The 144,179-nt window shown below is 42.7% G+C and overlaps 7 protein-coding genes and 1 long non-coding RNA gene across 10 annotated transcripts in view; 7 read left to right on the forward strand and 1 right to left on the reverse strand.

Moving 5' to 3' along the window:
• The first annotated feature begins 1,652 nt into the window (after window positions 1-1,652).
• Window positions 1,653-3,392, forward strand: LOC308319498. The gene is made up of 3 exons (XR_013964472.1): window positions 1,653-1,779; window positions 2,518-2,741; window positions 3,275-3,392. It is a non-coding gene; the product is annotated as an uncharacterized lncRNA (long non-coding RNA).
• A 590-nt stretch (window positions 3,393-3,982) lies between these two features.
• il12rb1 (interleukin 12 receptor subunit beta 1) lies at window positions 3,983-10,614 on the forward strand. The gene is made up of 10 exons (XM_080769479.1): window positions 3,983-4,078; window positions 5,099-5,175; window positions 5,405-5,627; window positions 6,483-6,620; window positions 7,181-7,285; window positions 7,607-7,771; window positions 8,517-8,681; window positions 8,894-8,966; window positions 9,534-9,603; window positions 10,111-10,614. Exons 1-10 carry the CDS (start codon window positions 4,039-4,041, stop codon window positions 10,489-10,491), a joined length of 1,437 nt encoding a protein of 478 aa, XP_080625605.1. The 5' UTR covers window positions 3,983-4,038; the 3' UTR covers window positions 10,492-10,614.
• Window positions 10,615-14,592: 3,978 nt separating this feature from the next.
• LOC308320227 (cilia- and flagella-associated protein 337-like) lies at window positions 14,593-20,200 on the reverse strand (the record flags this gene model as incomplete). The annotated part of the gene is made up of 9 exons (XM_080770545.1): window positions 14,593-14,835; window positions 15,165-15,356; window positions 15,663-15,854; window positions 16,663-16,794; window positions 17,218-17,352; window positions 17,837-17,959; window positions 18,264-18,395; window positions 18,997-19,216; window positions 20,175-20,200. The coding sequence occupies 9 exons, from the start codon at window positions 20,198-20,200 to the stop codon at window positions 14,593-14,595; spliced, it is 1,395 nt and encodes a 464-aa protein (XP_080626671.1).
• Window positions 20,201-26,091: 5,891 nt separating this feature from the next.
• On the forward strand, window positions 26,092-81,457 carry mast3b (microtubule associated serine/threonine kinase 3b). Of its 2 annotated transcripts, XM_080770970.1 has the most exons (31): window positions 26,092-26,424; window positions 33,037-33,126; window positions 41,105-41,193; window positions 47,513-47,585; window positions 51,512-51,590; window positions 54,198-54,358; window positions 57,219-57,294; window positions 57,521-57,736; window positions 57,923-58,024; window positions 58,641-58,773; window positions 59,402-59,448; window positions 59,581-59,672; window positions 60,042-60,250; window positions 60,937-61,075; window positions 61,946-62,078; window positions 63,171-63,336; window positions 64,725-64,826; window positions 65,009-65,131; window positions 65,387-65,502; window positions 66,284-66,453; window positions 66,888-67,048; window positions 67,866-68,066; window positions 68,895-69,124; window positions 70,156-70,278; window positions 71,353-71,489; window positions 71,889-72,076; window positions 73,180-73,307; window positions 74,441-74,632; window positions 75,167-75,338; window positions 76,345-76,730; window positions 77,552-81,457. In XM_080770970.1, the coding sequence occupies exons 1-31, from the start codon at window positions 26,378-26,380 to the stop codon at window positions 78,095-78,097; spliced, it is 4,827 nt and encodes a 1,608-aa protein (XP_080627096.1). In that variant the 5' UTR covers window positions 26,092-26,377; the 3' UTR covers window positions 78,098-81,457. The 2 variants fall into 2 exon arrangements, with proteins under 2 accessions (XP_080627096.1, XP_080627097.1); XM_080770971.1 differs by lacking the exons at window positions 26,092-26,424; window positions 33,037-33,126 and adding an exon at window positions 37,059-37,481.
• A 5,265-nt stretch (window positions 81,458-86,722) lies between these two features.
• LOC308319634 (phosphatidylinositol 3-kinase regulatory subunit alpha-like) lies at window positions 86,723-91,643 on the forward strand. The gene is made up of 9 exons (XM_080769738.1): window positions 86,723-86,895; window positions 87,053-87,164; window positions 87,442-87,540; window positions 87,806-87,986; window positions 88,352-88,447; window positions 89,091-89,215; window positions 89,605-89,790; window positions 90,616-90,762; window positions 91,325-91,643. Exons 1-9 carry the CDS (start codon window positions 86,799-86,801, stop codon window positions 91,512-91,514), a joined length of 1,233 nt encoding a protein of 410 aa, XP_080625864.1. The 5' UTR covers window positions 86,723-86,798; the 3' UTR covers window positions 91,515-91,643.
• A 4,196-nt stretch (window positions 91,644-95,839) lies between these two features.
• ifi30b (IFI30 lysosomal thiol reductase b) lies at window positions 95,840-103,127 on the forward strand (the record flags this gene model as incomplete). Its single annotated transcript, XM_080770546.1, has 7 exons — window positions 95,840-95,980; window positions 97,453-97,644; window positions 98,883-98,954; window positions 99,433-99,522; window positions 99,794-99,946; window positions 100,488-100,556; window positions 102,543-103,127. The coding sequence occupies 7 exons, from the start codon at window positions 95,840-95,842 to the stop codon at window positions 102,612-102,614; spliced, it is 789 nt and encodes a 262-aa protein (XP_080626672.1). The 3' UTR covers window positions 102,615-103,127.
• A 3,133-nt stretch (window positions 103,128-106,260) lies between these two features.
• On the forward strand, window positions 106,261-121,136 carry klhl26 (kelch-like family member 26). Its single transcript, XM_080771231.1, has 8 exons — window positions 106,261-106,468; window positions 109,418-109,603; window positions 111,586-111,721; window positions 112,290-112,544; window positions 113,315-113,506; window positions 114,425-114,778; window positions 115,338-115,500; window positions 116,058-121,136. Exons 1-8 carry the CDS (start codon window positions 106,419-106,421, stop codon window positions 116,540-116,542), a joined length of 1,821 nt encoding a protein of 606 aa, XP_080627357.1. The 5' UTR covers window positions 106,261-106,418; the 3' UTR covers window positions 116,543-121,136.
• A 2,135-nt stretch (window positions 121,137-123,271) lies between these two features.
• crtc1b (CREB regulated transcription coactivator 1b) overlaps window positions 123,272-144,179 on the forward strand; it is a 27,254-nt gene continuing 6,346 nt past the window's right edge. For both annotated transcript variants that reach the window (XR_013964525.1, XM_080770697.1), the window contains exons 1-13: window positions 123,272-123,406; window positions 127,942-128,058; window positions 129,590-129,715; window positions 131,505-131,566; window positions 132,100-132,194; window positions 134,042-134,130; window positions 134,555-134,598; window positions 135,447-135,670; window positions 136,552-136,703; window positions 138,378-138,599; window positions 140,382-140,468; window positions 141,604-141,690; window positions 142,613-142,787. Coding sequence is in view for 1 of the 2 variants with exons in the window: in XM_080770697.1 (XP_080626823.1) it covers window positions 123,281-123,406; window positions 127,942-128,058; window positions 129,590-129,715; window positions 131,505-131,566; window positions 132,100-132,194; window positions 134,042-134,130; window positions 134,555-134,598; window positions 135,447-135,670; window positions 136,552-136,703; window positions 138,378-138,599; window positions 140,382-140,468; window positions 141,604-141,690; window positions 142,613-142,787 (1,606 nt within the window). In the remaining variant the exon portion in view is untranslated. The remainder of the gene's footprint in view (window positions 123,407-127,941; window positions 128,059-129,589; window positions 129,716-131,504; window positions 131,567-132,099; window positions 132,195-134,041; window positions 134,131-134,554; window positions 134,599-135,446; window positions 135,671-136,551; window positions 136,704-138,377; window positions 138,600-140,381; window positions 140,469-141,603; window positions 141,691-142,612; window positions 142,788-144,179) is intronic.

A 144,179-nucleotide genomic window follows, 5' to 3' on the forward strand; every position in this document is an offset into this window, starting at 1 on the left:
TTTGGAACAAAATGCCTCAAATCATCCAATTGCCATCCAAGGCATAAGAAGAAATGTCACCCTTTTCACATTGGCCTATTATAGCACTACCAGGAGGCCACAACCTGACCTGCCCCCCGAGGGGCACTTTATCTAGTTTGTTTCCTGTTTTCCTTCTGCAGAGAAAGTGAAAACAAATTCAAATGATGGTGGAAGAAGCAATACCTTAATTTAATTATAATTGAACATAGCCTAGTTTATATCATAAATGCATTGACTGCACAATTAATACATTATGTTGTTATATACGTGTATGACATGTATGTTGTGTTATTGTTTGTTGCTGATATCATATATGATTGATTGCATATCAGAAAGTGTTATTTTTTCACGTAACATCACCAAATAAAATCGATCAATAAATAAGAAGTACCAGTATTCTGTTAAAAGTAAAAGTTCTGTATTCAAATTGGTAAAGTACAAAAGTATTGGCATCAAAAAAGTAAAAGTAAGCTATACACATTATGCAGAATGTCTCATTTTACAAAACCTTTTGAAAATAGCTGCAGCTGAGCTTGTAGATAGTTATTTTTCGAATAACTGAGGTATAAAATAGGGCTGTTTTAATGTATAGTGGAGCAGAAGTATGAAGCAATAAGTATTTAAATATGCGCACAGCACATGTGGTTGACTGTACTTCTCTGTTTGACACGCACACATGAAACTGCGTTGACATTTCCTAGCAAGCTGCATTTACAAGAAACCATCGTCTGAGAATGTTGTCTGGTGTGAAGGAACCTGTCAGACTATACAGGTTATGCTGACTGACTATAGAATATAGCTACTTTCCACAGGGCCTCATGGACTTAAGACGTTGTACTGTTCTACAGGGATTCAATACCCTGGCTACAGTGTTCATAATCGGCAACAAAGGTAAATTTAATTAAATATGTATTATTTGAGATGAGATGTGTGCCAGCAGATAAGCCTTGGTGCAGAGAAAGTGTTACATAACATGAGTCACAAAGTTGTGGTTTCCAGAGGAAGGTAGCAGATGCCAGTCTGATGCTGAGTTGTTTATGTTTTATGTTTAAGATGACAGACCTTTCAGAGAGACAGTCTTATGTCACAGATAGTTGGCTGAACATGACATTATTTGTTGCATTTTGGTTTGAAGTCTTGTCTGTGACTGTTTGCCGAAAAGGACCGCAGTTGGCAATGTGGAGTAGACCTACTTTGTGCATTTATTTTCCCCTTTACTGCACTCTTTAGAAATAGCAGATGTACAAGCTCACAATGTGTCACAACGTGATGCATTGTGATCTTGTAGATCTGCTGTTTTCGGCTGATGTTCCCGCCAGAATATCATCATCATTTCTTTAACTCAAGACCATAATCACATGGTATGGAACACAGAATCCTAAATAGACATCATACAATAACAACCTTCGTACAGTATAATCGTAGCAAAAGGAATTGAAAATGAAAACACTCTGGTACCCATGCCTATATGGTACCTTATTTGAACAGGTGGAGAACATACATTTTCTTCAGAAAAGCACCCAACTTATAAATAACGTTTGGGTATACTAGGGCTCAAGTGGTTAACAGTTAAAACAAATGTTAAACATGACATCAGTTCTGATTGTTGAACTGTTTTGTGTGTTTTAATCGAGGATTAGCCAGTGAAGCCCCATCACCTCCTCAGTGCTTCAAAAATCGGTCTGATGCTAATCTTTACACGTGTGAATGGAGAGTGCCGGCATCTATGACCAACGCTACTTTCTATCTTCACTTCAGGTGAGTCAAGTTACTTAAAGGAACTACAACATGCATTTTAAAACAGTTTTTAATATTTAATTTCATATTGTTCATGTCCCTCAAACATATTTCTATTAGTTTGAGCCTAAATCACCAGTTGTAGCTGCAGTACCACAAGCTCAAAACGCGTCTTTTGAGTTTGTAGTTAAGCTATTTTTGCTATATTTTAATTGAAATACTGAATAATCTTTAGCTTAGATTAGAATCCTGAAGTCACCTTTTTATTGATTTTCAAATGGATTTAGTTTTAGTTATGATAACTTTGTGAACTAAATACAAATTGTACACAAGACAATACAATAATACTAGTCATTAAGTACTAGTCATTTAATACTAGTCATTAAGTATAATTAAAGCAGGTCATGTTTGCAACAGCTGAACTCAATACTATATCAGTATTCTGATATTAACCTGCGGGCCGCATTAAGTGAAGCTATAATATTTGGATAACCAATACATCAACACTACTATGAATGTCTTGTTTTTAATAGGGCAAGTCTGTCTATCACTTTTAATTCTATCCCTGTTTTGATACATTTTCATGTCTTACTGTCTTGATGACACTGATTATAGCTATATCGTTGCTGTCGGGCAAGACAGCAACAAATTGACCTGGAAGTTCCTGAAAAGTAATATGGAGATACAAGGTTTCCACCCGGCAGTGACGATTTATGTAGCTCTGCTCGGTTTGATGACAACTACAGTTTGTCTTGACAGAAATGCAGTTGGAGACACATGGGGGAGAACTACCTGTATAGAGGAGAATATAAACTCAAAGGACTCCATACGAGCGGTGAGGGGGGAGGCGGCGTTCATCAGAAGACGTTTTGTGGTGGCAGAGCGTCTGATCACAAACCGCTCTGTGTACATTTGGGTCACAGCTCACATGGGAAACGCCAGCTGTGTCTCAGCCAACACCTCTGTCATACTCAGCCACACAGGTACAGGTTACTGCAACACACATGTTCTTTTTCTGCCGCCACACACATGTTCTTTTTGTATCATTCATTCATTCATTCATTTTAGAGTAGCCATTCGACCCACTTTTTCTCCCCAATTTAGTCATTGTGCCAATGAATTCATCCCCACACACATTTCTGATGTGTTGTCATTGCTGTCGTAGCCCCAACCCGGGAGTATAGAGCCTTCATCCTACTCCTTCCCCACACTCCCTGCTGACAGGTGCTGCCCCATGCCTAGGGGTACACGCAATGACCAATATCACCCTCCCCGCCCAGCTTTCCTCCACCGAACAGGGCCAATTGTGTTCACATAGACGTCACGACCGGCAAAGCCGGTTGCACCACAGTGGATTTGAACCCACAACCTCCATGGTGGTGGGCAGGGACTTTCCCACTTCGCTACTTGAGCGCTAATCATTTATTTATTGAAGAAAACAGAATTAATCCAGCACCACACAGGGAAAATAACAAAACAATAACGGTCCAACAATAGCTTTTTTTTCTTTTCACAGTTAAATATGCAGAGCCACTGAATGTACTTAAGTCGTGGTCCACAAATGACCTCAGGTTGAGTTGGAAAGCAACAGAGAAGACAAGGGCTGCAGTGCAGCTGATGTTCAGAAGACACTCAGACACCACTGCACCATGTGAAAATGTACAGTATCTATCTATCTATCTATCTATCTATCTATCTATCTATCTATCTATCTATCTATCTATCTATCTATCTATCTATCTATCTATCTATCTATCTATCTACTTCTGACTTTGTGTCAGGTTAGCATCAGTCGGTCAGTTTGTTTGCAGTCTCATTTAACTTGCTTTATCTCTTTATCCATTGTTGATTCAGAGGTCAATGGAGACGATTGCAACAGACGATATGTGTAAGTACTCCCATCTGTTATTTTACATGCTACGCTACATGGCAAGACACCATCACATCACTTTAATTAATCTGCAATCCACAAGTTTCATGGCCAAACCAGGATATGAACTATACCCTCTCTGGCATTGTAAACCAAACCTTTACCTCCCTGCTTAGTTTACTTTGCATATCGAGCTGCAGACTACTACTTTTCAACCAATAGGCATCTGGCGTGTGTGTGTGTGTGCGTGTGCGTGTGCGTGTGCGTGTGCGTGTGCGTGCGTGTGTGTGTGTGTGTGTGTGTGTGTGTGTGTGTGTTGACCACCAGACCAGGTCACTGTGCTGAACCTCCAGAGAGACTCAGCGTACCAGGTCCAGATCAGACAGAAGTCCACTGCTGCCCCAAATGCTATGTGGAGCGACTGGTCAGAAGTCCAGATGGTTCCTATAGGTGGGTGAACTCACACTGTTCCTCAAGTGTTCCATGGAATAAGTGCAGGTACGTGGTCCATGGGAAAAACAATAACTGTGAAAAGGCTCATGGAGCCTCCCTGCCAATCCTGCAATCAAGGCTGAGTGGCTGGCAGCTTGCTCACTGCACACAGGTGTGGGAGGCTACAAATAGGACTAGTTGCACTCACTCATTCATGCATGCTTCACCACACTGGCTTGTTGTCTACCAACCTCCAGCACCATCTCTCTCTTCACCCTCCAACTGTGTGTGTCCACTAACCAAACCACACACACAAATAAAAAACCTGAAAAGGAATTCCTCTGCCTCTGCCTCTTCTGGCGTCAGCCTGGCCGGTGGCCAGCCTGCTCACCATTTGTCCATTGCACCTATACCTATACGAACTATTTCCGAGTGCCACCACTCTTTCAATAACATTTAATCAAATTGAAGACTTCTTTAAAACTAATAGGCACGCATAATGTGGGCTAAAAAAACCTTTGAAATGAAAAAAATCACTGGGCTTACTTGATGTCGGTACACCAGCGACTGACTATAAGTATAAATCAGGCCTGGAGTGACCGCATCCACTTAGGAGAATGATCTACCATTTCACACAATGAGGAGGTGTGGAACTGGCCGTCTTCTCAATACATAGTCTCAATACAAGTATATATATTTGGTCATTTTCAATAAGTGAAACATGTAAACATGGTCCTTTAATCACACCAGAATTGTATGCTTTATGAAGTTGGCATTGTGAAGTGTTGTGAGCTTACAGAGCTGCTATTTCCAAATTCCACCGCACGACACCAGCACATGATGGACTATCAATTAACTAAGATGGCAATTGGGCATCATATCCATAGTGTTAATGTTCTAATGACACTTTAGCAGCATGCTACAGCCTTTTTGTTCTGGTGTGGTCAACGAGGGGTCCATCTTTTTAAAGTAAATGTATAAATGTATAAATCCCGCATGCTGTTCCTTCATGAATGAATGTGTGCGACTTTGTTGCAGTGATTGAAAATCCACCTAAAGTTACTTGGCAGGAGATTGACAAAGGCACCCACCGGGTCCTCAGTCTAACTTGGAAGGTACGTTGTTCTTTAAAAATCACACCCGTGTGAACTGAGTGGTGCAATTCCCCCCCCCCCCCCCCCCCACACCTCTCTCTCTCTCTCTCTCTCTCATTAGGTACGCACTGACATTGCTGGTTGTAGGAGTGGTTGCACCACTCAAAAAATAGTAATAGACCTATATCCTGCTCACTGATTGGGAGTCACATAAATGTCACCATCTGCAATGCATTGTGTTCTTGATCAGGCTCCGTCACTTGCAGCTGCGGTGGGTGGAGTGACGTACAGTGTGAATGACTCCCAGTCTTGTCGTTGCCGGAACAAGGGCCCGCGCTGCACGAAGGCCACTGCATGCACCATGCATGTGTCCAACTCCCCTGTCGACGTCTCCATTATTGCCATGAACCAAGTGGGACAGTCACCCCCTGCTGTCCTAAAGATACCAGTCAAACTAACCAAAGATATAAAACGTAAGTGTATACTGTATGTGTCTGTGCAGTCATATTGTGCATCTTGTTAGCTCTGTCAGGGCAGCTCTTAAATGCCCGCTCCATCACTGTCTCCCTCCATATGTATCTGTGATCTGTCTTTATTTCTCTCGTCTTGCGTTGTCAGACGATCAGAGATCTTCTTCGACCCACTGATACATCTGGGGAAATCTCAATTCCATATGTATGGACACTGGGCTAGATATAACAGCGGTGAGAACGGCCACTGTCAAACACCAGTCGAAATACCATCCCTATAATGATGGACTGCCCTTAAGTCTTAGCATTGGTCCCGCAACTCTGTTATTTAATATTTGTTTACATCCGTCATTAGCCCATTCACTGAATGTAGATCTCACCAGATGTATCAGTAGGCGTGTCCTTAGTGTACACTGTACAGGGTTTGATGAGGTCAGATCAACATATGGAATGTCAGAACAGGTCAGCTCCATATATGGAGATCTAAGGGTTTGAGGTCAGATGTAGAGTTGCTCTAAGAGTATCCATGATGTCACGTGATGTCACGAGGCATGACCATATATGGAGGCGTGATGCCACTAGGCGTGACCATATATGGAGACGTGATGTCACGAGGCGTTACCATATATGGAGTGTGGGTGACTATCTAACAGACGGACGGACGGGAGATGCAGGTTTTCATAGTAAATGCGACCTACAGTCGCAATTAGTCTGGCATTACCAGATATTAGTTCTATTCTATTTAGTTAGTTCTATTCTTCTACTATTCTATCTGTGTTTGTGTTCATGTCACTATCACTCTATCATGTTTTGACATGCTTACTGTATATAAATGTATTCTCTTTTTCTCACAAACAGCTTGTGACCAAGACCATCTACTATGGGTCCGTAGAAAGCCTAGAAGCTCCTGCGTTGAGTTGTACACATTCCAACATGGAGACCCAATTAGAGTGAAAACTTTACCAGCAAGGAAAAAGTATGATTTAACGAAACTACGTAAGTAGCCTACCGTCACGTGTCTTGACTCCATATACATCCTTTAACCCGGGCCTAGAACACTAAACCTGGGTGATTTTCACCCGGAACAATTATACTTTTGTGAAATATTAAAGAAGGCTATCTCAAGTTGCCATGTATTGCTGTACTTCAATATATTTTGATGAGAAATATCCCTTATGGTATATATTACATTCATTTTCTACCAATTTCAAACCAATTATTTTTATTTTTATGATTAAAGTAAACAGTGAAACATTTTCAATTATTTCTTCCAAACGTTTTAATCCTGTATCCTGTGAGTCATAGCCAGGCCTATCTCCTGATTGGATAGAATTGGTAAAGCTCTATCTCTTAAATAAAAAAATATATATATATCACTTTGTGTCCTTTCATTATTAATATATAAGAAAGCACATACAGATACAAAGCATATAACAAGGGTGTCTTTTTAGATAAACATCCAACAATAGTATAATAAGACTTGTTTAGTCTTATTATACTGTATCATACAGTAATGGTTCAGTTTCAGAAATCTTATTGTGTACTGTATGGTTTAGTTGCAGAGATGGAGGACTTCGTCCGATACTATTCCTTTGAACACAAATGCATGAATAGTGCACAGCAGACAATCAAAATGTGTCTCTGTTATAAGAAAGAGGGTGGTAAGTATTTTTAACATTAAATGTCATCATGCGACCGTAGAAAATAAAATGTAAACAGACATTTTCAAAAAATATAATTGGCAATTGCTTTCTTTGAGGTTAAGTGGTTTGGTGGTTAAGTGAATGGCGAGGTTAATATGGAACTGAGCTGCACTCACTAAGTCACTAACATGTATTTCTTTCTTTCTTCTCTGAATGCTGCGATTGAACCATATGTTCTGAACATCTGCATTGTTTTGCAGGTGATTTGACCACTGAGGGATCGCTGTTATTTCTTATTTTTCTTTTCTACATTAAGTACTGTTTTCTCGTCTGTTTCAGCACCACGTGTCAAACCACCAGGTCTTACTTATAACAAGACGCACAACTTGTCTAAACTGTGGTGGAAAGCCATCCCTGTTGAAGACCAGCGAGGCTTCCTCACACACTATACTGTCTGTATCACAAAGTCCAGTAGACCTACACAGAACCTGCATCCTAATGAGGGTGAGTTCACGTCCAACTATGTAATATTTCCAACTGCGATATTTACCCACATTAACCAATTTAGACCGAGATCCCCAATATGTAACTATACCTTTCAATCCGGTAACTGTATGTACAGTATAGCAATTTGCTTTCTTCTATTTTTTTATTTTTTTTATCCATTTTTGAAGTTTTTCAGAAATCTTAGGTCAAGATTTAAAAAACGTTTTAAAATGTCTCAATATGTTGTAAGGCTGCACAATATGTCGGCATCGTACGTTATCAAGATATGAACATACGCAATATCAATATCGCAAAAAGGCAACGATATCGCAATATGATCATATCATCAATATATCAATATATCATTGATATATCGTGAGTGATATTGACTTGTTGTTATGCAGTGTTTTGAATAATGTTTAGTTTTCAAATATAGAATATGACCTTTTAACGGCAATAACGTATATCGTATCGATATCGCAATATTTGGCATACATTCCGAGATATGAAAATTTGTCCATATTGTGCAGCCCTGACGTAATATATCTGCTATTTTAAGAGCTATTTACCATGTATTATCATTAATTAAATCAGGCACACACAAAAAAACATTACAGATAACATACAATAAATAATGTAAAACAGAAAAAGGTACAACAAGTAAGCAAAGAAAAAGTAAGATGTGGGATGTATTGAACTTTGTATGTAGTCACAGTATATGTTGCAGTAACATGCAGATCCCATTTTCCGTGTTTTCTTAAAGAGTGTCACAACGTCTCGGGCTCACGCACAGAGCGTCCTATAGACAACCTGAGTCCAGGGTTCATGTACAACATCAGCGTGGTTGGGGTAACGGAGGCTGGAGCGGGACCCAAGTCCATCCTCATCATCAAAACGGCACAACAGGAGAGCACAGGCTGGAAGGATGGTGGGAGAGTTCTATAGGATGCTTTTAGAATTCTGGACTCTTTAGTGTGACAGCGATTGATTATTTGTTTGTATTACTCCCTTGTTCCACACAAAACAAAAACCTTGAACCTTGGAGCAAGTCATTGTTAGCACTTCCATTATACAGGACTGAATATTTGGCTCATTTATAATGTGTCGTTCTTTCACTCACTTTGCTCTTCTCCACATCAGCATGGAGTGCTTTGGTGGTGGTGGTGTTTGTCTTCTTGTTCGTTTCAATACTGTGCACCTTCATCTTTAAGAGGTGAGTGAGTCTTGTTAATCACTCCACCTATACAAGCTCTCATCGTCCGTTGTGAGCGTGTGGTGAATTACTGTTCTGTTTGTCCGGAACAGAAAAAAAAACGTATGCTTTCTCAGTAATTAAATAGAAGAATAAATGTAGTAATACACTTTATTTACAGTGTATTTACCGAAACAAAGAACAATACATTTTAATCAGCAACCGAATGAAAACATGATAGCATATCAAATAAAATGTGCAGGGAGAAAGATGTATCGATCTATTTTCATGCTGGGATTTCAGTGGTTAAGGGAATAATAGTAAATGGTGCGCACGCAGATTGTGGATTAGATTCACCCATTCACACACATTCATACACCGATGGTGGAGGAAACCATGCAAGGTACCAACAATGCACATCGGGACTCGGGAGCAATTAGGGGTTCAGCATCTTGCTCAAGGACACTTGAGTTTCCATGGGGCCACTGAGCCACTTCCCTCTTGAATCTCATGAATCTTGAACTTCAAGACCTCCTCAGTTCCAGTGGATTTTATACCTGTGTTTTTCTGCTCTGCTCTCATCCTTAGATTCAAAAAGAGAATCCTTCCTCCTGTTCCGGTGCCTGTTTTACATCCCACCGACACCTACTGTCCAGAGGTAAACGCCTACCTGGAGACTTCATTTCAGCTGAGGTTTTTAAGTGGTTCTCAAAGTGGGGTCCGGGAACTCTCAGGGGTCCTTGAGTGGGTCCCAGGGGGTCCCCAGCAGAAATATTTTTGAACCACTTAAGCCCCATATACTTAGGTTCATGTGACGACGCTCATGTGAAAGTTGCAGAGTCGGAGAGGAAATTACCTGCTGAGCAGATGAAGCATAGTACACCACAAACACACCACACATACTCACTTGTGCGTGTGTGTGTGTGTGTGTGTGTGTGTGTGTGTGTGTGTGTGTGTGTGTGCGCGCGCGCGCGCGGAGTCAGGGAGGGGAGTCAGACGATCTGGTCTGTCAGTCTATATTAACAAATTTAGCTGGGGACCCATCACCCATGGAACCCCCCAATGACCAGTGGTCGCAGTGTGAGATGAATACTGCAGTCCACAAATGACACGTTCTTTGTATCTCTCCAATTCATCACTGCTGTGGCCCGTGTCTCTTCAACAGGAGATGCTGGAGATGAAAGAGGAAGTTCACAAGCTAACTCTGCATCGTCAGCCCTCGGTTCCGGACATCACCGCCCAGACCCCCGAGGACCAGACGGAGGCCACCGCGGCAGCGCCCTCAGCGGAGGACGTCACGGACGACGATGACAGCGAAGAAGAAGAAGACTCGGAACACCTGGGGGTCATCATGGGTGGTTCCGACACCTCGGAGGATCCCTGTGGTGATGAGCCCATACTATGTTCTGGATATAAAGGCCAGGGCCTGAAGCCGCGTGGAGACGTGGAGGTGAGCGACGGTCTCGAACCGGGAGATGGAGACAGTGAGGTCGTCCCGTTGTGTACACTCAGGAACGGTTTAGTCTTTGACATGAAGGCGGAATGAACTAACAGCTCTTTTTGACTATGAACGAGTTAAAACAACTAAGTGAAACGTGCAGTGTGACCTATTTCACAAGATCTGTTTCCATACGCTATGACACGGTTTCACATGAGGTTGACAGAACCTAATTTGAGCCCTACTCAGCGGGTACTAACCGTACTAAAAAACATCACAGAACTTCACGGGCTCTGGAAGGTTCTGGGTTAAACATCAGCCATTAAAGCTTGTGTGAATAATGTGGCAAAGTGTGATGAGGCCTGATTGATTGACACTTCACACACAAAACCAACGTGTGTGTGTGTGTGTGTGTGTGTGTGTGTGTGTGTGTGTGTGTGTGTGTGTGTGTGTGTGTGTGTCGTGTGTGTGTGTGTGTGTGTGTGTGTGTGTGTGTGTGTGTGTGTGTGTGTGTGTGTGTGTATGTGTGCGTGTGCGTGCGCGCACGTGCGCATGATCTATAGTTCATGTCATGTGAAGTTGCAGAGTAGGAAGAGGAAATTACCTCCTGAGTGGATGAAGCACAAGTACCCCGGCACAAACATACCACAATTACTAACTGTGCATGTGTGTGTGTGACAGGATGTGGTTTTGAAAAGACCTAGAAACATCCTCATCAGGCAAAGTGCAAACGCTTGCTTACTCAGAATACACTTCTAGGTCGCTACCTCCTTTTTATATTGTCCCTCCCTTTCGACCCTTTGATCTTTTTGCCCACATTGCATTTTTTGCATCTATTTTATTCCGGTGTTTGTTTTGAGCAGCAAGGAAACATATACCATGACTGGCTCTTGACCATGACAAGTGGGGGACGGAGACCAAGGTGTAAAACGAAGTAACACATTTATTAATGAATGAACCTAAACTTGAAGCAACTGAAGCATGGATGAACTGAAATAGCAAAACATACGGATGATGGTATGTGGAGTCAGTAATCAAGTAGGGCGTGCAGTTATATGGATGAGTGGAACATGGTGTAATGCATGGTGTGGATGGAAGAAACCCTGATGGCAGCTGGTCTGAATCTCCCAGAGAACAATCATTCATTGCCAAGTTCTTGTAGGCTCCTGGAGGCACAGAGCCCATGTAGGACCTACTATCCATGACCATGAGCCATCATGTAATGAATGTTGCCCCAACTTGCACACAGTACAAAGCAGGTTAACAAGCAATCCCAAGGCCAACCACACACTATACCTTGGAGTCTATATAGACACACAGGAACGTATTACCACTGCCCACATATTAGATCTACACACCACAGAGCAAAGATTAACATCTGATCAACTCTGTGTGTGTGGTCAGATCCTGGCTGCTGATACCGTCATGGGTTGTATCACAACATCATCAGACAATGACAACCTTCATATTTCCACTGTCGAGTGAAATCCTTGTGCGTCCAAGAGGAAATAGATTTTTTTTAAATAACCTGTGTTCCAATGTAGTTATTTAGTCACAAGTTTGTGTTAATACTTTTCATTGGTTCAATATGAAACCCACAGACTTAGCTACTTTAGTTTTCATTTTAAATGAAAAACAGCACAAATTTCAGATGTAGGTATCTGGGGTACTTTTGCGTGACAGTGTCATATGTCAAAGGAAAAATAATACAGCATTAATTAATGAAGAAACAAAAAGATCAAATATGGCGACCGATTACATGTAATCTGACCGACAGTTTTATATAAAAATGTTAGTTCACCCAACGAATGACTTATTTTATATCAGTTACAGTGAAGCCTTGAATTCATGGGAACAATTATGTTATTAAAGGACCAAGGTGCTTGGTGTGGAGTCAGTAATCACTGGTAATGGTGGATGTGTCAAACATAGCGTAGTGTGTGGATGATACAAGGCAACAACACATGGTATAGGAGATGAGTTTGACACTTTATTCACTATCATAACCTAATATTCTCCAGAACAAGAGAGGTTATCGGTATACTATGAGACACATTCTAGATAGTAAACTATCTAGAATCAGAAAGATTAATAGTTCTATGTGCAGTGATGCAAAGTAACCCCCCCCCCCCCCCCACACACACACACACACGCACACGCACACGCACACGCACACGCACACACACACACATTTGATTTCTTTTATTTGGATCTGCACAAGAGGCGTATACAGAATAGACCCAAACACTGGTCAGAATAAGGTTATACATTACATGGTCCAACCAAGCTGCTGCACATGCGCTTAACACACAGAGGGAAAAGAAGAGAAAGTATATATTAAAAAAAATATATATATATATATATACAGCACATTGTTGACATACTATATACATGATACTACTAGACAGGATGTTTGTTTTGGGTTTTTTAAGCCACCTAGGGATAAATGAAACAACGCCTTCTCCAGACAGACAGACTGCCCATAGTAGCTGAGACAGAACAGTATTTAGCCAGCTTTTTTGCATTTGTTTTTAGCAATCCACCCAATTGCAAACCCCTGAGCACAAGTTTATGGACATGGCCCAGACTTCCAAATACAAGGACAATAAGTTGGCAGTTATATCCCAAGGCCATAATACGTTCCACCAGAAGCTGATATTTCATAAGTTTGGATGTAAAACAAGTGTCCATATACAAATCAAATGGGCAGCCTATTTCAAATATAGTGACAGTTTTTCTAATTTCATTGATGAACACAATATCTGGGGTATTTGGAATATTTTGTAGTGAATTGACATGCGTGTCATTGTGATCAAACCAGTCTATTTTTACAGTGCTGTGTTTATACATTCTTGTTGTCCTGTCCTGTACTCCTCTGATCTTGTCTGAGACCAGGTCCACCAGACGGTCATGTCTGGCAATGTACAGTCCTTTATAGTGGCTGCAACCATTTAAGATGTGTGCGACTGTTTCTTTGTCATGTGGTACTGGATGTAGGATGCAGTGTGGGTCGTGTGCTGATGGGTACCAGGTTGCCAAGTTGAACTTGGTCGGCAACACCTGTAAACGGGCTTTAATAGTGAAAATGAGAATGTCCTCACCTATGGTGTTATTTGACAGTATAGAGTGTGATAATGAGTGGTTTAGGGTTAACACACACACACACACACACACACACACACAGTTGCTAGGCAGGTTTCTGAACTATCCTATAACACACTGTGGCAAACCAGGGGAAACAGCCAGGCCTATTCCCCACAGAATGAGGCTGGGGGAGGTGATAGAGGGAGTATATCACCCTGTGCAGGTATTGCAGCCAATGGGAGCCTGGACATGGACGCACCTGCAGCCGGTAAGGCAATCACCAGAAGCTTTTAAATAGCCGACGCCCAAGCTGTCTGGTGAGTCAGTTTGAACTAATGGAGGAGTGAAGAAGGAAGAATCACTCTGTTCATGAGGAGGCTGGTATGAGGGAGATCTCTCAAGCCGACTGAACTCCACAAGGGAGAGCCTGCAGCACTCTCCCCCAACTGATACCAACATGGCTAGCCCAAAGAAACCCTGACCAGACTGTTCTGATAAATCTGCCAGCCACTTCTCTTTTAGGACTTTGGTTAGGCCTCCAGACTACACAAATGGGGGCAAATAATCAAAACAACTTTGGTCCAAATTTGGTCCAGCTGTTCACCTTGATCATGGACATTTAACCTGCTAACCCTGCTTAAGATGAGTCATGGCTTCTATTCTTTGTTTTTAACATGCTGATTATTATTTGTATTCTTTCTTTTAATTTATATTATTCTACGGGGAAGCATCCATATAGATAGCTAGGCTGGTCTGTATCCAGAACACGGAAAAACATGTAAAATGAGTTAAGTTGCTGTGCTGGACTGTTCTAAAAGGAATCAGGATTACCTTTAAAGGCCATAAGAGGGCAGCCTTCTATCTACTAATAATTACTCAAAATGCATTTTCTGTACTATGAGACAGTCTGATTGATTGGTACAGTTATACAATAATGCTAAAAAAAGAAATTAAAAAAAGAACACAAAAGCCCTGAAGGCTTGTTTGATAGCAGACAGGTGCTCTTTTATGGCAGCTTTGAAGATGCCGTTGCCCGGAGAATGCACTCACTCCTTCTGGGAGAGGGTATAGTCCATAATAGTCCATAATCTATAATATATAGGCTAGAATGTGTAGAATATTTATTCACTTTAGAGAGCACATGGGATCGACATCTTGATCTTCTGTCCCCTCGGCCAGCCTCAGCTGAGCGAGGTAATCTTTGCATCCCACCAACAAATGAGGCCGGCGGGTGTTCCCTGAGAGGGGAGGGATTAACAGGAAGGGGAAGTTGCCGTGCTCGGGGTGGCGCCCTGGCAGCACGCAGGGGAACTGCAGCCGGAGGGTTCTGAGACAACCATGAGAAGAGATGTCCCACACCCTGAGCTCCTGATGAGAGAGAAAACCTAAGATTTGTTTTTTCTCGGCTTGACTACTGCAATGCACTTTTTTCAGGACTGCCTAAGAAAACAACTGACAGATTGATCTTTTATTTTTTATTTGTGTTATTCATGTCCTCACTGTATTGCATTACTGCTTGTTTTTTAATGTTGTTGCCTTGCTTTTCTTTTATTCTCCATTTTTCTGTAAAGCACTTTGAGCTGCATTTCATGTCATGAAAGGTGCTATACAAATAAAGTTTTATTATTTATTATTATTATGATTAATATCTGTAGTGTAAATACTGAAATACAAATGTGTTGTTTTGAGCGACTCACGTCATCTCTGGAGTAGCTGAAGATCTGTCCCACAGGGTGGTAGATGGCCACGTCCAGCACTGTGGTGAGATGACCCTCCAGTGCAGCAGAGGGGCGGCTAGGAACATAGCGGTTCCACAGTCTGACCACTGGGTCCAGACCACCTGTTACTACCAGTTTAAGAGCCCTGCTGTAGTCAAAACACATGACTCCCTGCAAGGTGCACAAGAGGAGGAATGTGTAAAAGCACTGAATCAGAATCAACTTAATTCATGTCACATCACTTGGTTCATAGATGTAAAGAAGTGGGTGAAATTTGATTTAACATTTAAGACCAGAAGATACGATCGCCTTTGACCAGTAAGGGACCATTTGGTTCCATTTGAACACTTGCGAGAATAGAGGCTATTTGGACTACTGCAAGGTCCCTAAACCCAACATTGAGAAACAGTGATTTACAAACAAGTGCAGAGCCATCGTCCAGCATAAGATGATCCATTGAGTGATGATGAGGTATACCTTGTCAATCCTCCAAATGTAAGGCTTCAGCCTACGTGACACGTCCATGATGACCACAGAAGACGTGTCGCTTCCTGATGATGTCAGGATGAGGTCAGTGTAGGGTTCATACATCACTCTGTTGATTGGTTCATGGTGGATGTTTGGTATGTGATGGTAGGACACCAGGCGCTTGATGTCCCCAAGCAGGCTCTGTGAGTCATTATGAAGAGAGAGAGATGCTCTAGGTGCTATCTTGGAATCCCCATCGATGATGTTATTGGTATAGGAAAGTTTCTGAACTGTCCACAGCCCACCAATGAGATGTGATTAGTGAGTACTAAAATGATACCATCTTATGAGCATTAGTGAGGACAAATTATATGAAGACAATTGGAATGGGGACCCCAACCCCCCCAACTTCACAACTTCACAAGCACTAATTGTAAGCATTACATTTCATCTAGAAAATTGTGAAAATAGCAGATATTGAGTTTGTAGATCTGCTATTTTCAAAATGTTGTGATGCCTCTTTCTTAAATTATTAACAATTTGGCCAATGTTTGACCAGTTGTTGAGGGGCGCTAGGCGCTAGCCCCTCCAACGCCTGGCTTTGTGTGTTCTGCCCATGACGTCATGTGTGTGGCCAAGTCTATGGACTTTGTATGACGAAAATTCTTCCGTACATCAAACTCAATGGCCAAGTCAATGGTAACTGACGTAAGTGGGTGACTTCATCCTCATGCATGTTCATCATGATAAAAAAGGCGCTACTCACTTCACAGTAGTGTGATTTTATAGTAGCCTAGTTTGTTGATTACTTTTGACACAGTAATGGTAATTTTATATTCTTAAATTGTCACTTCACTGTCATCTGGGGACCCCCCAAAATCGAAATTGGGAACCACTGCTTTAAGCACTACTGTCTTAGTAAATAGATTATGGCATGATCATGATTATTGGCATGATCTTGCAGGTTAAGCACGGTTAACTAGCGAATAGATTATGAGGTCAGGCCTACTGGCATGTAGATCTTGCGGGTGGAGGTGTCTTCAGTGAAGGGATTCTCTATCTTGGAGGGTTTCAGGAACCTCATGAGGTGGACTCCTCCCTTCTCATCCCCCCACAGCAGCAGGGGATGCTGCTCTGGGTGCTAGGATGGAACACAACAGGCTTATATACAACAACTTCAGTGGGTTCAACTTTTATTGTATTTTATTTAACCTTTATTTATCTCTTTTTCAAAGGAAACCTGACTGACTGACTGACTGACTGACTGACTGACTGAGACTGTCACCCGCAGAAGTATAAATTAATGTACATGAAATGATTAAATGGTCAATTCAGATGCGTTGATGGTGGTTAGCTATACCTTACCTTTGCATCATGCCAGTAGCAAAGAGCAGTTGGCAGAGCCGAAAAACCTTCAGAAAGAGTTCAAAGACAGAATGAAAAACGTAACATTGAATAATATCACCAATTCAGGTCACTATTGAAAGTTATAGAAATTCGAATAAATACACCAGTATGACACTCTACCATACAAGTGGATATCCTCAGAGATTGCGGACGTGACCACGTCAACAATACGGATGTCGTTGTAGCTGGTTGCGACGGCAACCCGGTGGACATGTGCCATGTAGACGGCGTCCGTGGTCCATCCCTTAAACGGTGTCCTGGAACTGCCGTCCGCTGCTGGGTCCCCGGCCAGCTGAAGACATGGCAAGGACACCAAGATCTTCATAATGTATGCGCGTCAGACTAGGGCTATATATGGTTTGTTTTGGATAACTTTCGACTGTCTGAAACTGAATACTAACTGAATAATAAGCGTGTTTAAAAATAATACTGTATATTTTGCATATGTTATATGAAAAATCTCACCCATGTGAAGTGAGGGGCGCTAATATATTAAAGTCTAACTCATGTTGATTAGGTGCCGACACAAATATTAACGCCATTAACAATAAAGACGACAATGTGACGTAATGAGGCACATTATGACGTACATTTTCCCTTCATTGTCAATGGCGTTTACAAAACAAACATTGAACTAAAGACAAACATTAAACCTGTATATAGGAGGGGCTAGCGCCCCTCAAAAATAGCCGCTCTAGAAGCTTTAAAAAGAAATCCTCACCAAAATTGTATTATTTCATTCAAATGGATTGTATCTGCTGCATCAGAGCACTCACCTGCAGAGTCTTAAGGATGTGTAGTCGCGTGTTCAGGACAGTGAGCATCCCGGCCTTACTAACACCGATGTAGCGGAGGGGCCGAGGAGACGGAACAGCCACCACACGCGTAATGGGCTGTCGCTGCACAGGAGTCAGGACACACATCCATATTTAATGAAACTCTTAACATCTTCTATAAAGCCACTACGTCTGAAATACAATTTGACCGATAGCTGATACCGAAATGTGTTGATTTTTATTCATCCACACTTTTGTGCCAGGGAAACAATTTAATCTTCATTATTAAAACATATTGCATTATATTACGAATATCGAACAATATATCTGTGCATCACTAAATCATCACACGTTAAACATTTGATAATAACGACATATACGGTCAAACAAAAGTGCATGAGTGCCAGTGGCTGTGATGCCCCCATACTTTGTTGTAAGTACAGTGTGTGATGCGTGGCTCGGTGTCCAGGACAGCGTCTCTGGGGACAGACAGGTGTCCTCTCTCCCTGTACTGCTGAAGCATGTAGTCCTCCACACGGCCCCTACTGCTGATATCCCCCTGGTGGTCACCAACATGTGAAGGAATAGAAAAATATATTATGCTTTGTCATGCTCTAGATCAGCGGTTCTCAAACATTTTCATGGCAAGGAGTCAAGGACCCACAAATTGATATTATGTGGACCCTCAATATAAAAGGATTTGATGCCAGGGATCCCCATAAAGGAAGATCTTAGTTATAGATTTGATAAAATACAGAATTATTAAAAATGTAGGTGGGAAGAGTTAGACCTATGATCTGAATAAAATAAAAATGTAATCTATGTACTGGTAATATGCGTATGTGACCAGTGTATGCCGAGAACTGCCCGACAAAATCAACTTCAAACTCGGTGTGTGGGCTTAAAAGGGACGCAGGCAGGCAAAATACGTAGAGATCTCTGTAATATGAGCCTAAAACAGTCACAGGCAGAGAGATGGGTACGAGTACAATGGGTAATATTGCATGTGTCATGTTAACAGTTTTGTCGACACTTTTGAAAACCTGTGGAATATAGACCGATCAAAATAAAAAAGGAGAATAAAAATGAGGAGAGGGAATTATTACGAAGATAACTTGATGATTGATTTCATTCTCTTTAACCAGTGCCGTTCTCTTTACCTCATGGAAGAACCTCTCCAACCAACAGGCCTCACTATCAGGATCCGGTATGGACCTCGGTGACTCCTGGAACTCCTCCAAGCCCTGTCCGTGTTCTGGTCTTCCTCCTCTCTGTTCTTGGGTCTGTAGATCAGCTCTGGAGGCAGAGTGGCGGGCGAACATGTCTTCCAGGAGATGCAGGGTCAGGTTCTCCTCAGGTCTGACCTCACCGCCTGCGTCACTGTCAATTAACAGAGCAATGAGTAAATGCATTTCTTAAAATCAGGGGTTGTCAAATCAGGGGTTTATTCCGTAAAACAGGACTCAGGAGTCGTTGTTTCGTTTCTTTTGAACAAACACAATAGCAATGCTTACTATCAGAATATAGAGCTTTAACCTTTAAATAAAAAACTTTTTTTGTTTTATATCACGTATATCCTAGCTTTGTTTCTCCTTACTGCTAATGCTATAGTAACTACACATGAACTAATCATGTGTTATATCAGATAGAAACAGTTTTTCCATTGCCTATAAATCTACTGAAGTTGTAATAGTTTCAGTAGGGATTGCTATTTATTTTATATTCATTTATTAATGTATTGTGTTTTCATTGTTAAATATTTGCCCTGCATTGTAGTATGTTAGTTAACTTTTGCTGTTTTTAAATGTGTTTTATAAATAACTTGACAAGTCCTCACTACTTCATTCTTATTTATTTTTTGGACAGGATATAATAAATATTAAGTATGTTTTTTGTCGAACAACATCCCGAAATGTGGCACTAACCAAATTCACTCTGACATTCCTAATTTAGACATGTTCTGTCGGGAAGATAGGCCTACCACCTAACTACATTTTTGACGTTTTAGATTATATATATTTTTTCATAAATCAGTGCTATTGAACACCCTTTACGTTGTGAACAATGAAAACTATGAAAAGTAGTAAAAAGCGCTTCGGACAAAACCTCTCCATTGGACCCTCAAATATAATAAAGTCACAACACCAACTTTGATGAGGCAGTATTGCTTTGTTTTCAAAGTATAAGGTTTTCTTAATTTCCTGAAAAAGTTATATTTTTAATTTACACAGCAGAGATATGCAAACATATACTTTGAGAATTAGTAGATCTACAAGCTCGCTAGTCGCTATCCATCATTGCTTGTAGATTTCACATTGAAGTGGGGCTTAACACTCACCAAGAGTTGCTGTGGGGCACCTCCATTCCAGAAACCCAGAAATCCCAGGGATTGCAGAATTTTCATTAAGCAGCTACAGTATAGTATAGATACAGTACAGATATAGATAAATCTGAGATGTCTTCACCATCCTTTGAGGCAGCTCTCTCTTTTCAGGCAAAGCCAAACAAAGCTCCTTGTCTCTGGACAGGCAAGGAATGTCCCTGTCCACTCAATGGATCAATGAACCATCCATCACCTCAGACATCCACAACAGAGTCAGTCAACACATGGCTGGTGGTGAGAGGAGGACCATGGAGACCAGAGCAGCTTTGAAACAGGTGTGAGTAATGAGTAATCCTTTGGTGATGATTGAGAGGCTGAAGTCAAGAAGAGTATAGGCTCATTAAAATTACAATGCAGTAATACTTTATATGCCCTGTTTGTGCAGTATAGGTTGTACAAATAAAATAAAATAAAGTAAAAGGCGAAAATACTGATGCGATTTTCAAACATTTTTGAAAATATTTGAACATTTTTGAAAAATGTTGCATTGTGATGCGTGGAGAGCTTGCCGATTTCGGTGAGGTGAAGAGATTTGGTGTAGAGGGGAAAAATATGTTTTCCCCTCTACGCCATTTAAAAGGAGACTATTTAATGACATTCCCCGCCCCCCCATCGGTTTTCATGGGGTGCTAACGTCACTGCATGAGGTGAAATATATGGGGGGCTATAGGCTAGCCTAGCAGTCCTATATATATACAGACGCCTGGGAGACTGGTCAATGTATATATAGTAGTTAATGATTGGCAGGTATATTCATGCTAGTTTCATGCTCCATTTCAACGACAAGCTGAGTGTGAGGAGTGAGTGTATTATCTCTAACCCATTAAGACATGTAAGCCGTTTCTATAAATGCCTTCTAAATCAGTCGTTCTAAATCACTTTAAAGTTCTGTTCTTTGACTATATAGAAGTGTCTATTTGTACGTCTCTAAATGTCCACTCACAGTTAACAGTCTTTGTATTGAGTTTGTGCTTGAAATGTACTGTAATTCTGCAAACTGTTAATAAATATTTCAATCAATCAATCAATCAATCAAAGATTTTTCGAAAATATCAGATGTATACTGTCACATTCTGTCTCTCCCTCAGTCTGTGACTCCACACTGGCCACTCCCATATTCCATTCCAACACACCCAGTTCACCCAGTTCCATTTACACACCTGTCTTCAACTACCTCATCAGCCCAGCAGTGAACACTTCTCCAATCAACCTGCTCACTATAAAACTGGACTCAGTACAAACACTCATTGTCAGTTCATAACCTGTTGTCTTGGATGTCCTGCTTGTTTCCTGATTTGACTACATTTGTCATTTTGCTATTGCCTGATTCCTGCCTTCATCTTCAGTGTAAGATATCTGCCTGATTCCTTATTAAATACTTATCTATACTATTATCTACTCTTGTTGTTGTGACTTAATTTGCACTTGGGTTCAACTCACTCTGTCTGCATCCTTGACATATACAAGCGAAGCTGGCAGTGCGGCGGCAGTACACATTTGTAAATAGCCAACACAAAAATCTAAATGACACAGATGCTTTCCTGGTTTTAATGAAGGCAGCCTGCATGGACACACTCAGATCTGGTCTTATAGAGGGTATGCGCATGCGTGTCAAATCGAGTGGCAAAGTGAATTTAACGTTGTTTAATGGAATTAGATAGGACTTTCCTGTTGTTTCTGTTTCTGGATGTATGTGTAGTGAGTTGAGCTTTCCTAGACATGTGACGTGACTCCCCAATCACCCATATTCAGGACAGCTGTGACACCTGGCTGCTGACTGAATAAAGGGGAGCCACACCCGGCCATCAGAGTAGCTGGCTGGCTTGTTGTGGTTGCCTGGTGGTGTGTTGGGCCTAGGTGCAACAAGAGACTCATTGATGGTATGCAGTATGCACGGTTTCATGTGTTTTAATAAATGTATGTTTTGAGCAAAATATGAATGTTCCTTAACTCTTGCAGGGCAGGCATTGACAGTGGGAATCCCAGCTTCCCTGGGATACTAGTGGGATAGGCTGCTTCTTCCCCCCACATGTCGTAGGCTTAAGGCCTTGTCTGCCATTAGCTGCTGATGGTTCAGTGGCATGGCGCCTCGAGTCATGGCCTCGTATGCCGACCGCATGCGGCGCCCTTCGGCTCCGGTTCGGTGTCATGCAGCGTTTATGGACCAGAGCATGACGTCATGGCCTAGTGTGGCCCTCTTAATCTGAGGTAAAGAGCTGCCTATTGTATTTGTATGTTTTAAATTGTAATAAGTATTGGTTATTAATATTGTCCTTTTGTTTTATTAGGAGGAGCTCTTTACCTCTGCTGTTTTTTGTCCCTACTATTTTGGTTATTTCATTAGTTTTGTTTATTTTTTGTGCAAACCAGCTGTTTTAGTGATTTCCATTAGTAGTTCCTCATAACGTGTACATTTGGCCCCAGCCGTGCCAGTATAGCAGGTGGTTCAGATAGTAGTCCGACAGGTGGGATGATCATGGGTGGTAGGCTGTGTTTGGGATTTAGTATAGTCTGCATGCTTATTCCCAGTTGTGTGTGTGTGTGTGTGTGTGTGTGCGCGCGCGCGTGTGCCTCTTGTATCATCCTTTTGTACTTAACCGTCATTTTAAAATAATCACACATACACACAGGCCCACTATAGGATGCTTTTCAATTAGTCAACCACAAGAGAGCAGTCATCTCCCACTCTGCTTGCTCAAGGTTAGCCTATTTCTCTAGGTTGTAAAGTGACCCATGTGCCAGTGACCTTTGGCATTGTTCGACACTTATATATGCAACCACCCAGATATGCAGTATAGGGGACCTCCTTAGACAAGAGCACCTCAGATAGACAGCCCTGGTCATATAGCCTACTGTATAGTAGTGGTTATCGAGGGAATGATTCTATTCAGTAATCTTTTGCCAGTGGTTCTGTGGCTTCAAAGACACTAGTTTGCACCCATCTGAAACAGTCTATTGTTGATGTGGCTATCGTGTTCGTCAGTCACATAGCTTTGGACTCAACGGACAAGGGAAGCTCCAGTGCATCTGGAACCTGTCAGTGCTCTGAGTGCATATTCCACTGATGCACTCAGCTTCTGCATGACCCCAGCTTGTCTGCACAAACCTCTGCATAGCTTTGTGGTTGAGGTCAGTACAGTTCCCAGACCAGTCAGGATGCTGTCTGTGGTTCCTCAATACCAAACTTGTTCAGTCGCCCGAGATAATGCAAGTTTCACTGTGCCTTGCTCAGTATAGTACATTCATGTGTGATAGACGTGCACATCATCACCATACCCGGAAGTAATGCGGGAATGCCTTGTGAGTGCGTGGCAAAAAAATACGTTCTGGCCTTGACCGCCCATATACAGCCAAACAGGGGGGGGAAATCTGATTGCATTAAACAACGTTACTTTGCCACTCTCTATATGCATGGGCATACTGTCTTTCTTGCACCACTCGGTTCACACAGGTGTGATTATTTTTTTTACCTCAGCAGCAGCCATTTGCTTGGGAATGAGACTTGACGTGTTCTTGTTTACTCAACCCAGCTGAGCTGGCAGCTGTGTAGCTCATTATTTCCATGGTAACGGAAGAAGAACCACTCTCCAATGGCTGTTCAAAGTGGAACGTACTGTATGAAAGCAACCAAAAAAAAGCAAATGCGGGAACCTCCTCCATATAGTTTCACTACATTTTGAAATGCACGGCTCTTTCTGTGTGATACTCACACTTCTAATAATATTATTATAACCGGGCGGCAGGGGTATTTGTCACGGCATGTTCTCCTACGGGCCGGGTCGGCACCTGTCAGCAGGGGGTGTTGGGCGGGAGGAGGACAAAGGTGCTGCATCCTGTGTGTGTGTGTGTGTGTGTGTGTGTGTGTGTGTGTGTGTGGACCTTTACGGGTCCAATTTGTTTGTTCTAATTGTACACTCTCAGAGTTACACACCGCATGTATGATCCATTAGGTTCCTATCACTATATCAATCATTTAGCTGGGCTGCAGGGGACTCCCTAGAACCCTTTTCCTCCCCAATTTAGTCGTTATGGCAATTCATTCCTACACGCACGCACACACACACACACACACACACACACACACACACACACACACACACACACACACACACACACACACACACACAGTATGCATAGGCTTTACTGTTTAGAGGTGGGACAGCACTAAGGCACCGAAGTGCAACTGTTGCTGTAAATTCTACTAGTATTATTGTACTATTACTGTATTATTATACTGTAGTTATTTTGTCAGAATTTTGTTTTTAATTGTGTCTCTTGTTGTACACTTGGATGTAACAATAATAGACCTACAGAACTATTTCATCAGAGTTTGCACTTTTGCAAATGTTCGCTATCGGATTGGTTTTAGGCTACAGGAATGGCGGCCAACAGTAGATTAGTGGAAAACTGTGAGCTGCATTAGTAGCCTATTGATCTCATATGAATATGATATGACATATAGCCAAAATGGCAGTTTTGTTGTTTTTTTGAATAATGTTGATTGGATTTTTATTAATTATTTTCTGACAATGAAATTGATCAGAAGAGAGGGTCAAGTAAGCTCTATATAGCCACATGAGCTCCATAGCAACAAGGAAGGAGCTTGGTGTCATTGTTGCGTTGGAGATATCATGACACATGAGCATCATAATGCACACACACACACACACACACACACACACACACACACACACACACACACACACACACACACACAATGCATTGTTTGCACTGCCCTATGATACATTTCTTAGTTATTTCATTTCATTCTGTTTTAGTGCCAACATGTAGCATATAGCCCATGGTTGATTTGATTGATTGATTGATTGATTAATTGATTGAATACTTTATTAACAGTTTGTATGGACAAGCACATCTGGGCGGGGCGGGCCGAGCCGGGGCGGGGCGGTGGATCAGGGGTATAGGCCGGATGGTAACCGCAAGGTTGCCAGTTCGAACCCGGGCTCCCTGCATGCAAGTTAGTGTCGAAGTGTCCTTGCAAGCAAGACACCGAAACCCCTAATTGCTCCTGATGTGCTGCAGGTTGGTACCTTGCAGCATGTGATGCATTAGGCTACTAATGCACAACCTATATGTAAAGCGCCTTGGATAAAGGCGCTATATGCACCATTTATTTACCATCTGCAGGGAAATAGAGGCATATACAATTATACAATGTCTGTGAAAACCGTAAAGGATGAATTCAAGAAATTGGCTTGTTTCCATTGGGGTTTTGTACTCCATTGAGTCCATTCATCGAAAAATGACATGATAATCATGTCTCCTATGCTAATAATAATATTACCTCCTAGCTTACTAATTCATAATTACATTGATTGATTGATTGATTGAAATATTTATTAACAGTTAACTGACTGTTAACTGTGAGTGGATGACCCAATAAACTAGCATTACACTTGTTTACAAGAGGGTCCTTGTTCAATTCATCAAAACATGATTGTACAGTATGTCTTTAGTTGTCTTTCATGTGCGTGTTTTAGTTAACCCCAGGTGAAATCAATAAATCAACACACGGATAAATTAAAAATCATGTTGTATTATGTTAACGCACACACACACACACGCACGCACGCACACACGCACACGCACGCACACACACACACACACACACACACACACACACACACACACCGCCGCCAGCAGCAGCAGTCACTCACGTGGGAGTTGGTGGTGAGTGCCAGTGGTGACCACCATGCACCACCACCTGCACCACCAGTAGTCCACCATCATCATCGTCGTCATCATCATCATATTCATATCGATATGTCAGTGAGTCGTGCACTTTCTTTGGGGAGGGTGCGAGAACGCGCGTTATTCTCCGTGCACTTTTAAACGGCTTTTGTCTTCGATTTCGCCACGGTATGGTGATTCTTTTTCTATTTGCTTTTTTCTTTATTTCTTTTTGGCAATATGAACAAGGAACTAATAAACTGCTGATTGACCCGTGATGGTAAAGCGATACCTCGCTGGGAAGTTATTTTTAGTTGCCACTGAGTCTCACGAATCGCGATGACAGGCGATGCCAGTGCGCGTTGCGGGGACAAGGTGACGGAGGTCTAGTGGCATTTATTTTGCACGTACACAAGAGAGACAGAGAGACAGAGCGCGCCAGCTCTTTGGGCGAAAGTGGCGACAGAATGAAGTCGAGGCGAGATAAACTGAAAATCCCCTCTCTCACTCTGGAGTAAGTTTTGGTTTGATTGTTCCGTATGAATGTGTAGACAGTAGACAAACTGTGTCTGTGAACTAGAGCTATAGGCTACTATATGTCTGTCATAATTGGCAGATAAGTTAGATATCTAGACATATAGTTACAAGTTAACTTACAACAATATCATATACTATAGCATGATGTCCATGATGTTTTTAAATCCGGTATCAACAATTTAAAGCGGATTTATTATTTGACAATGATAATCTGATATGTGATATGCACTAGCAACGATCATAGACAAATCTGCGTCATGAAGTTTTCCTAGGCTCTATATCTGCAGCTGACCATATTGAACATTTTGCCTGGTGCTTAATGATGATGATCCCTGCTGGATGTGGTTTAAATTTAAATCCTCAATGTTAATTTAACTCTGATGGGTACAGATGGAACCAAATTGACCCTTAGGTCCAAAGTTCCAACTCTCTGCTCTGCAGTACAAATCATTTGTAAGTGGATCATAAAATACACGGTTGATTATTTTTTTACTGCAGTGTAAATGGCAGAGTCTTTGATACAGTGTGAGGTGACAGACTGTGTTATGGAGTTACAGGTGGCGAATAGTCAATGACTATGCATGGCTTTTATGCTGCTAACTGTTACCGAACAGTAACTGTATCGCCTTTTTAAAAATTGTAAATGGCCACAGAATAGTCAAACGTTTCAGCCTTTGCAACACAGTCTCACAAATAGTATAGTATAGGCTATAGGCTAGTCCTTGAATTGGTGAGGAAATATATACAGAGCTGCATTTAACCTGAATTGATTATATAAAAAAATTAGGTGATTTTTACTTCACATTTGAATGTGTCGTTATACCTCAATATGTACACAATAAGGACAATAAGGACACATTCTGCAAATAATAAAATCATTCTACATTCAATATTGAACCCAGCATCCTTATAGGCCTACTCTGGACATGTCAACATAATAGGTGGGGAAAAAAACATAACATTTGGTGCAAACATGCAAATGGAATTTCAGCAAAGAGATTTGGTACAGGGAAAAAGGAGGAATATCTGTACAAAACACATCATGTCCTTGCTTTTGACTATTATTTATATATATATGTGGACATTATGTCTGTGTTTACTTTTATTCAAATTAATTTAGTTGTGTATTGTGTTACTCTGGAATATTGGGAGAGCCCTGCACCTTGTCCTTGTTGATTGTTCTGTGTTGTAGCCTACTGCTGGACGCCCCTTGGAAACAAGGCAACGCATGTCAAGGGGGTTCATCCTCTAATCAGATGTTGAAATAGAATAGCAGCATCTTCCTACAGTATGTCCACTACAGGTCTATACTGCACATCTTCTGGAATGATTTGTTTATCTTGTTGTTGTTGTTGTTGTTCCGCCCTTCCTATAGCTATACATCAAAGGGGTTTACAGTTCAGAATCCACCCACTCTCCTCTCAGAGTGAATGTATTGGGGGTGGGGTACACACTGTAAAATCACGAGTGTATACATTTAACTCGAAGAGTCTACAAAATGCAACTGTATAGACTCTCTCTTCAAATGCAAATGCGACTCTCTGCGAACGCAATGTGGACTTTCTGTACAAATGCGACCAAATGAACCATATTTTTGGTTGCATTTGTAGAAGGTCCACGTTGCATTTGTTCCATGTGTATAGGCTCTCTTGCGTTAAATGTATATAGCCTACACTCAGGATTTGATTGTGTAGGAGATCCCTCTTCACAGCGCGGTGCTGTGATCCAATCCTCTCCATCCCACACGGAGCTTTGGCTGATCATGGTGAGTCATTTCATTTTCATATGGAGTCTTTCAGCTGGTGCTCTTTTAATCCCACGAGGCGGGTGTGGGATTCAGTGTCTGCCTAAAGCGGCTTGTTTTGGAGAGAGGGAGGGAAAGAGCGAGAGAGAGAGAGAGAGAGATAGATAAATTGATTGCTGGTGGTGGGATCAAACCTGTGACATTCTTATCACAGGATGTCCTCTCTAATGTTTTCTGATACTGATCTGCGTGCAACACACAAAGAGGCGATGAGACAATCTCCCAGAGAGAGAGAGAGAGAGAGAGAGAGAGAGAGAGAGCATGTGTGTGTGTGTGTGTGTGAGTGTGTGTGTGTGTGTGTGTGTGCGTGCATGTGTGTGTGCATGTGTGTGTGCGTGCGTGTGTGATTAAAGGTGCGTGAGTGATTAAAGTTATATACAGCAAAACATTGAACATATACACATATAGCCAGTTGAATTCAAAAGAGAAAAGACACATACGTCACAATACGTCTTTGCAATCACGCAGGGCAGGAAAATATAGATAATGTAAGCCATATGATTCACTAGTAAGACGCCTGAGGGCGAGATGGTGCACGCATCCGCGTTGTTGACGGCAGACTGCTGAGCGAGGGCTGGCGCTTTGGCATGGGGGGTCAGATCAACATGGAATGAATTCTGTATCGGCCATATAAGGAGCATGTCTTGAGTGTAGCCTACATGGGTTTGATGAGGTCAGATCAACCTATGGAATGTCAGAACGGGTCAGTTCCAGACAGTATGGAGATCTAAGGGTGGTAGTCGGGCATACAACAGGCTTTGATGAGGGCCCAGGTAGGGCCGGGCCTTCATTTTCGGGCCTGTTGAGAACTCTAGTTTTCGCCGGCTGCCGGGCGTGGCTGCACTAATAACTTTGGGGCAGGCCCGTCTAGAGTTTGAATGCACAGGTATCAGTCAAAAGGGAGACATCGAAGAGGAAGGATGGATGGGGAAGGATCAAGATATGGAATGTCAGAACCGGTTCTGACATATCCATATATGGAGATCTTACGGGTTTGAGGTTTGAGGTCAGATGTAGAGTTGCTGGCCAATATTGATGACATCAGGGATCTCCATATGGGCTTAACTGCATGCGACAGCAGGTCGCATTTATTATGACATCAGGGTCTCCATCACTGATGATGTCACATGATGCCACGAGACCTGGGCACCATATATGGCACCCGGCCGACACACGCTGGTGCCCGACACACTGACGGGAAATGTGCGATTCCATAGTTAATTGCGACCTTCGGTCGCACTCGCAATAATACCATATCACACCTTGAGTAAGAAAGATTTCTCAAGGCTATACAGTAGGTTGCTGTATACTCTATATATGCCCTTATTGGCCTGATAATAAAAGCTGCAGTATGTACTGTATACTGTTCTGTGCCAGGGTGTGTAATCACTCACTACGCGCTGCTTGTACAGTAGACTATAGAAAGACTTTCAAAATGTTTCGCTAGGCCCTCCTATGCCCAGCTTTGTGTGTTTTAGCGATGATTTGATTGGCTGAGCACCCCATAGTGATGATTTCATTGGCTGAGCAAAGTAAGTACTGATAAAAAGTGAGGGCAGAAAAGTGATGATGTATGATGATAAGAGCGCCCCTCACTTCATACGAGTGTGATGTTTGAGGGGTGCTGCTATCCTAATATATCCTAATCAGCTATTAATAGTGTAGATTTCTGTCCACAAATTATATTCCCATTGACAATGAGTGGAGAATTTTACGTCATAGTGTCTGAGCAAATAGGCTTAGTGTCTATTTTACGTCACGATGATGTACGAGGATAAGAGCTCCCCACACTTACACACAGTTATGATTTATGATTTTCTTCCATCTATAATGACAAATTGGGAGGCCAGGGTTTACCACATGAACCATAATATAGCTTCCCTATTCGGGGAACACTCAGCGAAAATAGCCAATCTTACAAGCTCACAGCGCGACGAGCGAGTTGCGTATAGTTGCGTGTTGGGACTCGGGAGCTTGTAGATCAGCTCTTTCCGCCAAAGATATTTAGCACACAGTGAAAACAGTAGGGGGCCTAGTTCCCTGCAGGGGGATGCCAGTCTACTAATAATACAGGGTTTAAGTGGCTATAGAGAGATTAGACAAAGAGCAAGGCATCAGACACTGGGTGTATAATTAGAGAATGTATACTGTGATTAAATCAGTAAAGAGCGATTGTACAGGGCACGGTGGCGCAGTCACTATAGCGCCGGCGGTCGTCTCACAGTGAAAAGGTATTGGACTGGATTACCACCGGGGACACAGTGGCACTGGGGCGTGTTCTCTCCTCCATCAGTGCCCATTATACCCGGGTTGGTGAAAGGGCCTTTCGGTGTGGAGTTTGAATGTTCTCCCCGTGTCCCCTAGGGCAGTGTGGTTCCCAAACTTTTTCATGTCAAGGACCCCCCAAATTGACACTAATTAGCCCGCGGACCCCCATTTGAAAAGATATGCCTGCAGGGACCCCTATGAGAGAAGATTTTTACGGCTCGAGCAATGATTCTCAACCCGTTTAATTTCAAGGACCCCCAGTTTGACATGCATATTAGTCTACAGATCCCCCATTTAATGGCATTTCTATCTCTGAGACCCCAATTTATATTGTATGTTAATGTTAATGTTAATTTAACTCTGAGATTGTACAAATGGAACCAAATGGACGCTAACGGGTTCCATTTGTACACTCTCAGCGTTACAGACCCATAAGGGTCCATTTGGTTCCAAACTATCATTTAGCTGGGGACCCCCAGGATTACAGTTTAGGCAATTGGCACCGGGTGAAAAATGGGTTACAAAATCTTAAAATTTTGAAAGGGAGATTGTACATTTTGAAAAGAGTTTAGGCCGGGCATATAGTTTTTGAAAAGTTGTGGCTATAGGATCAGGGTTAGGTATGTAATGTGTACATTTGAGAATTGACTCAACATGGTCTGCATCTATAGTCCCGTTCACATGGAACGTTTTGGGGATTGAAATATGTCGTCACTGTACCCACTTCTGTGCAGTGTACTGTACAGGGACCAGGTTTCCTCTGGCGACCAGGCCGTGAGTTAGCTACACGTGACGGGATCATCATCACAGCCCTGCATGCAGGGGCTGCATCTCCCCTGGCTGTACTGTATTACTATGACAACAGCTTCATTAGTGCTTCGCTACACAGCCACTGGCTGTGTGTCTGCAGTAAGAAACCTCTGACTGCAGCATGCCGAGACAATAGAAGCACTGTGGGAGAAGTATTATCTCCATTGCCTATTTGTACACAGCAGTTGCAATATTTTGTTAGAAACGTTTGAAAGATTTTCCAAAAGATGTTTTTTTTTTTAAATTGCCAATCTCCAAGCTCATGAGGCGAACTTGCAAAAAGTATATGTGCAGTATATAAGGTTGACGAGGTTAAAGGATTAGTTCAGAATTTTGAACTTAAAGCTGTAGGAAATACTATATATAGTGGTCGCAAAGGTTGATTGCCTGAGTCCTGTGGTGGGAGTTCTGCTCTGGTTTTTGGTGAATATTAAATAGTTCCGGGCATTTGGTGGGGGCCACTGGGGGTCACTCACGCATTAAAAATTAATGAATCCACAAAACTAGAATTTGTATTGTTGACCTATTTCTACCATATAGTGCAATTTTCGTTCAACTTTGACCCCTCTGTCACATTATAGTTTTGTGCTGCTGCTGGCGTAGTGATACTGGACAACCAGGTGGACCCTCTTGTAAACAAGTGTAATGCTTAATTGGGTCGTCCACTCACAGTCTTTGTATTGAGTTTGTGTACTGTAATTCTGCAAACTGTTAATAAATATTTCAATCAATGGCGAATGTGTGATGTTATGATCATGCACACAGGAGTAACAACTCTTTAATTAACAGAAAACTTCTTTTTAGGTCAGGATATCAATGCAGCATGCAGAATAAGCAAGTGAAATTGGAAAACAATTGGATGAAACAAAAACAAATTAGCAGCAGACAAAATTGGAACTAATACATGGTCTTTGTGTGAGTTCTCTACAAAGATCATGGGTGGGGAGACCCCGCCCACAATATAGAGCCTGAACGTTTCACCTTTTGTTGTAACCAAAGACATATGCACTTACCACTTAAATAATAACCATATACAATACAACCTTTTACATTTTAGGGATTGTGTAAAAAAAGATGATAGCAGCCTATTTGTGACCCAAACACAAGGTTGATTTTTGATCAAAAGCCATGGAGAGGAGCTCATCATATATACCTAAATGCCATTTAACGACTTAATCACTAAAAAACGTTGTTTTACGTCATTTCTGAAAAAATCTACAAGCTCACAATGCAGCATATTTAGCTTCTGCTATTTTCGCTGAATGTTTATAGAATGTTTGCCCATTTTTGCTGAATGTTCGCCTGTTATGACATGCCCAGAATAAGGTGTTTGTAATTAACTCTCCATCAGCGTTAAATAAGCCCCAGAAAATGTCACACCAACATGGAACACATCCTGTCTGCCTGCCGTACGATCGAACCGTCACTTGGCTCAGAGTCCTGCACTGAAGTGTTATATAGCAGTAACAGTACACAGAGTCCCCTCTTGACTCTGTGTCCTGATCACGGCTGTCACTGTCAACACAGCTGTGTGTCACAGATAACATGGTTCATAACATCTGTAATAAGAGAGCCCCCCACACCGGAGTATAACAGCAACCGTGGCTGTTGCTGACTGACTGGCGGTCGGTCGGTCAGATGACTTGCACGTTTGTTGATGCTGACTCAGCACAACTGATCTCTTCTGTACATGTGTTCCCTTTACAGCCTGTCCCCCACCTGCCAGAGTCCCACTCTGCTGAGCCCATGCAGCTCCTGCAGTCCCTGCAGCCCCTTGCAGACCCTGCACCCCTGGAGGTAAGAGACCCTCCGCATGCAGTCCATCACCAGTGGTGGAAACTAAAGGCTCATACAGTACATAGTCTGGATTTTCGGTGGTTAGGTATGACCACCGAACTACAACATGACGTCACGAGCCGCGGTGAAGAGCAAAACCACCGCCACCGCTCCAGCCCTTCTCCCTGTTTTTACTCACCACCGCTCAACGTTATTTCAGCTCCGGTGGTCAGCTCACCACCGGAGCGGTGGTCGTCACCTCACCACCGAAAGTCCAGACTATGAATAGGCCTTAAGTACCACATTGTGAAAGTGGAAAGTGGAAAGTGACACATTGTGAGCTTGCTATTTATTTTTTATTTTTTTTGAGTGACGTGTGAGACCGTGACTGAGTTTGTATCTGTGACCCATAAATTGTTAAGGACCCCTGGGGGTCCCCATACCCCATGTTGAGAACCACTGTTTTAAGGTGTAGGGTGTAGGCTGATCAGTTCTAGGTTCACTATTATTCCAAATGTAATTAAAGACCAGATGAAATTGCTTTTTGCAACCATATCGTGACGTACTATATGGTTTCAGTGGGGGGCAGTGTCCTCCTCATATCTTGAAAACCGCCTAAGCCAATCGACTTCAGACGCGGCGTGTGGTACCGTCCTATTGGTCAAATTGGCGGGTGGTTGTCCAGAATGTCCATATTATGGAGATCCGTTTGTCCTTAAAGGTCCTAAACTGTTTGTCGTCGCAATCACAGAACCAAACCTCAAGTTGTCTGAACAGCAGTTGAAGTTGAAAGGATTTAGATGAGTTATTGATTCCAGCCTCTGTGGAGGCAAACATCACATTACTCTCATTGCAGAAACAATAAAGACGAATGACTTGGATAATGATATGTGATATTTAAGCAATGAAGGTCTTCTCTATACCCAGAGATGTTGGCATTGGTGTGTCGTAGGGTTAAATTAAAGTGGAGTGGCCACTTCACAGCCCAGCGCTGTGATCCAATCCTCTCCGTCCCACACAGTCACAGAGCTTTGGCTGATCATCGTCAGTCATTTCATTTACATATTGGGTCTTTCTTGGAACCCCCTCAAGGGCCCCTGAGGGTCCTCGCTCCCCACTTTGGAGAACCGCTGGTGTCAACACTTTGATCCACATCAGTGCTTCTGTGGTTTCTACATTCTTCTGCAGACATTTTGTAGAGACATGAATATTGACACCGTTATTTCTCAGGAAATAATTAAACTGTGTTCCAATGGATCCAATATAGTTATTTAGTCCCAAGCTCTTGTTAATACTTTTCATTTGTTTAAAATGTATAAAGCCATAACAGACTTAAACACTTTTCTTTTTAAGACTAGGAAAAAGGGGCAGATCTACAAGCTTACACCGCATCGCAATACAATAGGTTGCAACTTGCCAGCTATTTTTGCAGATTGTGTGTGATATTGTAGTATGACGAAAAAAACAACATAAAAAGTGCACATGGAAATACAAGGTTTCTACTCGACAGCGACGGTACTTAAGGGCAAAACGCTTCACATTCTGGAGACACGTGGAAAACCAAATCTCCCACGTGTTTTTCTGTCTTTTTTTCTTGTTTTCATGCTCCCAGAGGAAAATGGTATCACTTCTTATTTGTCTCTCTCAGTCTATGTGGGTTGCTTGGCAACGGGCCTGGGTGATGTGGAGGAAGGAAGGCATTAAGAGCAAACACCGGGAGCAGCATCCAGCATAGTGTCACTGTTGGACAGAAACCTTGTATGTCCAAAACCCTTACTTTTCAGCAGACGGAAAACAGAAACTGTGCTCCAATGCAGTTATTATTTGGTCCCAAGCCCTTGTTAATACCTTTTCATTGGTTCAATCCTATACTAATGGGTGGACGGACGGTGAATGGTGGATGTCACAAACATAACATGCAGACTTGCAAGGCACACCGTTGTTCGGATCAAACGCACCAAACTTGGCACAAACACGGGCCAGGGGTCTGCCATCTCAGAGCACCCACACCAGGGGCTACGTATGACCCCCAGGGGCCTCGTCAGAGGGGCCCCCAAACTTGGTACAAACACAGTGGATTGTTGCTCCAATCCAGGGCCTGCCCTGCACCTCATTATAGGCAATCTAAGCGGCCACGCCGGCCAGTGATCTTTTTTAAAATAAATACAGCTAAACAAAGGGTATTTAAACTATTTATTGTAATTTAATGTAGTATATCATAATAATTAAATATTTCACAGAATCAAAGGTATTATGGTCATGAATCACCAGGATTCGGGGATGGCTTGATTCTAGCCTTAAACTAATTGATATAAACATTTTTGTAAATCTCTATGGCGAAAAACGAATGGCTGATTTTTCAGTGGAATGCTATACCAAGCAAACGACCATCAGCGATGCTGCAGTTCAGAGGGATTAAGAAGATGAGAAGATCTGTATGGTAAATGATTGATCAGCACAGTCATTGAGTAACGATGTGACAATGAGCACGAGTGGATTAGGTAGGCCTATGTTTAGACTCAAGTGACAGACATACGACAAGAAAATGAAAAGGCCATCCGACCGGGGTGCCTGCTGGGGCCCTCACTCACACACGTGGAAGACAATTGTCTCATGATTGACCTGCGGGTGATGAGGGGGGGGACAAGGCAGCTCCAATAATTAATTTCCTAGGGAAGTCACATGGTTTTTGAAGAGGCTGCCTTGTTGTGAGCGACACCTGAGGGATGAAGTATAGCAGGGCGTTGATTTGTGGAATCAATTTCCGACGGCAACGATGCACTGGCCTCAGTGGGCGTGTGAAGAGTGATGAGTCACATCACATCATGTATAACAGTAAAGCAGTGGTTCTTCAACCTTTTTTTATTTCAATGTTCCCCAGTTTGATATGCATTATTATAGGCTATGGTGGATCCCATCATTTTATACAATTTTTTTTAAATCTCATGACTCATGGATCCCCAATCTACTCGGTCAAATCATCAGTGTTATTTATTTACTTAAGATTTATTTGGGGGCTTTTAAACTCTGAGAGTGTACAAACTGGAACCACATGAACCCGTAACGCATACGGGCCCATGATGGTCGTGAGAACCAGCATGCAGTAGAGAAAGCTTCATACAAACTGGCTCTGGCTGATGACAAAAATCCTAATATCTCCCTTGGGCGGGGGGGGGGGGGGGGGGGGGGGTTGTTTAGGCTAGTGGTTAGCGGTTAGTCTCCCTTCTCCCAGTCCCACTCAGAGCATCATGACAAGAACTATCAAGGTCAAGGCTGACCTCACTAAACATATTACTTAAACCACCCAATTCCAAGTCTTCATTTCACATGAGTCTGTTCAGATGCTAATGCGTTCTCACTTTATTCTGAATACTATACCCACTATTCGTGTATAGTATACATATTTTCTTCTGGGCTAGGCTACGTACTACATTGATTATATGTCAGTATTAAACCCAAGGAAAAATGCCCTAGTAAATACACTGTTCTGTTACACACAAATCACAAATGACCTTATTTCGACCTCCCCCAATCATTATACCACACGTACAGCACACTTCCTGCAGCCACACTCTTGCAATCAGAAGGTCCCCATGTTTTTTGTTTTGCAAACTGCTAATAAAGTCCTATTCAATCAATGCAATCAATCAAACACAAGCCCCGGCACCAAACAACGGTAGTATTTTTGTTGTTTTCTTTTGCTATAATTTCTAATGTTTTGTTAATTCAAATTGTTGCTATGTTTTGCTTGTGGCAAGCAAGTGGAATGTCCCATTCTGCAGTAGCTAAAACGGAACACCCCCCTCTCAGAAAGCTGTGTGGTGCGATCCACAGCGTCACAACGAGCAGCGTCCATCCATCCGCATTCAAACAAAGTGTGCTTGTGTTTACACTCGCCGACGACGCACACAAATACAGACAATCGGCTAAATGGACTAGTTACACACAACCGATGAGGTTTTTTTTAATCGCCGATTACCGGGTCTTCATGCTGGAAGATAGATGTGGTGGTCCATGATCAATTATGCAATCACATTTGAACGAGATGGGATTATCTTGAGAGAGAACGAACACACACACGCACACACACACAGCTGCAGCTGCAGTTTGCTGCATGCATATGCATCACAAAGGGACTTAACTGTTTGATGAGAAACCATGGGGGTCGATCTACTAATGTTTGTGGAGTTTCGGGGGTTTTGCCTGCCAGCCTGGGATTGTGTGATTATAAATGTAAACTGAAGGGCAGTAGTAGAACCACCAGTCCACCACCAATCTACCATCATGTCTGACCCAAGCCAGTGGTCCGCCGGCGGACAACCGAACCAACACAAGAGTCGTTTTGTTCCAGGAGCATTGCTCAAGAGATCCAAAAGGTATTACGTTACATTTTAAATACGGTTGGCTCAAATCCGTGAACGGCAACTATACACGGCATATGTTGTTGTTCTTTGAGAATTTGGGCTACTAAATTTCTCCGATCAACGTTTCGCTGGTTCTAACTTGTAAGTGACAAATAAATAAACCCCCACTTGAGTAAGCTCACGACGCGTTGCGTGCTCATGGCTACAGAAAAGATTTGGAACGATCGAGGCTATACTTGGGATGCTAAGGTTCAAGACAAGTTGTTAAAATGTATAACCGTTCGGTTCGAGTCGGCTATGTGGATGTTTTTTCCTCGATTATTTATCATTTACAAATAGCCTACCTAAAGTTACGTTTTTCATTGTCGTAAATGTGAATGACCCCCATTCATCATTCACTGTCTGCCACGTGTTTACAAACACATAGCCTACTACTATACAAACCTTGTCTTGTTTATTTTCTGTTTATTTGTTCCAAGGCGATCCTTTTGTTAACTTGTTTGCTGGAATTGCTGCAGATGGTTGCTATGTTCGTGTATTCCTATTCCACACATTCAGTGTTAATAATAATAATAATAATCTGTAAACTAGCATTCTGTAACATCATTGCCTTAAGGTCCGTCCAGTCCTGGCTGTGTTCATGTGATGTGATCTCATGCCATCATCACGCTCTAACAATCTTCACATCTCCAGGCTATAATTATTTCTTCATGATTCATCTTCGGGTTTGATCTTCAGGCTAATAAACAAACACGTTGGGTTGCATAATTTGGTACGGCTCATTAGCTTGACTATCAATGCATCTCCTGTATGCGAGGGCATTGACATTTTAGACACAACTTGCATTATGGACATATTTGTACATATCTGTCAAAAGGATAAAGCAAAAAAAGCTTTGAGAGCTTATTTATTGCCAGTGTTTAGGGGTTGGGGGGGGGGGGGGGGACATATAATCCATAATAAGTAGGCCTACATTCAAACAATTTTAACACGCTAGACAAGTAAAATAGCAAAGAACGTCTATTCTAGATCTAGTCGTCTTACTGTTTCATGGGCTTCGTGCATGACGTATAGAGACTACTTAAATGTCATATTGCTTATAAATTATAAGCTTTTCTATTATTTTATATAACTTTTCTATTTTATTGCTTATAACTTTAAGTTACCGGTAGGCTATAAGTAAAATAGAAGAGTTTGCACTTAAACTCAAGGCTTATTAACAGCATTAAAGTCCATAAACAACAGAGAGACGCTCTTTGGGTGCAAAAATATAGATTATTTTGATTACAAAGGTGCGAAAAGTGACAGAGTGGACGTTTCGGACCTCAGTGTTGATGGTCTGAGGATCGAAACGTCCACTCTGTCACTTTTTGCACTTTTATGATGAAAATATTCGTATTGTTATCGCCTAATAACATGTGTAATAACTGTGATATTATATTATTACACAACTCTGGTCCAACCACAACAAAAAGTTTGTTTTGCAGTGCCTCTGTAGTAGAATTGGCCGTATGCAATTATGCATGTTTATTTTAATGATCAATCATTTGGGGCCCCACTTGCGATGTCCTCTCACGGCCCACTGGTTGAGAAGCACTGTATTACAGTACACATTAGGCCCAGGCCTCTGGGGCAGCATCCTCCTCCTAAATGGATGGAATCAATATGCTGAAAGTTGAAACCCCCCTCAAGAACCCCCTGGCAGTGCTCGGACTCCTTGTAGAGAGAAGACTTGCGCACACCTGGCAGGCAATTTGGAGCAGGTGCGACGATGACGGAGAGTATAATCATGTGAAAGGAGGGACATCCGCACACTGCCACTTGCTGGTTCAGAGCATTTTATTGAGCAACGTTTCGGTCTTGCGACCTTCCTCAGGCTTGGACTCCACCTTGAGAACCGCAGATATAGGTTCAGGTTGTTGAGGGCCTTGAAGGTGATGAGCGGTGTTTTTCATTGTCACAATATAGACCTACTATAAATACTGGTCAAACATTGTCCACATTGTCAAAGAGGCAACAAGGCAACAAGCTCACACAATGCGTTGTGAGCTTGTTAGATCAGGACTCGGTGGACCAAGTCAAACTCTTAATGCCTCAACTCTTACAATTCCAAGTGCTTATATGATTATTTTGGGTGGTCCCCTCCCCAGTTCAAACATGATTATTTTGTGTGGTCCCCTCCCCCCAGTTCAAATATGATTATTTTGGGTGGTCCGCCAGTTCAAATATGATTAGGGCGGCCGCTGCCTGAAAAGGTTGACATTAAACCACCGAGTGTAGTTGACAGTGGGAGTCATGTGAAGGTCACGGAGGACCCTGTGTGGCGTGTGGAGCAGCTTCTGGTGAGTAGGCAGGCAGAAATATTAGGGGTGTGTGTGTGTGTGTGTGTGTGTGTCTTCTATATATAAGTATGCTGCTGATAGTGTATACTGTACCTACTGTAGCAGGGTTCTTAATAATGCAGAAGATTCTTGACTGAGGTGAAATGCGGTCTGTACCATGTGTGCCATTAACCCTGGTGGTGTCACTCTAAAAAAAGGTGCTGAGGCATGCATTATTGAGCGGAGTGCGTCCTGTCCCCTCAGGAATTATATTGAGGATTATGGCGTTAACACTAGAGCTAGACCTGGCTCTGTTGATACAAAGGCTCAACCTTTCAGCACACCGCCTTCCACTTCCAGGTGGGATTGTAGGTTTCCTTCCATCACCCCTTCTGTCCGGCAGAGATCTTAGCAGATACCGGAGAGTATCTGCTATATCAGGGGTTTCCAAACTTTACCATGCCAATGACCCCTCCAACTAGCCATGGCCTCTGCCCGCAGCACAGCCCCTCCCTATTGTGAAATCAAATGGTTTGAAAATCAAATGTTCTTCATAGTCAGTTCAATTGATTTGTTTGGTTAACTCTGTTGCATCCCTAGACTCAGGCAAACCGATCATTTGGAGCCAGTAGCCATCAGCCAATTAACCCGTCGTTCAGAATGGCCTGACTCGGCAGTAGGGCTGGGGATAGGACTTCAAATCAATATCAACGATTCGTGATTATTTGAAGACTGGCTGTGGGTGCTGGGGGTGTGTTCTTTCCTCCGTGTCATCAGTGCCCATAGCCCCATAGATGCCCTATAGGTGGGGTGGGCAAAACGGCCTTTCTGTGTATGGGGGGTTTGTTTGCCTGTTCTCCCTGCGTTACCCTCACAAAAAAACATGCAGTAATCCTGTTCTCTAATCAACCTCCCCCTGGCCAGCAGCTTGGACTCCTCATGCACTGAAGGAAGCATGAGGTTGCTCCCCCCAGGTTGGCAGAGGGAGTGTAGCGCCCAGGATTACATTGACACTGGGTGGAAAAATGGGTTACAAAATTGTATTATTTGAATACTCGTGGCTTCTGATTGATCTGGGCGGGGGGGGGGCACACCATTGTTGTCCAATGTAAAACTCGAGTCACCAGCGAAGGAGAAAAAGACGAATGTCGCGAATCAGACTTTTACAGTGTTGATGAACCGAAACCTAAGAGTCTTCACGACTTGCAATTTGCATATGAGATGTAACGATAAAACTGTCGATGTTGTACGTTGTTGTCGTATGTGATTAAGAGGCTGGCATCATGTTGACCTCTCTTCTGTTTTGTGTCCTAGCTGTCGGAGCAGCAACAGGAAGTGTCTTGGCGTGGTGTCGCCGTCGCCATCTCTGTCCCGGCCACTGTCGCCCCACTCCGTCCATACTGGTACGTACAGTTACCCGTACAATGACAATTTAGGCATTGTGAGAGGGAGGGTGACTGATTTAAGCAGTCGCACCTGGCCTGAGTCCAGTTCTAGTTTGACTCAGGCCAGGTGTGACTGCTTAAATCAGTCACCCTCCCTCTCACAGGCATTTATCCAAAGCAACTTACAATGAGCAAAGTAAATGCATACATCTAATGCAGAGAGACAAACCAGGGTGACCGGTGGACCAAGAACCTAGCTTCAGTCTATATTGTTTAGGCAATATACTATAAAAACTAAATCATAATAATGCAAATAATCTGTACATTGAAAGTATAGGATACCAGGTAAGCAATGAACCATCTGTCCGTCTAAATATCATCTAAATTACATTTGAACAAAAAAAACAAAAAACAGCCTAAGTAACAAAACAATTAGAACTGCTATAGCAACAGTGTTATAATTCATGTACATACTTTATATATTTATTATACTTGTACAGTTATATTTCATTGTATGATGGTGTCACTTGCCAACACCATCGTGCGATGGAGTATGAATTAAAGATCACAATGCATCGCACCACAACACACTGTGAGCTAGTAGATGGGCTGTTTTCACTACCTTTGTGCGACACTGTCATTATAAAATAGGAATTCATTCATATAAAAAACGAAGAAATATGGATGTATACAACTAAATATTTGTGCCTGACGGCTACGATCTATGTTTTGGTTGTAATCCAGCCATGTGTACAGTATGTGTGTGTGTGTGTGTGTGTAATACACATGTATATTATGACTTCATGTTGTCCCAACAGCTGCAGTCTATGAATAGCATTAGAGAAGCACTCATACCAAAGACGTTTAGACTCATACTCTCTCTTCGGAGCTCAATCACGCTCAAGGATGAACTGATTACGCGACACAATCAAGATTTAATTTGCACTTGTGGCCATGTAATTATTTAGTACTACTGAGCATGTAAAGGAACCGTTGTCTTCTGCGTGCACACACACGCACGTACACACAGACACACACAGACAGCATCTCCCTGAGTATCGGTGCCTTGCGTTGTTGTGATTGAAGAACTTAAGTCTAAGATTAATACATGACAGTGTGGCGAGGTGTCTGTTAATCTGGAGGGGGTTTCTCAATAAGCAGCAGAGGGCTCTACACAGACATCACCTCATCCTTATTGGAATATGTTCACGTGCCTCCTCTATTTTTACGAGTTCATTATTGCCATCATGATAATAGTACGGTAATGGCAGGGTTCCATTTGTTTCAAAAAAAAAATAGAAAGGGAAAAACAACAGGGGGTGGAATTTTGTTTTAGACCTGTAAATCAAGTTACAAGTAATAGCAAAAGTAGTCAATCTACAAGCTAACAATGTGTCGCATCGCAACACACAACAATGAAACTGCAGGCTTTTATTGTAACTATGAATAGCATTAGAGAAGTAATGTAGTACTGGAAGAGTAAAACTCACAGGGCGTGAAGTCACAGCGCCCCCTGGAGGAGTAAAACTCACAGAGCGTGAAGTCACAGCGTCCCCTGGTGGAGAAGAAACATCAGAGCCTAGAGCGCCCCCTGGTGGAGGAAAACGCACAGAGCGTAGAGCGCCCCCTGGAGGAGGAAAACGCACAGAGCGTGGAGTCACAACACCCCCTGGAGGTGAAAAACTCACAGAGCGTGAAATCACAGCGCCCCCTGGAAGAGTAAAACTCACAGGGCGTGAAGTCACAGCGCCCCCTGGAGGAGTAAAACTCACAGAGCATGAAGTCACAGCGTCCCCTGGTGGAGAAGAAACATCAGAGCTTGAAGTCACAGCGCCCCTTGGAGGAGAAAAACCCACAGAGCGTGAAGTCACAGCGCCCCCTGGAGGAGTAAAACTCGCAGAGCGTGAAGTCACAGCGCCCCCTGGTGGAGAAGAAACATCAGAGCTTGAAGTCACAGCTTCCCCTGGTGGAGAAGAAACATCAGAGCTTGAAGTCACAGCGTCCCCTGGTGGAGAAGAAACATCAGAGCTTGAAGTCACAGTGTATCCTGGTGGAGAAGAAACATCAGAGCTTGAAACATCAGAGCTTGAAGTCAAAACGTCCCCTGGTGGAGAAGACACATCAGAGCTTGAAGCGTCCCCTGGTGGAGAAGAAACATCAGAGCTTGAAGTCACAGCGTCCCCTGGTGGAGAAGAAATCACAGAGCATGAAGTCACAGCGTACCCTGGTGGAGAAGATACTGAGGAATTTCTAACTCCCTCACCAATACATCTCCTCTCGTTCACCCCGGGCATGGTGGACCTGATAAACATTGGAACAAAGTCGACCCCCCTTAACAGACGAGTTTACCGACTGACGGCGCCCCATATGTCAAGCCCAGCTCCAGATTGCCTAGAAAATACATTTGATAACTGATATGAACAGGGTCCATTATGCGCAGCAACAAACATGTATGGACCCCATGCTTCTAGAAAGCCTGGTGTTTCAATCATTGCACAGGTTGAGGTTCACAACATTTCTACTGTTATTTCAAATAGAGTGTCCAACACAAGGAGTGGTCTGGAGAGAGAATGCTGTTTGGTCACTGTACCTCACAGGCATCACAGCCCCCAAAAATGTGACAACAAGCTTAACCTTGCCTTGTTTAACATCAGGTCACTAACAAATAAGTCCTCCTCTGTAAATGATATAATCTGTAAAGAGAAGCTAGATATAATCTTTCTAACAGAGACATGGCTTGGCTCGGATGGAGCTGTTCTCCTAGCGCCAGCCTGTCCCGCAAACTACAGTTTCATTCACTCTTTTCGTAAGGCTAAGAAAGGAGGTGGACTGGCAATAATTTTTTCAGACACGTTAAAATTCAAGGCTCTGACCCTTGGCAGCTTTACATCCTTTGAATACCAGGCCACTACACTACTTGGTCAACCCTCTATGCCAATGATTAGCATTTATCGCCCGCCAAAATGCAGTAAAGCAATATTTCTAACAGAAATATCAGAACTTTTATCTATCTGCTCCACTAACTATGACAGAACTCTTATCTCAGGTGATCTTAATCTTCACCTGGATGATACTACAGATGCTGTGGCTATGGGCTTCTTAGAGTTATTGCACTCCTTTGAGTTTATCCAACATGTTGTTGGGCCTACACATAAACATGGGCACACTCTGGACCTGGTGATTTCTAGAGGGCTGAACATCACTGTGGAAAGGACTATTGAAAGGCCTGAGCTATCAGACCACTATTTGCTGTGTTTTAATATGACTGTCTCTGATCTAGAGAAAAACATCACGGAATATACCATAAAAAAGCGTTTTTTTAGCTCTTCTGCAGCCGACGAGTTCTCTCGTCATCTGGGGCCCCCCCTGCCCGATACCCCCCCAGTAAATGATATGGTTCAAATTTTTAATCTTAAACTAGAGTCAGCTCTTGATATAGTGGCTCCTTTGAAAACAAAAAAGAAACATAACACCAGAATAACACCCTGGATAAATGAGCATACACGCTCACTGAAGCAAGAATGTCGTAGAGCTGAGCGAGCGTGGAGAAAAAACAAACTCACCATCCACCTAGAGATTCTTAAAAAGTCAACAGTCGCCTATAACAAAGCCTTGCGTCTAGCAAGGCAGGCATATTTCTCTGGCATTATTAATGAGAACAAGAAAAATGCCAGAGTCCTATTCTCTACCATTGAACGACTTTTAAACCCCCCCCAGTCCTACAAGCAGTCATTCCCGGCCTCTAAAGCTAAGTGTAATGAGTTTGCATGCTTTTTTGATAACAAAATCTTTAACATTAGAGCTGATATTATGAATGGTGCTGCTGCTAGCGCAAACCCTCAAACAGCAGCTAATGGTCCCAGAGTAGATCTCTCCAGGGGGAGCCTATTAACGTTCTGCGCAATTGATGAAGATGAACTCCGCAAAACCATATCACAGATGACATCATCCTCCTGTTCATTGGATAAAATTCCCACCACCTTTCTCAAAGAGGTCTTGGACAGTGTGATTGGAGATATCCTAAAAATTGTAAACAGCTCTCTACAATCAGGTGTCTTCCCAGACTCACTGAAGACTGCTGTAGTTAGGCCCCTACTCAAGAAACACAATCTTGATCCCTCTGTTTTGGGTAACTATCGACCCATTTCAAATCTACCCTTTCTGGGCAAGGTTTTAGAAAAATGCATCTTTCATCAATTGGATGTGTTTCTACAGAACAATAATGTGCACAACAAATTCCAATCTGGCTTTAGGAAAGGTCACAGCACAGAAACAGCACTTGTAAAAGTAATTAATGATCTTAGGGTGTCTGCTGACAAGAAACATGTATCTGTTCTCCTACTCCTAGATCTAACGGCTGCATTTGACACGATTGATCATTCAATTTTAATACAGCGTCTGGAACACTGGATAGGCCTGTCTGGTACGGCCCTGTCCTGGTTTTCCTCCTACCTATCAAACAGAAGTTACTTTGTCAATCTAGCCGAGTTTGACTCAGACAAACACGACATCAGCTCTGGTATTCCACAGGGCTCGATTCTTGGCCCTCTGCTTTTCTCCTTGTACATACTGCCATTGGGCGAACTCATTACCAACCACGGAGTCAATTTTCATTTCTATGCTGATGATACCCAACTTTATCTTTCTGTGGCTCCAGATGATCCCTGTGCTTTAGACCCGCTGTTGACCTGTCTGTCTAGCATCAAATGTTGGATGAGTGAGAACTTTCTCAAGCTAAACGAGGATAAGACAGAAGTTCTCATAATCGGTTCTAGTGAGCAGAAAGAATCAATAATAAGCAGACTTGGTAACCTGACTGTAGAAAGTAACAGTAAAGTAAAGAACCTGGGGGTTATTATTGATTCTGAATTGAATTTCAATTCACACATTAATCATGTTACCAAGATTGCCTTTTTTCACCTTAGAAATATTGCACGAATCAGAGCCTATTTGTCCTTGGACGATGCAAAAACGCTAATCCACGCCTTTGTTTTTTCTCGGCTTGACTACTGCAATGCACTCTTTTCAGGACTGCCTAAGAAAACAACTGACAGACTACAACTTGTCCAAAATGCAGCAGCCAGAGTTTTAACTAGAACTAAGATGAGAGAACATATTACTCCAGTTTTGGCATCACTGCACTGGCTTCCGGTTGTTTTTAGGATTGATTTTAAAATTCTTTTACTTGTCTATAAAGCTCTCAATGGTCTCGCACCTTCCTACCTACATGACTGCCTGCCTAAATATGTCCCAAACCGCCCCCTAAGGTCTTCCACTGCCGGCCTGCTCGCTTTGCCAAAAAAAATGGCAACTAAAAAACACGGGGAAGCAGCTTTTTGCTTCTACGGGCCGTCGGTATGGAACAAGCTCCCACTGTACCTTCGTCAGGCAGCCTCTGTAGACATTTTTAAAGCTCAGCTCAAGACTCACTTCTACAACATTGCTTTTAATTGATCTTTTATTTTTTTATTTTTTGTTATTCATGTCCTCACTGCATTACTGCTTGTTTTTAATGTTGTTGCCATGCTTTTCTTTTATCCTCCATTTCTCTGTAAAGCACTTTGAGCTGCATTTCATGTCATGAAAGGTGCTATACAAATAAAGTTTTATTATTATTATTATTATTATTATTACCGTTAATTCTATATTTTGTTGAAGATTTTTCTGGGGTCTTTTATGCCTTTTGTTGATACGCGACAGTAGACTGACAGGAAATGGGGAGAGAGATGGGGAGTGACACGCACCAAAGGCCATCGGGATTTGAACCCATGGCACGCTGTCGGGATGGCATTGCAGCCTAGGGTGTCTGGGCCACTGTTAATTATTTTAAAGCTCAGAGACAGGTTTATAGTTATGTTAAAGCAGGTGTCTTCAACAGGAGGTCCACCAAATCTTTGGTTAGGTAATAGGAAACATTATTTCAGCGCTGCGAGGCGTGTTGAACTTGTAGATCGGCTATTTTCGGAGAGCGGGTGGGAAGAGCAGACCGAGTACAGAACCGGTCAAGTTGACTAAATATTGAGGGTTTAAAAGGTGAACACATTAGCATTATGAATCCAACTATCTATGATATATATGAAAATGTTTTAATCTGCATCACAGTTTTATTATTTACAATATGTAGTGGGGGGGGGGGGTCCCTGCTTCATCTCTTTCTCAGCGAAGAGGGTCCTTGGACTGAGAAATATTGACCCCTGTGTTGCTGATGGTCAGATCTTTCCTCTATTATCTACCTCAATACCTCATTTCAGCCTTGTCACACACACACACACACACACACACACACACACACACTGAACCCTGAATAATGGTACTAAAAATCTTTGGACCCTTTCAGCTGCTGGCAGCCCCCTGGACAGCCCTCGGAACGTGTCTACGAGCGCCTGTATCAACTTCCCCTTCGCCCGGAGGTATGTCCGCTCTGCACGCCACTGTGAATGCTTTGTCCCTCGTCATCACAGCCTCACGGCCCGTTTTCAATTTCAACATTAACTTTGTCCCTCATCATCACAGCCTCACGGCCCGTTTTCAATTTCAACATTAACTTTGTCCCTCATCATCACAGCCTCACGGCCTGTTTTCAATTTCAACATTAACTCTCATTGGCTTCCATTGGACCCAAATGACGAGAATTCGACGGAAGCACCTATTTTTGGGCAATGATTTTTTACAATTTAGAAATTAAGCATTTAGCGTATTGTAAGCACGAGTTTGGAATAAGCAGAGTAAGCATGAACTCAAACAAGGTAATAACCATGAGTCAGCCATAACCATATAAAACTAAGAAGGTCCCAATGTAGCTTCGCCCCAATTATGGAGTGTGTCGTCATGGCATCAGGCGCAAACAAATCAGTCCATATTTGGGCACAAAAAAAGGCATGCCCATTTATGAGCATACACTGATGACATCAGTCACTGATGACTGACGTCATCTCCATAAACTGTATGATTGCGAACGCAGTGATTGCGAATGTAGTGAGCACTTACTATGAGACCTAGCAGATCATGTCTGTCTGTGTGTCTGTGTGTCCCGCTTTTATGCCCATATATGGAGCTGAGTGATTACGTCACCATGACTCAGCCATAACCATATAAGAAGTCCCCAAAGCAGCTATACGTCCACCATGACTCAGCCATAACCATATAAGGAGTCCCCAAAGCAGCTATACGTCCAAAACCCAAATATGTACCCATTGACCCAAATGGCGTTTTTATCAACAAGGGTGTTTATAAATGGTTATGGCTGTATCAGAAATGACTTTGGACAGGTGGTAAACTTAGCAGAGTGACACATTACTATCTTCTGATGGTTGTACTCTAATGTTGACATGCAATAATAATCCTGTTTAGTGTCCCTTTACGGCCATGGTGGTTGGGAACCTGTGATCTAAGAAGCTACTGAAGCAACTAAATTACATTATGGGTTGAATTTTATTTATTAATCATGCCGTTTGTTGTGCGAGAATGCATGTCAAACAGCTCATATAGGCCTATGAGAAATACAGCATCGAATATACAACATGACATGCAGGAGTAGCGAGTGAGTGAGCAGCAGGAGTGAGAATTTGGAATGTGACTATGTTAGTTCAGCCGGTTTGATTCCTCCGGACTCGCACATAATCCTCTCCTCCTCGGCCGGAGGCAGGACTAATGCGCCAGTGGAGTGAGCGCGTGTGGAAGTTGGATGGTATCGGAATATATGACCCAGATATATTGGTTGGATCTGCTGCGTAGATGCCCGGACCTCTAGTGAGTAAAAAGACGGTAAATGGACGAGGTACAAAAAAGCCACTGAACATTCAACATTCAAACAACTGGACAAAACAATAGTGCAACATACAATGATTGCTCAGAACATTGTGTTATATAATGTGTAGTGTGTGAAATGTTACACGTAGAAAAGCAGAAGCATCCAAACTGCGGAAGTAAATACAAGGTCATCATTGCCATTGCTTCACAACCCTTTCTGGTATTCTGTATGAGCAGCATCTGGGAAAACATCCGTTCCACAGTGTAGTAATAGCCTACCTAACAAGCTTATAGGTTGTCTTATTTCCACTTTATTTTTCGACATGGAAAGGATTATGAAAAATAATTGTGATTATGTCAAATAAAATTAGTTGATTATGATGTAATAGTTGTGACAGGCCTGCAGCACGGAAGGAACATCTGTGTCTTTTAAATATTGAGGCAAGAGATGTGAGAGATGATGATTATAATGATGATGAACAGAGAGACAGGGTGGGTGTGTAGGAAGGGAGAAAACGCTCACATCCTCTCCCCTCCAGCATCAGCTGTCTGTCTGTCTGTCTGTCTGTCTGTCTCCTCCTCACCAGAGAGAGGGAGACAGACATGGGGAAAGCCCCTGCCTAAACCAAAGCATTCAAAGCGTCACCCAGCTTGGTTCCCATAGCAACACACCAGCTTCTCCTCAGCTGTGTGTGGGTAACCAATGTATGATCTTCTACAATCTACATCATACTTTTCAGGGGGGTGGGGGGCAATGTCAGTGTTTCTTTTTTTTTAGGGGAGATCTGAGTCTTATCGGCTATTTTTACTACTTTTGTGTGACACTATAGTATGAAGAAGTAGGGCATTCATTTACAAAGAAAAAATAGATACGAGAATTCTGCCCGACGATGATATATTAGAAAATGTTATGCAATTTATCAATGTTTCTGTAACTTTCTTTGTTGTGGTACACACACACACACACAGATATTCTCTCTGCATTAGCTAAATTAAATATAAGAAATAAAATGTCTGTTGCTTAATAATAATAATATTAATAATAGCTTGAATTTATATAGCGCATTTCATGAACCCAAGGACGCTTTACAAAAATGAACAACCAACAAACAAACAAAACATCAACAACTATATGCCATAAGCCTGATGTCTTTTCAAGGCAGCCTTAAAAGAGTCCAGTGTTTGAGCATGGCAAATCTCTATTGGGAGAGAGTTCCACAGGGTGGGGGCTGCCACACTGAACGCTCTGTCCCCCAAGGTTCGCTTGTTTGTATTGGGGACAGAGAGGAGGTCCAAGTTTGTGGACCGCAGGTTCCGTGCCAGAGTAGGTTTATGGAGGAGGCCTGGCTGCACGGTACTGTGGAGCCAGGGCGTTTCGACATTTGTAGGTGAGAAGAAGGAGTTTGTAATTGATGCTTACGCTTGTGTCACTTGGCTCGTGCTGCCAGGTAGCAGCTTTGTAAGTTAAACTAGAACTATGCAATCCTGCGGAATTGCGAGTGTGGTTGCCTATCTCTTCTATAGGAATGTTGTTCAATTAGAGTTGAGTTTGGCATGTCACTGTATATTGTCCAATCAGGCGATTGCAAAGCACACACATGCCTTGGGAAGTGTTCCGAATCGCTGGCCAATTGGATGGGAGAATTGTGAGTTATTGCACGATTTAAAGGTTTTTAAACGATTTAAATGTTTTCAACGATGTAAGCGCTGGAGTGCAATAACAATAGTCTGCTGCTGTGAGTGTGAACTTTCCAAAGGGATTCTTAAGAATATATTTCATTATCTACCAGTACGAGGTAATTGTGAGATGGAGGATGACTGATTTAAGCAGTCACACCTGGCCTGAGTCAAACTAGAACTGGACTCAGAGCTGGGTGTGGCTGCGCACCTGTTGTGCATGGACTCGATCAAGGCACAACAGGTTAAATCAGTCATCTCCACAAACAGAGAGAGAGAGAGAGAGAGAGAGAGAGAGCCTCTGTCCGGACAGTGGAGAGCCATCTGCTCTCCTGTGTAAAGTAATAATATTGTGAATTATTCCCTGAACTGAGAGGAATAAACCAGTCTACTTAGGAAAGCTGCCCTGTGTTGTGTCCTTCCTTGCCCTGGGCAGTGACTAGTCGGTCACAGTAATATTTTTGGCTAAAAAGGTTAAAGCTGAGCTCTATATTTTGATCATCATTGCTATATGGAGTGTTTGGTCAGTATCAAGGGTCTCCTCATGTCTCCATCTCTTTAGAAAACAAAACTACATTTGTAGAGATTTCAATTTTATCTACTTTTTTTTCTTTCTTTCTTTCTTTGTTTGTTTGTTTCATCACTTCCACTTTCAAATTTCATACATTTTAATGAGTCTCCAGACAGTGATACCACAGTGCACTGTATGTATAATGTATTTTTGTAAAGAGCAGACTAGATTAATAGACTCCTTGTGTTGGGGGTTGGGGGTGGAAGGCAGCTATGAATGGACTCTGCATACAGTATGTTACATACTGTACGTAGTTTTCTATATATATATACACACACATACTGTACACGGTATATGAAATGCATTGCATTACATAACAAGCATGTGTTTTCTTCTTAGAGCGGAAGGCAGAAGATGGTCACTGGCGTCACTCCCCTCGTCTGGCTATGGAACCAACCCACCCAGTTCCACTGTCTCCGTAAGTCGTTGTGTGTGTGTGTGTGTGTGTGTGTGTGTGTGTGTGTGTTGTTTTCGTTATTTTCAGCAAGTTTAAAAACAGTCATTATGACGGCATCAACGCCCACCAAAATACATTTTAGTCAACTAAATCAACTGTATAATTAGTCGACTAACACTAAAACATTCCAGGTGAATGGAATGTGACTGAAACTAAATAAACTATTGAGACTATGACTAAAATAAAAAACAACACTGGTGTGCGTGCGTGCGCGTGTGCGCGACTGCGTGCGTGTCCAAAAGCAGTCCATCTACGCATCCTGCCCTAGTGTTCTAGACAAAGACTACACTAGTACCAGGCATATCCATCTGGACACCTAGACTGGTAACCCAGCTTGACAGCCTGTTTAGGTTTATTTATTTAGCACATAATTAATAGACAATACATATCAAAGAGCAAAAATACTGTGCAGGGAAAGGAAGAAGCCAGCTGGCTTATTTCCTGTATGGAAGAGGTCATTGACCGACCCAGACGACCTTTGCTGTGTGTCACCCCCCCATTTCTCTCCCCATTTCCTGTCGGCTTACTGTAAATATATGAATAAAATAACTTTAAATAAATACATTAATAATGATACTTCCTGGTCCTGGCTCTATACTACATTACCCTCTACAAAAAATATTGGCTGATAGTAATTGATCTACAAGTTACAAGCCCCAGAATAGGTACACCAGTGTGGTAAAATATAGTGATGCCAGCATTAAAGTGGTTAGTGTCTTTCTACAGGGTGGGGGAAGGGTCAGGAAAGGAAAGTGTGTGCTTCTATTGTGAGTAAGTCTATGAGATAGACCTCTTTACTGCCTGTTAGGACAATAGGCCTTTTAAGAGCTCCTCAAAAACACTCTTTATGCTCAGCTCAGGCAGTGAAAAGGCAGCTCACAGATGCAGCTAACCTCCTTTATCCACTTCTTTTCACCACACATGGCCCAAGAAACCCAACAGACACTTGGCAGTTTAACATACTCACTGCTAGCCTGGGTGCGTGGTTATGCCTCCTCACACACATTTCTGTGCGTGTGACCCAAACAACGGGTCAATTGTGTTCTCGTAGACTACTGTCAACGCGTTGAATTTGAACCCATGGCATGGTGGGCAGGCACTTTACCGCTGCGCCACCCGAGCACCGTAGGCCGACGGTTCTGTGGAGGACAGACCGACCGCCACCACCACCAAACGGACACATTCTGTGCAATTATAGTTTGATTGTTGCAGCTGTTACAATGTCTTGATAACAACCGCTACAAAATAGTTCTACTAATATACATGCACGCACGATGTAGGGGTGCAACGGTTTTCAACCGAAAACCGAACCGTTCGGTTCCACATACACGGTTCAATGCGCTCTAATGAACCGCGCTATTTCGGTTTGCATTAATTAATTTATTACAGCTGCGAAGAATGTATTTCTCGGTCACACACTGGCCTACTTAGAAGTCTAGCACTCTATCGGTCACACACCGTCCTACTAAGAAGTCTAGCACTCTTTCGGTCACAGAAGTGTAGCACTCTGTCGGCCCACCCCCTACACACACACACACACACACAGAGAGAGAGACGGCATGATGAGGAGAATCCAGCACTCGTCTTTAAACGTCGTTCTTGGAATAATTATTGATCGTCATACACAGAGACACACACAGCGGAGTAACCTCGCGCCAACAGGCTTCTAAGCACGGTCGTTGTAAGTTTGTTCAGATCTGATTCTGCATCTGCACTCGCTGTTTGAGTGCTAATTAAGAGGGAGAGTGAGAGCAAAAACAACCCGCAGCAGGACATTCATTCCGTCAGAAAAGTACCAACAAAATACTCCCATGTCCAATCCATGACTGTAGATAGAAGCCCTTCTTCTAATAATATAAGCATAATATCCTTAAATCCTCATGTAGACTTATTGTAAACTTTTGTAGGCTATTTTTCTGAGACACGACGCATTCACTGTGAATGACTCCCCTCCCAGGAGACACTCTCCTCTCCTCTTTCCTGCATGTGCTTAATGCCCCGTGTGAGCGCATAGGTGCATTTATTTCCCCTTAAAAATAATGATGAGGCACATTAAAATAGCAATATAAGGTTTTTTTCCCCCTTTAAAATAATGAAAAGGCAGAAATGCCTAATAAAATAATATATGCTAAAAAAAGAGAAGAAAAGAAAATGCTATAAATAAACTTTTTTGAGTGGTGCAAGCCACTGCCTGGCTGGCTGGCTGGGTATGAGCATGAAAACAGCGTGGTTGTTTTTCACCACCTGTGCACAACCTAACACACACGCACATTATTAACTGTATATATGATGATTTCGTGTGTGCCAGTACAGTGACACTAGTACAGTACAGTACAGTAGAGGGTACAGTAGGGCGCGTTCCTGGGGATCACTTCACAAGGGGGTATTTTTTTTTACTGTACCGAAACCGAACCGAAACCGTGGCCCCCATACCGAGGTTCGAACCGAACCGTGGTCTAACTGAACCGTTGCACCCCTAGCACGATGTAGCACTAACGAAACCTTGTCAGTGACGTGAAGCAATTTCACACTGTGTGTGTGTGTGTGTGTGTGTGTGTGTGTGTGCAGTCGTCATCGTCGTCTCAGGAGCGTCTGCACCAGCTGCCCTACCAGCCCACCCAGGACGAGCTGCACTTCCTGTTCAAACACTTCCGCAGCTCAGAGAGCGGGACGGACGAGGATGGACGCTGCTCCGCCACGCTCATACGACCTCGCTCCCGCAGCCTCAGGTACTCCTCGGCACCAGTGGTGGAAAAAGTACTCACATTTTTTTAGGGGTGCTATAGGCTGCTAGCCCCTCCTATGTCCAGCTTTGAGGGTTTGTGCACACACACAAACATTGGGTAAGCACTAAGTACAAACATTGAAGACGAAGGTGAGGTCGCATATTGTGATTGGCCGGAATGATGATAAAAGCACCCCTCACTTCACACGGGTGTGATTTTCTTTTACTTGAGTAAAAAGTATCAATACTTCAATATAGAAAAAGTAAATTTTTAAATGTACTTGAGTGGAAGTATTGCCTTCAGGTGCTCATTATGCAGAACGTTTCCAAATGTTTAAACATCTCTTGAAAATAGCAGATGTACATTTTCACATAAATGAAGTGTAGTAAATGAATATTTGGATCCGAGATGTAGTGGAGTAGAAGTACAGAAAGATACCTCAAAATTGTACTTAAGTACCGTGCGTAAGTAAATGTACTTATCACCACTGCTCATCACTGCCGACCGGCCAGCCTTTTTCATGCATTAGAATCAGAGCGCTGCCCCTCCTAGTTTTACTTGCTAAACGTCTCATTGACGTAAATAGGTTTTGCAATGTAATGAGTATTGAGTGCAGGGATGGTCTTTTAGATGAGTCCCAGGGACATTTTACGAGTCCCACTTCAACGACGTTAGGAGTCATATTTTGCCTTTTGCATTTAACTCCCATATCATTTTATATGGTTACAATGTGGTTATATTCATGTAGAAAACGTAAGAAGAAATTATTATTATAACTAAAGCTAGCAAAATAAAAAACACAGTACAGTAGTGCATCCCGTGGATGCACAGGTCGTTGTTTTATTGCGTACCTCAACTATAAACAGTGTTTTGGGCAAAATGCACCCTATTTTAATCTCTGCGTCTACGTTGGAGTCTTGCAGAAATCAATATTGTATTACCAGTGCCACATCACCATTGCTCATTACGTTAGATTTCCATCCTCCAATTTCACACAGTAGGATTATAGCTTATACACTAAATTATATTCCATGGTGAGAACAGGGTTAGTCTCCCCGTAAAAGTAGACCAATCATCAAGAAATTCCCTATGGAGAGACGGAGGGCTCCATCTTGTGCCACCCTTATCCCTAAACTTATTTGCCATTTCTTTTACTATTTAGAATTTTTTTTTAAATACTTCAACTAGCCGATCTACATCGAGACGTTGTGAGCTAGTAGATCGGCTATTTTAAAAGGTTTCTTTAAATAGTAAAAAAATGGCAAATAAGTTTAGGGATAAGGGTTAAGGGGGTGACGCAAGATATAGCCCGGAGAGTCTTGTGGAGACACAAAGAGTCTCCTTTTGTGTCTCCATAGGGAGCATGGGGATCTGGTCATCAAAATGATTGGCTTAGGAATGCGACAAAAACATGAAAAATATTCATGAACCAAAGGGGGAAAAAAGTGACTTTGGGGGTGGTGAACTATCTCTTTACGTGAAAAACATGCGAGTACTTCTTCCCTCTGCACTGTGCTGTCGTGCCTCAGTGTTAGTCAGTGCATGCGTGGGTGGATGTGTGCTGCCTGGCAGGGAGCACAGAGCTGCAGGGTTCCTTCCAACTGCAACACACACACACACACACGCACACACACACACACACACACACACACACACGCACACACGCGTACACACACACACACACACACCCCTTTCATCTGCACCAAAATGTCCAGACAGACTGAGACACGTACTCTCTGTTCAACCAACGACAAGTTGGACAACATGGATAAAGAGAGAGGGAGAGAGAGACTGAGACTGGGAGAGGGAGACGGCAAGTGAGAGAATGATACAGCGGGAGGGGGAGAGAGAGATACAGAGACAGAGAGAGGGAGAAGGCAAGTGAGGGACTGAGATACAGAGAGAGAGGGAGAGACAGACCCTCCTCCCGGTGGGGGCTCCTCACTGGCAGATAAAAACCTAATGGGAGAGGAAAAGGGAAAATAAATTAATAAATAAATTACAATTATTGTATAATAATTATTTAAGCTTTCATCATTACATGTTTTACACTCCATTACAGGTCTAATGTCTGGTGATGATGACATGTTTTACCAGTGTGTACTACCGGTATATCATGAATATAGCTAACGCTTTGGCTACATACTAACCTGACTCTGCCAGATGGGGGCGGTATTGGGTAACCATGTTCCCCAACACAGCAACCATCTGGGATCTCTCAGGGAGTTGAGCTAACGCCGAACCGCTCCGTGGTTCGAACCAATCGGCGTGAGCTAAGGGCGGGATATGTGCGAAACTATATAGACACGTCAATATGATTGGTTGTGTTGCACGCCCCCACACGGTGATAGACAAACGGTCCCATCCAATCATCTACCAAGTGTCTTGGAAAAAAAGGAACAGCCCCGTCATCGAATTTGCTTCCGAGATCCCAGATCCCAATAAGCTGTGGAACAAATTTGTGTAGCAAGCTTCTTGGATCTGGCAGCATCAGGTTAGCTAAATACTGCCATAGACAAAAATAAATAGGATACTGCAGCACACTTTTCAATACTGCCCCCTTGTGGGCCAAGTTTAAAAATATAATAATGACAGCATTGTTTTGTAATACATGAGTCAACAATTACTAATCTTTACAAATAAATGGCTGATATTCAGTTTAAAAGTGTTTCAACTGGTCAGCCAAATGAGATATCGGCAAATTACACTAATATATGTACCGGTAAATATGTTTATCCCCCCCAAAATCACAAAGGCTAATTTGTATCTGGAGGTTGTTTCTTCTCGGTCTGAACCCCATAGAGAGGCTGTTTTTAAATGTTTCTGGTTTTCATGGTAAAACATGTTTTGTTTTGCGTTGCAGTCCCGGGAGAGCGAGCGGTTCCTTTGACAATGAGATCGTCATGATGAACCATGTGTACAGAGAACGCTTTCCAAAGGTATGTTCTGACCAAGTCAAAGTCTCAAAGTTATATTAAAGGTTTATCTATAGAACTTTAGAGGGACGCAGGTGTGTTGATTGATGTGTCTGGTGCCGGTGTTCTGCCTAACCTATGCATGTGTACTGTAGTGTAGAAGACTTTATTATGTTGTCTCATTGTGTGTGTGTGTGTGTGTGTGTGTGTGTGTGTGTGTGTGTGTGTGTGCACTTGCCGATATGCATAGGCCACAGCCCAGATGGAGGAGCGCTTGCAGGAGGTGGTCAGTCAGTGCTGTGCAGAATCGGACAGCAGTTTCCCACTGGCTGACGGGGTGCTGGGTTTCATTCAGCACCAGCTGGGCGAGCTGGTTCGGGACTGCCTGGACAAGTCCCACAAAGGCCTGGTGACCTCCAGATACTTCGCCGAGCTGCAGGAGAAACTGGACAAGCTTCTGCACGAGGTGAGAGAGCACAATAAGTGCATAATGAAGGATGTATCATTAACCTTTAATAAGGCATTGTTCCCACATAACAACCCGCTCGATGCAAACGTCAGTCTATAGTTATAAGCCTGTTTGTTCGATGTGTTTTGTCGACACGTTTGACCGGACTTTTTGACCGGTTTTTGGTTTCCGCTGTGTTTGCAGGCGTACGAGCGCTCTGAGAGCGAGGAGTTGGCCATCATCACCCAGCTGGTGAAGAAGATTCTCATCATCATCAGCCGGCCGGCACGCCTCCTCGAGTGTTTGGTGAGGAGACCATTTGTGGTTCATTCATTCTGCTAGGCTGGGACATTTGGGACTTAAATGATATTTTCATTTTGTTGGCATTATGAAACTTGCTCCTTTTTTTTAGGAATTAAATCTGCAATAAAATACAGTTGTTGAACATAATGATAATGCCAATAATATTATTTATCTATGATAATATTTAGTTAACTTTTCCTACGATTGCTCTAAGACAGTGGTTCCCAAACCTTTTAGCCTGTGACAATAGCAGATCTACAAGATCACAACGTGATGCTCCACGCCACCGCAATATGAGCTCTCAGAACGGCTATTTTCACTACTACTACTTGTTGTTTTCTAATTTATGGAATTTCTTTGATTGTTTGTTGGTTTCTTCATGAAATTACCGATTTTTATTTATTTTTTATTATAATTGAATTGTTTTAAATTAAAGTTTTTTTTGCTTTTTTTTAAATGGTAATAATTAAAAACTAAATGTAGGAAACAAAAATAAATAAACCCATAAAAATTGGTCCGCGACCCAACCTTGGCTCTAAGAAGTAAGAAGCACCTGTACCCTAACTGTATAACTCTACCCTAACTGTATAACTGTACCCTAACTGTATCCTGTTGGCAGGAGTTTGACCCGGAGGAGTTTTACCACCTGCTGGAGGCGGCAGAAGGTCACGCCAAGGTCGGCCAGGGGATCAAAACGGACATTCCACGCTACATCATCAGCCAGCTGGGTCTGAACCGAGACTTTTTGGAAGGTAAATACCACGTCTGTCAGAGCTGGGCCACAGTACCTTCTTAAGAAATTAGCCAAACGTAGCTTAGTTTATTCATTCGCACACATGTAGACTGAAGTCTGATGGTCCCCAGACCACTGGTTGAGAACCACTGGACTAACAGTGGTCATTGAGGTGGTCCCCACAGCTAAATGATGGAGAGTTCGTGACCAAATGAGAGTGTAATATGAAACCAAATGGACCTGTAAGGGTTCATTTGGTTTCATTTTATGCTCTCGAGTTAAATTATTGTAAACATCTGCATTACTTATTTTACAAGTAACACAATTAGAGAATGTAGAATAATTGTTATTTTGATCAACATTTGCCTTATCTCTCCTATGGTATACGACATTGTGGACAAAATGTTATCCAACGAAAACTAAATATGATATATTTAGTTTTGCGTCAGAGGTTAAATATCATCAAATGGTAGTCCGTGGCTCAAATGCTGAATAAATAATGTACCTTGTTATGAAAAAGGTTGAAAACTGCTGTGATAGTCAGCACACAAGTGCATACACTATAAACAAGATGATTTGTCTGTGCAAAGCACGGTGTAATTAAAGCGCTAATGATGATTGATGTTATTTTTCTTTGTGTTTGTCAGACATGGTCAATCTGGAGCCATACGATGTAGACACTGATGTTGTGGAGGTACAGTAACTAACTACTGTGTATTGTAGCTTCTGTTTTGTCATGATGTTGTTTTTTGCCATTTTTGTATGATTTTTGTATTGAAGTACTTTGTAAATGAAGTTTGTTTGTTCTTTCTGTCTTTCTTTGTAGAATAAATGCCCCCAGGCGCTGACCCCGACTCGAAGGAAACCTCTAGAGAGTGACTTTGAAACAATCAAACTGATCAGCAATGGAGCTTATGGGTGAGAAGATTAAATGTCTGTGGTTGCAAAAGTAAAGTATTTAATAGTGTGTCCTGTCAGTCCTAAAGATCAGATTTCGTCAGGTAGAGGAAACTGTTCCCAAACTGTTAATTTTCAGGATTCAAATTTAAAGGGAGCAAATTAGCAGATCTACATACAAGCTCAAAACCTTCGAGCTTGTGGATCGTCTACCTTGGCTACTTTTGTGCGTCGCTGTAGTACGATCAAGTAGGTCGTTAATTTGCGCAAAAAGAAAATGGAGATGTGAGGTTTCTGCCCGACGGCAACAATTTGAGCAACAAAACGGATTTGCCTGCAGTCTGAACCAGGCCTTAACTGTCTCCTGTGTTCCTGTGGCGTGTTGAACAGGGCTGTGTACCTGGTCCGCCACAAGGAAACCCGGCAGCGCTTCGCCATGAAGAAGATCAACCGTCAGAACCTGGCGCTGAGGAACCAGATCCAACAGGTGTTCGTGGAGCGCGACATCCTCATCTTCGCCGAGAACCCCTTCGTCGTGTCCATGTTTTGCTCATTTGAGACGCGGCGGCACCTCTGCATGGTGATGGAATACGTGGAAGGTACCGTGTACTGTGTGTGCACAACTTGTGTGTAGTTGTATTTGCTATGTATTCGTGCAAGGATTAAGATTAAAGGACCCCCCCCCCCCCCCTGGGTCATTTACCTTTCGGGACCCCCACCCTGACCCCCACTCATGTGTGGGTCAAGAAAGCACCTATAGAAATGTTATCGTACAGTATTTATCTTTTTTAAGTATATATCTTAAAATACAGACGATTGGATTCAATGCAAATTCCCCTGGACAGTACTGTTCAGGTGTTTTTGCCCAGTCCACACTCTGTCCATGTACAGTATGTATAGGTGTGTGTGTAGTTGGTTCATCAGAGACATTGTAGTTGAGGTTCTATTTTGGAGCCGAGTTTCTGTTTCAGTTTGCTGGACAAACAGTTGAGCTAAACACTTACATCATAAGTTATGACAACATCATGTCAAATCTATTGTAAATGTTGAATATATTTGTTTATTTTGTAGTGACTTGAGTGCAAGATTTGAGGGCTTGCACTCAAGTTCCTTGATAATCATCAATCATCATCATTACTAACAACCAATACTAAGGAATTCAGGGATCAAACCAACTTACAAGTTACAAACCAACTTACCCTAATGGTTAGAAAGTCTGATGACCACAAATCCGTTGTAATTCAATTTGTGTCCAGAGCCTCACCATGAGTTGTTTTATGCCCAGGTGGTGACTGTGCCAACCTGCTGAAGAACATGGGCCCTCTGCCAGTAGAAATGACACGCATGTACTTTGCGGAAACCGTGCTGGCCTTGGAATACCTTCACAACTATGGCATCGTGCACAGAGACCTCAAACCTGACAAGTAAGACTCACATTCTCTATATCAGTGGTTCCCAAAGCTTTTATTCCGTATGCCCAAAAGAGAAATTACATTCGTTTCATGAAATTACTGAAATAAATAATTTAATTTTCTTTTTAATTCATGAAAATAAATCATTTTTTGGGATTTTTTTTGGAAAATGTTTTGAAAGTGGGTCCCGACCCAGTGTTTGGAAACCAGTGCTCTATATGATAAGACATGTTATTGAAAGTACTGCTGCCTGCCTGTGAACAACATAACTTGAGATGGATCCATTTTCACGAAACTTGGTTATGAGTCCATGTCCCTGAAGATATAATTAACCTTTTGGGTTGAAAGATCAAAGGTCAAAATTGCATAATGTAGGCAGGGTTTATTCTTTTGTGCCTCCCCTGCTGGTTTTCTGCTCAGTGCTCGCACTAAATAAAGCTGATTAAAATATTGAGAAATTTTGACCATAATGTACCAGCATGCGCAAGCATGTTATACTTGACAATCCAGAATATTTCATTCAACTTTATTGTCGCATCATATGTGTAAATAACCCATTTTGACCTGAGATCAGATTCTAAAAATGTCTTCTACATCCTGACAGTCTTCTGAAAAAGCTATGTTTCTATGTCAGTCGTTCTTCGATTTTTCAAAAATAGCAGCTCGTAGCTTGTAGATCTGCTAGTTTTCAATAGCTAAAGCATAGCATAATGCTAACACCGAAAGGGGTTCCCGCCCAGAATGGGATAAGAGGATGAGGAGGACTTATTTTGGGCAAGCTCCATCGTTCCGAGTTTTCAGGAAAGCAAGGAGGAAAAACACAGGTGAAGAAACTGTATTTGTATTCGCCTCATAGTTTGGTCCACTCTGTACTCCCAACAGCCTGTTGATTACTTCCATGGGACACATCAAGCTGACGGACTTCGGCCTGTCCAAGATCGGCCTGATGAACATGACCACCAACCTGCTGGAAGGCCACATGGAGAAGGACACCCGAGAGTTCCTCGACAAGCAGGTGAGATGAGAGCTTCATTAGCCCATTCTGACCTGAGATCAGATTCATACGAGGTTTCCACGGGACACACACTGGTCTGATTAACCCATTCTGACCTGAGATCAGATTCTAGAAATGTCAGTCGTTCTTCGAATTTTTCAAAAATAGCAGACCTACAAGCTCGTATCGCGCCACTCGGTGGCGCGATATGAGCTTGTAGATCTGCTATTTTTCAATAGCTAAAGCATAACATGATGCTAATACCAAAATGGGTTCCCGTTCAGAATGGGTTAGAAGAGTGGTTCCCAAACCGGAGGTCTTGAGTTATGTTACAACTCATATTATGTCTAGGGGTAAGATGAGTAGGCAACATAGGAAGGAGGAACAGGAAACCATGATCAAACGCAAGGTTTTTATTATAATATAGAATAATAAAACGTAATCAAAAGTATAATATTTACAATGAAGTACCCCTAAATTATTTTGGGGGGGTCGCCCCAGGTGATTAGCTTAATGTGCAACGGTGGCGGTATCCTATCGGGTCAAGCTGTTAAAATATGCAGGAACTGAATATGACATGTGTGGCATGTCATTGCTCTCTCCTCTGTATGGTCTAATTCACAAGTGAATCTCAAAATGGGGTCCAAGGACGCCCAGGGGTCCTTGAGAACGTTCTCCAGGGTGTCCCCTGCAAAATAAAGTTTAAACACTTTCTCCACTATTTTCGAACATTTTGGGGGAAAAATGGAACGCCAGGTTGATAGTAGCCTGGAACTCACCTATGCTTTTTATGGCATAGGCAGCTCCCGGCAGGATCCGCCGGGAGAAACTATGCGCAGCTGCGCGACATGATACTAATTACTTATAGCGACAGAGAGAGAGAGAGGAGTGCGTGCTGTGTGTCAATTTAACAAAGGTGCAGACGATCAGAAATCAGCAGAGAGTGAGCAATGTTTGCGCTACTCTATGAGTCTATGCCGAATTGAAGTGGACTCGGACCCAGACTTTTTTTTTCTCCCTGGAAATTAAAACGTCTGGGTTTCCGAGGCTAGGTTGATAGTGGTTAAAGGCTTTTACGATTTTGGAGATGTTGAAGGATCTGGTTTTCTGTAGGTGTGTGGAACGCCGGAATACATCGCCCCGGAGGTCATCCTTCGCCAGGGATACGGGAAGCCAGTGGACTGGTGGGCCATGGGGGTCATCCTCTACGAGTTCCTGGTGGGCTGCGTGCCGTTCTTCGGAGACACTCCGGAGGAGCTGTTCAGCCACGTTGTCAGCGGTGAGCATCGACTGAATACTGTGAAGCTTAAAGGCATACTGTGTGCGAGGTTCCCCTCGCTTGCTGTCGTCTCTCCCCTCAACCTTTTGGAATAAAATGCGAGCAGGGATCTAACATCACTGTCCAACATTGACTTGTCAACATGGTTTCATTGGAGACATTTCTACAATCACACAATTGATATGCAGCATCTCTTCCACATAGCACCGTACTGAGAGAGCGAGTGACAGAGAGAGAGAGAGAGAGTTGCAGAGAAAAATGGACAGAGACTAAATAGAGTGAGGGAGACAGAGATATGCAAAGACAAAGATTTGTTTGATGTCGCGTCGCCAGAAATAATTATTAGAGCATGCATCCTGGCAGAAAGAAATCCCTGTGGTGCATAAATCAAACTCACAATGCGTCACCAGCTTTTCTGTGCCGTTATTGGCTGGAAGCTCCAAGGAAACGCCCAAATATGTCCCGGTCGACCAAAACAGTCAAAACCCCCAAAGTACAATTACTGCGTTGCAGGTAAACACACCACCATTTTTATGAAAATACAGGGCAAAGTTACATGGTATCTAGAGGTTAGCGTATGATCTTTCATACTTGGATGATATGAAATGATCATATGATATAATCACCCACACAGTCCAGGCCCAATGTCTACAAACTCCTCTTCATCACCGTCTCTAAAACGGGAATGAATATTCCTTATCAAGGTCCTGTCATTTATTTTGATAATAATTCATGCAAATGCTCCCACACAATCCGGTCCCGTGACCACTAACTCTGCAGCCTTCAACGACTCCAAAACGGAAATATTCCATCAAAGCATGCAGCGCCATCAGGCGAGACTCTGTAGTTCCTTCTCTTCTAGTCCACGTTGCTTATGTTTTGTTTTTGTTTACTTAGGTATGCATGTATGTTTGTCGATGTCCGCCACTGCCTTCTTTATTGTAAGGTTCTCGTTCAACTACACCGCTGTCCACTTCAGCTTCTTCTCGCTTACCGAAAAGTACTGATTTACAAGTTAACGATACATCGACTCAGCAACATTGTTACTGTGAATTTTTTACACGTTGTTAGTACACACGTTCTTAATTTGAAAGAACTTCATGACTTGCCATTCCAGCGTTTGTCTTTTAAGGTTTTACTTCGTTCATCGGATCAAGTAGCATAGGTTGTTTTTTTGCCGCTTTCTCAGCTCATCTGACATGAACTTCAGAGATCTTCTGATCTCCCCCAACTCTCCCTCGACTGCATCACTGGCTTACTTTGATGGCATTGTTTTCTTTATGGCATTTACTTTTTGTTTAGGTTCTTTTTACTTGGTAGTATTAGCTGCAATTTGTGTCATTTGTTGTATGAATCCTCTAATTTGCCTGTGTTTCTGTTGCGTCTAGATGACATAATTTGGCCCGAGGGAGATGATGCCTTGCCAGTTGATGCACAGGACATGATCAACCAACTCCTGAGACAGAGCCCTCTAGAACGATTTGGAACAGGTACAACATACGGCTAGCAGGTGCACTATTGTGAGCTTGTAGATGGGCTAGATCCTGTGTTCCTGTGACATCTATGTGGAATGATTATCAACAGAAAGTTTAATTCTCATAATGGGTCTCAGAGTTGTCGGTGTGAATCTTCGCCCCGTATTTGACTGGCTGTGAAACGTGTGTGTTTTTAGGCGGGGCATCCGAGGTGAAGCACCACTCGTTCTTCGCGGGTCTGGACTGGAACGGTCTGCTGAGACAGAAAGCTGAGTTCATCCCCCAGCTGGAGGCGGAGGACGACACCAGCTACTTTGACAGTAGGTTACATTCCCATCATAAAGGAGACACTTCTGGAGTGGAACATTATGCAATTGAAGCTGATGAATTATCTTTGTGCAGTATTTTCTCCTGATGATTGGATAACATTGGACATCGGTATGAAAATGTAATAAAGAGCTGGAGGGCGGAGAGACCTTTTCGTTTAATTACTCACATCTCTTTAATTATGAAGTGTTACACAAATTGGGTTTAGGATTGGTTGAAATAAAGCCTGCATGTGTCTTCATTATCAGCTCGTTCCGATCGCTATCACCACCTGGCCTCCGACGAGGATGAGGATGAGACGAACGACGAAGAGTCTTCCCTCGAAATACGACAGTTTTCTTCCTGGTCGAATCGTTTCAGCAAGGTGAGGAAGACCACATCAATGAAGAGAAATCTCCAAGTGATACCTCAATATTAAAAGAAGACATTTCTAGATTTTCTTGTAGCTTTCGTGTGTGTTTTTTCTCCACGGTGCTCTGCAGTGGTCCAGTTATATATTCTACTTTGTACTTTGTACGGCCGGGGTTCCCAAACCTTAATAAATAAATGTTGGTATCTCCCCGGGACCCAAACTTACCAATATATAAGTTATGAATTAACTTTTTAAACCCATATCTAATAGTCTTGGAGTAATAATCATTTTACGAGAAATTGTAGGAAACTGTAGGGGGAAAAAAATAATTACTCACAAAAAACACAACGAAGGTCCTTTTTAACCCATTAAAACCAGAAAAGCATCTGTGTCTTTTGAGATTGTAAGCACTTTAACCATTATTTTATACTTTGGCAATTCAAAAATAGCAGATCACTTTATGCCACACTATATGACCTTGTAGATCTGCACAAGAAATTAAGTCGTGAACGGGACTCTTTGAAATACATTTTTAAAGCAAACATTTTTACTTCAAATCTTTGCTTCTGGGGCTCCCTGGAACAACATATTTTGAGATGGGCGGGGGGGGGGGGGGGGGGGGTCGGTGGCCAAATACATCCTTGACATGAAAAGGTTTTGAGCACCACTGAATTATACCAACATAGGCTTATTTAGAAAACCGATTTTAGAAGATATTTGTAGGTTGGGGCCCTCTGTCTACCGTAACTGAGTTAACAACTGCGTCGGTGTGTGTGTGTGTGTGTGTGTGCAGGTGTACAGCAGCACGGAGCACCTGGCCACTCCGTCCAACATCAGCTTCTCGTCAGACCGCAGCCACAGCGAGGAGCACAGCGAGGACCGCTGGGACAGCGGCAGGCTCACCCCTTCCCCCGCCCCCGGAGACGCTCACAGACAAAGCGGCATGGAGCGCACCAGCTGCGGGTACGACTGGCATGATTGCGGCACATTTTGAGGAGGGGCACATTTTGAGATGGGATAGTGTGTCGAGTCGACGTCCTAATTGCAACGTCCCTGCCTGAGTTTAGGCCGGAGAGCTATATGCACTGTTATGTCCTTCCTTACCCCCCTCCCTGCCCTCAGTTCCTGGCTCTCTCTCTGCTGTTCCTGTCTCTCTCTAAATTATTCATAAACTGCTTACAGATGCACTACTTAAATATATAGCCTCCAGTTAAAAGCTTTGGATTAGCATCACGGATTAGTTTAAACCCGCCATGCATGTTGGGAGCCACGGGTGATTTTCCACCCGCAGCACGGGTGATTTTTCACCCGCAGCTCGGGTTTGTCTGACTATTGACTCTAGGAATGTTATGGTGGTATGTCTAACCAATGTATGCACCCCGTTTCGATGTTTGTAGCCTCCGTCCCCGTGCGTCCTCCAGCTCCTCGCAGTCGGAGAGGAGCAGCAGTCCTCTGGTGATGAGCAGCACCCACAGTCTGGAGACCAGTCCTCTGGTGATGAGCAGCACCCACAGTCTGGACACCATGCCCCGCTTCGCCTTCTCCACTGACGACGAAGGTACAGGAGTGTTGAGTGATGGTGGACGATGGTAGTTTAGTTCAGAGGTTCTCAAATAGGGGTACGCAGAGGTAGTGGTACGTGAGAGAAAATGGGGAAAAACTGGACACGGTTTTCTCCAATTGTTTAACTTCATGTTGTTCACTCCTTTTCTTGTAATGTTACATTCTTCGTTCGTAGCATCAGGTGGATACCTCATTATGTCCAAAATAGGCTACTTTTCACGATTCAAAAATATGGAGCTGTTAGGTTTCTGCCCGGCAGCAACTATAAGGGCGTGTAGTCGGCTAAAGGGGGTACTTTGGTCCAGAAATCAGGAAAAGGGGTTACTGAAGCCAAAAAGGTTTGAGAACCACTGGTTTAGTTCACTGGTTCTCAAACATTTATGTGCCAAGGACACATGAAATTGATTGATATATATTTTGGCCGTCTGAAAATGCTTTGAGCCTGGAACCCTGGCACATTTTTTATATTAAAAACATTTTTTGATAGATGTACAAGCTCGCAGCGCCAGCACAACTGGTCAAAATGACTGTGATGCTATATTAACAACCTTTCCTGGGGACCCCCTGGAACAGCTTTCCGTGCTCGGACAGACACAGGGACACGCATACGCATGCATACAGTACATAGGGTAGGAGGCACACACATCTCTGCGTAATGGAGCGGAGGCACTGCTCAAAAAGTATTCAAGCTTGCAAAGATACCAGGCCAGCAGGTATACCGGTATAACGATAAAAGACAGAAATACAAAGGACAAGAACAAGTCCATCACTTATCTCATCTGTTTCCCTCGACTGTGCCGTGTGTTCTATAGCTGAGGTGGTGGTGTCCAACCTGAAACGCATCAGGATCCGTAGCAACAGCACCGGGGCCAAACACTCCTCTCCCAAGGACCCGGCCGGACCCCCGCGCTACGGCAACCAGCTGGAGACCCCCGACAGACAGGGGCTGCCCTGCGGAGGGAAGGTCCCCAAGTCTGCCTCCGTGTCCGCCCTGTCCCTCATCATCACCGCGGGTAGGCGTCACCTCGAAGGTTACACCTTGTTGTTGAAATGTGGCTGTGCTATACACATAAACCTGCCTTGCCTTGAAAGCGACGGCGGCCCACCCACGGTGGCTCAAGATTCAATAATTGATTTGCCATGTCAACAAGTTGATAGGAATTTGTCTTGGTTCATACTCGACATATATACAGACAACCATAGATACACAAACAAGAAGGACAAGACAAGACAATACAATACAAAAACCAGCAGCATAGGAAATTACATTCAGTTTTTTAAAGTGCTATATGCATATTGCTACAAGTTCAGATGTCATCAATCATCAATCAGATTTATTGTTACTTCCACAAATATACACTGGGCATACAGGGGAGCAAAATACCGTTCTCCATGGCTCATGGTGCTTCACATTTAAAAACAATAGACGCATTAAAAAGAGGCAAGGCCTTATTAAAAAAGCATGTCTAATGGCTACGAGGTAAGTGCTATCTCTGAAGCGAGATGTTGAGCTCTTGATACTTCTATATCTCCTGCCTGATGGGAGGAGATTGAAGAGGTGATGTGCAGGATGGGAGTTGTCTGCAATGATTTTATTTTGCCTTCCCTAATTATTCTGGTGGAATAGAGTGAGAAAAGGGTAGGGAGGCTACATCCAATGGTTTTTGATGCGCGACGTACTACTCTTTCCTACTTTGATTTGTCTTGAGAGGTTGTGTGACCGAACCAGACTCACTTGTCAAGTGATGAGATGGTTTGGGACGCACGCATTTCCAGGGATATATATTTTACCAGTTGATAAACGGATCAAATGACACTGGTTCTGTCCTCCTCCTCTCTAGACGACACGCTCTTCAGCCTCCAGCCCAGTCCCGTCTCCCCTCGCTCCCTCTCCTCCAACCCGTCGTCCAGAGACTCGTCCCCCAACAGAGGGGACCTGTCCCTCGGCCTCGGCAGCGCGCGGCCCCCCATCGTGGTCCACACGTCCGGGAAGAAGTACGGCTTCACTGTGCAGGCCATCCGAGTGTACATGGGAGACAGTGACGTGTACACGGTGCACCACATGGTGTCGGTGAGTCACTATTATTATTATTATCTGTCGGGTGGAAACCTCATTGTCCTTTTTGGGATAAAAAGCTCAAAAAGCAGTGCTTTGTGCACCGTTTTGACGCTTTTGTGTGACGCTGTAGTACAGGGCTGGGAAATGTTGACGATGGCGAGGGCCAATATATTTCCACACTCCCTCCAGAGGGCCACAGCTATTTTTGCTACTGTCGTAGCAAAAATAGCTATTTTTGCTATATTTGAATTGGAAATCTGACATTTATTTTGCTATTTTTGAATTTGAATCCTGAAAAGTAACCTAGTTTTTATTGAATTTCAAATGCATTTAGGTATAGTTAACTTTATGAACTGGACACAAATAAAAAGTACTAGTCATTTAATACTAGTCATGAAGTAATTAAAGCGGGTTTTGGAATTGTAAACAGCTGAAATCAATACTATATCAGTGTTCTGATATTAACATGAGGGCCGCATTAAGTGAAGGTGGGGGCCGCATGTGGCCCCCTTGGCTGCCAGTTTCCCCACCCCTGCTGTAGTATGATCAAGTGTGGCATTAATTTACGAAGAAACACAAAGGTAAAATATTTATCCAGGTATATCGGTCCACATATAGGCTTTGTCCTGCGTTGCGTGTTTGAGTACCCGTTCATGACGACCTTTGCTGCATGTCTCTCCCCTTCTCTCTCCCCCTCTTTCCTGTCCATCTTCACTTGTAACTATTAATAATGGCAGAAAAGCCTAAAACAAATCGTCAAGAGGCTTCTGCAATGATTAATCACTTGATTAATCATCTTTTTCATTGGATAGCTATTTATAAAACCCATAGACGGTCTCAACCACTTTCAACCTGGCGTCCCTGTTTTGGGCATATTATAATATGGGAAAACTGTCCCCAAAAAGACCAAATCTACAAGCTCACACAACCTGTCGGTGTGTAGGTCGAGCTATCGTCTGTACTTTTGCCACGACGGTCATACGCTATGAAGTATGAAATAAAATGACAGTAATTTAATACACATTCTGTTCTTCCTGTCTCAGAGTGTGGAGGAAGGAAGTGCCGCCTACGAGGCGGGACTCCGGGCCGCTGACCTCATCACCCACGTGAACGGAGAGTCTGTCCAAGGCCTGGTTCACCCCGAGATGATCGAACTGCTGCTGAAGGTACGCAAACCTTTTTTTTTAATTAAGCTTAAGCAGATACAGGTTATGAGAAAATACATTCAAAGAGCCTATCAATGACCTGCAGCTACTCAGTCGGGCGTACAATATGTCTAAACTGAATGTTGGATGAATGACAGTCCTTGACATACATACATACATACATACTGAGGAGGTGTTTGTTCAGCCTCTTCTTGAAAGCGTGAACACTGCTAGATGTAATGTCTCCAACAACCACAGGGGGAAGGCTGTTCCATGTCCTTATAGCAGAGTGGAGAAAGCTCCTGTCAAGGCATTTGGTGTTTGACTTGGGGGTTCCCAGGGCGTGGCTTGGTAGTACTCTCTGGGTGATTCGACCTGAGGTGTGAGCTTGAGGTAGTAGTGCTTTGAGGTCCACTGGACAGTTGGGAGTGTGCATCTTGTAGAGAACAACTGCTACTACTATGTATAAATACTACTTACATATAGGTTTGTTTACATATTTGTTTGTTTGTTTGTGCAGATTGCACTGCGTTGTTGTAGGTATACATAGATGTACATGTTGGGCTCTGAATCGTTTTGTGTTCAGCTTGTTGTTTATTGTTTAAAGGACCACTTTTCAACCTATTTTCATATAATAGGTCCTTACTAATAACGATGATAAAATTGCACAATTTAGTTGTACTCGGTCTGTGTCTCACAGGAGAGCTGTGGTCAGTTCAGAAACCCGTCCTGACATCATTGATTCGGAATCCAAGCTAATAGAAACGGCAGTCTTTCTGTTCCTGAAAAGTCGCAATGCGAAAATGGAAGCCACCGTTCTCACGATAATAAAAATCTAAAAAAAATGTTGTTTAAAAATCTTTGTCACTGGTGAACGGGTTTCTGAACTGCCCAACGCCCTCCTAAGAGACACGGACTGAGTAGAAAAGAATTGTGCCATTTTTATCATGGTTATTAGTGAAGACCAATTATATGAAGATAGGTTGAAAAGTGGTCCTTTATTAAGGACTTTATAGTCCTGAATGCTGAATCAATCCAGTGTCTTCGACAACAACAGAACCTAATCAATCGGTGTGATTCTTCTGAAATGTGCAGAGTGGCAACAAGGTGGCGCTGCAGACCACAGCCCTCGAGAACACGTCCATCAAAGTTGGCCCGGCGCGAAAGACCAAGCACAAAGGCAAGATGGCCCGACGCAGCAAGAAGAACCGGAGGAGAGACACTCAGGACAGGTGACATTACATAAAATTACACTTTAGGTTGTTTTCTTTTAATTACACATAGTTTTTGAGTGCAACCAGCAATGTCCGTGCCTGTGCCTATGTGACTAACTATGTGGCCATGAGCACGAGTATATGACTTATTTGTACCAGTAGGGGGCGCCAGAAACAGAGAGAGAGATAGTGCTGCTGTGTTGCCTGCTAATGAGAGAGAGAGAGAGAGAGAGAGATAGGTGGGGGGGGGAGTTGCACCACTCAGTTCACACGGGTGTGATTTCTTTTTTTTAAGTCCTGGCCTGTCACTTTGTAAGGTTAGTGAAGGATGTTTTCTGCTTCTTCACACTGTACTGCCCCAATGCCACAGTATTGACCCTGTACTGTATACGGTGTGTTTGTTCCCCTGGCCAGCAGGCGGCGCAGCATCTTGAAGAAGCTGAGCTCCAAGCAGAGCACGGTGATGCACAGCAGCCGTAGCTTCTCCTCCGGCCTCCACCACTCGGTGTCTTCCAGCGAGAGTCTGCCGGGCTCCCCCACACACAGCCTCTCTCCTGGGCCGTCGACGCCCTGCCGCAGCCCTGCGCCCGACCACCAGCCTGGAGGTGAGCTCACTGTGGGAAAGGATATAGACCGATTCACAGAGGAGTGCCCTGGGCGCGGCCATTACTGAGGTGTAATACATGGAGCAGGTGCTCTGTAGACCAGGTGTAGCTAATCAGTGCTGCTGCACTTAATGGTACACCTCAGTAATGGCCGCACCCAGGAAACCCTCTGTGAATCGATCTATATACAGCTGATGGCATTGCATGGCTCCACTATTTTTTTTCTTTTTTTTTTAATACTGTTTTTATTAGGCATTTTTTGTATATGGCAACTTCAGAATATTATTCGACAATGATAATGAGTAATTCAGTTATATAAAATGAGAAAAAATTACAGGTAATGTAAATGTTCCACATACAATACATAATTAAAAAAAGATATATAAATGTGATAAACATGAAAAAACTAAAAACAGTTAAACAATGACAAGTGTGAACAGAAAAACAAAACAGACAACAGGACAGACACTCTTGCTCTCAAACTTTTCCAACATGTTGTAAATCAAGTGAATTACAGACATTATTCTTTTTTAAATGAGAAAAAAATGTATAAAGAAAAAACACTCGGTTCCTTTTTTCTTCCTTTTCTTTCCAATTTTCTATTATGCTATCTATTGTGTAGGAGGGGTCAGCGTGCAGCCGTGCGCCTATTGAAATAGTCAATGAAGGGTTGCATGGCTCCACTATTTTAATATGTTCTTGAGACTGTATCTGAATCTAAGGGCATTTTCACATTTAAGCTTGCAGTTTAATTATTTTTTTTAATCTCTAGACCTGAGGTTTTTTGCCATTAGAATTTGGTGGGGTTGTTAATGTGTGAAAGGTGCTTTTGGAACCTGGTGCGGTTCAGAGAAGCAGCCTCCGGTCCACATCGAAAAGCACTGGTTGTCATGCTGGATGTTAGGATCTGTTAAACATCTCATGATGTTGCAACATTCTTATTCATGATCGTCACTCATAGACGTAATTCATTCAATGTTGTGAATCTTTGCACTGTGAACGTGGCATCCCAAACTCTGCTGGCGTGACTTCAGCGTTGGGGTTAAAACCCCCTTTCTTCATTGTGTTGATGAGGTTTTAACTTTGAACCTCTTCCTCCCCAGACACCAGCTCTCCTCAGAGCACCTCCCCCTGCTCCAGCTCTCCCAGCTCTCCGGCGGCTCACATCCGGCCCAGCTCGCTGCACGGCCTGGGCTCCAAGCTCAGCACCAGCCAGCACCGTTTCACCAAGGTGAGACTGAGGCCAGCGATTGGCTGAAACACAGACACAGACATATCTATCGTGGTCACTTGTTTGTTTGTTAGACTCGTTTTTCTCGACCACAAATGTTAAGCACGTTAAGATGCAGTGCCCTCGATGGCCTCGTACCTGGCTAACTACTTCTCCAAAGTGAGTGACACCCACAGCAGGGAGTTACAATGATCTGGTACTACCCGAATATAGAACAAACATGGGAAGAGTCTCATTCTGCTACTGTAAATCACTAGTTTCTTTCAAAACTGGCCTGAAACTCACCTTTCATGGGACATACAGTAAATGCAATTTCCCATATAATAGGAGGATAGAACTGCTGCCATTTCTCCTTTTTCTCTGTGTTTTGTATTTGTTGATGACATGTATTATTTTTATACTGTTTATGTTTATGAATGCAATGGAATCAAGTCCCCAGGACTTTGTTGTGTTGTGTACCACATACTGTTAACATTTCTGACTAATAGTTATTCAAATCAGCCAATCAAAAAAGAAGGAAGCTAGGTTCATTGTTTACCTTGTATGTTATAGTTTCAAATGTACAGAATGTTAGGTAGTTCGGACAGATGTTTACCTGGTTTATTTTACCCATTCAAACCAGGAAAGCATCGGGTGCCATTTTCGACTTTAGCGTTGGCTAATTCGAGTTCTCAAATTCTGCCTGAACCCGGCCGGGCTGGGATGAAAAGGTTTGCCAATTAGTCAGGCCTCGGGTTCCATGGAGGAATTTTTTCTCCTTTGGGGCCTTTTCAGGCCTAACATTATGCTAATTAGTTGGGCCGGGCCAAGTGTCCCAGTTAGGGCCCAGCCTTAATTCTCAGACCTGTTGAGAACTCTATTGGCTCTTCAAAAATAGCAGATATACAAGCTCACACAGCGCGTCAATTTGTGCCACGCTGCGAGCTTGTACGTCTGCTATCGTTGAACATTTTCGAAAGTGTGAGAACTATTGATTTTAGAAGGGCTTTTTAGACTATCTGCCTCGGGTCTTAATAAGGCACTACACTGTTCTCTGTGCAGTGTGCACTCTATTCATGCCGTTGTTTACCGAGTTTATAGTAAGTGGACATGCTGAATCCCTAACTTGTACACGTTGTGCTGACTGACGGCAGATGGGCCGCAGGAAGTCCACCAGCAGCATCCCCCCGTCGCCGCTGGCCTGCACCTCCGCGGCGTGCCCCTCCCCCAACGCCGGCCAGCCTCTGTCTCCTCAGCGCTCCCCCTCCCCGCTACCGGGACTCGCCAAGGCCCTCCAGGCCTACCACGGCATGACCCTGTCCCCCCCCGCCATCGTCAGACACATGGTACGGTAACGGTCCGGTCGGCTAGGCCTGTCGCAATCAGCGTAATCTAGTAAGAGAGTGTGCTTTGATCTCGCCGCATGGGCTATAGTTCCAAACATTGGAACTATCCCCGTTGAGATAGAATGAGCACTTCCGCATTCCATTGTTAACAATGGGACTCGGAGTCAACGCTAGTGTCGCCACTCTCTTACTAGAATACTCTGGTCACAATGTAGTATACATAGTCGACTGATTTTTGTGTTGTTTTTTTTGTTTTCTTAATCATTTCAATTGTTTTTGCATAATCGTTTCCTTTCATCGTAAAGAATTGCAAAAAAATAGCCAATCTACAAACTCAACGACGTGTCTGAAAATGGAACGTATTAGATTATTAAATATATGTCCTGTTTTATTATTACTTATTCGGATCATTCAGAAGTTATTTTTCATATCTGCGCTGTGCAGATTTTTATTTTATTTTATTTTATGGTCAAGAAATGCAATTAAATCGTTAAATCACAATTAACTTATCATCGTGTCATTGCAACCGTACAGGTCCGGCCCCGCAGCGCTGAGCCGCCCCGCTCCCCGCTGCTCAAGAGGGTCCAGTCGGCGGAGAAGCTGTACCACAGCGCCCCTCGCAGGCACACTCTGGAAGTGCCGCTGTACGGCGAGGCGGAGTTGCTGGGGGACGGCGACGTCGTGGACGCAGCGCGACTGGCTGGAGGTAGGCTTAAACTATTTAGGCCTGTCCTCAGAATCTTTAAAAAATCTTCCAAGTCCCCCAGTTTTTTCTGAAATAAATATTTTCACGATTTAAAAAAAGAATAGCAGACCTACAAGCTCATAGCGTGCCACTTGGTGGCGCGCTATGAGCTTGTAGATCTGCTATTTTTAATAGCTAAATTATAACATGTTTAAAACACCAAAATGGGTTTCTGTCCCAAAATGTAAGTAAAGTAAAAGTATCAATACTGCAATGTAGAAATACTCTGTTAAGTAAAAGTCGTGAATTCACTTACTATGTACTTGAGTAAAAGTATTGGCATCAAAATGTACTTTGTGCCAACTGCGGTGGACATTTGAAAATGTCCAAATAGCTCTCTACCACCTAAATCCTACAGCCCATGATCACTGTTGCTGTGTTATTGCATTTTATAAGTATATTTTAATACATTTGTGTATTTTATGTAATGATGTTTTTATTGTTGTATACTGACTGCAAGTGTGCCACAGGCAAATTTACATTTTATGTAAGATTTAATGGACAAAGTCTTACTTAAAGTACAAAAAGTAAAAGTACTCATTATGCATGTATGTCCTGTTATTCAAGTTTTCAAATGTATAAACATCTTTTGACGCATTGTGAGCTTGTAGATCGGCTATTTTCAAATGGCAGAATGAAGTGGTTTATGTATGTTTTTTTTTTTTGTAGTATCAAAATGTACAAAGTATCTTGTAACTAAAGTTTTCAATTAAATGTAGTGTAGTAAAAGTACAATATCTGGATCCAGTCAATTATTTCTTTGTACATTTAAGGTATTTGTCATACTGTACGTGCCGTGTGCAACGTTTGTTTACAAACAAAGCCTTTTTAGGTCAAACGGAAATGTAATTTAGACCGATTGTGTTTTTGGCACTGAGCATGAATGCCAAAAACATAATTAAATCATTAACCACAATGATGTTTGCGATGAATAAGTGGTTAATGTAAATGTCCTGGCCGGCGACAGCTCTGGGTGGAGGTGGCGGTGCGGTGGTGTCGGGCGGTGTGTTCCTGTGTGGCCAGCGGGGGGCGCTCCTCCGGGGGGACTCCTCCGGGGGGCCGTCGGAGCGCTGCTCCTCCTCTGGGGAGCAGCTGGTGGTGATGAGGAAGCTCAACCTGTCGGAGAGGAGAGACTCCTTCAAGAAGCAGGAGGCGGTGCAGGAGGTCAGCTTCGACGAGCCCGAGGAGAACAAGTCCCACGCCGGCAGCGCCGGCGCCGCCGGGCCCACCGTCACCGTGACCGGACCCCCGCCGCTCCCCCCCGGGGGGGCCGACGAGGACCCCCAGCCGGAGGAGCAGAAGCAGCAGCACAGGATGGTCTGGGCGGTGATCCAGCACCGGTCCAGTGACGAGGTAGAGAGACATGATGATAACACACAAACACACACCCAGAGATAACACACATGCACACGCACCAAGATAATGATGCCTAACACACACACCCAGAGATAACACACACACACACACACACCAGGATAATGATGCCTAACACACACACCCAGAGATAACACACACACACACACACCAGGATAATGATGCCTAACACACACACACGGGTACTAGGCCTAGGTTATGCACATCTGGTGTTGTCAGTATTATCGGTGTTGTGTTGACATGCATTTATTAGTTGGTAGGGACAACTCGGCAACCCTAACCCAGTGTTGGGTAACCTTACTTTTAAAAGTTACATTACAGGATTACCGCCATTAAATAGTATTCCGGTACGTTACAGTATTACCTTCTGACAAGGGTATAACTTGTTAGATTATGTTTGTTGCGATGTTACGATTAAAACCCACCTGCGAGGAAGTTTGGTAAACATAACGTCAAAGAGTGCAGCCTGGAGTGTTGTGGAGATGTGCTGGGTTTCACCATGGCAAATTGTCACCAATAAATCAAAAAAGAATAGTGTGAATATTTCCATGGCCTTACTAAAAGGCAAACTTTCTGTCTTCTCTCAATCTCTGCCATGTCACATGTGATACCGTCACTAAAAATGAGGGACACAAAATTGTTTTGTTTATACAGGGCAATGTATAAACAATGTTTAAAGGGTATGCCTTTTCAAGTCCCACTTCCCTATGTAGTGATCACAGCGCACGAGTGGGATTTGGAGCGTAGCCACCTTCATCAGTCATCAACAAACTGCTCTTGTGTTTGTTTGCGACCACTAGGTGGAACCGGAGGTGCCGGCAGTCACACGGTTCACCCTGGTGCCGCAGATCGCCGTTCAGGGCTCGACGGAAAGCTCGGAACAAGACGAGTGGGAGGCGTGTTCCGACGAAGAGGAGGAGACCGCCAACGGCTCGCATGCTCAGCCGACGCTCACTACCAGGGTAGGAGGAGACTCGTTATCTTCATCATCGCAGCAACGCCAAGCTTCGACACATCCTTCTCCTCCAGGGGGCGCCCCCGCTACGACACCCGTTCAACGTCGGACGGCTGCGTCACAGCAAAACACTACGACACCCGTTCAACCCGGGACTGCAGCGTCACAGCAAAACGCTACGACACCCGTTCAACCCGGCACTGCAGCGTCACAGCAAAAAGCTACGACACCCGTTCAACCCGGGACTGCAGCGTCACAGCAAAAAGCTACGACACCCGTTCAGCGCGGGACGGTGTCACAGAAAAGCGCTACGACACCCGTTCCACATGGGCTGGCGTCACGCCAGCAAGGTGGCAGGGAGAGCCCTCAAAATGCACACGTGAGGAAGTGACAGCTTGCCATGCGGTGTCTCTTGTCTGCTCTTTCAAGGCCAAGTAATGTTACTGCTGAAAGGGGCGTCTGCTGTCGCGAGTTTCAGTCCCGACAAATGTAAAGCTTGTTTACTGGCTCAGGGGCCATGTTTACCAGGGTGTTTTTTTTTACTGGTTGGAAACTCCAGGCGCTTGCGTAAAAGCGCTTCCAAACGCCAGAGTTGAAAATAATTCAGCTCTCAACAAGCAGATAAAAACGGCAAAATGAATGCTCAGCGCCTTGTCCCGCTGCTGCTGGGGGTTTTCCAAAAAACGTGGCACTCCCATTGTAAACGATTCAAAACATACGCTGCTGCGCCCAGGAGGAAAAAAAAACCTGTCTTGGTGGACACTGACCCTTAAGGTCAATTTATGCTTTGTGCGGCGAGTGTAACATGACGAAAGCGACTTCAAAAAGTCAAAAAATATGTTTCGTACCTCTAGTAAAATCTCTAGTAAAGTAAGCTCCATGACCACGAAAGATGCACGAGACTACGTCCACTTCCATGTTTACATTTTGTGGTGACGCTGTGGGCGAGACACAGATGGTATGGAATATGGATGCTGAATAAGTCGGAACATTGTGAGACATGTAGTGCGACGTGTAGTTCCACACCTGTCGTTCAAAGCATCAATTGGCGTCTGTTGTGTCTCTTGGCTCTTTTCCGCTATGAAGGGTTAACCCAGAACCTGAAAGCTTACAGAACCGGGAACGTTCTGTTGGCGGTTCTCATTTTTTTTGTATGTTTCCATTAGAACCAGAACCATCCCTGAAGGGGGAGGTGCATCATAAAAAATAGAAAATTAAACAAAAGCGAAAATACGAAATTATAAGTACTACCCTACCTCCCAAGCAGGACCCAAATTAGGTTCTGAGAACCTTGTATCTGAAACCGAGCCGTAGCATTATGGAAAACAAATCCAGAACCTGTGAAATGCGTTACACAGCACGGCACACTTAGTTCTTGTAGTGTGAAGGAGCCATCTGTCTGCTCTGTAAAGACAATGAACGTTTAACTGCTGAAAGCGACACGTGCTACCATGCGGTTCAGTCTGAGGAATGCAAAGCTTGTTTACTGGCTTCATTGATTGGGAAGAAAGATTTCACTTGAAGATTTTTTTATATTAGTATTATTATTATTTTGTAAATATTTGACACGTGTTACAGGCTTTTCCTGTTCTTATTTATTACATTTATAAGCTCTGATGAAATGTTTACAGGACAATGAAGTGTGTTTGTCTTTTGATGACTAGCCAAGCCTCCAAAAAACATTTTGTATTGATCAAATGTGGTTTTACTGTATGTCTTCACGGACTGGATTTTTCTATAAATGTTTATTTTTTAACTAAATTGTTATGGTACACAAACTAGTTTGATAATGGTAGGAAGTATCTTAGGACCAAAATGCATTTTTGCAGGTAGATGTCTTAAAATTACAAGTGCTTGTCGAGTAGATGTCTTGGGTGGATTATTATTTTTTGTTTTGTTTTTTTACACAAGCTGAAAATTACGTACTGTAGATAACCTTCCAAGAGCTTGACTCAAAGTCACCTCAGAATACGAGCTGAATATACAATCTGAATTGTAAATCTGAAACGTTGGTATGACTTCAGCTGAATTTCGAGTCGAGTAGTACAGTATTCTGACAACGTTACACCCTAACCCGTCACCTGAAGTTGCCAAGTTACATTTGCAGTATTTCACAAAGCCATATCGCATGTCTCTACTGAAAGCTCTTTTGTGGTTAGCAAATTCAACTTTTTGCGGCAAATGTTCATACATAGTTTTCTTATCTTTCTGGGCGATCATGCCGTCTTCACGATATCTCGGACGAAAGCAGAGTGTTCCGAGTATGATGTAATAGTGTTATCCTAAACCTCATAGGCCTGTATTTTGTGATGGCGTGTTATCCTTCACGTTTAAATGTACCTGACATCTTTAAAAACAGGGTTATTATAATGTATTTTGTTAACTGAAACAAAACACTAATAAAACATTTAAATTAACAATGCAAAACTAACTAAAACCAAGTGAACCAAAAATAGGGTTTAATATAAAAGAATCTTCATTTCAGTTTTTCTAACATGTCTGAGGTCATGCATTCTTCCATAGTACTTTTTTCGGCTTCTATAAATGAAGGCTTTCCTCACAATACCTGGAAAACTAAAAATAAATAAACTAAAACTAGTCGAGTCATGGAACCAAAAGTATTCCACAGTAGTAAAACTAAACTCTAATAACTCTGCTTTAAACACTGATGTAGCATGTGTATGGGAGACTGAGTCTTACTATGAGTTTTATTCAAGCATGGATCTTAGTAATGGAGCGGACATCTGAGCCAATGTTTCGTTTACTTACAATACAGTACAGGAGAAGCACAAATCTGTTTCCGTTCTTTTTTTTGGTAATATAACTTACCTGATATAACTGATACTTGACTGATATAATTGGAATCATGCTGAATTTCGTTCTGTCTTTCGTTCTTATTAACCTACTGTATAACGACATGCCCCCCAAATACTGTAGATTTGCCAGGTTGAAAGTGGTTAAACATAGCACGTGTCAGATGTGTCATCTTTCTATTGATTTTGTGGCATGTGGTTTCCCTGGTAACGAGCAGCTCAGAGCCTACAGTTCATGGTGTATTAGTCCTTGGGCGAGAGTTTTCACTGAAAATGTAGCTTTTGTGTTCAGTTCAGTCCAGAGGCGCCATGTCTGAGCTGTTCGTTTCTACTTGTTTTGCTGTGTGTTGATGTTTACTGCAGGGAGGAGGGTCATAGTACACTAAAGTCAGTGTCGCACACCTGGAAATATCTGATCTACAAGCTCACAGAGGTGGTTGCAGTAGCAACAAACTGTACTCGACTAAAGGGATTGTTACTTTAGTGTGGTGGGCCACCCCGACCCACATCGTATATCACATGACCAATACCCAAGATACCTAATTGTTTAAATCAAAACAGCATTGAAATATAAAAGTGCTTCTGAAATCAAATTAACAGTTACTTTTATTCCTTCACATTTGGCCCAAATAAGGAGTACAAATTCACATTAAAAGTGAAGAATATGCTGTATTAAAACTAAACAATGTATTAAATGTACTTACTGTAAGAAAATGTAATGTTATTACCCACCTCTGCAAGCTTGCAGCACGTTGCATGACGTCTGAACGAGAACAGGCAATTTGATTACTCCACACCATGGGCTTATTTTGAACAAATGCAAATTTTTTGTATTTGTAAATGATATTACAAATTATATTACGTATTCATGTATATTTTGATGAGGCTTTCTCTGTAACCAACCAAACAAATGTGGTTATTGTTATTGCTGTTGATGAATGTACTGTGGTATGTATGGTTAAAGGTTGCGGGGCGGGGGGAGTTGTGGGCGGCGGGGGGGGGGGGGTCAAGTTCTTCCCAGACAAGGGCACACACGGTTCATGGCTCGGCGTTGGTTCATGGTCAGGTTCAGGTTCCAAAATTCTACACCAGTTTCAAAAGCCCACGTGTTCCTCCACACACAACTAACTAGTCTTCCCATAATCTCCATGTCTCTCGCTGGAACAGAAACGGTGGTTTTGCCTCGAACATCCGCTCAGCCCTGTTAAGGTGCACTCCAGTGTGTTGTGTGTGTTGTGTTTATTTATCATGCCCGTTAGCTGCCACACCTGGCAACAGCTATTCTTCCTGGGGTCCTCCTTAGTCCTTACACAATTGTATGCTAAAAGCAAAAACAAGTTGACCGATATCACAAAAATACTTTACAGCATATAAACATGGTTAGTGCATTCACCTAAGTAATATTACATGGTATAGTTAAATAAACAGAATTATAATATTGTTCCTCCATATTGGTGCAGTCGGTGCCAACGGATGTAGATATGTATTTCACTTGCAGCTAGAATGCCACAGATGGAGCTTTTCCTAACTGCCCATTGGTGTTGCTAGCTGTCTTTGAGCCCTTTGGTAATGGTTAGACACTGTATTGAACATGTTTCAAATGCTTCTGTGCGTTGTCCGAAAGATGCCAAATCTGCTGAAGATGAATTGATTCACGGTTGAAAATCAAAAGCTGTCGTTTGGAAAAGCTTTGCTGAGCCGTATTCTTGCCAGTGTGTCAGAATTGTTTACAATGAGAAAAATGTGCCATGTACAAATCATTTTGTATCCTGTGTTTCTATGATATAAATCTCTTTGATACCCTATCGGAAAACTGCACGTTACTTATCATTACGGTAGTGACTCCTTAACGGGCAGTATCATAATAATAATGATGTTTAAAAATATATATATATTTGTATCGGGTACCAAGTACAACATACATTAATATCAAGCATGTTTTGTACCAGATTTAGCTACTAGCTAATTTCCATCTAGCGTGCGTGTGCAAGGTTTTGTCAAGGGAAGGGGCCTCTTGAGTTGAAAAAAGGTTCTGAACCACTGCTTCAGATCAAAGTTGCAGACCAAAACACTTGTATGTTCATGTTCTGTTCTCATGTGAACTGTTCTACTCAGTGCATGCTGCATGACACAAGCACATGTGTCTTAATCAGGCTGTCTCTGCTGGTGCACCCAGTAAAGAAATGTGTACTTTGATGCATCTGAATGTGGACTGTTGGTTTTTATTTCTAAATGTTTTTTCTTAGTCTTAGTGGCACCGAGAGAGTTTAACACATTGAAATCGACAAAGCATCTGTCATTTTAGCTACAGTGTGTGTGTATAGCAACATAGTTTTTCAGAAAACATGGTGCAGTCACACGGCCAGATGCAAAGATGAATGGTAGTATCATTTGGAGCAGCTACGTGCATCATTGCATCGTTGCATCGTCATGTCGCTGGCTTCCATTTATAATGAATGGTAGACTGCGTCGCTGCGTCTGCCTAGCCTGGTTACTAAACCAGACCGAATCAGCCGTGCGATATTAGTCTGGTTTATTAACCAGGCTAGCGTCTGCCCGCGTGAGCGCAACATTAGGATTTAGAATATTGGTTTAGAACATAATTGCGACCATAGGTTGCAGTTTACTATGGAAACCTGCATCTCCCGTCAGTCGCTCGGTCGGTCATGCCTCCATATATGGTCACACCACCATAATGGCCGATTCCATATATGAAGATCACGACACTGACTTCATCAAACCCTGGATATACATTGAGAAGACTTGATCATCGCCTAGATCTGCATATATATGGAGCCGGGCAGCAACTCTTACATCTGACCTCAAACCCTTAGATCTCCATACATGGAGCTGACCTGTTCTGACATAACATTATGTTGATCCTTCCGCACCCGTCCTTCCTCTTCAATGTCTCCCTTTTGACTGATAACCTGTCCATTCAAACTCTGGACGGGCCCGGTCCAAAGTTATTAGTGCAGCCGGCGAAAGCTAGAGTTAGTTCTCAACAGGCCCAAAAATGAAGGCCCGGCCCTACCTGGACCCTCATCAAACCCTGTACACTCAAGACATGCTTCATATATGGCCACTAGTACAGAATTCATTCCATATGTTGATCTGACCCCCCCCCCCCCCCCCCCCCCCCATGCCAAAATGCCAGCACTTGCCCAGTTGTCTGCCGTCACCCAGGCGGAATGCGTGCACGGAGAAGGGTACACATTTTAAAAAGAAAATGCCCATGGGTCGTTGTGTGAATAGAGGATTTGCACTTCTATGTGCAGACTGAAGTATTAAACAGGGTCAACCACTTAACCCATTCTGACCGGGCACCCATTTTGGTGTTAGCATCATGTTATGCTTTAGCTATTGAAAAATAGCAGATCTACAAGCTCATATCGCGCCACCGAGTGGCGCGATACGAGCTTGTAGGTCTGCTATTTTTGAAAAATTCGAAGAACGACTGACATTTTTTAAAATCTGATCTCAGGTCAGAATGGGTTCATCAGACGAGTGTGTGTCCAGTGGAAACCTCGTGTGAATCTGATCTCAGGTCAGAATGGGTTAACACCTCGGCATCATTCTTGTTGTGAAAGCTCACAACTGCGACGGGCTGCGAGCTCGTCAATCGGCTATTTTCAGCGAAAGCTTTCTCTGCAATAACTGCCCTACAAAGGTGTAGTGGTGTAGGTCTAGTGTTGTTTCAACTGATCAGCCAAATGAGATATCAACATATATATAAGTGATATTACACTATAATTATATATGTTCTTGTGGGTAATTGTTTATCTCCCAAAATCATGAAGGCTAATTTGACCTTTTGGGGTACACAAATACGTTTGTGTGTCCAAAAACGTATGTACTGCACGGCTTTGTAGGACAGAATAACAGAAACTATTAAGTTAAGAGTCTTACTGTAACTAAGTTAAAAGTTAAGAGTCCTGGCTGGGCGGTATGACTTCCAATTAATAACACAACTATTTAATTTCAAACTTTTGCCTCGATTCTTACGATGAATCCATTTTTTTGTATCCTTTTTCTTTTACACTGCCCTGTCTGTACCCTGTCAAACTTAGAACCCATCGTCAAAAAGGAAAAACGGCACCCTCTTTTCCTTTTAATATTGATGCGAGTCAACAGTGTCTCGAGAGACTAATACCATATGCAACAGTTAATCGAACTAATCAATTATAAGATGTTTCTTAAAATCAAGTTTGTCTAATGATTCATCTAAATTATTTAGTAGAATATTTAACATTAACAATTTATTTGAGTCGATTCATTTATTATTGTTGGCTATAAACAAAATTAAAAAAATAAAATAAAATGCTTCTCCATTGTTCAATTAATTGACATTGACTATAAACAAAATTAAATAAAAACGTACATTGTTTCCGCATGTCAGTCCGTTGGTGTGACTTATCTGCGTGTGCATCCCGTTCTGAATGCCAGTTTGAACCAGAGGTTTTCCAATGCATCCAGATGTGCACGGTGTTCTAAAAGATCACTGCATAGATACTGTATAGATCTAGCATACTGTAGATACATGTTCTAATTTTAGAACACTTGAGTTTGCTCAGCAGTCACTGCTTTTGGCCTATTGTTTTGTTTTTAAATGCCACAATTCACGGAGCATCGCCTGATCTCTCCCAAATTTGAATCACAAATTGAAGAGCCTATATAACCAACGCATTGCCACAAGCCATTTCAATTTGGGTGGCAGGTCTCTGCCATTCAAAGTATAGGCACATAGTTACACACGCCATCTGTCAAATCTATCAAAGACCCTCAAAATCCCCAGAATGCAGTGAGCACCTAAATCACACACCGTACAGTATGGTACAGTACAGCTAAGCCCTGCCTAGTTCTAGAGGTGTTATTCCTTCTGTATGTAGTTTCACACATTCATCTACTGTAGTTATGTTGGTGTCCTGACTGATTCCCTAAAGTAGATTACAGAATGTAACAATGTGATTTACGTCAAGTAAGCAGCAGAATGAGAGGCTGTGTGGGTGAATTTGTAAGTGTGTGTGTGTGTGTGTGTGTGTGTGTGTGTGTGTGTGTGTGTGTGTGTGTGCGCGCATGCAAGTTGATGCCTGTGCTTGAGTGTGTACAGTATGTGTGTGTGTGAGGACATGGTCACCAGGCAACACCAGGCCAGTCCAAAGGAGAAGTATGCTACTGTAGACCTAAAGATAGGCTCTGTGATTGGGTTACATCAATGGTCTCGCTGCCGTTCACATAACCTGCGATAACCTGAGTTCAACTATGTTGAGATTCAAGTGCTACTGGGTGCTGAGGGTTCACAGCGATATGGTAGACTAGGATTCAAGAATACTGGTGTTCATAAGTTTGAGTGCTAATTTCAATCATCCAAGGAATTTACCATGTTCCATCCAGGCATTTAGCAGATGAGCTTATCCAGAACGACTTGTGCCAGATGGAAATGAGAGTAAACATGAACATGAAACTCTAGTTTAACAAATCATATTAACAATAATGAACCTAGCATCTGTCTAAACAACATCCATCTAAATTTGAAACTAGGATACCAGGAAAACAATGAACTACCACTGATCTAAATGAAATGATTAACATTTGTGGTCGAGAACAAACAAGGCCCCAGCAGAGACCAAGTGACCCAGATATGTCTGCATAGTAGACATATCTAGACATATCTTGTTCTAGTATCAATTGAAAGAGAAGGTGCCAAGAAGGGGCCTCGTCGTCACTACATCTACTTTATCATCCTGTCTCATTAAACTCATGTCTACAGTAACCACATGAACCTATAACCAACATTTCATGGAAATAGCAGAAGTGCCAGAGGCACATGCCCCTGTAAAAAGATGCCTGATAGATTCTTGCTTTTTTTCAAGCTCGCACTGGCACACCACATACACGTGTGCACACGCACGCACACAAAGAATCGTGCATCTGCTCAACAAATCTAATCAGGCAGTAGAGTTGTGAACAAACTTAGACGTTGTGTGCTGACACGCGGTGTGCCCGGGCCTGCATGCAGACAGGACAGCTGCTGTTTGCAAGGCGAGGTTGAGAGGCCGGGCCCTGGGGCTGGGCCCCGGCATGACAGGCACTCACACACTGTCACCTGTCACTGGACTTGTCCGGGCAGCGCGTTCCCACATGGAACTCAATCATATCTCCCGCTGGATAGCTCTCATACCCACCCACCACACACACACACACACACGCGCGCACGCAGAGTTCAGCAGGGAGTAAAGACTGACCAGTACTCGTTTTTCAGAGCTATAGGACCTTGAGATGGGCCAAGATGAGACAGAACCACTGACTCGGACCCTGATTGCATCCCCCCAGAATCCTGCAGTGGTCCGTTCTGCCGCCACACTCCAAGAAGAAGGTATTGTATCTAGGCTACTGCTCCTCAGACCCAGCAACATGTCTGCCCGCATATTTTGTGTATTTTGTTCAGATTGTTGATAGTTCAACATGATTGTAATGTAGGGACTTAACTACTTCTTTGTTTGCTTTTGTGACCATGTTGCCTATCTTAACAGCCCTTCCATCTAAAGCCAACCAGTCCACGGTCATGGCAGCAGTGGATTCCAGTTCTCAGAGTCCCCAAAACCAGTTAGCAGAGGCAGACTGGTACTGGGGTGATATCACAAGGTACATCAATGTTATTGTTAAGCACATTACACAGCAATTTATGTATGACTATGACATGTGATGTGACTTAGTTGTAAGTATGGGATTGTGTATTATTTTTTAGCTCTTATCAGCTTACAAGCTTCTTCTTGAACAGTTGTTTTAGTAAATGCAGTGATTAGAATGACAGCCACATCAATATAATTAACACGGTAGCCTGAATAAGACAATGGCAGTGAGAAATAACAGGTCACAGAATGCATTAAGGTCTTATTGAATGGTTGTTTGATGTATCCAGAGAGGACGTGAATGACCTGATGGCAGACAGGCCTGATGGCACGTTTCTAGTCCGAGACTCTTCCAGTCGGATCCAAGAAGAATATACCCTGACTCTGAGGTAAATGTACACTTGGTTGAAAAACACTATTAAGCTCTGTTCCAAATCACACTGTTATACGTTGGTATTAATGTTCATGTGAGCATCTACCGTACATCTCTCTTGACACGATGCTTGCCGCAAAAGACAGCAAAATTGTGTTTATTTTAAACATAATGGAAAAAAGAAAAGAAAAACTGCGCCAGACATTTATCATTTATAAAACAGAAAATCCTAGGATGTGAAGGAATTAAAAATATATATATTTGTTTGTTTCCGCCTGCAGGAAAGACGGTCAGAACAGGCTGATCCGGATCCTCCATGGCCAGGGGAGGTTTGGGTTCTCTGAGCCTCTGGACTTCTCCTCTGTACTGGAGCTGATCCAGGTCCACAACAGCCAGTCTCTGGCCCTGTACAACTCCCAACTGGACACGCCACTGCTCTACCCTGTCTGCAGACACCAGAAGGTTGGTGGCGCATCACAACCCTTTGTTTCTACAACAAGTGTTGTCTTTCTTTCTTTCTTTTTCAATCTGATTGATTGATTGATTGATTGATTGATTGATTGATTGATTGATTGGGGAGAGGGCCTGTGTTTGTTTGTACGTCTTAGAATTTTGAAAAAGATAACAAGGTACAGTAACAACAAAATCTTTAAATGAGAGTTTGAAAGTCTTAGCTAGCTGTCATTCGTTTTTGCATATATCGGATACTAGTATTTTGGACTCAAAAACAACTGTCTGTTACAGTAAATATAATTCCAATTATATTCAAATCCCTCCTTTTTCTTAATGCCTGAATGTCCTTTTATTGTATGTTTCCTGGTGTCCAGGACCAGCAGTACCATGAAGACAACATGGGACATCAGTACGACAAGGAGAGCAGAGAATATGAGCTGCTCTATGAAGACAACACACTCGGCTCAAAGGTACAACAGGCAAACCATGACTCCTGTCTCCCGTTCAATGAAGACTGCTACATATTAAGAGAAAACTATTTGTTCCTATAGCGAAAGATACAATCGCAATAACTAGCTAGCACATCTGTATAGTTGTTGGAGCCTGGAGGTGGTTATTTGAAGTACACAGCACAGGTTAGGACACTAGATGCACCGCCATATTTTGGAATTTGTTGAAATTAGCTCTCTCTGCCGAGAGATACAATTGGTAAAACCTGCTTGATTGTATGCTTTAATAAAGTTATATCTTATTATGGACTGTCATTAGTACAGTATGTCTAACAAATCGTCTCTGTCGGGTGGAAACCTCATGTCCAAAACTGTTACTGTGTTTTTCAAGATTAAAATTCAAAACGGTAAAAGTAGCAGATCTACAAGGTAGTACAAGCTCAAAATGTGTCGTTTCGAGCTACTTTTAATGCTTTTGTGTGACGCTGTAGTAGAGAGTTAATTTACAAACAAAAAAGCACAAAAAGTTAAAATATGGAGACAACAATGTTTCTGCCCGACAGCAACAAAAGGTTTTGTATTGTTTTCGTTGAGTATGTCATCTTGAACATAAGATAAGGCTGTAGAAAAGTGTAAGTGATTGTGTATGAAACGTGCTGTCCAGGCTTTCCAGAACCAGCAGGGGGACCAGACCATCGAGGCCTTCACTGAGGCCATCCAGATGTTTGGAGATCAGTGTGAGAGCGGAGAGCGCTACATCCACATGTTCCCAACACAGGAAACACGCAGGTACAGTACACTTCACAGTGCACACACCTATAGACGGCATGCACGCACGGGCACATGCATGCAGCTGCACACAACATACAGTACAAACATGTACACTCAAAAGTGTAATAAAGTACAGTACTTGTGCGTAAATGTACTTAAATTACTTTCCTGTTTCCACCACGGAATAGAGCTCAACAAGTGGTTAAACTGATATTTAGGGATCATGACGAAGGCTTGTAGCCGAAACGCGTTGGTCCATTTTAATGATCTTTGCCATGCCATACAAATGAAGGCTTTTTTTTTCACTTGACTGGAACAGAGTGCCTTGGACCCCTTTTTATCTTTCGATATTTAGGGATGATTGAGTGCTTGTTCTGTGTCATGCTGTGGACTCCTCCTCTTTCCAGGGTCCAGAGTGATACTGAGGAGGAGGTCCAGTGGCGCTTGGAGGAGGACCACGATGATAAGAGGGTGTTGGAGGAGGAGGGGCTTAGGAAGGAGGCGGCAGCGGAGAGTAAGGAGATCGCCAGGATGCTCAACATCCTGAAGCCTGATTTGGCTCAGCTGAAGAACATCACAGATCAGTATATTGCGTGAGTTCAAAACCTACAGGAACTGATGATGAGGCTCTAGGCCTAGCTGAGGTTGGCTGGACTCCGACAGTACAGTACCGTACATTCTTATTGGCTCTTTACAACTACGAAGGGTTAAGGGACGCCAGAACCTTTGCTGAAGTGAAATAATCCAGAACCCATGAAGTTCTGCGTTAGTTTTATGTTCACGTTTAAATGATAACATGAAGCTCACCACATCCACTTAAAACCTATGCCTGTGCGGCCTGCTTACTCGAAAATAGCCAGGCTACATACTCACAAAGCCGTGAGCCAAGCCCATACAGTACGGTACATGCAAAGCCATACACCAGCCATGTGTCTTTTAGCTAGTCTCAGTCAAATTAACGCTTTTGCAGTATGCAGTTGCATTATCATCAGTTCATTAAACTGATGACATATGTTTCTACAGAGATAAACTAATCCTCATCACATTGTGTACAATTATGTGTTACACCAGCTCCTAAACTATACTCATTTAAATACAGAACTCTTCACATGATGGGACTCTTCAGTCAGTACTGCTGTAGGTACTTAGCCTCATGTAGCGATATCACTGCTGCCTGGGGCAATATGCATTGCAAAGGCACTTAAGGCAGATGACGGCTGGCTACGCGAGAACCACAGCAAAAGTGCTAACTAAACCAGTGGTTCTCAAAAGTGAGGTCTATAGGGGCCCCTTACAGGTCTGTAACTCTGAGAGCGCACGGAAAATTGACCCTTACGTGCCTCCGAGTTATTATGGGGGTCCTTGAAATTAAAAAGTTTGAGAAACACTGAACTAAACTATAAAACGACCTCCTCCAGACAGTACTCCCTGGCTGATGAGCGTGCGTGGTACGTGGGCAGCATGAGGCGTGGTGAGGCTGAACGGCTGCTGCATGGACGCAGAGATGGAACCTTCTTGATCAGAGACAGCCAGTCACAGACGGGCTGCTTTGCCTGCTCCGTGGTGTAAGTGTTTCATTTATTGATATACGACAAAATCCTTTTTATCACTACACTGGGGTTTATTACTTTTTCCAAACCTGTGGTATAATGATAATGTAGAATAATACAATACAGCCTACGATAAAATCTGAATATTATCAGTAAATTGAGTCAGGAATGGTCCTTTGTTGGAGCTACTTCTATTGTTTGTCTCTGTTATGATGGCATTTAAAGCAATCAACTGGTGCCCTCCTGTGGTTAAATCTAGAAATGACAACTCTATTGTGACAAAAATACAAATAGAAATCATGATCAAATTCAGAGGAATGTATTTATTAGAAGCTTTTATATCTTCGTGGTCTAGTAGATATGTCTGCAAGTCAGATGCTGTGTTTACCAGATCCAGCCACAATGCACACAGGACATGTGGAAGGAATAAGCAAAAAATAATAATCCACTGTCAAACCTTTCAAACTTTGTGACTCATTGTTTTGTGAAACATGCACTATAAATAAATGTACTGTATGTAATGTTAACTTTATACAGTATTTAACCCTGCACGTCCCCCCTGCTGTGTCTCACGCAGCGTGAACGGAGCCACCAAACACTGTGTGATCAACAAGACGTCTTCGGGCTATGGTTTCACGGAGCCCTTCAACCTGTACCGCTCGCTGAGAGAGCTGGTCCTCCATTACAGCTGTACCTCGCTCGTCCAACACAACCCACAGCTGAATGTCACCCTGGCCTGGCCTGCTCTCTGCCCACAGCCCAGCTGAGGAACACGTACCAGCCACAGCACGCACTGTTTCTCAACGTCTGGCCCGGGGGAACCGCCAGGTGTCCAAATGGACCCTTATAGGTCTGTAACTCAGTCTGAGAGTGGTTCCATTTGGTTCCATCTGTACACTCTCGGGTCCCTTTTCCACAAAAAGAATCCATTCTAGATTCTTTGAGCCTTGGTGCTTTTCACAGAACCGGCCGCGAATCGGCTTGCGTTTCCACCGGTTTTAAGCAGAACCATTGTAATTGGGGGCAGCATTGGGGACCTCTCTAACCTGATAACCAGTTAGAGGGCCACCTAGGGAGCACGAAACCCCAGTTTCCCCAGGTTCAATTCCAGCCAGGCCTGGCCAACAATGGCCAACGAAAAATGGCTGGTCGAAGTGTCCATTTCATTGGGGAAATGCAATTGTCAATGGCAGTTATAGTTTCCCTTTTCTTTTTTTATGGTGATGTTTCGCTTGCTTTTATCATTGTTTATATCGCATCTGCATCTTCCAACCTGTATAGGATAGTGACACGCCCACTTTGGTTACCAGTTCAGGGCAAGAAAAAAACACAATCTTTGGTTCCAGTTTCCAGTGGAAAAACACAATTAGATTAGTAGAGTAGAGAGTACGCACTGAAGAGTTCAACTCTGAGTTAATGAACACTGATTTTACAGTGTATATATCAGGGTCAAATGGGGGGGGGGTCTGTGGCCTAATACATAATTATCAAACTGAGGGGCCGTAAAAGGAAAGTGAAAATGTCGAGAATCACTGAGCTACACAACACCCTATAGTTACAAGAATCATAGTGTCATGCTAGCACTAGAGAATGCACCTTTACCATGTTACCGATCATACAGACTGTTGCTGATGTGCAGGTTGTCCATTATTTACATAAAAGTGTTTTTACATGTGACATATTAATCAGGTATGTACAGTACGAGTATATAAACATACAGGCAATCCTGGCGATGAGAGGGATTTCAATTTAGTTTTGTTTCCTGTACAATTGTCACTTTGCTATACATATGAATTGTGTTTAGTATTCTACTTAGCTATAGCTTTCAAAGAGATACAGTATGCTATTGTTCAGTGCCTGCTGATGATGCCCACTAAATGCACTTCTCTTAGCTCTTTATCTTCGTGTTTTACTGAATGGATGCATTTACTGCACTTCACATTATCTATTGCATTTTGAAAGACATGAAGTCAGACATTTTATTTTACTTCATCATAATTATTATCCCCTTGGGGAAATCTGTGCAGCGTTTGGGGACCAACTCAAGTTGTCTATGCCAGTACCTTAATTGGTCATGGCCACTGGCAGGAGAGCCTAACTTGCATGTCCTTTGGTGTGAGAGGAAACCCAACGCAAGCACAGGGAGAGCATGCAAACTCAACCTAGAAAGGTCACCCTCAAGGACCTTCAGGCTGCGAGGCAGCAGTCCTAACCACTTTCTGATATCCAGCTGTGAAATGGAGCTGATTTTGAACTTTAGCGTGCCACCTTTGTGCAATACTGTATCAAAGTACAATGTGCATGCACACAATATGTAAATAAATAAATGTGTTACATTTTCTTGCATAAACACAAAGAGCTGTTTCCATAACTGCACAAATTATTGCACATAACATGAGTAGCTGTTATAATAACATAATAACATAACATGAGTAGCTCTTTGCCTGCCTGCCTGCCTGCCTGCCTGCCTGCCTGCCTGCCTGTCTGTCTGTCCATGAGTAGTTATTTGTCTGTCTGTCAATGAGTAGCTGTCTTACTGTCTGCCTGTCTATGAGTAGCTGTCTGCCTGCCTGTCTATGAGTAGCTGTCTGTCTGCCTGCCTGCCTGCCTGTCCAATTGTCCATGAGTAGCTGTCTGTCTGCCTGTCTGAGTAGCTGTCTGCCTGCCTGCCTAATTGTCCATGAGTAGCTGTCTGTCTGCCTGTCTATGAGTAGCTGTCTGCCTGCCTGCCTAATTGTCCATGAGTAGCTGTCTGTCTGTCTGCCTGTCTATGAGTAGCTGTCTGCCTTCCTGCCTGTCCAATTGTCCATGAGTAGCTGTCTGCCCAATTGTCTATGAGTAGCTGTCTGTCTGTCTATGAGTAGCTGTCTGCCTTCCTGCCTGTCCAATTGTCCATGAGTAGCTGTCTGCCTGCCTGTCCAATTCTCCATGAGTAGCTGTCTGTCTGCCTGTCTATGAGTAGCTGTCTGACTGCCTGCCTGTCCAATTCTCCATGAGTAGCTGTCTGTCTGTCTGCCTGTCTATGAGTAGCTGTCTGCCTTCCTGCCTGTCCAATTGTCCATGAGTAGCTGTCTGCCTGCCTGTCCAATTCTCCATGAGTAGCTGTCTGTCTGCCTGTCTATGAGTAGCTGTCTGTCTGACTGCCTGCCTGTCCAATTCTCCATGAGTAGCTGTCTGTCTGTCTGCCTGTCTATGAGTAGCTGTCTGCCTGCCTGCCAGCCAGCAAGTTGGTTAACAGAAAATAAATTGTTATGGCTGAATAAAATAAAATACAATAAACACAATTTGCCTGAAAATAGATTACCCAGCTATGACCTTTTTCATGAAAAAAAAATGAGTAGTGATATGGCTGACTGAGTAAAATAAAACAATCTACCTGAAAATAGATAGATATAAGTGAAGAGCATTTCCGCAATTTCCGCAATTACCATTTCCGCAATTTCCGCAATTTCCATTTCCTCAATTTCCATTTCCGCAATTTCCGCAATTTCCATTTCCGCAATTTCCGCAATTTCCATTTCCGCATTTCCGCAATTTCCGCAATTTCCATTTCCATCATTTCCGCAATTTCCGCAATTACAATTTCCGCAATTTCCGCAATTTCCATTTCCATTTCCAACTATTAATGGCAGCTGGGTTTCATCATTCAAATAAAATAGAATTCTGTCCGTTTAGCTATAAAATTATGTCAGGGAATAGGGATACACAGTATATGTCTTTCATTTGCATTGCATTGAGTATCACTGCTCTAGTCTATACTATAATACTCAATTTAACACGTATTTCATCCTCAAATATCACTTTCAATATCACCATAAATCCTTTGTTGTTTAACTATTTAATGCATTTTTCTTGTGTTGCATTAGCACCAAGAAGGTAAGCGACACATTGTGAGCTTGTGATATTAATCTTAATGGTCAATTGGAGTACAATATTTTCCTCTGTGGTGTAGTGGAGCAGGAATATAAATTAATCCATTCATCTGTCATCTCTGGCAGGTGTTTGTAAATTAATTTATCAGTAAGAGCATGTAGACCTCTCCAGCTCTTTAGTAAAATGAAACGGCATTTTCAGGCTGTGATACCAAGTTTATCCAATCAGCAGAGAACTATTTTACAGGACAAAAGATGGCCTGATTCCATATTTAGATGCTCTTTTAGAAGAGTGGAATATGGGTTCCTGAGGATGTAACTCGAGTGTACAAATGGAACCAAGTAATACGTTTGGGAATCCTGGAAAATGCTAAATGTACATTTAAGCAAATCCTTATCTGCTCTTAGCCAGTAGATGGCGCCAACACAACACTACTGAAAACAATTGGGGTTTTTTTTAGGAATAGTTTCTGACATGCAGTGATGATGCCCTTTAAAATGTTAATATCTTAATATAGAGGTTTTGATTGTGGTATTGATAGCCAGGCTGACTGTACCAACACCAGTAACACCTACTACTGTATTATCTAAAAAAAAAAAGTACAAATTAGGGGCTGTCAAGAGGAGAGGGTGTTCTCAGGGCTGCATGTGTTCTCAGCAATCACTCATTTTCATTTATATTCCGTGTAAACATAGAGTTAGGACAGTTTGATCCTGAAACTTAAGTATTTCAAGGCCTTGTTCCAAACTAATAGTATAATAATAATAATAATAATAATAATAATCGAGTAGGAAAAAGTAAAAAGGTCCAGTCCAATCAAACAACCATGCATATTTGACCAAGCGTAAACAATAGGACACAAAACATAAATTAAACACAAATGACAAAAACAATATAACAAAAATAAAAAAAATTAATACAATAATGTTGTCATATATCACCCCCTATAAGCCCTTTTGGACTAAGTGTTTCACTGTAGGCCTGTTGCTGTTTTTACATTTCTGTGTAATAAACCACCAATCAATCAATCAAAACACTTCCCACCAATAACTCTATGATCTGAGCATATCTCTGCTGCCACCCAAAGACTGATTTGATTTGTGTTCAGATGATTCAATCAGAAATAGGAGGGGAGCTTTCCAGGAGGAGGGACACACAGACTGCTGGCTATAGCTCTCTACCTCTGTCAGTCAGTTCCAACATTATTCCTTCCACAATCATGAAGAAATATTCGTCGTTATTAATTTTATTGTTATGTTTTACTGCCAAAAGTACTTCTTCAAAGTCGCACCCTAAGTCGTCCTGTCCTTATCCACCGTCTCAATGGTGTCGCTCTTTGGAAATCGCCCTAGAATGCAAGGTAATTATTAATGTAGCCTACTGTAGCGCACTCCGCTCCGTTAAATGTACGGCCTATAGGATTATTAGGCTATTTCATTTGTTTACTAAAACTCTAGACTATGTATAAGTGTATGAGACATTTTAAGTTAATGTAGTTACGTTTGGGCCAGAATGTGGAGCGAAAATTTGATGATCAGAATTAATTAGGCGTAGGCTAATTGGTTGATTCCGCATTATTTGAGTTGAATTTAAATGTATAGACTATCAAGTGTATTGCATTACTTTTAAGTTGTTTTGAATTAAGGCTTCCATGCAGTTTATAGGGGATAGCTTAAATCTTCATCTGTTCTGTTTTTAAGCATTTCAAACACTTTTTAAGCATTTCAAACACATTTCAAACTACTATTTATTAATAATAACCTACGGTATTCTAAATCAGGGAAACTACTGGAATATATAGTTGCGTATTATCTGTGTATCCTACTGTAAATAACGCAATTCCCAATGAAAGCCTTCAATAATAAGACCGTCTAGCCTACAGCTAGTTTAGTGGAGTTTTGTGTTAATTAAAGCAGTCAACGTCGTCCTTGTTTGCTAAATGAGAATCATGCTTTTGAAATTGGGCACCAAACGTCCTGCATTTCCACAGAAACAACGTGACCTTCATGTCAACCTAAAATGCAGTCTCGTTTTCCAACTCGTATACGAGTTGGAGAACGAGGCTGCACTTCAGGCAGCACGTTCAGGCCCGATTTGGACAAAGTCTGGCAATTCTGGCACATGTGCCAGAAGGGCATTTGTGGGCCGGTGAAGACCACAAATGCCAGGGCCGATTTCCTGTGCCAGTCTGTGCCTGCTCATATAGTAGCCTTTTTGTTGTGTTCATTATAAAGCAGAGGTTTCTCAGAAGCAGTGTATGGTTTGGTTTTGTGTTGTAGAGTTACAGTATTCAATATTAAGCATAAAAGGTGTATTCGAAGCGTAATAAAAGGCACAACAGTCAAAACAGTCTATGAAACACACAAGCATAAAAAGAGCAAAGCACAACAGACAGAAGGGCTCTGCCCAAGGATCTTGGGTAGATATTTAGGTTCAGAATCAGAAGTCATAATGAAATGCCCAAGATGGGGATTAATTGAGGGACGGTCCCTCTGTGTTTAGGCAGCTGCATGGTTTCTCCTGTTTATGTTCAGAAGCAGTATGCTGTTACTATTTTATTATGATTTCAAAAACATTTTAAAATGGTGAAAATAGCCAATCTACAAGCTCACAACCCATTGCAATTGGGACATGTGAGCTTTCAGATCTGCTATTTTCACTCATTTTGTGACACTCGCGAATGTGAAAGAAAATAAAAGCCTGTGTACCGAGGCTACTCTTGTAATGATGAAGTATACTTAATTCACGACAAAACGTAAAAACGTTGAAATATGTAGATACAAGCTTTTTGCCTGACAGTGACATACATCATGGTGGTGTCTCTGTGTTCAGGTTCAGAAGCAGTGTATGGAGATGAACGCCATACAGCGCAACTTGGCTGCGGTGCCTCCGGTGGTGGTCACCCTGTACTATGAGAGCCTGTGTCCAGGGTGCAGGTACTTCATCACCCAGCAGCTCTTCCCCACCTGGACCTTGCTAAAGGACATCATGATTGTCAACCTGGTTCCCTTTGGGAATGCTGAGGTAGGCTATAGGCCTGCACTTGTTCCACTATGTGCTGGTCTCTAAATGCTCAGCTTGCTCTTGTTCACCTAACATCAGCCCTTCTAGATGATATAAACCTGTAGGGAAGTGCAGGTGCCATAGCAGCAACAGCAGCCAGGTTGAGGCACAACTGTTTGATGTGAAGACTGCACACTGCAGTTATACAAAAAAAAGTCACTAGGTGGCACAAGGGTTCTTTGCAAAAAGCCACCAGGACTAGAATGGTTTTAAGAAACATTTTAAATGGAAAATATAATCGAACATTATATACTTGACTTGAGTTAGGGCAATACTTGGTGTGCTCTCTTTCCTTACACTAAATGGCTTTGCCAGAATACCCAGATTACCCACATGTCGTTACAATGCTTGTGAGATTTTAGATTGGCTATTTTTGACTAAATGTTCCCCCAGAATAGGGATGCTGGGGTTCAAGTGATTAACAGTAACACAGGTAATTTGACCCATTATAGTTCTGAAACGGTTACCAAGCATTCATGTGGACACTAGTGCCTATAACTTAATGTTGATATGACACACGTGACTATCAAGACAATAAAATCACTTCATGTCAAAAAAGATAGGTGGCCCTATCAGAATATATAGTATTTAACTACGATTTATTATGCTAATGCTATTGTAGGAGCCAAAATATACATTTTGTTTGTTGTTTATTCTATTTGTTTATTTTTTCCCACGCTTGGGTTTTTGATGTGCCACAGCCCTTACCTGATTGATGAGCTCCTGCTGTGTGTCTGCTAATCACTTTACTTATGTCAGCTGTGTGTCTGGGCAGTGGCATTCAGTGAGAGAATGGGGGTGAGCTCTAGGCTCAATATTTTCTGTTGACAATGTTGTAGCGACTACTTCTTCTCATCAAATCAAATTAGTAGTAGTCGCTACAACAGCTATATACTAGGTTAACCCAGTTTTCTAAATTCTGGGGACAGTGAAGGATGGGTCTGAAAATAAGACCACTAAAGAGGAAAAGCTGTTTGAACGTAAAGCAATTGAGCCCTAGCATCCATATTCTGGAGTGGACAGCCACCGTACATGGCAGATCTACAAGTTCAAAAACACAATGCATTGTGAGCTTGTAGATTGGCTATTGTTGGTGAGGAGATTTGGTGTAGAGTGGGAAAAAAATAACGTGCCAAGTACAGTTGCAACTCAGATGTGTTGTACTAAGTGTTTAAGTGTCATTCCTGCTTTTCTTATAGGAAGTTCCATCTGAAAATTCTCCCTTCAGCTGTCAACACGGGCCGCCGGAATGTCATGCGAACATGATCGAGGTCTGTATGCTGTCAGATTGATTACTTTTTTAGTAAGTTATGTTTCTTTGTGGCAACCTCGCGGCCGTTGTTTGTGTTCGTTTCGACGTTCTGTGCGTGGTTCAATGACTGTGTTTTGTTGTTGCTGTCCATTGCAGTTGCAATTAGCTCATAACATTAGCAGCTGTTGTCGCTTCGAGCTGCGGCCCTATACTGTGGCTGGCTGGCTGTGGTGCGGAACTACCTATATATCATGACCAGATGCAACGCAAGGTTATACCAAAGTTCAACTTTGCCGTAACTGCTCATTCATTGTTGTAAGTCAGTCTGGGTTGGAAGTTTCTGCTAAATGTTTCACGTGTTTATGTAATTCAAAAAAAGGAAGTAACCAGAGTGACCAGTACACTCTTCAGTGCTGTTCGTCATGGTGAATGATTCACCATGTATTTATACAGTACAAACCTAAATGATACTGCTTTATAATGTGTTCTCCACACAGGCTTGCATCCTACACAACGTGGCCAATACAGCCTTTCAGGTCATCAACTGCATGGAATCAGCAGCTGACATTCTTTTTGCAGCTCAGCCTGTAAGTACTGAGGGAAACCTCACACTGGCTTTTGACAAACTTCACTTTCAACACCTATACTGTGGCTAAAGCAACATGGCACTTGCTTGGTTTTGTAATTATAGGGTGACAAAAACAAAGGGTTTTTGTATATTAAAACGTACATGTGGTTGTCGCAGAATCCCGAAGAAGACTCTGGCTTCTGCACACTGTTTGAAAACCAATGCTATATACACAGGACAAAGGGTCCTGTGTTGTTGCTAATAACATGCGTTGTGTCCTCCTGACCCAGTGTCTGCAGCTATATGCTCCGTCAACATCCTGGGCCGTCATAGACTCCTGTGTACAGGGAGGACAGGGACTCAAAATAATGCACATCAACGGTGCCATGACCAGAGCCCTGAGCCCAGCTCACACACATGTACCCTGGGTCACCTTCAATGGGGTAGGTCGGTGGTTCTCATTAAACGTTTTTTTTTAATTTGAAGGAGTCAAGGACCCCCTTAACTTTGAGAGTTACAGACCTGTAAGGGTCCATTTGGAACCCCCACAAGGAACACTGGGGAATCCCTGGAATCCACTTTGACTTTGAGGAGCTGGGGTAAGATGCACACTGTCTGGACTGTGGGTGGACTCCCTTTGTCTCTAGGGCTGAAACTATCTGTCTTTCAGCGATTATTCTGTCCATTACATTTTTGTTTATTCAGATGTGAATTATCAACAAATTAATTTGAATGATAACGTGAGCTTGTAGATCTACCATTTTTGAAAATCAATTGTATTAAAATATATATTCCTTAAATAATCGATTAGTTGTATTAGCTGTTGCACCCCTACTTCTTGTGACCCATTGATTGTCTTTTTTAAGCACAGTTAGGGCTTGAATGGATGTACAGCGAAAGGATGATTGTATATGTTCAAGTCATGCAAGTAAATAAGGTACATAATACAAATCTTGTATAATTCTGGACTCTCTGTGCTTGCAGGAATACAAAGAAGAGTTTGAGGGTAAGGCGATGTCGTCACTCTTCAATCTGGTCTGCCAGCTCTACAAGGTGAGAAATGTGGGGCTTTTTGCACCTGCCATCTCTCATACTTAATGAAATTAACGAAAGCACCTGGGGGTGAAAATTGTCCCCATAAAAATCTCTTCTTTTAAGTCTCTTGATTATTTGTGACCCTTTCCAAAAGGTCAATCTGTTCAGGGTGTACTATTGAATATCCCTCCCAGTTTCATGCAAATCCACCCATCTGTTTGATCTTGACCAGCGATGTCCAACTGCTGGTCCATGAACAATCTATTGATTGATCATTAGAATAAACATGCTCTGACTCACAGTAGTGGTTAGATGGGTTAAGCTGCTGTGGTCCCTGATCCAGAAAAGGTTGAAAACCATTGATTTAGACTAGAGAATCGAGTGCAACTTGTTTGTGTACAGTATACAGTATACTTGCGTACGTAGAACGCATCTTCCTCCCAGGTCTAGAATTGTATCCCTTCTCTCCTGTGCCTCAATGTGCTATATGCACACAGAATAACTCTTCCTACTTCAGTTCTCTTACTTCACAGGTGTTACAGATGATACTAATTAAGGCTCTGTTCCATTTAGGTCACATTCCCACCTAATACTTCGGTAGACTCGATGCAAATAGGCGGAGAAGTTCAAGTTGGGATTCTTGCATATTTAATTTGCTGCGGTTTGCCATCACACTGTCATCCGCAGCAATTGGAAACTCAGCAGGGGGACCTTTATCAATGTGTTCCATTCATAAACTAGCCTACACAGTGAAATCTATGGTGATAAAATTATACTCATAACGTGCATGTGTCGTGCCGTCTGGGACTGGACCCCGTGCATGTGTCGTGCCGTCTGGGACTGGACCCCCCCCACCCCCCCTTTCTCTCTCTCACTATACGCACACAGCCACGCACTGTTCTTTTGGGCATGGAGGCACAGCGCTGAGCGTACTGATATAACAGACAGCAGCGCAAAATGTTTACAAGTTTATCGAGATGAAAGTCCCTACTTCCCAGTCCCCACACAGTGACAGCACTCCATGTTTATGGCACGCACAGACAGACTATTCTGTAGGCTATAATACACTGCAGTGTTTTTATGTGTTTTCTTAAGCAATTGATTAATGTACTTTCGATCAGGGCTTCAGTCTCCTCATTCGACCACGTCTATCCACAGTAACGGGACATCTTTGCGCTGCGTAAAATATGCCTTCTCCGTCTCCAACTGCTTCTCACCGCCACATTGTTTGCTTAATGTCCTTTATTTACTGCGGATTGCATTCACACCTGCACCGAATCGTAATCAAGTGCGATTGGAAGCTAAGCGAAACCCCCGTTTTTGCTCGGAGTAAAATGCGGTTCTTTGATATGCATTAGGATTCGAATAAGCCTTCACACCTGCCAAACGAAGTGCACTTTCTGACAATGCGCAGCAGGATTCGTTTTAATGGCAGCAACGCTTTCTGGTGTGAATGCCACCTGGTTCTCAAACTTTTTTTATGTCAAGGACCCCCATAACTCTGAGAGTGTACAAATGGAACCAAATGGACCCTTACGGGTCCATTTAGTTCCATTTGTACACTCACAAAGTTACATACCTGTACGGTACAGGGCCATTTGGAACACTCAAGGACACTTTGATAGTTTGAGACCCACTGGTGTAGCAGCTAGAGCTAGTGTTTCCAGTGAGGCAACATAGAGGATATATATGCGTGACATCATCATCATACCCAGAAGTTATGCAGGAACGCCTACTGAGTGGGCTTTCTGGCCTTGACAGCCCATACATCCAAACAGAAAAGTCCTATCTGATTGCATCAAACGTTAAACAACGTTAAACTCACTTTGCCACTCACTTTATGCATGCGCATACCCTCTATAGCAGCTCTGTTTGACCAGAATGGAACAGCTAGCATTCATTAGTATTAGTGTGTTTATAGAGCCCATTCCTCTGTGCCTGTATGCAAATTACTTTAGATATTTAAAACGCATTATCACATGCCATGTATGTTCGTTTTCTCAGGGGGGAACGCCCTCAGCTTGCACTGGAGCCCAGGTGAAGTTGGACCGGAGTCTATGCTTGAAAGATGTTTAGGCCGCATCAATGATTCTGAACTGTTTATAGCCCAGGGGTATGTGTTTTAGTTTGACTATAGCAAATAAACATTTAAAAAAGGTTACATATAAATATTCTGTTTAAATGGGTTGTGATGTTTGTTTGTAATGCAGAGTCAGTGAGTCTAGTGTTAAGATAGCTGACTAACTACTCTGTAAACACGTCTCCATCATCCTAGCTTCTCTTTCCTCCAGAGCAGGGGTGTCCAAAGTGCGGCCCGCGGGCCAAATGCAGCCCTGGGATGAATTTTATATGGCCCACAGCTTCATACCTGAATTGTATTACGAACGGCTACCCTATGGGCATTTCCCACAGTATCATTTGTCAGTGTTCCTTGTTCCTTGTATTTGTTTTTTTACCTTGCTTGTATGGTTACATTTGGTAATGTGACATATGGCTGAAAATAACCATTGATATTAAATATTGATGACGATAGTTAAATAGAATCGTTTAAATGCGATAACTTTGTTATAGTCCGACGGGACGGTATTATGTTAGGGGATGTAGTTGGCCCTTGGGTGCTTTCATATTTTCTAATATGGCCCCCTTTGAAAAAAGTTCTACTCTTTTGGTTATTGCTTGTAATTGTAAATGCTAAATTCTTATTAAAAACGTTTAATTGGGATGTCTGATATTCATGTTACCGTATTTGTCACAATTTAAGTAAGTAAAGCAATAAGCCTGTGAGTTTGTGGTTTGCTGTGATTTTACCACAGCAAGATCGTGGTTGGAGGTACTCTGCTCAGCTTAAATAAGATTAATTGAAAAAATACCAGACTCACACTCATGGCATAGCATGCAAAATGCAACATATACCAAATCACCTTGGTGCCCCCCCCCCCCCCCCGACCCCCCAAGGTTGGTGCCCTGAGCTGCAGCACCTTAAAAGCCCTTGCATCAAGGACAGCCATAGAGTTGTATTGGGGAATTTGGGGTACGGCTGCACCCCTGATTTGCAAATCATGGCTTAACTGGTCACAGGTGTCATCAAAGTAGTTGTCGGCAAAACGCAGCATCTGGTTGACAGCAGTGAGTATCAGGATGTCACAGCACTGGTCCAACTCTGTAGTTCTTCACAAGGACTGTCTACTCTAAAGAGGACGAGACGCCATGTTGCTCCCCATGGTGCTCCATGGTAAGAAATAAACATGCGCAGTTGAGACCAGGAAGTTGTACATGCACAAATTTGGGCATGTACAACTTCCTGGTCCTCTTTAGACAGTCCTTGGTTCTTCACAGGAAGCACACAGGACAGGTCACAGGACAGAGGAATGCCCACACGCTGGCTCGCTTCCTAGGCCTGCGCTGGAGGTTAGTTTCGCTCATAATCATTCAGATGATGTTCATATAATGCATCCTAATGTGGTGGTGTGTGTGTGTGTGTGTGTGTGTGTGTGTGTGTGTGTGTGTGTGTGTGTGCGCACACACATAATTGTGGTTAGAGTAGAACTCACCATGGTCCTGATGTGGGGTCTGTGGTAAACATTCTTCAGGTTTTGTGCCACAGTGGTACAGGCTTCATCCACTTTAGTCAACAGGACCAACTGAGGGATCCATAAACAATTAATGATGGAATGCTGTGATCCCCCCCCCCAAGTGCAACTTGTTTATGTACAGTATACAGTACATGGCGGTCAGTTTCTCCTCTAGCTTAGTGGGCATGATGGAGACCTTGCTGGCGTCAATGACGTAGCACACACAGTGGATTTTGTCCTGAACATCCGGTGTCATGTTACCCTGGTGCTCTGCTTGCAATGGAACTGCAGAGTTGAACTACCATTATACATGTTAATGGGAAAGAAAATTGATTAATTTCTCATTCAAATTCAAGTCCATACAATACCATGGTCACGTACACAAAAGGTGCATAAATGCTAAAATGGTAATTCATACTATGAATGAGCCTTAAGCTGGAGGTGTGATGGTGATTGCGGACCCCCAGGCTATGGATCAAGGGTTTTCACAGATTATGAGTGTCAAGTGTTATTATATTGTTATTGTTTTGGACACTTTGAAACACAGCAAGCTTTAATTGGCCAGTTCTGCCCTCCTTTGCTTTTGCAGTAAATTGATCCTTCTGAACAGATCAGTTTTTGTTCTTTTCCTACCATTTAATACCAAATAATAAATTAAATTAGCCACGGACAACATGGACAAACATGAGGACAGGGACACAACTCACAAGTACAAGTAAGTAACCCCGCCCCCCCCCCCCCATTCTTTCCCCCAATAAAATCTGAATGTTTGATTGTTTGAGGAGAGAGTCAAGACATTTTTTATGTCTCCTCTCTTTTGGATCTCGAGCTAAAAGCTTAGCAAAGTACTGCTCTCTATGGTGACATTTTGTTCATCATTTGAACACACATCAGCTATACTGACAACAACACATGCATTTTGACTGCCTGGTTCAGAGGTCATTAGGCAATGGTTCACTCCAAACATGTTCTCAAAATAACAGAGGAGACTCAAGTTAACTTAAAGTTACCCTATGTAACATTCATGTTCTACCCTGAATTACATTTTCTTTTCTTTCTTTTTTTTTTAGCATTGAGATAATAGAGCCAGTCTGCTTGCTCAGGGGAGAGCTTTAATTTTGACCTCCAGGCAGTACACTAGAGTTTACCACTTATCAACAGTAATAGTAATAGTGGTCAAACCAGACCAGGATGAGCAGGGACTCTGGAGACCAAATACTACCATCACCCCATTTGTGTTGTGTAAGTAGAAATTCTGTATAGCTTAAAATATGTATATATATATATATATATATATATATATATATTAGTCTATGCCTACTCATAATCTCTATAACAGCTAGTTTTGTTTTGTTTGTTATTGACATTTCAGTATTTTCATTTCAAGTTCATATAAAGACAAGACAATAGATCATATTGATTATATTGGGAGGGAATTAAACATTCTGTAACTGTAACTTAAGTGGTGCCATCTTGTGAGGTTTTCAGGAGCTATTCCTTTCAATGTTGTGACTCACATTCTTTTGTATTCCGTGGCCAAATGCAGTAGGCTAGTTCTCAAACTAGTTTTAATTCAGGACCTCCAAATGTATTTGGCTGTGGACCCCCATATTGAAATGTTTCGTGCCAGGGACCTCCAGAAGAGAAGATTTATGTTAATGAAATTTAAAAATATTCAAAAGTTTTCAATATTTTTCAAGTATGTACAAGCTCCAATGTGGCACACGAAGTGACACGTTGTGAGGTTGTATAGATCTGATATTTTGGAATATCCAACATAAATGGACAAAGTGGTTAAAATCATTGTGATGATACATTACTTTTACTGAGGGACCCCCTGGGACGGACCCCAATGGAAACAAACAAGCCATAGGTTTTCTTGGGTTTTAAATCCTCTTAGCAGACCTTGTATTGAACTGTACTTTCCTGTGCTTTTTTCTGCAAACTGTTAATAAAGTATTCAATCAATCAATCAATCTCAATCAATCAATCACTCAAACTGGGAGATGTTTGAGACTTGATTTTGTAACTACTTTGGCGCCGCTTAGTGGCTGGAGAAGCTAGACATTGCAAGCTAAGGTCCAATGACGTGCACACACAGCGAGAGAGGAAGTGGAAGTCGTCATCATTTCCAACAACAAAACACAGACAGACAGACAGACAGACAGGAGACGGTCGATGTGGTCATTCTAAAAAACTACTGGCTTGATGCGTTTCATTATTGACGGATGGGGCGTTTATTATTCCTTTGACCTTCTGTTAATGCACCTAAAGATGCTACATGCACCCTGTCACACTGTGCTAGAAGATGGCCGAGTCGGATGGGGTGGATTTTGCCTCGAATCATCCGCAGAACAGGTGAGAATGTCCCCGAGGGAAAACAAAGTGTCTTTGGGTCACTGTGGGGTCAGGAGTGCACCGTGCGTGGTCTCTTTGGAATTGGATCCATATACCTTCTCAATATGGCCAAACGTTTTAATTTCAAGGATCCCAATAACTGTCTGTGAGAGTGTGCAAATGGCATGAAGTTCAATGAACTGCATGGAACCAAAGGGTCCATTTCGTTCCATTTGCACACTGAGGGTCCCTATGCTGGGACCCCACCAACAGCCATATGGGATAGCCTATCCGTGCGCCTTAACGCACATCTTTGCAGACGAACGCCTTGGAGAGAGAAGTCCAGCTTTTCAGGAAACGCCGAGGATGTTTGGCCTAATTTGGCCTAATGGCATGCATATTACTTTAAAAAAAAGTATATTAAATAAACAATAATTGCATTATCATCTATATATGCACCACCAAATAATGCAAGCAAATGTAGCCTATAATCTTTTGCAGGTGCATACGTCTAAGTGAATTTGCATGTTTATTTAAATATCACCAGGGATACTCAGGATAGTAGCAGGGGCTGTCTATTTTATTTTTAGCATGATCTGATTATTACAATATTATCAGTGTCATTACTCATTAGCTACAATTACATGATGTCATTGACATGATTAATTGACAGACTAAATGTACACCACCTGAACTTGAAGCCTGCGCCCAGGGACCATTAGACATTGTCTGTTAATCCAGTAAGCTGATACGCTTGCAACAATGACCTACAGTGAGTATACTCATACTGTAGTGTAGGCTATAAAGCTGCTGAACAGTTTTAGATAATAAGTAGATGATGAAACAGAATATGAGCACTACATTAACCAAACTTTATTAGGAAATTGGTTATAATAGTATTGATTATATTTTGGGGGATTTAAACAAAAATATTTTTGTGTGAAAATATTAAAGCTCTATTCAGATAGTAATCATTGTTGCTAAATAATGTTCAATAACTGCGGTCTCCCCATCTCGCTAATACACAGAAAATACATGGGTTTCCAATTTCGTCCAGTTTATATATTTTGTCTGCTCATTTCTTTGTGTCATCACTTCCAATTCCACCTGTTTATGTTCACTCTCTGCATGCTGTATGAGCTCTCTCTCCTGATTGGATAAAATTGGTATCCCAACTTCAAAATGCATTTTCTGTTTACCAAAGAGCCAGAGAGACAGGGAGGTGTGTTACTGTACAAACACTGTAGCGTTGATTGTTGTCAGATGGATGTAAATAGCCTGCATCCTTAGACTCACTAAATAGAGAAAGGACGCAATCATGTCACCCTCTGGGGGCCCTGGAATGCAATGCAATACTGTAGTCAGTAGTCGGTACTGTACTCTTAACGTTGTTGAAGTAGGACTCATAAAATGCCCCTGGGACCCATCTAAAAGACCACCCATGGGTTCCAGGACACATTGCATTGAAAACCTATTTACATCACTGAGAATATATACACATACACACATTTAACACTTATTTTTAACAAAAGTAAATCACGTACTGCGTCTTTAAAACCCACACTGACAGTTGTCCACTGATGTTGTCTTTTGCTTCCCTCATAAAACTATTTGGGGATGTTATGGTCATTAGATTGTTTGAAGTCTACATGGATTTTGAATGGGTTCTGCAGTCAAAAATGGAAAAATAACCACCGCTCATCCGCTGAAAAAACTTAAGAGAGGTGCTGGAGCCACAAAGGGAACATGAGAAAGAATAAAGGGAAGCTGCACACACTCAGATCTGCGCACAATCAATGTAGCAAGCTTTCGGTCTACTGAAGAAGGTCAGTAGACTGAAAGCTTGCTAAATAAATACATTGATTGTGCGCAGATCTGAGTGTGCGGAGCTTCCCTTTATTCTTTCTAATGGGTTCTGCAGTAAAAGCTAGTTCAAATGTTAAAATAAAATATGGTTGTAATATTGGTGTTTACATTTAAAAACGCTATTTAATTTGTGCACACATTATGTGTATGCACTTTTCACACATAGGTCTACCAGCATGTTATGTCACAGACTGGACGTGTCCTTGAGCAAGACGCGGAACTAACCCTAAGTGCTCCCCATGAGCAGGTTCGTGTCTTTCATGCAGTGTCCTCTGCATGGATGAGAGGTCTTATATAAATGCATCATATTTTACCATTTATTACAATACGTTATTTTTATCTTTTTGAAGAGACGACAAAGATTTCAGAGTAGTATTGCACTGCATTGCATTGTCATGTTTTGATGTTTTCATCAAACACCTGAGAAAAAGGGAAGAGCTCCGTTGCTGTGACTCACACATGCTTTGTTCAGACGTCACTCACTCCGGTGGAGAGTGTCAGTTGAATGCCCAAAAAGGGAAATATCGTGCCTAATAATTTATGCTTCGTCATACAACGGCACAGAGCCCGGAAAACAGCAGTGAGCTTGTACTTGTACGTCTGCTGTTTTTTGTGTGCGACACTTTCTCAGAACAACGTTCACACTGGCAAAGATACAAAGCGATGCCTTTTATCTGTCGCGTCGTCGCTGTTGAAGTGTTGATCAACACACTCATTGTTATCAGCATGCGTATTGTATGCGTAAAATATAAAAAACCCTGGGGGTTAAAAAGAACACGAAACTGCCTGGCTGACGATGTAAATAATTTGTTGTCCTCTATATTACAAGCAGGAATTGTGTGAAGAGAGAAGGCGAGTGCAAATAGTTAAATGGCTTTGAAGCTGCAGTTGAAGCCAGCTCAACTTGGATTGCAGCTTTGTAGACTTTAGTAGCAGCTACTGTATGTTGGGCTTCCATTGAAGATCCGGACTTTTCTACCCGATGGGCGTCCGGGAAAGCGGTATAGTCCCTTGAACACAGCATTTACAGTTAAGAGATGCAAATTGACACGAATCCCTGAAAGTGACGTGACGGGAGGGCTTCTCTCTCTCTCTGTCTTCCAGTATGGCTAACAACAAGAACAGCACACTGCGCTGCACGTTCTCGGCGCCCAGCCACAGCGCCACGCTGCTCCGGGGCCTGGCGGTCCTCAGAGACCAGGGACAACTGCTGGACGTGGTGCTGTCCATCAACGAGGAGCAATTCCATGTCCACAAGGCTGTGCTGGCCTCCTGCAGCGACTACTTCAGGTAAGAGGTCACTTATCGGCCGCTGTCGGCCGGGTGGAAACCTGTATGTCCAAATTCTTAAAGACTTAAATTGTAAAAAAATAAAAGAATAATAACCTGTGTTCCGAATGGATCCAGTGTAGTTTATTATTATGTTGCCACAAGCTCTTGTTAATAATAATCATTGATTGGGTAAATATTTCTATAATTCTTGGCTGGGGCGACACCTGTCACAGAATTGTGTGGGAGGAATTAATTGGCATTAACAACTAAATTGGGAGAAAAGGGTAAAAATGAAATGTATATTTTGTTTTGTTTTAAAGCCACAATGACTTGTTTCCCCCATGTCTTAACTCTTTTAGCTGTTCTCTATTTTTCACAAATATCTTGGGTGTGCCATCTAACTCTATTGTCTCAATCTGAACCGTATCTCTTACGTATATGAGAACCAGTTCCTTATTATATTTAGATCGTTTGACATCTCTGTAAAGTGATCTACTGCACGTCCTGATGTGTCGTTATGGTTCAAGGATAGTCCAATAAACGGGCTGTAAACATAAGTCATGGAATCATAATAACTGGCATATTTTAATGATTGCCTCCAGGGGATACTTATCCCAAAATGAATGGTCTCCTCTCTTTCAAAACCTCACTCAAAACCCACCTCTTCAGGATAGCTTTCCCCAGCTGAGGTCTGGTTAGGATGTCCCCCCCCCTTCCCTCGTTTATCCTTTTATCTTTTTAACCCTGTACTGTTGTTGTATCTGTTATGTTTTGCTTTGTTTTTTTCTTAATAAAGTCTGTTCCTATTTTTTTTTTTTTTTTTTTTAGTTTTATTAGATGCAATTGTGAACAATAGCCAAGTAATACATAGTAAGATACATATCCATTGGCCAATCAAATGGTTCACTGCAGCTCAACAGTCAGTGTGAGGGGTGGTCAGGAGATATCTCTGAGCTCTGCGTTTAAAGGCTTGAAGGCCGTTGTCTGTGATGGAGTCCACTACATGCTCTGGTAGGCTGTTCCACACCTGAACAGCAGTGTGGAGAAAAGTTCTGTCCAATGTCCATGTTTTGGAGCCTGGGGGGTCGAGAGCATGTTCTGGTGTGGCTGTGCATCGGCGGGTGTTTCGCCGTCTGGTGTAGGGTGGAGGGAGCATGTCCTGGAGGTCCCTAGGGCAGTGGGGGGTGTGCATTTTGTACAGGACTGTAGCGGCGGCAACGTGTCTTCTGTGGCTAAGGCTGTCGATGAAAAGTGTCGTACTGGCAGTGTCTTGGTCAACTCCAATTATTTTGAGGGCCTTCCTCTGAATATTGTCCAGCAGACCAAGATGTGTCGGTGGGGCACTCATCCAAGTGAGTGAGGCGTACTCCATGACACTGCGGACCTGTAGCTTGTAGACCGTTGCACGGCTCTCGGTGGTGAGTTTACTGGCCACTCTCCTCAGTGCTGCCAACTTCTGACCGGCCCGGATGGAGATTTTGGTCAGGTGTTTCGACCAGGACAGCTTGGGGTCTATTTTGACACCCAGGACGTCAAGCTCATTTGTGGAGGAGAGCCGGTGCCCATTGAATTGTAGGTCCAGCTGTGATGGGATCCTCTTTAGTGTTCCTATGTATTTAGAAAAGCGCGATATAAATTTGAGCTATTATTATTATTATTATTATTATTATGTGATACGAGTATGAACAGCAAATGACATAGATGAAAGCAAATACAACCTGTTGAATCACGAACCAAATCATTCGATCATATCAGTCCGTTGGTCGGGGCGCCCCTTGAAGCACGGGCCAGCACTGTCATGTCTGTCCCGGAGAGCTCTGACGTGTCTTACTTTTTCAGACACCTATATAGAAAACCTTCTGTCTCTCTGTGACCTTGCTTGAGCACAGCTAGGGCGCACACTCTTATAAGTAATGGTAACTGCTTTAAAAGGTCTACTTTATCCCATCAACATCCTATCTCCTATTCCCTTCCATCACCATCTCCACCCTGTGCCGCAGAGCTATGTTCACCGGAGGCATGAGGGAGTCCAACCAGGACGCCATAGAGCTGAAGGGCCTGTCGGCCCGAGGCCTCAAACACATCATTGACTTTGCCTACAGTGCAGAGGTCACCCTGGACCTGGACTGCATTCAGGTACAGGGGGCTGCAGTTATCCATTGTTTTCTCAGCGATTATTCTAATCGATTCCTTTTTCTGATTAATCACATCAAGTAGCAAGATTGTACAATACTTTTGAAAATGTAAATGTTTCGTATATTCATACTTCATTGCACAAAGTTGTTGTTATGGATTAAAGTTCTCAGTCGCCACAACTGATTTCAGTCATTTGTTACACAGCGAATATACTGTAGCCGATCTACAAGCTCTCAATGTGTCTGTGACGCATTGAGAGCTTGGGGGGGGGTCCTTTCACAGCGCTGTTTTACAAATAGCACATTAGGACTTGGTCATAGTCATACAAACATTTTCAGTCATGAGATTTTATTTGTTGTGAGATTTGTTGCGCAAACAATTTGAAAAGGGCAGATGTAAAACCACATTGCATTATGAGATTGTAGATCAGGGCTGTTTTTCAATACTAGTGTTTTTGATATAGAATTCCTAATTCATTATGTTATTAACGATATTAACTATTTATTATCAATTGACTAAATGGACTCGTTGTATTTATCTGTTGCGCGACGCCCCGTGGTCCGTTCAGGACGTGCTGGGCGCGGCCGTGTTCCTCCAGATGGTGCCGGTGGTGGAGCTGTGCGAGGAGTTCCTCAAGTCGGCCATGAGCGTGGAGACGTGTCTGAACATCGGCCAGATGGCCACCGCCTTCAACCTGGCCTCTCTCAGGGAGTCCGTGGACGCCTTCACCTGCCGACACTTCCTGCAGATCGCCGAGGAGGAGGACTTCCTCCACCTCCCCATGGAGCGGCTCGTCTTCTTTCTGAAGAGTAACAAATTAAAGGTAGAAACAACAGATATTGGGATATTTAAGTATCTTTTCTTTTTTTTTACATACTCACAGGTCAGTCATATACAGTAGGCATGTACTGAAGCAAATCAAAAAAAGGTATCTCAAAATAGTCAAGAAAATGATGATAAAAATGATGTAACAGGATATAACTAAGTATCTGACAGACTTATTTGCAGTGCTCTGGAAGCTCTCGCTGCTATAAAAGGTAAAATGATATGTATGTTGTTGGTCTGCACGTATAGCCTGGTAAACCATCCCGGTCATGTGAATTCACAATACATTAATATCATGTGTCTTCTGCAGAGCGCTGTGTGGGCGTTTTGCACCCAGCGCTTGGGGCCACACCCGGGTCTGCAGAAGACACATTATAATGTGAATTTACTCGACCAGGGTGGTTTTACCAGGTTAGTACACATATCCGTGAATGTTTATACGGTGAGTTTACCATGTATCACTTGGGGGGGCTTTAACTGTTCAAATACCTTTTTTCCCCTTTTTTACAAATGTTATAGTAGCCAATTTTCTTTACCCCCCTTTTCTCCCCAATTTAGTCGTTCTTCCAATTAATTGCTCCCCACACACATTTCTGTGTTGTCACTGCTGCTATCCCTGCTGACAGGTGCCGTGCCGCACTGCCGCCCCCAGCCCGTAGGAATACATGATGCAATGCCCGTACCCTTTTTTCCAACATTTATACAGCATATTTATTGTTTGTGACTCTATGAGAATACCAAATGATTCGTGGCTCTGCCTTTTTAAAGAACTGCAGTGAGATCGACTTGTTCCACGCTGCCGTCCGCTGGCTTCAGCATGACGAGTCTCGGCGGGAGGAGGCGGACGCTGTGCTCCGGCACGTGCGCTTCCCTCTCATGCGCTCGTCGGAGCTGGTGGACAGCGTCCAGACGGTCGGCATCATGGTGGAGGACGAACGTTGTCGGCAGTACCTTCTGGAGGTATGTGGAGTGGACCCACCGGTTGCCATGCCACCTTCTGCAGCCCCTTATGTCTAACGAACCTCATGCACGTACAGCAGTGGTAGGGCCAGAACTCGCCTGCGAAAATATCTGGCCTGACAAATTATTTTGTTGTAAATAATTTCCAATAGCTGACTGACAGTCCAGGTAGGATATAGCCGGCAATAGCGTTGAATTGATGAAACCGGTGGGTAGGATGAACAAATAGTTAATTTTGTTTTCACTGTCAACTTTTCTCTCGAGACTTTTGGGTGAAAATGCCTTAAATGATAGATCGTTTCTCTCCGTTTTAGGACTATGACTCTCATTCGCCATTTCAAATGTTTTGAAACTTTTTGATGAACTAAAAATCCTCTCTAAGTGCCACATTCAAGGATGCGGTCTGCACCTGTATAATTTAATTCCACATGGTTTTCTATCTATTGTTATACCACACACATGTATTAACTTTTTTTAAGGTAGTTATTATTATTGTATATAAGGTTCCAGGTTTTTTAAATGACTTTCCGACCCCTGATGTACAGTAACCTGCTGCTCTTTACACCGTTTATGTCTAACCTCTTGTACTGCTGCTTTTTCATGCTATGTGTACAGTATGTACTAGGGCTGGGTGATGTGACTTTGAATCAGTATCACGATTATTTCAAACTTTTGCCTCGATTACAACTAATTGAAGAAAAAGGATATATGGCAGATCTATCTTTATTTAGTCGATTATAAAAAATCTCTATCGTTATGTAAATTATTCGATTAACCTACTGTACATAACCCCCGACCCCCCCCCCCCCTTTTCCCCCTGAAAATGACAAATGAGCTTGCACAAAAAAAAAAATCAGCCACTTACAATACAATCAAATAAAATGGACTCTCATTCTTCTGATCCCGGCGGCATAATAGGCGTTCAACTACCAGATCCTGCCGTTCCGGCAGCACGAGATGCGCTCGCCGCGGACCCTCATCCGCTCGGACGCCGTGTCCCTCATCACCTTCGGCGGCACGCCGTACACGGACAACGACCGCACGGTGAGCGCCAAGGTCTACCACCTCCCCGACGCCGCCGCCTCGCGGCAGTTCAAGGAGCTGACGGAGATGGAGACGGGCTGCAGCCACGCGTGCGTGGCCGCCATGGACAACTTCGTGTACGTGGTGGGCGGGCAGCACCTGCAGTACCGCAGCGGGGAGGGCGCGGTGGACAGCTGCTTCCGCTACGACCCGCACCTCAGCCAGTGGCTGCGCGTCCCGCCCCTGCAGGTAATAGTTGACCAATCCGTTATTACTCTGTCATTTTGCTTTTTTTCCATCAATCATGGCATTTTGTTTCTGACCTGAGATCAGATTCTAAAAATGTCTTCTACATCCTGACAGTTTTCTGAAAAAAACATGTTTCTGTGTCGGTGTTTCTTCGATTTTTCAAAAATAGCAGACCTACAAGCTCGTAGCGCGCCACTCGGTGGTGCGCTATGATCTTGTAGATCTGATAGCTAAAGCATGACATGATGCTAACACCAAAAGGGGTTCCCAGCCCAAAATGGGTTTTAACCACTTGCAGTAAGTTATAGTTTGTTTACTTTGTTAATGTAAAAGGTAAGTGATATTTATTTTAATTAAAACGGTCACTTCCAATTTCACTTGTTTAATCTCTATTCTGTCTGAGTTCTGTATCCTGATTGGATAGAATTGGTGTCTCGACCGGAAAATGCATTTACTGTTTAATAAAGAGGCAGAAAAAGTATCTTTAAAAAAACCAATAATAATATAGAACCTCTATATTCTTTCATAATTGCACCCCTGCCTGTATTGTGTATTGTAGGAGGGCCGGATCCAGTTCCAGCTGAATGTCCTGCATGGACAGCTGTATGCCACAGGGGGGCGCAACCGGTCCGGCAGCCTGTCGTCGGTGGAGTGCTATTGCCCCAAGAAGAATGAGTGGATTTATGTGGAGCCGCTGAAGCGCAGAATCTGGGGTCACGCAGGTAGGGCAGCAACTATCCATTATGTACTTAGTGATATATAGAACAATTGCTTTTTCCATTTACTCTCGACTCATCGAGAAGTATGTTTTTTTTTCTTTTTTACTTCATAAAACGCGTAACCCGCATTTTAATCAAATATTCTACGCTGCCGAGACTGTTTTATTACCTTTTAGAGCATACGCTGAATTATTTGGGCTTTTGATCCGTGAAAATCCGCCGGAAAAAGGTTCCTCCGTTTGTTATGAACGATCGCACCACCCGCCATCTTGGTGCGCCGCAAGACCGCCCCCACAAGACCCTCCTCCATGAGGCGTTGTACCCCGTTCATTTGCATTGGCCTCAATTTCCCAGAAGCCCAGCAAAGTAACAGGGAAAATAGCAGATCTAACAACCTCAAAACGCGTCACGTCACAAGCAGGTTAGATCTGCTACTTTCCCTTTCACAACTTTTTCCTTTCTTTAGCGTTTCACCTCTTCGCCTATTATTAATGACATGCCATGACATTCACGACACTCGTCGATTTAACTGTCGCTGCTCCCTCGTTTGCCGTGCACAGGGACCGCCTGCGGGGACAAGCTCTACGTGTCGGGCGGCTACGGCGTCTCGCTGGACGACAAGAAGAGCCTCCACTGCTACGACCCGGCGGCCGACCGCTGGGACTTCCGCGCCCCCATGAACGAGCCCCGCGTGCTGCACTCCATGATCGGCGCCCGCGGGCGCATCTACGCCCTCGGCGGCCGCATGGACCACGTGGACCGCTGCTTCGACGTGCTGGCGCTCGAGTACTACGTGCCCGAGAGCGACCAGTGGACCACGGTCAGCCCCATGCGCACGGGGCAGTCGGAGGCGGGCTGCTGCCTGCTGGACGCCCGCATCTACGTGGTGGGCGGCTACAACTGGCACCTGAACAACGTGACGAGCATCGTGCAGGTGTACAACACGGAGACGGACGAGTGGGAGAGGGACATGCACTTCCCGGAGTCCTTTGCGGGCATCGCCTGCACGCCCATCATACTTCCACAGACGACCACTCTGCGTTGAGCCCCCCCCCCCCCCCCCTCACGTCCACCCATACAGTTATAAAGGATAGAGGGAAGGACCGGGAGCGACAGCCCCGCCCCCCGGCTATTCATTTCAACTGAAGTTGCTCAGTGGCGTTTTGAAGCACCCGGAAGACTGCCGGGGAAGTACCATTTATAACTCGATGGCTCGAGCGAGCGGAAGAGCAGCCCCGGACCTCAAATTTGAGGATGACGCACATGGCGTCACTGAACGTCTGTCCACCTCCATGAACGTGCTGCAGTTCCGCTTTTCGCCAGTAGGTAGGGGCAGCTTCAACGTTGGATAGCCTTACTGGGGGGCTTGCGTCCACCTGACAAATGCGGTCTCAATTTAGGACGAGTGGTTCCATAGATAGCGATGTTATGTCTCACCTTAAAGGGCCATTTCACCCGTTTTGCAACCAGATCTTATTTTAATGACGAGAAACACTTTCCTGGGGTTTTTATGTGGCTAATATGTGTTTTTAGATATTTTAGTATTTCAATGCGTCTGTGATGTCACAGACACTGGTCACTGACAGCCCTCCATTATGCCCAGCATTATGGTCATTGTAGTAGTTCAGCAGTAAGACCAGTGTTCACAGAAACACAGACAACATAAAAACCCCAGGAAAGTGTTTCTTGTCTCCCAAACATCATTAAAATAAGATCTGGTTGCAAAATTGTCAAGTGGCCCTTTAAGTAACAACATTTTTAAGCAGTGCATAACGGCACCAATGAACAGCTATGTATGTGTGTCCCTATGTACTGTATGTATGTGTCCATGTAACATGGACATACATACTGTTGAGCAGCCGTCACACACTCGCCCCTGCAGCACACACACACGCTGCACCACTCAGTTTTTCATAAATGAATGCCCCACTTTGTCACACAAGAGTGTCGCACAAAAGTAGTGAAAATAGCTACTGTTCTTGTAGATTTTCACTATTTTAAATTATAAAATAAAGTCCCAAAAATGTGGACGATATGATATGTTCTTATTGAGCCTGCAGGGAGAATTTCAGTCACCAGAGGCATAATTTAAGATACGTTTTTAGGGCAAGAGAAAGCACTAGATGCCATTAATTTTGAACGAAAGTATACAAACTCAACAAAGCTTGCATTTATGCAGGACGAAAAGAAATAAGAACACAGACATTAATATACAGTATAGCGTACAGTATTGCATAGTACATATTCAAACAATGTAAATCACGACATGTTCTCATTTGTTATTCATATTACAACTCTGTTTAATGGTGAGAATGTGTGCTATATCAAAAGGATAAAACCTTGCGATTACATGTTGAGTGGTCGTGAAATTCGAATATTGCGTGATTTGCATCGGTCGACAACTATGCCGCTTATGGTGAAGAAGACATAACTTACCATACAGTCTATGTACATTAAAGCCATTAGTATCCACTGTACAGTACGTTCCCTGAAGAGAACGGGCTCGACCTGACAACTGTGATGGTTTTGGTTCCATGTGCTGCTGCTGAGTGTTGAGTCAACACTGTTTTGTTGTGAACATTTCACACGCTGTTGCCGTATTCTTGTTCGTGTTCGTGTTTCCTTTATTTTCTTCTGTTTATATGTACATGTGAGGGAATGAAAAGTAATCAAACAATTGAACTTGTATTCTATACAGTGTATTGTTACAATTTTCCTTCCTATGGCTGAGGTTTGTATAATAATGAATGCTATGGCGAGTTGTGCAGAGTTCTTTACACCAGTGATTCGTGGGCCGCAGAGGATATAGCAAGTCGGCCTTCAAATACTTGCAAAACACTGCAATGCGATGAGAGCAGACTAGCCGATACCATCTTTGCTCTCCATGGTCCCTGCTGACTGTACAGCATCAGCTAAGACACAAACACCAATAGAGCCAGCCAGGCAAAATGCTAAGATTTTAATATAACATTAATATTTAAATGGAAAAAAATCATGGTATTTTTCTTTAAATCCTGTTTTCATTGTTATACTGATAAATGGGAACTCAAAGTGTACTATGAGTGACTGTTGTTGATAGCTGGAGACCAGAACACAAAATACAACTGATTGATAATTGAAAATGCATGTGGCCTGACCACTTAAGCAGCCATTAAGAGGTCAGATGGGTGGGCTGTGAATGCTTTTCAGATTTCAAGTGGACCCTGATCCAGAACAGGTTGGGAACCACTGTCATTTTTGACAGCTGAGGTTATATATCCGGAAATAAATCAAGGTGTTCATACAGGAAAGTGCTCAACTCCAAGCAGAAAGCTGTGCTGAAGCTGCCTGAGACTTTGCAGTGTGCCCTGTATGTGTGTAGGAATGGATTCATGGTTGGAATGTATGTAAGCTCTAAAACCTTTCCACTAGTTCACGTGCAAAAGCCCTTGATAATTTAACATTCGCACACTGAATAGCGCCAACCATTGACAAGTTGGCAAGTCACAATATACAGTTATATATCCATTGGGGCAGGGAGATCTCTCAATCATTCTGCAACTTCCAGGAGATTCAGTTAGTAATTTAGATTAGATTTTTCAAAATGTTGGATATGTTATTTTTGGAACAAATACGTACTCTTATCTTCTCACATTGTTATAAGTTTATTTAGCATTTTTGCTGTGCAAAGGTGTTAATAGAATGTTGGCTTGGACATGTTGATTGTACTACATTTTTATACCAGTGTCGCGCATCAATGTCACTTTCCTATGCAGACGGTTGGAGTAAACTGAGGTCAGTTTTCGGATCCGGTCTACAAGCGGATAGGTTTGCGTCAATGTGATGAATCTGACACGTTTCTTCTTTCTTCAAGTACTTCTTGGAATACCTTGTTTGGTGCAGTATATCCAACTTTTTATTCCAACTCAATCTTCTCTTATGGGGGTCTCTGGCACACTCTTTTCAGTTGGAGTCCGCAGCCAAATACATACTGTATCTATGTGGTGTCCTTGACATAAAAATGTTTGTGAATCACTGATCTCAAACACTTTCTGTAGACACTTGCCTTGCTGATTTGTTCAAGACACCCCAAAGACTCTAAATTGGAGATGTTCTTCATATAAGTGAATTTTAATGTATATCATGTGAGCATATTGCTTTATTTATATGGTAATGCAGTGGCATAACATGTAACAGTTTTCCAGCTTGATGAGGATATTGTTGCACAGTTAGGTTCTTTTTGTAAGCGGTTTTTTTAACAATGCTCATTCTGCACATGACACTAAACTGCTACTTGATCAACATGACAAAGTATGCTGTTAAAAAAGTACATTTTACAACTTTTTGGCAGCTACTATACATTAACCACTTTCATGGTATGCGAACAAAAGTATCTAGAGTGTTAAACCTTAAAACAATAGCAGATCTATAACGTTAGCTTGCAGGTCTGCTAATTTAGCTGTTTGTCGAACAAGGAAGTATGTAGGGCTTAAGTGGTTATATTCAACTTTGTGTGCATTTATGTAGATCTGTCTGTCTGTCTACTGTGTTCGTCTTTTAGTCTACCGTCTTGTGTAATGCACTACCTATAAAGTAGCACAAAGGTTTTGTCAACTGCATGAAACATTTAGATTGGAGGTTGGCGATACAAGTGGATAGCTAGTGGGAAAAGTAATCATTTGACAAGGTACAGTAAGGGTCATTTTTATTTTAGTGACACTGCTGCTCTTCTCGTAACAGTATTGACAAAGATGTACCATAAGAATGATGACTCGGCTGCTAATAATACGTATTTAGTATTATATGTCTGTAGGGGAGATGCACGGTTGTGACTCATATGGCGTTATGGACACAGACATAACTCTATGATGGTGTACAAATAGAGCCGGTCCATTTGGTTTAATTTGTAATCTCTCTCGAGTTGCAGACCTGTAAGGGTCCGTTTACCATCAATATTTTAGCTGGGAACGGTAACCTTCTGAACCCCCCAGGACCCCTGGAGGCTCTAACCAAATCTACCTACCTAATTAGATTATTATAGCTGCAGCTGTGCTGTCTTTCCCTGCTGTGATGCCTCTGTGGTAACAGTCCTTTGTCCTTTACATGCAAACATGAGTATGTCTGCAACAATCAAACTTAGCGATTATAAAAACATAAATTATTGATTAATAATGTATACCCTAGAAATGTGGTGTCTCCCCGAGACCCAAACTTACAAACCACTTAAGCCCTATTCTAAGACAAAGCCTAAATAGTGAAAATAGCTGATCTGCAAGCTCACATCCTGATGCGGCGTGTTGTGAGCTTGTCCATTGGCTATTTTCACTGTTTTTTTATAACACTGAAGTATAATTTATTGATGTATGAAAAGATCAAAAATGTAAGAACCCCGCGCTGCTCGATTATTCAATTAATCGAAAAAGTAATCGATAGAATATATTCGAAGAAGATATTCCGTAGTTGCAGCCCTAATGAGTAGCAGCCATTTTTGCCTTGTGTAATTGCGATGTTGTATGTCTCATTATGAAGCACATTAATTAATACTATACTAAGTGCATTATAAAGGAACCCACTGTAATCTAAGGGGAATGTAGTAGACTTCTGTGTAGCTTTATGTGTATCCTTTATTAAATGTATTAAAACAACTATTGCTGCACATTTTCCACCTGCAACTGGTCTTCAAACTTTTTCATTTTTTTTTCATCAGATATTTATACATTTTGTATTATTTCCTTCCAGGAGTTTATCAAAGAAGGCGTGGTCCCATGTAGAACACTGTATTTCTTGTTTAGTTTTAAACAGCCACTATACAGTTGTTGATAGGCCAATCATGTTTGATCCAAATATTACTAATAGCTGTGTGTGTGTGTGTGTGTGTGTGTGTGTGTGTGTGTGTGTGTGTGCAGTGACACCCCTCCACACACGCTTAATATAAATCCTTTTAACAACCATCCATGATGCACACACAAGAACAAAATTCATGACAAAACCTCACACACACACACACACACACACACACATGCAGTACGGTGAGTCACTCTCAAGAGGACAGTAGCCTACTAGTCTCGGGTTTGCTTCCAGTGCCCAGAGGTGGAAAGTAACTTAATTAGTCTACATTTACTACATTTACAAGTACTACTTAAATTCAATTTAAAAGTAGTTATGTATATATTTATTACTTATATAGTATTTCCATTTTTCCATAATTTATACTTCTCCACTCTCAGAGGCAAATGCAGATTTGTTGCGACCACAGGTCGCATTTAGTTTACTTTGAAATCGTGCCAGAAATCGTAACATACAATTAAGCCCTATCAAAACTGGCCATTCATTGTCAATGGCATTCAATGTTTGTGTTAGGACAAACACTCAAAACTGGCCATTCATTGTTTGCGTTAGGACAATGTTTGTGTCCAAGTCACAGTAGGAGGCGTTAGCGCCCCTCAAAAATCACACTTGTGTGAAGTGAGAGGCGCTCTCATACGTCACATTCCGTGCTCAGCCAATCAAATAATTTCCTCCTCAAAAATATGCATGAGTAGGTCCTACTTCTTCAACCACTGAATGATAGGATCATAGTGACTCATGTCAGAGATGTATTTGTGAGCTAAACCATTAAGTAACCAATGGCAATGAATAATTGAGTAGGTTGAAATGGATTGCAATTGCATTTTATCAGGACAGTGAAGTGATGTCTTCAGCATCTCTCATCCCAGTAAGCATTTTCAAAGAGCCGGGGTCTTCAAACAATCCTGTTCGGAAATCCAAAGCTAATCTCCGGCACCGTTAACCCGGTCGATGCCAAACTTTGCACATACACTCCCTGGATGCCGACGAACCTCTGCCCCAAATTTTCCAGAGCGGCCTGTTAGCTCTACCAGGAGGCCGCCTTTTGTAAAACATTACTCCTCCATATTTTGTCCAAAAATCCTACAAATCGTTACACAGTATCTCTAAGTCCTGTGCTCAAGACAGATCTGTCCTATATTTCATATTCCATCCTGATTGGCTAACATTGGCTTTCAAAGTTTACAGGATTCTCAAATCATGAATGAACGCAGTGTGCAAAAGACATTCCTACTAGGCTGAGGAATATAACCCATCCTTTTCCCATTGGCCTGTTATAGCGCCACCAACAGGTGAATTTTTGTGAAACACATTTTTGGAACAAATTAAATGCCTCAAATCATCCAATTGCTCTGTAAGAAGAAATGGCACCCTTTTCACATTGGCTTATTATAGCGCCACCAGGAGGCCACAACCTGACCTGCCCTGGTGGAGACCTGTGCCCCGAGGGGCACTTTTTCTAGTTAACATCTCATGAGGAAAGAATATTTTGACCCATGGTCATGGTAATTTTGGCATTGTTTTGAAGCTCCAATTTAGGATTCTATATTCACATATATAAAGAGTTTGATTTGTAGATGGAATTTTATTTCTTATCCTATATAACATCAAAGCATTATTACTCCAATGTTTACAGACTTGTAACCAAACCTACTGTAGCCTATTATTAGAGCCCCAAGTGGGGACCACACTTAATTTGAGAATCACTGGCCTATTATGAATATCAAACTGGGGGTCTTTATGGGGAAACAAACAAACTATTTAACAAACCAATAAAAGTTGTAGGACCTCCTGAGACTGCATGATGCTGCGTCGACCACCAAAATAACACCTGTCACGCTCCACTGCCGCCGTGCGTGTGTGTATCCATCGTGCGCGGTGACGCAGACGGGGGACCCGCGGCGCGCGCGCGCCGTGCGTGGCGACGTTTCATTGAGAAAGAAAGAGGAGGGAAAAGATGGCGTCCTCAAACAATCCCCGCAAATTCAGCGAGAAGATCGCCCTGCACAACCAGAAGCAGGCGGAGGAGACCGCCGCCTTCGAGGAGGTCATGAAGGACCTCGACATCACCAGAGCCGCGCGGGTAAGACCCCGCAAATCCACGCACAAAACACAATAAAAAAAACAAAGGCAAATAAACATCTACGAATGTTGTGTTATCATCATGTTAGCTCAGCCTCGGCGAGGAGGAGGAGGAGGAGAGGAAAGGAGGCAACCGTCAAACGGACGTTAATTACACTTTCGTCGTGTGACAGAACATGACGTGCTTTTTCAGGTGGAAATTAACGGTCATTTTTTCCGCGTGAAAACGCGTCATTTATTTTGAGGAGCGACGTACGAACGTGTACGGCGAAGTATAAATAAATAAACAAACTAGCTGTTTGTTCTGGCTGCAGCATCTGTCTGCGCACGTTTAAGCGTTCACTTCACAACATGACAGCTTATGGTTTTTAAATGCGATGTAAGGATGGTTAGCTGACGTTATTAACATTTATTATCGTCCATTGCGTTGCGTTAACGATCGAGCAGCTATCTTGGCTATAGTAGCTGCCTAGTTACTGGAGGAGCCAGATGTGGATAACTGGCACCTGTGTGTGTGTGTGTGTGTGTGTGTGTGTGGCGCGCGCGCGCGTGTGCGTGTGTGTGTGTGTGTGTGGGGGGGGGGGGGGGTATTGACATTTTCTGTCATGTCTGTAACTAGACATGGGAAACGCGAGAATAATATTGGGCAATATTTTGATATAAATAGATATAGCCTAGTGAATTAGTAATATGAGCATGACTAGATATTATGATATGGCATAGGCCTAAGTGTTGTCTGTTCCTGTTTTTAAGACCTATTTTAATCGTTCAAAAAATAATTTGAAAAGTTTTGAAGATGGAATAGGTGAAAATTCAATATTATGCTCACAATATCGATATAGAGGTATTATATGTCTAATATACACGATTTAGTCTTATATAGAAAAATAAAACCAGCTCAGGTTTATATGAAATTGCAGTGGGACTATTCAAATGAAAGCATTATATTATCTATCTAGCTTATTGAATGCCAAGAACCACTCGGTTCTCAATTGTGAACTGTGATTATTTTTCCTCCAGTTTTCATTCCTCCTGACACAGCTGACATTATTAATATGCAGCTCAACCCAGTTAGTCAGAGGATATTAATAAAATCTGGGAATACATTTCTTTCCAAGGCTTTTCTTCACCAAAGGTGTATATCGCACATTGGTTTCTATTCAACCACCCTAGGGGATTTTTTGATGGCTGTTGAAAGTTGGGGTACCATACAACCATTCTAAGGTGAAATGTTCTAAATTTCATTATGCTTTAAGTAGCATGTGACATGTCAAACTAGGGTGTTTTCATGATTTTTAATCCATTCCAAGCATTCGTTTTGCACGAAAAACCAAACTAGGGGTCAAACTAGGGGGTTTTCATGATTCTGAATTAATTAATTCAAACCTTTATTTATTCTCGAGAGACATTGAGGTTTCCCTCATTTGCAGTGTCGTGGAGATGCAGTACAACATAATACATTTTCAAAGCAATAAACAAAAGCAACAAAATAGAACAGCAATTTCCTCATTGTGTGATCTAATACATGTTTAAAAACAGTTGCAGACACTTGGGGGTAAGTCTGCAATCAAAGATGTAAATTGACTGTATGTAATGGGATAGCAGATCTTTAATTTCAGCTGTAAGTTCATTCCACGTGGTTGGGGCATTAAAACAAAAGGCTGTTTTCCCCAGTTCTGTGTTTACATTATAGGAACCTTTAGTGTAAGCCAGTGACTGGAGCGTGTCCTATAAGTTACAGGATTCCAATCCAGCAGAGCTTTAATATACAACGGTAAAGTCCCATCAATTGCTTTAAAAATAAACAGATACCAATGTTTATTTTGCCTGTCGGCCAAGGAAGGAGGGAAGGCCAGCCCACTGTCAAATCATATGGGATGCAGTGATGAGTTCTATAAGGTTCATCAGATATAAATCGCAGAGCTGAATGATAAACTGCATCCAAGGGCTTGAGGACAGAAGGAGCAGCTTTTCTATAGATGACATCTCCATAGTCCAATACAGAAAGAAAGACTGCATGCTTCAATAAGTTATAACTCTTTTCCTACATGGAATTGGGAAACTATAGCTCTGTTCCGGTAGGAAAAGCCCATTTCTTTGCCTTAGTTTGAATCCATTCCAAGCATTAGTTTTGCACGAAAAACACTCCTTGGGCTTAAAAAGGCCATAGCCATAGCCACAGCCACAGATGAGGTCAGCACATTTGGGCAAGTGGCTATGGCCGAATTTAGGGAAAAAAAAGCTTGGAATGGGTCCAGAATCAATCCATAGTTTGACCCCTAGTTTGGCCATAGACCCCCTAGTTTGGCCATATCCACTTGCCCAAATATGCCCATATGTGTCGACCTCATCAATGGCTATGGCCGTTTTTAGCCCAAGGAGTGTTTTTCGTGCAAAACTAATGCTTGGAATGGATTCAGAATCATGACAACCCCCTAGTTTGACATGTCACATGCTACTTAAAGCATAATGAAATTTAAAACATTTAGCCTTATACAACTTTCAGCAGCTGTCAAAAATTCCCCTAGGGTGGTTGAATAGAGGTGCTAGACACCTCTACAAACAACTTGGTAGCATTAGCCCCCATATTATTCGGTTTGTGGTGTTGGCACAGAGCGTTGGATTTGTCATTAAGGGACACTTCGACAAAGATTCCCTTCTGTCACGGTGCAATCACCAATCCGCAGGGACGTGCATGACAACTTTGTCGGGCATAGATCTATGCTTGGCAACAGCAGCCAGGGAGATGCCTCAGGAACGTTGCTTTAAGCACAGAAGGCCATTTGAATAGTTATCCTTGAGGAGGTTCCAGGAAGTCCTGCAGCTAAATGATTCACAGTGGGAAGAGGGAACCAAATGGACTCATATACTGTAGTACTCATATACTCATATACTGTACTGTAGCATTAGCGCCTCCCCTTCCCAGAAGATACATTTTCAGGTGGTTTGCTAATATCAGCCAATCCGGAGCTGTCATCAGACAGCTTCAGTGTTCTCACAGAAGGACATGTGAATAGTTTTGTAACCCTGCTTCACTTTGTGATCTGTTACTGCATGGTGTCTTTACTCTTGCTGGTCTACAACATTGCTCATTATACCACCGTCCTCAGTCGGATGTTTTGCCAGTAGATGTAGAAAAGTAAAGTGGGAGGTCTTGTCTATTTCTTTGTTCATTCATTCATTAATTCACGTCGTTCATGCTATTGCAAGCTATATTAGGCTCTTGACTTCACATAACACAGATAATGGACAACCTGCTGCTTCGTGTCTTTTTAGTCACAGACACGAGGATGAGTGCCAGTGGTCGACAAAGTTCTCACTCAACCCCAGTACTTGACTCAAAGTATAGATACTCCTGGTCAAATATGACTCAACTACAAGTGAAAGTGGCTGTCAAATTTGTACTTAAGTCTTCGAGTACCTGCTTTTAAAGATATTTAAGTATTCAAAAGTACATGCTTTTAAAAATACTTAAGTATTAAATAGTACAACTTAACAAAGTACATTTTGTTTTTAATATCAATGCATTGCTTTATTGAAATTGAGACACTTTAAAAAAAATACACTATAGTGAAAATAATAGATCTACAGTATAAGCTCATAACACGTCCTATCACTATTCACTAGGCATTGTGAGCTTGTGGATTGCTCGCTATTTTCACTATAATTTCGAAGCAGGGTTTGAGTGCTTGATTCATAATGTACTTATGTACATAATGTACTTACACCGGGCGTGTCAGAGGCGCGTCTCCGTCACCGTCAGGGAATGTTCCCTTTTTAATCAATGAAGGGTGGCTCCACTGCCCACGTTGTGTTGCGTGACTGCATTAACATTGCCCCGGTTCGTTTTTTGACGCACGCGACGGAGACGCAACGCGTCCGGTGGAGCCCCGTAAATGTAGCAAAGTAAATGTACTTTGCTACTATCCACCACAGTTTGTAGGACATTAAGGACAACACTCTTGAGACTCAGGATCATGTGCAACATAATCCATTAAAACCAGTAAAGCGTCTGTGTAATTTGAAATGTTTTGGTTGGCTGTTCAAAAATAGCAGATGTACAAGCTTGTACATATGCTGTTTTTGAACATTTAAGAAAAAAGTGTAAAAAGTTTGAGCCTCAGGTCTTAATGTGATATCACCATCCTGATTGTCGTCAGGTGTTGCTAATGTAGAGTCATTACTGTCAGTGATGGTGTCTGCCTCTTGGCTGCTCATAAAACACCCAACCCATCAATTAAATCACACTCCATTCATCTGATTATATGTCCATTTTTATTTTAAACTGAAAAGACAGGCAAGGTGGGTAATTAACCACAGCGAAATGGTATATAAAGTACTGACTCTGTTTTATTCAACACATTGCTATGTAATTAAACTGTCCCTTTGACTTGTAAATGCAAAGTACGGTAGTTAGTTTCCTACCTTGCCAAAAAGCCTGATTGATTTTTTTTCCCTTCAGCCATATTTTTTCCATGTATGCGATCAGCCATTCACTCACTCACTCATGCTTTCATGCAATTTTACTTTGCACAGCTGCAGTTGCAGAAGACCCAGTATTTGCAACTAGGGCAGAATCGTGGACAGTACTATGGAGGCTCACTGCCCAATGTCAATCAGATTGGAAATGGCAACATTGACCTGCCTTTTCAGGTGAGCTCCTAGCTTCTCTCAGCTGCTAACAAAAGTGTTGTTTTAATCTCTGAAAAGAAGTCCTTTTGCATATCTACAGAGCGACGGGTGCGTAAGAGAGGAAAGTAGCAAAAAAGACAGAAAACGCCTTCAAATGCAAAAAGAAAAAAAACCTTATTTATTGAGAAATGTATTGGGAGGTTGTCTTGACAACCCAATGAAGGTCTCCGGAACGTTCAGAAATCCCAGATTTATTTTTTGCATTCATCAAATACCAATGGAACATTGTTAGCTGCTATTGAACAGCTCAGATGAAGACCACAGGGTACTTTAGCTTTAGTGAATGAATTCTGATCCCACACTGTGAAAGGACGAGACAACTCGTACCTTGTTACACAAACCGATCTCCACTTTGTTAGTTTGTTTACTTGTCAGTCAGTGTTCCAGACATTGTTTTATTGTAGAACTTGGTTATTACAAATAGACAAAATTGGCAATAACAGATAAACGTGAGACATGAAACTCGATATTAATTTCCACGTAGTGCTGCAACAACACTAATGAGGACATCCATCTGACTTATTTATCACTAAATACGTTGAATTGAATGGAAACATCCAAATCAGTGTTCTATAAAGCCATAATAAATCCAAATTGTCCAGGCTAAAGGCGATTTGTTGTCTAGCAACAGAGACTCAAGAGGAGAGCAAACAAAATTAGTTACTAATCATAAATTAGAAACCAGTGTGTCCATCTGTTATTGTATGTTGGCTATAGCTATAAAATAGTTACATAATAATACATTGAAGGTCGTGCTGTACTATTGTGATTATATGGCATTGTGGCAGTGGCACAGGGCCTTCTGTCACATTCCTGTGATTGCAGCACATTTGTACTTTTAACCATGATATAGCATCACCTTGTGTATTATTGCTTACATTTAGGATCATTTGGATGCCATTTGGATGACGGCAGTCAGTTTGCATAATGGACTGCTGGTTGGTAGGAATCAACTAAATGTACTGTTTATAGCGTAAACATGAACAGACAGGCACACTGCAGCAACACTTCAAGTGATGAGAACAATGCCTTTATTTCCAATGACGGTATTGTTCTCATCCCTGTAATGCATAATCTATGCCGTACGACGGATGTCACTTGACGAGAATAGTCAATCGTTGCTGGGAGTCTGGGACCACCCTTTTGAGTCAACTACAAAGGCGAACAGCTATCTAGGGCACAGAAACCAAAGCAAGCGAGAACTGTAGGCTATATCAGGCACCAAGACCAATTCAACCCTGGTATGTCAATTTGGATCATAAATTTAAAGACTACACCATTGCTTGTCATGGCTTTCCATCTTTAAATACATTTGCCAACTCGAGCATCGGTATGGGGGCCCATGGCTTGACTCATTTTGAATTTGCATTTTGCAACCATTTTATATTGATTATATTATAATGGGTCATTCTTTTGGTGATATTTAATTTTCTCTGAACTTGGTGGACGCTGGGGTTTCTCTGGCACGTTGACGTTGGTGTGTTCTCTTCAGAACTCGGTGCTGGACACCAGTCGGACCAGCAGGCACCACGGACTGGTGGACCGCGTCTACCGCGACCGCAACCGCATCTCTTCTCCACACCGACGGCCGCTGTCTGTCGACAAACACGGGCGCCAGATATCCTTCTCGTATTGTATTTAATTTTTACGTAACCAAGTATCAAGGGATCGGTTTATTCATCGATTATTTTCTAAAATGATGGATTGTGTTTCATAATCGATTTGTTGGATTAACTGTTACACCCCCTACTAGAGTTTATACTTAATCCAGGATGCTTGAACGGGTGTAGAGAAAAAAAAACGTCCAATTAGGAATTACTGTATGGACTTTTGGTGAAAGTGAAAGTATTGAAAAGGTCTGGAACCGTTGTTCAGAGCATTACACATTAATGTTGACAATGCGCAAAAAAGTATAAATGTGTATGTGTCAAAAGTTAAAAACTCTAAATTGTCCACATGTGCATTCCAGTGTTCATTGTGATAACTACCTGGATGTGACCTTTAAATCTGGGGCCAAGCAATACGCTTGTTTTCAAGCTAATTGATCAAAACTCCCCAAATATAAAACCTGTATCGCTCCTCCTGAAGTCAAACACTGAAGCAGGGGTGCATGCCCACACTTTTTTGACTCGAGAGCTACTTCTAAAATTGCCTCGGAAACCCAGACGTTTTTATTTCCAGGGAGAGAAAAAAAGTCTGGGGCAGAGTCCACTTCAATTCAGCATACAGTAGCGCAAACGTCGATCACTCTCTGCTGATTTCTGATCGTCTGCACCTTTGTTAAATTAAATTGACGCACACACATACACACACACACGCAGCTGTGTCTAGATTCTCCCGGCGGATCCTGCCGGGAGCTGCCTATGCCGTAGAAAGCATAGGTGGACCCCAGTCTACTTCTAAAATGACCCTCATTGTTGCTGAAAATAATTACCTGAGTGGGCTTTGGAATAGCACTTTGAAATGAAAATTGTGTGCGTCTTCCTCCTATTCGGTGTGGAAGTGGTAGGTGTTTTGGGTTCTTTGCCTTGAACATTTTACTGTAAACTTTATTATACAACTGACGCTTGGGAGCAACACCCTTGAAAACAAATCTTTGCACTGCATTGCTTACTATGGAAGCCGTGAAGGGAGCGGACAGGCCCTTCTTTATGTCAATCTATCAAGTCACCTTAAAGAATGAATTGTTGGTAAATAAATAAATAATATATTAAAGTAAGTTATTTGGAGCTCTAGAAACAGGTGTGCGGATGTTTCTTCTTCCTCTTTGATAAATAAATTATATCCACTGCTCTAACAACATTTAGAAGGACAGAAGACAGTTGTAGTAACTGATTAACATAGATAGAAACCCCCATCTTGACACCTTCCTATATAATCTTTCTAGGTTGGTCGGTACTACAGTATAAGGTCTAGTATGTCCTGGACTGTTGCACTCCTATCATGGCTGCTCACAGTGTTTGTTACCCCTAAGCAAAGCCCAACCGAGCCCAACAGATGCCTGATTTTGGGGTCTGAAAGCCATTTTGGAGAGTCCTCACTTTTTGTTTTAATTGAATCACTTAACCACAACACATTTAAAAAATAGGTGATATAGTCTACACCCCCCCTCTACGCCAAATACTTTCACCAAAAATAGGCGATCTGCAAGCTTGCAGATCTGTTGTTTTCTGCGAATGTGCCCCCAGAACAAATCTGAACACATCAGCTGCATAATTACAGATACCAAGGACGTCAAATAATGGATCTAGTTACCACTGCAGTTGTACAGTCACTGTCACTTTGAATAGAAGAACCAAATATATGACTAAAAAATAGATGTTAAAATGGTAACATTGATATATATCTCCATGACATAAATATATATCTCATCACCAGCCACATTATTTTTCTTAACTGAGATTCACATTGACAGCTGTCCCTACAGTTCCGTGTACCTGTCCCCTCCACCAGATACCAGCTGGAGAAGGTAAGCTTCATTTGAAGTTTGCTAATGGTGTCCAATGGGGATGTACATGACTCACTGCATCCTTCCTTGCAGTCTGGACATTTTGCCAACCTGGCCATACACAAAAGTAAACTCATAAACATGTAGCAGAATGATTCTTAATAATTTTTGACGCACGAACACACACACACACACACACACACACACTCACACACATCCCACACCTCATTGGGGGGCTGGCAAGTTTTGTTTTCAAATGCTTCAATCATTCAGTATGTGCATTTGATGCACTGAAAATGTGCCTCCCATTTCACTTCCGTTTTGTCTTTGCAGTAGTGGATGAATATATAGCTCGCTGCTTAGCAGAAAAGGACATTTTTAAACATATTGTTAAATATTATGTGAACAGAATTGATGAATAGACGAAAGCTTCTGTTCACAGCTTTCAGGCGGTGTAGTTACTGGCTCTCTGTAGCGTTCAAAGATTGTTGTAATTGTTTGGCTTGAGAGACTACAATTTGGCTGACTTTTTTTGTTTCCTGTCCAACACGCAGAACAAATTCGGACTCGGCCTTACACCAGAGCACCATGAACCCTAAGCCCCAGGAGGTATTTGCAGGGGGTTCGCAGGAGCTCCAGCCTAAACGAGGTAATGGCAGATCTGTTATTTATTCATACATTTACACAATGGTATTAAGAGGGTTGTTGCTCTTTGTACTGTAAGTGAAAACGATGTAGTATTCCATATGGGATGCTGCTGCAGTACTACTTACTGGCTGGCCTGATGTGTACTGTAATTGTTTCATTATGGAAAACGTGACAAGCACACGTAGGCTAGACAAATACGAACAAGCACTAAGTAAACGGCTAATCTTTCATTTTGGTGAAGTAGGCTCTGCTCTGTTGGATGCAAGCCTCCATGATCAACAGGAAGATCAGTCTGAATGTGGCTCATAAAAAAAAGTAACCAGGGGCACGGTGGCACAGTCGGTAGTGCTGTCGCCTCACAGCTAGAAGCTCCTGGGTTCGATGCGGGGTTGGCGAAAGGGCCTTTCTGTGTGCATGCAATCCCGGTCTCTAAACTACCTCCCCCTGGCCAGCCGTTGCGCCTGATCGGAACTGGTCAGAATAACATGTTCCTTCCACGCGCTACGTCCGGCCAGGGAAACTCCCCTGTCAGGTGAAAAGAAGCAGCTTGGACTCCTCATGCATAGAAGGAAGTATGAGCTCAGTCCGCTGCCTCCCAGGTTGGCAGAGGAAATGTAGCACCCAAAATGACATTAGATAATTGACACTGGGTGAAAAAACGTAATGAAAAATACAAAAAAAATTAAAGTAACCGGCTGGAAAGGTTTCAAAGTACGGCATCTATCGAGCCGGCGGTCTGCCCTTTATGGAACACCCTGCCAAGTATAGATGGCTTCTCCCCTGTCTTTTGTTTTTACACCTTACTATTTTTAGGTGTGCTTGGATCTGGTGTGATTATCACTGTGAATGCTTCTCTGCCCTCAAACCAAGATTCTTACTGTGGACGTATTGAGAGCAAGTGCCCAAAACTCTGCTTACAATGGCTGGCTGCAATGTCAGTGACTCATTTGTTGAAATGAGCATTTGCGCCTGTCGTAGACATGCGCAGATCAAGTTCAGTCAGCGCGCCGGCCGTTAATTGGGCCACCGCAGCATCATCCACATGATTCACTCAGCCAATCACAGCTCACCCCATCTCTCATACCGGCTACTTGAACCAGAGGTTTGCATTCCTCTGTCTTCTTGCTTGCCCACTGCTGCTGTATCAGCGTGCTGCTGTCATACAACCTGCGCTCAATTCTGCTTGCTTGCTGCTGCTTTATTGTATACTGTGCGCTGCTGTATACAAAGTGCTCACCCACCTCCACCCCAGCTACCACCTGTCGTTTTGGATCTACTGTTTTAGATACGGGGGGATTCGGAGTCCCTATGGTCGGGACTGATGCGCTTGACCTGAGTACCTAAAAAGCAGATCCAATTCATCGCCAAACCATAATAAATATATTGCATTGATTATCTTATATTCAATAAATATATATATTACATCCTCCTTGAGTTGTCTGACTGAACTAATTAAAAACTAGGGCTGCAGCTATCAATTATCTCCTTAGTGATTATTTTATTGATTATTTAACGGTTTTAATTAATGGAATAATAGGGAACACTTAAATATTTGTTTTGTATTTTTTTAACCTCTTAAGCATTATTCTATACTTCTTTAAACAATGCCGTGGTACAAAAAGTTAAAATAACAGATTTACAAGCTCATAACAAGCTCAAACATGTTGCATCGTGTTGTAGATTGGCTACTTTAAATTCGCTTTTCGCCTGTAATGACAGGACTGATTATCAATCCTTTTTCTTTCAATCTTTTTTTCTTTTTACAATCAATTAAATCAATTGGTTTGATTAACTGTCGCAGCCCTATTTGATAGTGAATTAGCATGCAGCTGTCTTTGTGTTTTACAGTGCTGCTGCTAACAGTCCCTGGAGCAGAAGAGTCAGAATCTACTGCGGTGGACAACGATGCACAGAAACACATGTGGGATGACGAGAAGGTATGGATGGGAAGGCAATGGCTACAAGGGGTTCATTTGACACACACACACACACACACACACACACATACGCTTATGGTTGTTCATCGAATCTGATGATGACATCCACATCACAAATACAGTACAAGTATGACTTTATAGTTGTTAATGTAATCATGAGATTTATCCTTTCCGTATTTACTTAGCAATTATTTTATTTTACCGTTGTCTTTCCAGGTGAAATGAGATCAGCACAAAAAAGTTTAACAAAGTATAGATAATAACAGCAACATTAAAATCTTTAATACTTAATTGTTAGTACTATATGGCATGACCAGAGAACATTAATGAGCAGATGGATGGATCCTTAGTGCCCATAGTTTGTAGTGTAATGTTCACCAACCACTAGAAAATGTTTACTGGGTTTTATCTTCTCTCTTTTCAGGACGATTCATCAAATTCCAACACATGTGATGTTCCTGGAATCAAGTGAGTACCTGTTGGAGGGAGGGCCAGTTTTGTAGCATGGGCGGTGACGTAGAAGAAAACGAGTGCTCCTTTTTCAATCTGTTTTTCCAATTGCACGCACATGTCATCCATAGACAAAACGGTACTTTTAAAACAGTGCTGCTGCCTAGTAAACAGTGCTTAGTTCTAATAAAATGCATAAAACAATTATATAAATACAACCTTACTTTACATAGACGACTGAATTTCCCCTCTGTAGTACTGTACAGTAGGAATCATTGGGATTAATTTGATGCGTTTGCCCTTGTGCACATATATTCTGTTGTTGGTATCCATTCCAGTGAAATGCAGCCATACAGTTTCGTTTTAGGCATTTTGAACTGTGTTTTAAGCTAACAAGATAACAGTATTTTTTGAGTGGTGCAATCACTCCTATACGGAGCTTTGTGTGTCTCTGGCTGTGTCCCTGGGTCCCTGGCTGGCCTTGTCCGTCCCTGGCCGGCTGTGTCCGAGCACGAAAATAGCGTTTGGTTGGTTTTCATCACCAAGTTTTGCTGTTGTGCAGCCTAATACACACGCACACATATTAACTGTATATATGATGATTTGGGGTGTTACAGTACAGTACAGTAGAGTGACCCCCCGGCGAGCCCCACACGGTAACTCTCAACCGTTTCGGACGCGGGGCAGCCGGTGATTTTTTTCTCCAGTATATTTCGTTCCGCCAGGTACTTGACCCATAGAAACGGAGCTCAGTTTCTATACCTAGCCCTGGCCTTCACCCCCTTGTTGCTGTTTCTCTCTTCTCCAATAAGCTGTCCACTCTTTCAAGCGTGAGCCAAAACCACAGTACATCTTCTGTCTTCCAGCATTTTCCCGTCACCGGACCAGGAGGTCAGCCCGACCCTTCTCCCAGCCGCACACAACACAGGAGGCTCTCTGCCCGACCTGACCAACATCCAGTTCCCCCCGCCGCTGTCCACACCTCTAGACCCAGAGGACACCGTGGCCTTCCCCTCCCTCAGCTCCTCCAACAGCACTAGCAGCCTCACCACCAACCTGACGCACCTGGGCATCAGCGTGGCCAGCCATGGTACAGTACTACTACTCGGCCACTTCTTCAACGTATTTGTGCATTTTAAAGTTGATTCATATACACAGTACCATTTCTGAGGGGGGGAGGGACTCAAGGGAGGTAGGGCCTGTTTTGTAGCGTGGGCGGTGACGTCGAAGAAAGCGAGTGCTCCTTTTTCAAACTGTTTTTCCAATTGTACAGACATATCATAAACATGCCGAAAAAGAATAGACCCTCGCACTCATCTGCTCATTTTATAAGAATATTATAATTGGTCAAACCAGCAATAGAATACATTGGAAATTGCAAAAAGATCAGCTCAGAAGCATATTCCATAAACCCTAATTGTCTCTGATATTTCATAAAAGCAAAGTTGAACATTCAATCTCAAATGTCTTCAACTAGTTGCCCCCTGTATAGTACAGCAAGAACATAGGTTTAGAATGATAATATAATACCCAAACATCACAATGCTACGTATTGTGCTAATTGTTTAGAAACGGCACTAGTGTTCAGGACTCTTTTCTTGTTGTTTCACAAATAACAGATTGGGACTGCCTAATGCAAATTATTATTGAGTATTAAAAATGCTTTCGGGAAGAAAAACAAAAAGAAAGAAAGAAATCTTATGAAACTAAATTCCCCACATCCAGTTTTGTACAGGATGTGAAAGACGTGGCGGTTGGAAAGACAATGTGACACCATCATTGAAGTGTGTAAGTGTGTGTGTGTGTGTGTGTGTGTGTGTGTGTGTGTGTGTGTGTGTGTGTGTGTGTGTGTGTGTGTGTGTGTGTGTGTGTGTGTGTGTGTGTGTGTGTGTGTGTGTGTGTGTGTGTGTGTGTGTGTGTGTGTGTGTGTGTGTGTGTGTGTGTGTGTGTGTGTGTGTGTGTGTGTTTCAGGGATCACCTCCTCCTCTGAGCCCACCATGGCGGTCTCGTCACAGCGCAGACAACCCAATGTGGTTCCACTCACCCTCAGCGCTGACCTCCATTTCCAGCATTCCCCCCAGCAGCTGTCTCCCACCCTGTCCTCACCTGTTAACATCACCCAGGTAAGGCAAATGGTGCATTTATACTGTATAGCGCCTTTATCCAAGGCGCTTTACATAGATTGTGCATTCCATTCACACACACGTTCATACACAGATGGCGGCGGAAACCATGCACATCAGGAGCAATTAGGGGGTTCAGTGTCTTGCTCAAGGACACTTCAACACTAACTCTGGGTGAGCCCGGGTTCGAACTGGCGACCTTGCGGTTACCATCCAGCCACTTTACCCCTGAGCCACCGCCGTCACCTGCGTGGCTTGGCACTATCCCAGGATAGTTGTCTACTAAGCCAGCAGCCTTCTGCCATGCATTTCTGTAGTAAAGAAGTGCCCTGAGCGCTTGAAGCATGCTCTTCAATGTCACTCTGATCCTCCTGGCTCTGTCAGTCAACCCAGTAATTTACAGCCTGACGGTTACCGTTGTTTCAGCAAGACTAATTGTGCTAATAATGCAGATGACACGACGTTCGAGCACAGCAACGGTCCATATAGTTTTGAACGTTGCGGCCATCGATAAATGCTCAATGCGAGTGTTCCTCCGCTCACAAAATGTTTTCTGTGTACACCAGTGACGTGTAAATAGGTTTTGAATGTAATTCAGGGGGTGGTCTTTTACAGTAGATGGGTCCCAGGGACATTTTATGACGTTAGAGTACAGTACTGAGTACAGTATTGCATCCCAGGACCCCCGGGGCGTGACAACATGACTGCGTCCTTTCTCAATTTAGTCAGTCTTAAGGATGCAGGCTATTTGCATCACTGGTACACGGCCCCTTACTGTAGCCCAGTGGTTTTCAACCCTTTTCATGTCAAGGCTCATTATTTATTCAGCATTTGAGCCACGGACTACCATTTGATGAGATTTAGCCTCTCAGACCCAAAACTTTAAATATTTTGTTGTCGTTGGATAACATTTTGTCCATAATTCCATGCTATATTGATGTTATAGGAGAGACTAATTATTGATTTAATTGTGTAGACTTCTTGTAAATTAAGTAATGCAGATGTTTAACAATAATTTAACTTCAGTCAGGACAACTCATGAATGGAAGGAATATATATTTATTGAATATAAAATGAGAAATAAATGTATTAATATATTTTGCGATTAATTGGATTGGATCTACTCTGATCAAGCGCATCAGTCCCAACCATAGGGACTCCGAATCCCCCGTACCTAAACAGCAGATCCAAAACGACAGGTGGTAACTGGTAAATGTGATGCTGAAGCGGCCCAATGAACAGTTTGTTGGTTTCATTTCACAGTCTCTCAAGAGTTTAAGATCTGAGGGTCCATTAGGTTACCAACTCTCCGTAATTTACCTGGGGACCACCTGGAACCCCCTCAAGGACCACTGGAGGTCCCCAGGCCACTGGTTGAAAACCACTGCTGTAGCCCAATCGGGTGCCGTCAGTGGTGTGTGTGTGACTGAACGGGTGAAAAAGCACTTTGGGAAAACACTGCTATATTAATGCACCATTTACCATAGTGTCAAAAGGTGAAGAAAAGCTATTCCACTACAGTAAGAAATGTTTTCAATTTGCATCGCAAGGATGTAGGCTAATATACGTGTATAGGGGGGGATTCAAGCAGGTTACCCAGATAACCGCTAATTAAGTTTCCATTCCTGTTATTAGAGACTGTCATGAATTGTTCTGCTTCTTGCTCCTCCTCAGCCGGTGCCGATGGAGGCCATGTCCCTGGAGCTGCAGCTGTCCCAGTACCCTCTGTTCAGCCAGCTGACGGCCCAGGCCCAGGCCCAGCTCCTCAGTGACCTCCAGAAGCAGCAGGGCATCTGCCTCGTCAGCCTGCCCAGCACGGCCATCTCAGACATCACGGCCATCCCCTCCCCGGACAACACCCAGAGCCAAAACATCACCAATATCAACATCAACTCGGTAAGTAAGAACACCTGCTGCTCGTGTCCAATGATTGATACGGTTAATTCTAGTAACTCTCTCTATCGTCCAAATGGCTCTGTGTTTTTGGCAAAAGCTTGATTTTTTCATTATTGTAAAATGAGTTTACTTTAATTGCGATTAACACATCTTTGCTTTTGACAGCTGCCAGAAAATAATTTGTCCTGGCTAATTCATTTGTTGTTTAGAGAAAATTGATTCAATTTGTTTCTCGAGAGGTCATGGTATTGGTAGAGGCTTATAAAGACAGTAGTGTGGCACCAGGAGTTCTGTCATCTTTTAAGTATTTTCCTTGGTTAACAAATGTGGTAGTAGTTTGATTAATTAAGCATTTTTACTTAGATAACAATGGTGTAAGAACCAAGGAAGGTACTGTGGCTATACATTCTGGTGAATCCCCAAATGTGTACGTCTCGTCTGGTACAAAACCCGAATACACCAGCCACAAGACCCCTCAGTGACTACTGTATAGACTTTACAGTATTCCTCTCAGTGGCTGGTGATGATTTCCTACCAGAGAAAGGCCTGGACTATAGAGCCCTGCGCTGCCTGGAGTGTTTTCTTAATCCGGCTCTTGCCTGCTCCCATTGGATTTCTGTCCATTCCAGTCCGCCCCCGCAATGATTTCATTTCTGACCACCCGTAGTTAATTTCTCCCTCCCGCAACCAAAAAAAAAGAAATGCCATTTAGTTCCGCATAGTAGGCTACTGCAATATTACCGGCCAGTCCTGCAGTTATATAACTGTTATGCAACATTTCCTTCCAGAACCAAAAACATTACAAAACAGAATGAGATAGTTTATTTGTGGGGAGTTGCTCACACACACAGAGAGAGTGAGTTTGTGTTTATATTGCGAGAGGATATATTATATAAATTAATAATTGCATAATATCATATAGATTAATTATATTGTGACACACCGACGTGAGGGAGGGAGAGGTGAGAGTGAGTGAGAGAGGGGGGGGTCGCATTGTCCGCAACTCAGTAGGGGAAATTAGGTTCTCATCTGCACATATCTTGCAAAAGTAGCCAGGTGCTATTATATCTGGTTTATTGCGGGAGGGTGCGGGATTTAGCGGAGCACGTAGGCTATATTTTGAGCACCTGTTCCCGACCGCAGGTGTTTAAACACCGCCTGCACCCTCCACACCTCCTCCCCATAACTAACGACAGTTTTTCTGGCTACGATAGGCAACCCAAAACCTACCATGTATAAGTTCTGGGTTTAGAAAATGCAGTGTTAGTAATAGGCTATACTATTTCCTGCGCAGGGCCCAAATTGGGTTCTGTTAACCTTATCTGAAACCAAGCCGTAGCGTATGAAAATGCACAACCCGACACGGTTCACTTAGTTCTTGTAGTCAATGGAATCCATAGAAAACCTCCTCTCTATTCCCTTCCTGTCAGGCCCCTTTACCACCGGGGTTGAACCGGTTCCGTTCTTTTTTCCAGCCTAATTTTGAACCAGATTCAGGTTCAGATTCAAATTTGGGTTCAGAATTCAGATTCAGGTTCAGATCGCAGAGGTTGGTTCGGAACTGGAACCAAAAGAATACTTCTTCTTGCCCTGATGTTACTGTTACAAAGTGGCCGTGCCACTATTCAGGTTGGAAGATGCAGATGTAATCTAAACCATCATAAAGAATAAAGAACGGAACCTGTTCTAGAACCAACGTTTAGTTTTTGGGTGGAAAAGGGGCCTCAGATTTGTGTGACTGTCATGGCGCTCCGTGCTAGCTAACCCTCTTCCCTCCAACAGTACCGCAATCAGACTGGCTCCCCAGCCAATCAGTCTCCAACCTCCCCTGTCTCCAATCAAGGCTTCTCGCCTGGCAGCTCGCCTCAAGTAAGGCCCCGCCCACACGCCGAGCTCGCTGCTTTTCGGGGGAAGGGGCTTCTTTGTTCCTTGTTCGGTCTCGGGGGGGATTAGGTCTGAATCTGTTTAACACTGCTTTTCATTCTCCGGTCTACAGTTGTCCTGTCCATGGTGTCCACGGCTGCTTCTGTCATTTCCTCATCGCTCTTAATTGTTCACTTGTACTGTGCATGTAGGATGATCATTATGGTGGTGGATGCTTTCTTCCTTTGGTAAAATGGTGCATTTGTGTAGCACCCTTTCTCCAAAGCGGTTTACGATATGTGCATTACATCCACACATACATTCTCACACCAGTGGCAGAGGAAACCACGCGAGGCACCAACCTGCTCATCAGGAGCAGTTAGTGCCTCCGTGTCTTGCTCAAGGACACTTTGACACTAACCCAGGGAGAGTCCAGGATTGAACCTATGGGGACCTTCTGATTTCCAAGGGGCCGTTCTAGCTCCTGAGCCACTGCCGCTCCTTTGGAATGAAAGCCCTCAGATTGTTGCTAAATGTAGGTAGGCTAAACGAGGGCTTCCCATGCCAAAGACCCCCGAATAGCCTTGGCCTGTTATATTGCTAAATGGCTTTATTTTTTAAATGGCAAAAATAGCACATCTACAAGGTCACTGCGCCATACATAGTACGATGTGCTTGAAGATATGTTATTTATTTAACTTTTTGGACGATAAGTTGAAAAGTTTGAATACAACTAGTGCTTTGTTTACTCTTGCAAAAAACATGAATACACTTGAGAACAAGCACCTTGAAAGAAAGCTTATCATACAGTGCTGATGAATCATTTCCTGAGGTGCTTCAACTTGTCTCATTGCAGATGTGTCTATAGATATATATATTTGTTTTTTTACAAGATGTGTTTTGTGCTGCCATGAGAAAACCATTTGCTTCGGTCAACGCTCTCACTACTCTGGCCGATCTTTGACTTTGCCTCCAGCTTGTTTCTGTCATGGCATTACTAAAAAAGATCTGCTTGTGGGATTGAACAACCCACCTCCTTGGCTAGTGTATGTATTGTGCTTTTTTTATTTATTTTTCCCCCGCTGTTCATTTCAGATGCCATAGTGATGTAAATTAACAGCTTAAGGATATGTCTTTGCAGCACATTCCCGTGGTGGGCAGTATATTTGGTGATTCATTCTACGATCAGCAGATGGCTTCAAGACAGACCAATGCATTGTCTCATCAGGTGACACAATCCACGCAATGCATGAATCGAAAGTGATAATCAATGACTAGTAGTAAACTGATATGTTGAAGATGTGTTCACTCAATGCTAATTATTCCCATAAACCCACAACTAGCCAAGGTTTATTGATTGTTTTAACAACTCATGTGGTATCCAGTAAGCTAGTTTAACTCTTACGGCGCTTTATGACCATGACCTGACGAAGATGTGACGGATACATCGAAACGTTTAGTTAATTAACTTAACTTAACAAATGAAAAGGGCTTAAACTGTCTGAGATGCTCCAGTGCCTTCCTTCCTCTTTAGTTTACAATCGTCAACATAACTTCACCGCGGGAGTTTTTCACTAACCTTTGTAGAATCACCCCATGGTGATTGCAGCTCCATTTCACGAAAATCTGCCTTAAAATAGTGCCATCGTTTGTCATAGTGTCGAAAAACACTGCGAGCAACAACAACAAGGGGGAACAGCCCGACATGGAAGCCCTGAGAAGTTGTTTTTGTCTTAAAAGTGATCAAAAACGGCAAAAAATGCAATTAAATACAACTCGTGTTTGGAAGGGAAAGAGGTCTTTATCAATTAACTCGGGTAACTAGTGAATGGGGGTCAAAGTGTTAACCCATTTAGACCTGTTGCATCTATACGTTGTTATACTTTTAAATTAACGCCCTACTTGATCATGCTACAGCATCACAGAAAAGATTACACATTCAGAACTAAATCGTATGTACTACAGTTAGGAAGAAATGAGATATCGTTTGTTTTCGATGTTTCATACATATTGGCAAGGATAGTGATGACTTACAACCGAGGGCCTCTAAATTTGATGACAAATATATATATGTTTTAGTAAGTGTTTAAAAAGGGTAAATTAAAATTGTTTCTCACTTTTGTTCTTCCCAAAAATGGTGTCCCATCTAGCTGGAACAGTTCAACATGATCGAGAACCCCATCAGCTCCAACAGCCTGTACAATCAGTGCTCCACCCTCAACTACACGCAGGCGGCCATGATGGGCCTCACTGGGAGCACCCTTCAGGATGCGCAGCAGCTGGGATACAGTAACCATGGCAACATCCCCAACATCATCCTCACAGGTACCCCTGGTTACCCACATACCACACACACACACCATAGATAGGTGAGATACATACAAGTAAGACGTGCGAACGCATGAAGCGAACGCAGCTCGTAAATTGCAATAGCGTGACACACACACACACACACACACACACACACACACACACACACACACACACACACACACACACACACACACACACACACACGTTAGACAGCTATGTGTGCTGGTACACACACGTTAGTTAGACAACGAAGCGCTGTTGTGGCAGTCTGACACAGACACACACACATATACACACACACAGACACGTTAGACAGCTATGTGTGGTACACACACGTTAGTAGTTCTACTGTAGTGACTCTGCTACAGTAACTAGTGTGTTGGCATAAATAATAATTGTTCATAATATACAGCATCGTTACTGTTGGGTGTCCTTGGATTCCATTGAAAATGGCTGGTAGCCTGTCGCTTTGTTGCTATACAACTGTCTGTGCGCAGCATTGGGGTCTGATGTCGGAACTTTTGTACAACTGTTTACATTTCTCACTCTAAAAGCCTGAGATGTCTTTAACAAAACAAATGCTGTATGTTGACTGTTAAGCCTGAAGCCTGATACTCCAGTGCCAGAACAACCAATGTCAGTTTGGTTTGGCAGATCCCAAAACTAGTACAATGTGCATTCAGAGTTTCGGGTGGGCGGGATCAGAACTAATGCTGGGTGTTTTCCGCCTCTGAGACATTTGTGTTACTGTTTAATTCGTTCTGCTACCGTGACGACCGGTCAGACGTTCCGCTCTTTCTGCTCGTTCCGCGTTTCTGCATTCATTCAGTGCAGCTTCAAATTCATTCCGTATAATCTGTCACTGGTCTACTTGAACCATGCATCTCCTAACACATGACGCTAAATCTGTATGCCTCGCGTCCACGCTACAGTATATGGTTTCTCCATTGGCAACAGAACTTAACTTACCTGACATGGTGAAATTAGGCATTTTTCTTGTAATGTTACATCACAATGGCATGAAATACGGACTTTACACGATTGGATTGAGTCTCCCTTGTGAAATTATATTTCAAAGTTAGAAATTCTATCATGGTAACACTACTGCTTTGCTTAGTTTTCGCAGAGCTTAGACGGGGCTAACTGGTGCTGTATAGGAAAGGATGTTGTAGTAGTATTAGTGTGTAACTTAAGATTCCCACTTTAGACAACAAATCGGAGTAGACGATATCAACAATAACAAAACCTGCACAAAGTTTATTTTCTATCAGTGTTAGTGACTGACTGGTTTCTCAAGTCAAGTGTGACCCCACAGTCTGGCCAGTGACATTTAACCACTAGATGTCACACTTGTACACCTCTGTTGTATAATGTTTTTGTTACTGTATTTCCCTGTCAACCTTA

The sequence above is a fragment of the Protomyctophum bolini genome (assembly GCF_963924005.1).
Source record: "Protomyctophum bolini genome assembly, chromosome: 8".
Taxonomy (NCBI): Eukaryota; Metazoa; Chordata; class Actinopteri; order Myctophiformes; family Myctophidae; genus Protomyctophum; species Protomyctophum bolini.

Excerpts from the sequence above, each read along its gene's own strand:
- il12rb1 (XM_080769479.1), top strand. The coding sequence starts at position 4,039 with ATGTGGAGCGACTGGTCAGAAGTCCAGATGGTTCCTATAG. Across the intron at positions 4,079-5,098 it reads AGTCCAGATGGTTCCTATAG|TGATTGAAAATCCACCTAAA; the intron begins GTGGGTGAACTC and ends ACTTTGTTGCAG. Across the intron at positions 8,967-9,533 it reads TGCACCTTCATCTTTAAGAG|ATTCAAAAAGAGAATCCTTC; the intron begins GTGAGTGAGTCT and ends TCTCATCCTTAG.
- mast3b (XM_080770970.1), top strand. The coding sequence starts at position 26,378 with ATGAAGTCGAGGCGAGATAAACTGAAAATCCCCTCTCTCACTCTGGA. Across the intron at positions 64,827-65,008 it reads TCTAGAACGATTTGGAACAG|GCGGGGCATCCGAGGTGAAG; the intron begins GTACAACATACG and ends GTGTGTTTTTAG. Across the intron at positions 65,503-66,283 it reads GGTCGAATCGTTTCAGCAAG|GTGTACAGCAGCACGGAGCA; the intron begins GTGAGGAAGACC and ends GTGTGTGTGCAG.
- LOC308319634 (XM_080769738.1), top strand. The coding sequence starts at position 86,799 with ATGGGCCAAGATGAGACAGAACCACTGACTCGGACCCTGATTGCATCC. Across the intron at positions 86,896-87,052 it reads CGCCACACTCCAAGAAGAAG|CCCTTCCATCTAAAGCCAAC; the intron begins GTATTGTATCTA and ends CTATCTTAACAG. Across the intron at positions 88,448-89,090 it reads ACAACACACTCGGCTCAAAG|GCTTTCCAGAACCAGCAGGG; the intron begins GTACAACAGGCA and ends CGTGCTGTCCAG.
- klhl26 (XM_080771231.1), top strand. The coding sequence starts at position 106,419 with ATGGCCGAGTCGGATGGGGTGGATTTTGCCTCGAATCATCCGCAGAAC. Across the intron at positions 109,604-111,585 it reads TCCTGCAGCGACTACTTCAG|AGCTATGTTCACCGGAGGCA; the intron begins GTAAGAGGTCAC and ends CCTGTGCCGCAG. Across the intron at positions 114,779-115,337 it reads TGCGCGTCCCGCCCCTGCAG|GAGGGCCGGATCCAGTTCCA; the intron begins GTAATAGTTGAC and ends TGTGTATTGTAG.